The 120069-nt window shown below is 37.9% G+C and overlaps 6 protein-coding genes and 2 long non-coding RNA genes across 22 annotated transcripts; 2 read left to right on the top strand and 6 right to left on the bottom strand.

The window, feature by feature from the left end:
- Positions 1-2440: 2440 nt before the first annotated feature.
- On the bottom strand, positions 2441-3831 carry LOC149034942 (uncharacterized). Its single transcript, XR_016182669.1, has 4 exons — positions 3764-3831; positions 3244-3332; positions 2840-2924; positions 2441-2572 (listed from the first exon to the last, which is right to left on the bottom strand). It is a non-coding gene; the product is annotated as an uncharacterized LOC149034942 (long non-coding RNA).
- A 9046-nt stretch (positions 3832-12877) lies between these two features.
- On the bottom strand, positions 12878-37668 carry LOC113673187 (uncharacterized). 4 transcript variants are annotated; one of them, XM_089192887.1, is made up of 21 exons: positions 37535-37668; positions 35606-35766; positions 32179-32493; positions 24559-24629; positions 23548-23662; positions 23071-23145; positions 22796-22887; positions 22177-22250; positions 21612-21700; positions 21208-21291; positions 20886-20950; positions 19554-19631; positions 19094-19151; positions 18704-18842; positions 16446-16579; positions 15604-15658; positions 15203-15291; positions 14742-14834; positions 14312-14359; positions 13943-14032; positions 12878-13700 (listed from the first exon to the last, which is right to left on the bottom strand). In XM_089192887.1, exons 1-21 carry the CDS (start codon positions 37587-37589, stop codon positions 13587-13589), a joined length of 2094 nt encoding a protein of 697 aa, XP_089049013.1. In that variant the 5' UTR covers positions 37590-37668; the 3' UTR covers positions 12878-13586. The 4 variants fall into 4 exon arrangements, with proteins under 4 accessions (XP_089049013.1, XP_089049012.1, XP_089049014.1 ...); XM_089192886.1 differs by lacking the exon at positions 37535-37668 and adding an exon at positions 36439-36593; XM_089192888.1 differs by lacking the exons at positions 35606-35766; positions 37535-37668 and adding an exon at positions 33877-34044.
- Positions 37669-38840: 1172 nt separating this feature from the next.
- LOC113673184 (uncharacterized) lies at positions 38841-41793 on the bottom strand. Its single transcript, XM_027189557.2, has 7 exons — positions 41652-41793; positions 41423-41510; positions 40389-40563; positions 40059-40200; positions 39545-39607; positions 39229-39310; positions 38841-39133 (listed from the first exon to the last, which is right to left on the bottom strand). The coding sequence occupies exons 1-7, from the start codon at positions 41740-41742 to the stop codon at positions 39097-39099; spliced, it is 678 nt and encodes a 225-aa protein (XP_027045358.2). The 5' UTR covers positions 41743-41793; the 3' UTR covers positions 38841-39096.
- Positions 41794-42055: 262 nt separating this feature from the next.
- Positions 42056-58786, top strand: LOC113673186 (P protein). 2 transcript variants are annotated; one of them, XM_089192889.1, is made up of 27 exons: positions 42056-42756; positions 43825-43882; positions 44308-44380; positions 44909-44983; positions 45888-45967; positions 46810-46904; positions 47471-47564; positions 47696-47749; positions 48003-48074; positions 48897-48962; positions 49274-49330; positions 49782-49862; positions 50745-50788; positions 50912-50994; positions 51534-51586; positions 52133-52212; positions 52314-52366; positions 52750-52891; positions 53395-53443; positions 53706-53817; positions 54614-54741; positions 55228-55287; positions 55529-55567; positions 56253-56336; positions 57000-57084; positions 57638-57731; positions 58128-58786. In XM_089192889.1, exons 1-27 carry the CDS (start codon positions 42437-42439, stop codon positions 58201-58203), a joined length of 2307 nt encoding a protein of 768 aa, XP_089049015.1. In that variant the 5' UTR covers positions 42056-42436; the 3' UTR covers positions 58204-58786. The 2 variants fall into 2 exon arrangements, with proteins under 2 accessions (XP_089049015.1, XP_089049016.1); XM_089192890.1 differs by lacking the exon at positions 57638-57731.
- Positions 58787-59689: 903 nt separating this feature from the next.
- Positions 59690-91219, top strand: LOC113673160 (kinase D-interacting substrate of 220 kDa B). 7 transcript variants are annotated; one of them, XM_089192878.1, is made up of 20 exons: positions 61914-62053; positions 65711-65860; positions 68865-68975; positions 69507-69605; positions 70297-70395; positions 70599-70697; positions 76529-76627; positions 77035-77133; positions 77367-77465; positions 77595-77693; positions 79203-79301; positions 81249-81347; positions 81723-81821; positions 82253-82430; positions 83356-83523; positions 83922-85918; positions 86791-86862; positions 87104-87306; positions 88005-88072; positions 88545-91213. In XM_089192878.1, exons 2-20 carry the CDS (start codon positions 65765-65767, stop codon positions 89873-89875), a joined length of 5214 nt encoding a protein of 1737 aa, XP_089049004.1. In that variant the 5' UTR covers positions 61914-62053; positions 65711-65764; the 3' UTR covers positions 89876-91213. The 7 variants fall into 7 exon arrangements, with proteins under 7 accessions (XP_089048998.1, XP_089049000.1, XP_089049004.1 ...); XM_089192873.1 differs by lacking the exons at positions 61914-62053; positions 65711-65860 and adding exons at positions 67670-67711; positions 67836-67987 and having other exon boundaries at positions 88545-91219; XM_089192872.1 differs by lacking the exons at positions 61914-62053; positions 65711-65860 and adding an exon at positions 59690-59709 and having other exon boundaries at positions 88545-91219.
- LOC113673163 (uncharacterized) lies at positions 59807-76433 on the bottom strand. Of its 2 annotated transcripts, XR_003446399.2 has the most exons (4): positions 76281-76433; positions 70543-70680; positions 64344-64430; positions 59807-60278 (listed from the first exon to the last, which is right to left on the bottom strand). It is a non-coding gene; the product is annotated as an uncharacterized LOC113673163 (long non-coding RNA). The 2 variants fall into 2 exon arrangements; XR_003446398.2 differs by lacking the exon at positions 59807-60278 and having other exon boundaries at positions 61606-64430; positions 76281-76419.
- Positions 91220-91636: 417 nt separating the features above from the next.
- LOC113673161 (la-related protein 1B) lies at positions 91637-108881 on the bottom strand. 2 transcript variants are annotated; one of them, XM_027189531.2, is made up of 24 exons: positions 108383-108881; positions 108252-108301; positions 108069-108140; positions 107838-107919; positions 104268-104534; positions 103397-103643; positions 103255-103309; positions 103050-103139; positions 102604-102703; positions 102194-102256; positions 101750-101911; positions 99951-100036; positions 99547-99644; positions 98929-99103; positions 98722-98763; positions 98232-98585; positions 97765-97862; positions 97191-97351; positions 97021-97108; positions 96864-96920; positions 95971-96080; positions 95625-95674; positions 95323-95403; positions 91637-94765 (listed from the first exon to the last, which is right to left on the bottom strand). In XM_027189531.2, the coding sequence occupies exons 1-24, from the start codon at positions 108627-108629 to the stop codon at positions 94277-94279; spliced, it is 3324 nt and encodes a 1107-aa protein (XP_027045332.2). In that variant the 5' UTR covers positions 108630-108881; the 3' UTR covers positions 91637-94276. The 2 variants fall into 2 exon arrangements, with proteins under 2 accessions (XP_027045332.2, XP_089049007.1); XM_089192881.1 differs by lacking the exon at positions 102194-102256 and having other exon boundaries at positions 108383-108876.
- Positions 108882-111382: 2501 nt separating this feature from the next.
- LOC113673173 (guanylate cyclase soluble subunit beta-1) lies at positions 111383-119039 on the bottom strand. 3 transcript variants are annotated; one of them, XM_027189548.2, is made up of 8 exons: positions 118848-119039; positions 118574-118680; positions 116464-117321; positions 115682-116070; positions 114984-115124; positions 114690-114844; positions 113739-113921; positions 111383-111649 (listed from the first exon to the last, which is right to left on the bottom strand). In XM_027189548.2, exons 1-7 carry the CDS (start codon positions 118922-118924, stop codon positions 113771-113773), a joined length of 1878 nt encoding a protein of 625 aa, XP_027045349.1. In that variant the 5' UTR covers positions 118925-119039; the 3' UTR covers positions 111383-111649; positions 113739-113770. The 3 variants fall into 3 exon arrangements, with proteins under 3 accessions (XP_027045349.1, XP_089049017.1, XP_089049018.1); XM_089192892.1 differs by lacking the exon at positions 111383-111649 and adding an exon at positions 113527-113633; XM_089192891.1 differs by having other exon boundaries at positions 111383-113921.
- Positions 119040-120069: the final 1030 nt, after the last annotated feature.

Genomic DNA, 120069 nt, shown 5'->3' with positions numbered 1-120069 from the left:
TGTATGAGAAGTCGATCTCAGCGCACTTTCAGGCGTAATTTATCTTCACTCAATAGCTAGATTTCTCTTTTACCATATGGTTATTTTTATTTGACATTCTAGAAAGCGTCATAGAAATTTTCAAGGGATTCCAAACTTTGGAAGTAGTCGCAAAACGCGAATTTCGAAAACGTTTGCTAATCATCGTAGTGTTCTATCCAAATTTGTCCTTTGGAGACCCCCACGAGAATACAAGTGACCTATTTTAAACTTCAAGGTATGTTAAGCTCCGCCTCCGCAAACAATCGCGCACACGCCGCCTAATTAGTATTGAAATTGAGGTGGTAACTAGACAATGCTTAAAAAACTGTAAAAGCTTTTAAGATATGATCGCTGAGATCGCTGCAGAAATACTCAGCAATCGTTACTATCATATGGAAACCACACTCCTATTATTGTCGTAAGATAGACTCTAGCTCTATCTCGACGATCGTCGCACTCACAAGCCGGTTGTCGGAAGCATCGCTTATATTTTTCTCTACCGATTGAAGCGATTTTAACGAAGTAGATTCTTCATGATACTTTTTTCTAAATTTTTCTTTTTTCTATTTTCTATTTTCATGATACTAATTTTTATAATTCCGCTGCAAACGAATTTGCTAAACGCTTTGTTAAGAGCGTGGCTATTGTTAATTATTAATTATAAAAACAGGTGGCTGTTCATAATTTGAAGGATAATAAACAATAAAAATCGGTGTCTGTTCATAATTTGAAGGATAATAAACACAATAAAAACAGGAGACTGTTCATAATTTAAAGGATAATAAACACAATAAAAACAGGAGACTGTTCATAATTTGAAGTATAATAAACACACTAAAAAAGGTGACTGTTCATAATTTGAAGGATAATAAACACAATAAAAACAGGTGACTGTTCATAATTTGAAGGATAATAAACACAATAAAAACAGGTGACTGTTCATAATTTGAAGGATAATAAACACAGTAAAAACAGGTGGCTTTTCATAATTTGATGGGTAATAAACACAATAAAAACAGATGACTGTTCATAATTTGAAGGATAATAAACACAATAAAAACAGGAGACTGTTCATAATTTGAAGGATAATAAACACAATAAAAACAGGAGACTGTTCATAATTTTAAGTATAATAAACACAATAAAAACAGGAGACTGTTCATAACTTGAAGGATAATAAACACAATAAAAAAGGTGGCTGTTCATAATTTGAAGGATAATAAACACAATAAAAACAGGTGACTGTTCATAATTTGAAGTATAATAAACACAATAAAAACAGGAGACTGTTCATAATTTGAAGTATAATAAACACAATAAAAACAGGAGACTGTTCATAATTTGAAGTATGATAAAAACAAAAACAGGTGACTGTTCATAATTTGAAGGATAATAAACACAATAAACACAGGTGACTGTTCATAGTTTGAAGCATAATAAACACAATAAAAACAGGTGACTGTTCATAATTTGAAGCATAATAAACACAATAAAAACAGGAGACTGTTCATAATTTGAAGTATAATAAACACAATAATAACAGGAGACTGTTCATAACTTGAAGGATAATAAACACAATAAAAAAAGTGGCTGTTCATAACTTGAAGTATAATAAACACAAAAAAAACAGGTGACTTTTCATAATTTGAAGTATAATAAACACAATAAAAACAGGAGACTGTTCATAATTTGAAGTATAATAAACACAATAAAAACAGGAGACTGTTCATAACTTGAAGGATAATAAACACAATAAAAAAAGTGGCTGTTAATAACTTGAAGTATAATAAACACAATAAAAACAGGAGACTGTTCATAATTTGAAGGATAATAAACACAATAAAAAAGGTGGCTGTTCATAATTTGAAGTATAATAAACACAATAAAAACAGGTGACTGTTCATAATTTGAAGTATAATAAACGCAATAAAAACAGGAGACTGTTCATAATTTGAAGTATAATAAACACAATAAAAACAGGAGACTGTTCATAACTTGAAGGATAATAAACACAATAAAAAAGGTGGCCGTTCATAATTTGAAGTATAATAAACACAATAAAAACAGGAGACTTCATAATTTGAAGTATAATAAACACAGTAAAAACAGGAGACTTCATTATTTGAAGTATAATAAACACAATAAAAAAAGGTGGCTGTTCATAATTTGAAGTACAATAAACACAATAAAAACAGGTGACTGTTCATAATTTGAAGTATAATAAACACAATAAAACAGGTGACTGTTCATAATTTGAAGCATAATAAACACAATAAAAACAGGTGACTGTTCATAATTTGAAGCATAATAAACACAATAATAACAGGAGACTGTTCATAACTTGAAGGATAATAAACACAATAAAAAAAAGTGGCTGTTCATAATTTGAAGGATAATAAACACAATAGCCTCCATTCAGCCCAAAAATATATTCAAATATTTTCCCTGGACACAATCTGTTTTTCGACTCTTACAGTTTTCCTCCGGCTTTGCTCTCGGAAAATTGTTCGTCAGGGCGATATACTGTTGCTCTTAAAATATCCCGCAAAACCTAAAATGGATGGTGCGAGAGAAGTTCAGGAAACTGAAAATAGTTTTGTTTAATATACTCTAAACATTTTCACGTTGTTAGGCTGCAAACCCGGCTTAAAATGATGTCATAGACTTTAATTTAATTTGAAAATAAAATCAGTCAAATGAATCTTGTTCCTGAGATTCTCAGAATTGTTTCCTCACGAAAACTATCAAGTGCTCCTTACCGAAATTGATTTTTAAGTTTAGGAAGAGATTTTGGAACTCACGAAGAGACTGAACCTACCTCTCTGCAAACCGCTGAGAGAGAAACTTCATCCTTGCCTAAAACTTTCGCACTCCTAGGTGCTGTGATGAAGTAGGGTCAGTTCCTGAAAGACAAAGAGAAAATAAAGATAACTTTTCGAGTTTGCACTTAGAGATCTTCACTTAGATTTGATAAAACACATGCAAAGGTATATGTTGGCAGGAGCTCCTGATGCTGGTTATTCCAAATTCAACTGTAACCAAGAAAGAAACTAATGAAGTTTTCTTAAGAAACCTTTTCTCCTCAAAAGTGTTTGACCAAATATAAAATTTCAGTTTTCCAATATGTAACCCTCCACGAATGTCGAATTATTTCAAGATAATCAGCGGGTTATGTTATTTCAATCTTTGGACACTCTTTGTCCATTACGGTTGGTTACGTACCCCAAAGCTGCTTCCTTTCCCTGGAACTGTAACTGTAGTGTTTCTCTGTTCTCTGGAATTCGCATCGTTGACTAATAGCGTAACGAGTGCTGCAAAATAATGGTACAGTAAGCGTAAGAGCCGGGTTTTTTTTTTTTGGAGGGGGGGGGGGTGTGTGGGGGTGGTAATCCTTCCAGCGCTTCTCTCAATTTCAGTAGTAGGGTATTAATGCTGCTGATTCATCCCCCCTCCCCACCAGTATTTGATCAAGTATCTCTTCATTGGTAACCAATTATACTCCTGGTTGTAGAGAGGAACTGTTAGAGTAAAATATGCTTGAACTCAGGCCTCTCAGAGGTTCAGCAGGCTTACTCCCACGATGTCAAATCAATCAGTTTTTTTCTTCTATGTATGAATCCTCCTTCTCCGCCGTCATTTGGATGGGCTGCGCAATATTATCTTCTCGCCCTAGCTGCGGGAATTGAAGGAAAATTTGTCTTGTTAACAGTCTAAGAATATCTAGCAAAATAAGTTTAATTACCTGTCCCAGACAGAATGAAATAGAAGTTTCCCGCTTTGTGGCCTTGGCGAATTATAACTCTCTTGGCCTCAAATCTTAAAAACAAAAGAGCTCACATCTTTAATTCACAAGGTACACCAAGAATGATACAATGTGAACATGATAGAGAAAAGCAACAAAAAGACTGATATGGAACTGACTCATGTAAGTTGAGATAACTCCTGAGTGCGAAATAAAGCCATGGAAGCGCGTTTTCAAATTAATATTTTATTAACTTCATGAGTCCTAAGAAACAATCATTATAGTTGTCTTTAGAACTGAAGTGTTTTTCAAAAGATCCATATTGAATTAACATCTTCAGGCCAAAAAAGCTGCTATGTTTTGCATGAATCAAAAATTAACAGCCTCGAACCTTGAACTACGAACAGCAGAATGACCTTGAAAAACAAAGGCAGTCTTAAAATTGTCTCAGACCGCATTGTACCTCAGACTAGAGACCTTACAATAGGGAAAATTGTGTTTTTTTTCCTTTCATGCTCTTGACGCAACTTCAAACAGACATCGGTTCACTTCCAGTCTTGTTTCTTGTTGACCAGTTACCACAAAGAACTGCTGTATTTTCAACTAAAAAATACCTTTTTTCGTTGATTTTTAAAATTAACTCATGTTTACTTTGTTTACTTTGTTCTACAATTGCTCTGCCAACTTCATCTTTGGCGGCCTTTTGTTTACGCGGTTTTCTTTTAATCATAAATGACTTCTTACTTGAGAAGCTTAAAATTGATTGGACAATTTGAATAACGTCATAAAAACGTCATGAATTAAGCCTGGAAACTAAGAAATAGTATAAAGTACGGCATATCGTTCGAACCGTGATGAAAGCAATATCTATCACGAAAAACAATAGGTATCAAGTATTTCTCACGTATCGTTCAAATATCCCGAGTAACTCCAAGTTTAACAGAATTATCTTCGAGCGGAAGCCAGAAGTATCAAACAGAAACTACAAAATAAAAATGATATAAAATTTCAAATTGTTCGTTTTAAATATGGAGACATACAGAAAAATTTGTAGAAAAAAAAAACAGAATAAGTACTCACTAAAGATTTTCATTAAGATAAGAAATATCGTAGACGTAATGTGTAAAACACATTAAATTGATGTGTCGGTCAGGCTGAAAGTGAAAAGTGTTTCCTTTCTAGTTTCACACTCGGAGTTTGCAGGTGCAGATGCTTTAAAATTGAGAGAGTTTGTAAGCCAATGAGAAAAATTCTCCAAAATTTTGGTATTAAAAATAGTTCTTTCATTTGCTTTAAATACTAAAATATAAAGACAGGTATTATAACATTGTAATAATTACAAAAATAAATAGAACGAAGCCTTCTTTTTCTCAAAAATAAGTATTAATATAAATACACTACGTTTTGTTAATTTGTAAAATCGACATGCGCAGTACTACACATCATAAGTCTCTTGGTTACTGTTTTTTTTTCTAATGCATTTAACCTTCTCAAAGTTTTTCGCTCATCTTATTTCGTCTCATCATTCCTGTTTAGAAAAGTAGTCCAGACTCGGTCTTGTAGGTTTAAATAACCTTTTCATATCTACCATAACTCAAAAATATCAAAGCTTGATTTGTCTTCTACAATTATCGTATTAAATGATCATGTTTGACCATTCGCGTCTTGGTCACATATTGTTTTACTGCGCGCGTTTCAAGCAGTTCGATTGTATCCATATAATTTGATATGGGAAAATCTTGTGTTCTGTGTTATACTACCTAAGCGGGCAACATGGGCCCATCTGCCCGCTCGGGATTGCCCGCTTTGATCCCGCGCAAGTAAAAAACCGCGTAGAGCAAACTTACAGAAGCAGATCAGTTCTTGACCGAAACCATGTCATACAATAGCTGTGGCCATCAGCTGGTTCTTGTGATCACTGATCTAAATATGTTGGCAAATTATAACTGGAAATAATTCAAAACTGTTTGAGAATGTATCATAAATGAAGTGTTTCTAGAAGAGAATTGATTGTTTATGTTTTAAACGAGTCTCATTTGGCCTGATCTTGCATATTCTGTTCGAGAGAAAACCCTAAGCAAATTGCCATTAGATGTTCTTACCAAATGGCATCATAACATAGCTAGTAAATTTGTCTGATCAAATTCAATTGCACGAGCGTGCTTCATATTCCTATAGTGCACGCTCATGAGGTCTGCAAACAAATCCCTCGAGAAAAATTTTCCTTCGGGTTGAAAATGTTATAAAACAATTGGTACATACGTCAGCTGCGTGTTCATCGAGATATGAAGCATTTGGGAAGTTTGGAGAGCACTCAAGAAATTTACCTCGAAGGTAAATTTTATTCTTACTCAAACAAAATCCCCATCCCATGGCGATAAATCATAACTGGTTTTAGAAGGCCCTTAGACGAAAGGCGAGGTTGAACAAAAAAGGAACAAAAGGGGCTGAATATGCAGAAGATTTACAAGTATAACAAGTGACTAACTCAGCCAAAATTGTGAAGAATGACTCCTGACTCCTTAAAATCCACTTAAACATGTTAATAAACTCAACATCTCGAGATAATGCGCTCAGGCGTCCCATCCAAGTCACATTTTTCGCCGTTTTCTGAGGTGAAAAAAAAATTGATTATGGCAATGACCGATTGATTTGAGTTCCTAGAATATTGCGTGATTCTTTCTGTAGGAGATGACGCTAATAAGTATCTTTATTTAGTTTTAAAAGCTCTTATTAGATAATTTTATCGAAGAGCCATTGTATGGGTCTTGGGGGGATGGTCAGAAAGCTGTAATAGATATCTTTGTAATAAATATTCTTATTTAGTTTTCAAAGTTCTGAATTAGTGAGGGAACATTGAATGTTTCCGTTTATACTCGGCTGTATGCTGATCCTGGCTATAAGCCGAGAACCTCAACTTTCATCGTTATCTCAACTTAACCATGCAACGTTAATTGTAACATAATGTATGACAATTACCTAACAATTTCGCAAAAGAAAAATAATACTAAAAATAACTTTTTATCTCAAATGAAACCCGTACAAAAACCATGTAAAGACAACACGAAGCCCTGTTACCAATTAATCAAAACTTTAACAAAATTTGAGAAAGAAACTGACCATCGGTTATATAATTTTTTAAGAAAACAATAGTTTACTCGTGAAGTACGCGACAAGAGCACGTGCACATGACGGATACTTTACACTGTCCTATTATTCAAGACAGCTGGTGATAACCAATCACGTTCGATAATATTGTTTGGTTTTGATGAGTGCTATCATTGTGTTACTTTTATTATCTTTCAATTTTGCGGAAAACTTGTAAATTAGCTCTCCGACTAAGCGTTTCGTCAACGTTAAATTAAGCTATCCTTTTCCTTCTATTTAGAAACGAGATTAAGAAAAAACTTCATGGGAACTGTTAAAGAGGCGCGCGGGTTCAAGATCTGGTGGTAATTGAAAGTGGAAGTTTCGGCTTCTAAGACTGCGCCCAAACTGCTTACGGCTGGCAAAATGTCTCGTCGGCTCTTTGAGAATAATAATGTTCGCTAAAATGCTTGTCTATATTCCAAAGTATAACGTTGGGTGGATAATATTTATATATTTATATAGATAACGTTCGAATTCTCAGTACAGTAACGAAAAATCCATGTTAAACTTACCTGTGAGGCACTGAATCACTACTTAAAGGTCGAAAGTATAAATGCTTTCATCGTTAAGATCAACAAATACTACTCTGCTTTGTATATCCTTGGGTATTCATGCTTAGTTGTTCCCTTTTTAGAAACTAAGCAAAAAGATTTCAAAATTCACACAACCAACAGCAAGCTTATCTTAACGATACAGAAATTCGGATGAAGAGATGACTCTCCAGTGAATACTGCATAGCATGAGGACTCCCATGATTCCGAGAAACCACAGGATATTTATAATTGTGCAGATGGGCTTAAAATGGTGCGATTAAGCCCCAGCTGTCAGTTACACGCCGTCAATCACTTGAGCGTGACATTTCGCTCTTACTGGTGAAGAGGAATATGGCGAACTCTGATCGTGAAGTTATAAGTTTCGATTCCGCTCTTAAGGAAGCACCAAGTGTCTTTCGTAATTTAACATGTCTCGCGCATTAAGATCGGAACAAAAAGATCCAATTTCTACACTGGTTCCAGGATTTACTCGCCCTGTTGGCAACTGGCTTTTGGAAAACCCTGATATTTCAGGTGTTGGTTTTTATGAAAGAAATTATGACGGGAAACCTTCGGACGTAGTTGTCGTTTGTCCGTTTCAACGTATTGTTTGTGATCAAGTGCCCCGCCCTCTACCCCCACCGTCCCCTCTAACTGCATATCAAACATGGCCAATCGGATAAACGATTGCGAGCTTATAACGTTAGCTCGCACTAATAAGACGCCTGCATTGCAGGCTACGCTGAGGTTAGCTTGCTTCAGTTTCGATTAGTTTATGTGGCAGGTGTATTTTCTGGTGTGCGGGTTTAAGTTCAGTTTAAGCAATCATAATGGATTTATAATGTCGAGACCGAAAATTCCAGAATGGCTAGGAAAGTATTCTAGGGGAGAGGAAGTAATGGTCACAACGACAAACCAGAAAGGGTGGGTGAGGGTGGGTGAAGTTGAGCAGTAAAATTACGTTCGCGTGCAACCACATGCAGTGAAGGACACCTGTCATATAACATACATACATCATGAAATCAAAACTAGATTCCTTCGGCATTGATATAATACTGAATCATTTCAAGTCCGCCTGTCGTCGCGCTAACTCAACTTAAAGTTACATAGTTGTGTTCACTGTTGTTATCGAAGTCGAAATGAAGTTGGGCTTTGAGCAAGCTGTGATATTACTGGGTCTGTGCGTTATAGCGGCTGGATTTCTATATTTTTGCTGTGTTATTAACCTAAACCGTGGCTTTGGGAAAGATCATCCAGAAGAGCGGTTACCTGACAACCACCGTCAGCAAAGGAACAAGAGGAGATGAAGAGGGAGGGGGAGAGGTAGAGGAAGGCAAATAAGAGGTACTGACCGGCCTAGAAGTGAAAGCTTCCCCGCCAATTCATCGCTTCGACGGCGCCCGAGGCCTCAGGAGAACGACGAGCCTCTCTGACAAACGGTAAGCAGTTAAATTTTTTTTTCCTCGCTGATTTAATTTAAACTACTTTTCTCTAATCTTATATTTAAAAAATAATTTTTTTTACGTTTTTTACGTTTTTGACGAGTCTCTCTATTAAACGGTAGGCACTTTTTTTCACGCGAATTTAATTTTTTTAACTACCTTTCTTTTCTATTTGAAAAATAATTTCTTTTACGTTTTTTGACATACTGGCTATGTTTTCTTTTCGCTGAGAGAAATCATAAAATTCATGGCCGGAATGCAACAAAGCAAAACAATAATTGAATTCAGCACCTTATCAAAGTTAGGAGGAACACGCTCGAGTATGATGGCCTACAGCGGTTAAAATTCGTTCACAAAATCGAGGCAAGCTCAATCAAAAAAGGCGAGTCCTATAGAAATACGATCATGCCACAATCGTTAGCTTTTTCATCTAATCTGCTTCTATTTTTCTTTAGACACGCTTCGAATTTCAAATTGCTGGTCAACGTTCAAGCAAGAAAAACTGACACGTTTGGGGAAAATCCCTCCTTGATATAATAGGCTATCGATTTCATATCTTTTTAGTTTTAAGTCTAAGTTTTGAGGAACAATTATGTAACCTGCTGGGTACCTGTAGCTCATTATTGTAAAAGGTCGCTCTGATGACAAATTCGCATAATATTACTCGGCCGAGGCTGAAAGGATACTTTGTTAACAGATAAAGTAATAAAATTTCTAACAAATCTGTCCCGGCTTCGGTGCAGTCATAAAGTCTGTGTCTTCTTTTTCTTGCCTTACTCGTTCGAAGTTTTGAGCGACAATTGCGTGAAGGAGGGTATTATGCACAGCAAGGAAACAAGTATTCCTTCAGGCCTTCCATCGAGATATGCGAAACGTTTATGGTACTACGTGGGTATTGGCTATTACAATGGGGCGTCGTCTTGGACGTACACAACATTTGTCATAGGCTCCAAAGATGGCCATCGTGGAGCTAAGCGCAAATGACTTATGTGACGAAAACCTTGGAGAAATATGTGATGGAACGGTGACTCCAAACGGTTAACAGACTCAGGAAAAGATATGTCGCATAAATTTCTACGGTTGAGTAAGTCCACCAGTTACACCGCGCAGTGTGTATATCAGTCATAACCAGCAAGCGCAGGAATAACGACTGGGATAAAAATAACTGCAACTCATTTAAGCGTTTTGTATCTCACAAATGAGTTAGGACTCGACAAGATCCCTGGAAACACAAATAATCATATAAGCACTGCCAGGTTAAAGGTGTTAATAATCCATCGAATATTTTTGCTCGCACGCGATTGGTCTAAAGTCGTCACATTATTGAATATGCTTCACTTACAAGTGGGGAATATCCGCGGATTCATCCCATGTGATATTACCCAATTTTTAAAGCTTACTTCTACTATGATAAAGAGGATCACTTTTAAGTTGATTCAAGACGAGAGAGCGCTTACCTATTGCAACAGAGGAGGGACATGTTTTGTTTGTTCATGAAGTCGTACCAAAGAACACTGAAAATTAAACATCCCACGCGCAGCAAATGGTAGGCTGTTCATAAACACTTAACAACTGTGTTGAGAAACTTTTAAGGATAATAAACACAGTAACCTCCATTTAGCTTGGACATAATCTGTTCCCCGACTCTCACAGTTTTCTTCAAGCTTCGCTCTCGAAAAATTGTTTGCATTTCGGAACAGATAACGTTCGCGGACAAATATCCGTGCATATTTTCGCGCCAAATGGAGGCTAATATTTCGTCATTTAGAATAATAATGAGACTGTAGCTGTTGTAGACACGCTTTCAAATGGGATTGTTCAGAGAGAATATCAGTAATGGACAGTTTCTCTACCTTGTGAGGGAAATTTTTGGGGGGTTTCAGACGGGATTCCTTTCTTTCTTCTTTCGATGAACAGTCACTATGTCAAAGCTAAATCTTTGAATTCAACGCCTGTAGCGTTCGACTAGTTCACATCACAGCATTTTTCTTCTGAAACGTAGTCCGGTAATTACTCATCGTTTTCACGACATATATCCATTTGGTCTTACTTTCATAAACTATAACAACCCTATGCCCATTAAAAAAATTAATCAAAAGTAATTTCCCTATGTTTACGTCCAACAACTGCAGGTAATCCTCCGGCTTTAGGACATCTGACTATTTCCTAAAGTGCAAGCCTTTGTTCTTTTCTCAGGTGTTCATAAATTGGCCAAAAAATGAATGAAAGCTTAACTACTCATAAATAATATTTCATCTTGTCAGAAAAAAATAGCCTCAACTAAATAAATAGATTTTCTTACGATTCTTATGAACATGAAAAGAATGCCAAGGAAAATTGATCTCAAACGATGTTAAAAATTGATCCAATTAAGATAAACTCCTCGGCGCGCCAGCAACTCAGCATTTTTTTTGTGCTTTCTCTCACTTGCTAATACTTTATGTCAATTTTGGTTAACTGAAGTAATATGAAAAGACCGCGAAATGTGGTCGTACAGAGTCGTCGAGTGGGAGATCCGTCAAATCCGAGCCGCCTTTGTGTAGAGGAAGTAAACGATTTAACAAACTAAGCTACAGCTTCTTAATATATCTTGAAACTGAATGAACATTAAGCAAGAAAAATTCTCACCTTGAAAATTTTCTCACCTTTAATTGAAGGTTTCTCGTATTCTTTCGTATTTTATAGCGAGTATCTTTTACAAGATTGAATCAGACCTACATAATGGACTTTTTTTGTATTTTTTCGAATGTCTTTTTGAGTCTGGATGTTGAGCTAATAGTAATATCAATTTTTAATCAGTTCATTGGCCCAAATGACAGCCTCTCCTTTAATCAAGTACTTCATTAAGAGCAATCTTCAATTCCGCGTCAGCACAGTAGCTAAATCAGCTACGAATGCATATCTGAGGAATAAAAATGGGCTGATCTCGCCGTGAAACTCTATAGATTGTTTTTTCCAGATAACATTTTGAATAGTCTCATCTGCTCCGCTAATGAAAAGTCAATAAACAGACACAGGAACATTTTGCACGTATTCAAGCTTATGCTAGGAAAAGAGACTTGGAATAAGAGACGTTACGCAAAAGAGTCGTGGAATATGAAAATTCGTTTTCCTTTGACAAAAACAGGTAGTTTCCTTAGACAGCTCTGTACAGGAAAACTATGAAAGCATTAAGATACGATTTCTAATCATTTCTAAATTCATTGAAACGGCAATCTAACCGCTTACCTTGTACTACGAACAGCAGAATGACCTTGACAAATAAAGGCAGTCTTAAAATTATCCCGGACCGCATTGTACCTCAAACTAGAGAGCTTACAATAGGGAAAATTGTGTTTTTTTTCCTTACATGCTCTTGACGCAACTTCAAACAGAGACCGGTTCACTTCCAGTCTTGTTTTCACTGTTGGCAAAATGTAACATTAATCATTGCGCATTATGAATTAACAGTAAAACACCCGGCCAGTGAAACACAAATACAGATGCCCATTTGACGAATTTTGATAAAATTTTCTTTGTTAACGATGATGATACAGAACAATAACATTTTATCTTAGTTCGTATTTTTTTCTCTGCACAAGGAGGCTACTGTTTCATGCAGGCTGATGGGTATGAACAAACTGATTTCGAATCTAAACTCGACCAGTTACAGCAAAAAACTGCTGTATTTTCAACTAAAAAAAAACCTTTTCCGTTGATTTTTAATAATAACTAATGTTTACTTTGTTTACAATTGCTTCGCCAACTTCATCTTAAGTGGTTTTTTGTTTACGCGATTTGGTTTTAATCATAAATGACGTTTTACTCTCTAAAGATTTTCATCAACATGAGAAACATCGTAGACGTAATATGTAAAACACATTAAATTGATGTGTCGGTCAGGCTGAAAGTGAAAAGCGTTTCCTTTCTAGTTTCACACTCGGAGTTTGCAGGTGCAGATGATTTAAAATGGAGAGAGTTTGTGAGCCAATAAGAAAAATTCTCCGAAATTTTGGTTTAAAAAATAATTCTTTTATTTGCTTTAAATACATAAATATAAGCATAGGTATTATAAAATTTTAATAATTACAAAAATAAATAGAACGAAGCCTTCTTTGTCTCAAAAATAAGTATTCATATAAATACACTACGTTTTTTTTATTTGTAAAACCGACATGCAAAGCACTACACATCGTAAGTCTCTTGCTTCTGTTTTATTTTCCTAATGCATTTAACCTTCTCGAAGTTTTTCGCTCATTTTATTTCGCCTTATTCTTTTTGTTTAGAAAAGTAGTCCACTAGGTTTAGTAGGTTTAAATAAATTTTTCATTTCTACCATAACCGAAAAATATCAAAGCTTAATTTGTCTTTTACAATTATCGAATTAAATGATCGTGTTTGACCATTCGCGCTTGGTCACAAATTTTTTTTACCGCGTTTCAAGCAGTTTGATGGTACCCATATTACTTAAAATGGGAAAATCCTGTGTTCTGATTGGCTACATGAGCGGGCAACATGGGCCCATCTGCCCGCACGGGTTTGCCCGCTTTGATCCCACGCAGGAAAAAATTGCGTGGAGCAGACTTACAGAAGCAAATCAGTTCGTGACCGAAACCATGTCATACAATAATAGAGGGCCCCAGCTGGTTCTTGTGATCACTGATCTGAAGAGTTGGCGAAATTATAACTGGAAATATTTCTAAACTGTCTGAGAATGTATCATAAATGAAGTGTATCTAGAAGAGAATTGATTGTTTGTGTTTTAAACGAGTCCCAGTTGGCCTGATCTTGCATTTTCTGTTCTAGAGTGGCTTGACTTGGGTATGGAGGAATCTAATGAAAAAAGTAAAGTTGATCGACACATGAAATTACCGTTAATTTCTGACATCAGTGTGTTTCTGAGTCAGTTTTTTGCAACACATCTAAATTATCTCACAAAAAAAGTGAAAAATAAATTTCTACATATGCTCATACCCACACAGCGTTATTACATGGCTTCAGAGTTGTAAGGATATCACAAAGCATGCACTTGCTACCGTTAAGCTGCTTCAAGAAACAAATTGTAAGCTAATTACCTGATTTCTAAGTTTTCGCAATGTTGCTTCTGTAGCATGCTGCAGGAACCAACTTTTCTTTATCAAAACACATTCCGCTCCATTGCTAACCTGAAAATGCACAGTACATAACACATAGCTTAAGACGGAATTTGCTATCATAAGTATTCTTCTTCAAAGTCCCATTAAAGGGGCTTTGGAGGGTCCAAAGAGTTCCTCTCCGTCATGATAACTATAGATTTGCTTTGGGATCCAAGAGGCCCATATTGAGTTGAAGAGGTTTGTCTCTCATATCATACAAAGGCAAGAGGAACGAAATACCATACGGTAGGAAGTGAAACAAAACGATTTTAACACGGTGCAACTAAAATTGCTATCACATGTTCTTACCAAATGGCATTTGACGGCAGGATTATCGAAAAGCAGCATCGAAAGACCCTAGAAGGGAAACAAAAAATTGTAACTATCACAAGATTGTGACGGCGATGGAACTTGATAGTTGTGAGTTTTGGACACGGTAGGGATAAGAGATGAGATTATTTGCTCTAACTTGACCTAAAAGGTTTGAGTTTACGGACTTAAAGTCTTAAACGTATGGAATGATTTTGCATTTTCATTGCGAGTCGTTTGTCTGTACGGGTGGACTGCAACCAGCAGAAGCCGCATGAGATTATTATTCCTCTAATTAGTTATACCGAGATCCCTCCTGAATGATCTGTAAATACCCGAAGAAGGACTCCCTTTAGAGTGAGGCCTATGTAAGAGAGTCACTCTCTGAGTCTGATTCTCTCTTTCTGTCGTTTATAATGGAATCACTTACAAACTGATCCTTGGGTTTAAGTAATTCTATCTGCACCACCACTTGCTCGTTTTTTGAGTCCACCTCTGGTGTCTCAAGTTGTCTTTTGTTATTCTGGAATAACAATGATACAAATGTTTTTTTTAGGGTGAATTCCTTTTTACGGATAAGAACCAAAACCTACACTTGAATTTGTTTTGTCCTTCTTCCATCTGGGCTTAGCCGTTAAGAAAATTTACCATGACAGCGGTAATTACGATTCTAATATCGATACTTACGTGTTACAGGCACTTGAGAGTATGAAAATTCTCTTAGAGTTCTGACCTATCACTTTTTTCATGGCAAAGAGAGGGACGGGATTACTTGAAGTCCTCCCCTATCTTAGCCACGCCCTTTATTCGGAGTGACAATCACCGACCCTAACCAGGCTAGAAACTGTCATGACTGTCATGAGAGGAAAAATACGAGCTTTAAGTACTCACCGAAGGAGTTTTATTTCGGGGTTTTTCCACAGTACTAATCCGTTTGTGGAGGCGTTCAATTTTCTGCCGATGTTCTTCGCTATCTCTGACTGCATGATAAAAAAAGCATTAGAAAGATTATTTTTTTTTTTTAGGCTTTCACTAAAATACTCTGAAATGTTCATAAGGGGACTCTACGAAGAAATAATGTTTTTTTCTTGTGCCTCAGCCTAGAAGGAACTACGAAGTATAAGTTTGATTGGAAAGAAAGAGACAAAACAGGCAAAACTGAATTAAGAAGGACAACAGCAATCACTGGATTTTAAAAAATTTACAAGTACAACAAGTGACGAACTCGAAAAATTTTGAAGAATGACCAGTTGACTCCTTCGAAATCAACTTAAATGTTTAAATAAACTCACTATCTCGAGATAATGCGCTCAGACGTCCCATCCAAGTCACGTTTTTAGCGGTTTTCTGAGGAGTAAAAAAATGTTAATCCATTAGACCCTAGCAATTAGACGATTGATCTGAGGATATGAAAGATCGCCGTCAATATATAGATGGCCTGCAAAAGAGGCACATTAATTCAAGGTCTAGGAAAAATTGAAAGTGAAAACTAAGACCTTAAAACCCAGCGCAATGCTTGTGGCTGGCAACATGAATTGTAGGAGGTTTGAATAAATTATTCATTCGCGCGCTTTGACGATCTTTAAGAAAATCAATCGTGGTTCTTTGTTACAAATTGCACTCGAAATTGTATGATTGCCTGTGCCAGTGTTTTACCCGTTATAAAAGCCAGATCCCGTTAGTTTCATAGCGCTCACGGAAAGGCTTGCATTTCAGTGGAGTGGACAACACAGCGGTCAAACGTCTCTGTATGTGCGAACGTTGTGATGACTAGGCGGCGTGCTTTCAGACCACACTAGTCAGTTGGTCATAGTGTTTTAAAAGCGCATAACGCTTTCTGTAAATCAACAAGATACCCTTAATTGACTAAGCTTTGCGTTCAAAAATTCTTGAGTTCTCCATATATTTTCTTTTGTTCCCTTTTACAGCTTTCTATGAACATTTCAACTATTTCAAGGTTGTTTGCGAGACAGCGGTTGTTTGCGATGTTTTCTTTGAGATTTTGCGCGGGAAATTGGCGCGTGGGCGAGAGAATTGATCCCCGCGCGCATGCCCGACATTCGACCGCTGTGTTTTGGACAGGACCACATATCATGAATAAATAATGAGGATGGATTCCTCTTTCATCTCTTACCCTGAATTTTTCCGGTTCACCAACCAAGGCAGGCAGTGTTAGATCATTGTTGTTCTTTGAGGATAAGGGAGGTTCAGTCTTAGGCCGTTTAATTTCTGGTGACCATAAGATCGGTCGGATACGATCACCAGCAGCTAAAAATGGACGAAATAACGCCGAGGTTAACTGCCTCAGTTTTCTATCAGCCTACGTAGTAGGCGTATTTTCTGGTATGCGAGTGCATGTAGGTCTATGAAATCATATCTGGGAGTTTAAGAAAACCATGGCGGCAACTGCAACGGCAATGTCACTTAACAAAACGTTTTAATGAGCAGAACAATGGCTGTGGACGTGCGTTACAAATCTTTGTGAATTTTTTTGCGTCCTCTGCAAAATGACAACGTAAAATGACAAAACCTTGCGTTGTCTGGACAACGTACTCGGTGATGGCTAATTTTTTAAATTTCTTTCTCTAATTTGATGCTGTGTTCCATATTCAGTTTCGAAATAGTTTTGACAGCGAGAAACAAACTAAATAACTTTAGAGCGTGCGAGATTCGTAGGGTAAAATATAAGTTCATATTTTAACCTACGTTGTCCACAGCGTCGCCTTCGTCGTTTCTTAAACTCCCTATTGAATTATTAATACGGTCGAAACCGAAAGTTCTAGCAACCAGTGGCGCATACAGTAAAATTACTTTCACGTGCAGACATGTGCAGTAAGGAACAGACAGACACAATAATGGCGCATACAGTAAGATGACTTTCACGTGCAGACATGTGCAGTAAGGAACAGAGAGACATAATAATGGCGCATACAGTAAAACTACTTTCATGTGCAGACATGTGCATTAAGGAACAGACAGACATAATAACATTCACGTCATAACCAGAAGTAATCCTAAAAATAAAGTGGTTCCTTTAGTCACGCTGAATAGTTTAAAAATCGCTTTTCGGTAGAAGTTGAAGTTACAACATGGTGCTCTCTCTTAATGTCGTGGCCAAAATGAAGCTCGACTTTGAACAAGTTATGATAGCGCTGAGTGTATGCATTACAATGGCTGCTTTTCTGCTTTACTTTGTTGCCAAAATGATCCGTGGCTCGGTGGAGGCTGATCATCAAGGTGAGCGTTTTGCTGAAAACCACCTTCAGGAAAGAAAAAGGGGAAGAGGAAAACAAAGAAGAAGTACTGATTGGCCTGCAAGAGAAAACTTCGCCAACAACTCATTGCTGCGACAGCGTACGAGGCCGCAGGAAAACGATGAGCCTTTATAACAGACGGTAAGAATTTATTTTCTCACCTAAACTACCCGTCTCTGATCTTCTATTCTTAAAAAAAAGTCATATCTTCCAAGTTTTTTATATACTGGTTTTGTTTCCTTTTCGCTGTATTTATCATTATCGTCTAATTAGGAGAAACCATAAATTTCATGGCTGAAATGCAAAATAGAAACAAATCTGTGATCTAAATTCATAACGTTCTCGAAATGAAGAGCAATGATAGCACAAAGCGGTGGAAGTTCGTTTACATATTCAAATAAAACTCGATCCAAGATCTGCGATCGAGTTCTCATAGAAATACAATCCGCCCGAAGTTCTTTGTTTACCACAAAAAGATAGGTTAAAATCAAAACCCACGCAATGCCGGCGAAAAATCGAACGGTTGCCAAACGCGAATACTATCCTCAGCTTTTTCATCTAATCTGCTTCTATTTTTCTCTAGGCACGCTACGAATAACAATCGATGGTCAGCGAGAAATGAAGTAAGGAGAACTGACATTGAAACGAACTCAATGGATCAAATCGTATTTATTTCTTTTTAATTTTAAATTCTTGTCTAAAGCAACTTGACACAGTTTTAAACTTGCCTAATGTAAATGTCACGTTATCAGATTATTGTCACCCTGCAGGGTTGCCATGTTAACTACTTGTCACTTGACACAGTTTTAAACTTGCCTTATGTAAATGTCACATTATCAGATTATTGTCACCCTGCAGGGTTGCCATGTTAACTACTTGTCACGCACGAATGCTTGCCGAAAGGACAATTATTTTAGCAGATAAATCGATAAAAATAGTGACAAATCTGAGAATTATATAATAGAAAAGAGAGATTCATCGGTTGACAAACTCAGGAAAAGATACATGACACAAAATTCCACGGTGAATATGAATCAGAATTAGTTTGCGCAGCTAAAACAAAACAATAACTTAAATTCATTTAAGCGTTTTGCATCTTACACAATGCTTATAAACAGAAACAAAGGCGAGGCGATACCTGTATACAGCGCTTTCCTCCTGTCTGCCTCGTCCACAGGTATCACGGGAAGGACTGCGTTTGTTTTCTCTGGACTGCCGGCTGACCGCTTTAACTTTGCTGTCTTTTTGGACAAATGAGTTAGGACTCGACAAGATCCCTGGAAACACAAATAATCATTTTACTACTGCCAGTATATTCGGGTATATGCGGGCAGAACACGCCACGCACTAAAACAATGGGACTGGAACTGTTTTAACAACGTTTTGAAAAGCGATTAAAAATTCAGAGTGACAAAGCACGATAATGAATTCTTGGGTTTGCTGAGCGGGCTCCATAGCAACGCCTGTAACGTGCGACTACTCACGTCACAGCTTTTTTCTACCGAAATGTAGTCCGCTAATTACTCACCGTTTTCACGACGTATATCCATTTCGTCTTACTTTCGTTAACTATAACAACCCCACGCCTATGAAAAAAAAATACAGATCAAAAGTAAATTATATTTCCCTATGTTCATGTCGAACAACAACAGGCGATCCTCAGACTTATGGATATCCGACTATTTCTTAAAATTTAGTTAAGTGCAAAGCCTTTCTACTTTTCTCTGGCTGTCATAAATTGGGCAAAAAAATAATATCAAAGCTTAGCGACTCATAAATAATATTTCATTTTGTCAGGAAAAATATTTCAACCAAATAAATGAATTTTCTTCCAATGTTCACGAACATGAGAATAATGCCACGGAAAATTGATCTCAAACGGCGGTAAAAATTGATTCATTGAAGATAACATTCTCGGGGCGCCAGCAACTGAGCATTTTTTTTATGCTTTCTCCCGCTTGTTTATATTTCACATCAACTTTGGTTACCTGAAGTAATGAAATATGCAGACGTCATGCTTAGTCGTTAAGTCGTCGAGTGGAAGATCCTTCAAATACGGGACTCCTCTGTGAAGAAAAAGCGAACGATTTGACAAACTAAGTTATAGCTTGCAAATAGAATATGAGAGACGGTAATTTTTGAGCTCGGTAAAAAATAAAGAAAGTTGTTTTTCGTCTTGTCACGAGCGTGAGAGTCTGCTCACCGTAGAGTCTGTGTGGCTCAGGCCCAGTTCAGACGCCGTACTCCAGCCGAGCCGAATCAAATACAACGAATTAAGTTCATATGAGGTACAGCGTCTGAATCAATTCGGAACGGCTGATTTAATTCAGATCGGCTCAGTCAATTAATCCCACCTGACTCAGCCGGAAAGAACGGCTGAAGGCCAGCTTTGATTCAGACGCCGTACTTCAACTGAGCCGAAACATGCATAAATTATTTTAATGTAACATATTACATATCACATATTTAATGTCATATATTAAAGTTTTTAATGCATTTTTCATGCTGTTTTTTACTCGAGAGCATGCGCAAAGTAGTGTTTTGCAGGAGAAAAACGGCGGTTTGGCGGGCCAAACTAGACGATGGTGACTTGTGTTGTTCGTGTTTCGGCACGACCAAATATGCTTGCTTGAAATGTAAAATCCCAATTTGCAATAAATGTTCGATTTCGAAGAAAATGTTTATTTTTGGGGCTCACGATTTACCGATAAATCTGAGCCCCAAAATAAACTTTGCTCAATTTGTTACGCTGGATTTGCGTAACATTTCCAATTTGTTACGCTGGATTTGCGTAACATTTCCTGTTTGTGGGTGCTTTTTTTGTTCACACCCCAATTTGAAAGTGATTTATACTGTAAACGTCTAGTGTATTAGTTGTTCATTTGTGAATTTTTTAAAATCCCTGATGAAGTCTGTCTGATCAGACGAAACCGGTCGGATAATTAACAAAGTTGACAAGATCTGTTGCTGTGTGCTGCTAACTTGTCTTTATTTGAAAAATAATTTAAAAAATTTCTTCGATTAATTAATTTCGGCCGAATAAAGTTAGGCGTTTGAATCAATTCAGCCAGGATTAACTAATTTAGGTCGGCCTATCGTCGAATTCGATTCGGCGCGGCTTAAGTACGGCGTCTGAACCGGGCCTCAGTGGTAGGGCATCGGAGCGCGAAATCCGAAGGTCTGGGCATCGATTCCTCCTGGGGACTCAGAATTTTTTCTTTGTCCCACACTCGTGGCAAGAAGAAAAACATCTTTCTCTAAGTTATAACTTTTAATATACCTTGAAACTGAATGAACATTTAATAAGAAAAAATTCTCACCTTAAAAATCGGATATGTTCTGGTTCTCTGCCGTCCTCGTAACTCATAAAAATATCCCGAAAATCCTAAAATAAATGGTGCGAGAGAAGCTCAGGAAACTGAAAATTATTTTGTTGAATATACTCTAGACATTTTAAAGTTGTTATCCTGCAAACTCAGCCTAACATGATGTCACAGACCTTAATTTGAAAATCAGTCAAAAGTGATCTTGCTCCCGTGATGCTCCAAGTTGTTTCCTCACGAGAACTATCAAGCGCTCCTTAATGAAATTAATTGTTGTGTTTTGAAGAGATTTTTGAAATCACGAAGAGACTGAACCCACCTCTCTGCAAACCGCTAAGAGAGAAACTTCATCCTTGCATAAAACTGTCGCACTCCTGGTTTTGTGATGAAGCAGGGCCAGTTCCTGAAAGATTAAGAGAAAATAAATGTAATTTTTCAAGTTTTGTGCATTGCACTTAGAGATCTTCACTAAAGTTTAATAAAGCACATGCAAAAGCATATGTTGGTTATTACAAATTAAACTGTAACTAAGAAAGGACCTACCGGTAATAAAGTTGTTTTGAGAAACCTTTTCTCCTTTAGTTAACAGTTTTAGACCAAACATGAAATATATGTTTTTTCAATGTATTACCCTCCATAAATGTCAAATTATTTCAAGATAGTATGCGGGTTATGTTGTTTCAATCTTTGGACACTCTTTGTTCATTACGGCTGGTTACGTACCCCAAAGCTGCTTCCTTTCCCCAGAACTGCAACTGTTGTGTTTCTCTGTTCTCTGGACTTCGCATCGTTGACTAATAGCGTAACGAGTGCTGCAAAATAATGGTACAATCAGCGTAAGAGCTAAGGGGAGGGGGGAGGGGGGAGGGGGGGAGGGGGGGTTTAATCCATCCAGTGCTTCTCTCAAGTTCAGTAGCAAATGCGAACAAAGGTATTGATGCTACTGATCCATTCCCCCTCCCCACCAGAATTAGATCAAGTCTCTTTGCCAGTTTACCGGTAACCAATTATACTTGCGGGTGACAAGAGGCACAGTGTGTGACCACAACACAGTTACCTGGTCAGGGTTTGAACCCAGGCCTCTCAGAGATCCAGCGCGCTTACTCCCATCAAATCAAACGAGGGGTAGTATTTATTCAATCATTTTTCTATTCGTTTGTTTGTTTGTTTGTTTTCTTTTTGTACGAACCCTCCTTCCCAGCCGTCATTTGACTCGAAGCTGACGGCTTCGAAGAAAAATTTGTCTTTTTAACATTCTAAAAAGATCTAATAAAGCAAGCTTAATTACCTGTCCCAGACAGAATGAAATAGAAGTTTTCCGCTTTGTGGCCTTGGCGAATTATAACTCTCTTGGCCTCAAATCTTAAAAACAAAAGAGCTCATATCTTTAATTCATAAGGTCCACAAGGAATGATACAATGTGAACATGACAGAAAAAAACAACAGAAAGACTGAGATGGTCATGACACAAGTTGAGATAACTCCTAAGTGCGAAGAACACCCATAACAGCACGTATTCAAATTATTATTTCATTAGCTTAGTGAGTCTTAAGACTCAGTCATTAAACTATCTTTAGAGCTGAAGTTTTTCTCAAAAATAGGCAAAAAATCCATACTGAATTAGGTTCTTTAGGACAAAAAAGCAGCTATATTTCGCGTAAATTGAACTAAATATCCTTGAACGTTCCTCTTTCCAAAATCTAAGAATTGGTACGTATTCCGACTGTTTTGAAGCTTCATAAAAGTCCTAAAGTTACTCCTTTAGGATTGCACGATTTTTTATCATTGTTTTTTAGCAAGTTCTACTTTTGATCAATGTATTTTACCTGAGAACTTAGCTCAAAGCTCAGGTGTTTTAACGCATAACGGATCATTTCTGTTGTGATGATGTTATAAATTCCCCTCACCTTTCATACCAGCCAACAGACACCAACCGTCGCTGCATCTTCAGCGGATACTCGCCGAAGGCAGCAACACTGGTTTTCAGCGCAACTAAGGCCTGGAAACAAATGGAGACAGAACAAATGTTTACACAGAGTTTTTTGTCATAATACTAGAGCTTCTACTGAAGAAAGAAAATTGATTCTGTTCCAACCCAATTGAAACTCTTGATAAATAGGAAGAGCAGGGAGACATCAAGAAAATTTGCGCTCAAAAATGGAATATTAGGCAATATACTTACAATTTGAAGCTGTTCCTCCGTTCTTGATCTGGGACTCAGAGAGAGGATGTGAATGGCTTCTTGACTTAACTGTACCTGTTGGATATAAATCAAAATAATTTAATCACAGTAAACCTGTTATCTTTTGGTTCAATATCAATTCATGTAACAATTCTTACGAATCGTTCATAAAGACATGACGCACATCGCTTTATAAGGAGACCATTATTTTCTCTTGGCAAAACCAAATCGTAAAACTATGAGAAATAGCCTCAAGATAACTTTGATCCGAATTGAATTTATTTTAAACTGATTGACACTCTAATCCTTAGCTCAATATAAAAACCAAAGCAAATGTCAACAAAAGCAGCTCTCTCTCTCACTCTCTCAAGCTCTCTCTGCCTCTCTCTTGTACCCAGCTCTCGCGCCATTCGTTTCAAACGTGTGGGTATAAAGAGTATTGAGATGATGTCAAGTGACTTTAAATCAACAGCTTACCTCTCGCACCGCCTTAAAGGTAGTTGGATCAAAAATCATGCCATCACAATCCACGCTGGTTACGGTCTCCGCGTCCAGTTCAGCGAACACATTTGTGTTTTGAGAGCGGTATTTCCTACGATTAAAAAAAAAAGGTCAAAAGTCAATGCCTCATTTCTGAAGGGAGACAGCAGCGCTGTGAGCGAAGAAGTTTTCAAGCATGCATGCAATAAAATTCCAAAAACAAAACGCGGAAAGAAACGTGGATGAAATGCATATTTTTTAAAAGAAACGTATGAAATGCTCATAATCTCATTTCAGCCACCCCCGGCCAAAAAAAAAAATGGTCCAAAAGTGATTTGATCGTGAACCGTGAAAGGATGTGTTGCCGATGGCTATGACTCAGACGTTTTGACTTCCTCAGCGGAAGTTATTATCCGAGCCAAGTACAAGTACTTTCAATTCAAAGGTACCGCGTATCAAATCAAATGGTCATTGTATCTTCTTGAAGTTGAAATTTCTATCTAGATGGGTTGCTTTAAGTAACTTGTCCATTTGGTACACAGTTTATGTCACCGAAAATTGATTGCGTAAAAAATTCAGCTTCACAGAGTTAATTGGACAAATTAGCATTTGAATCTTGATTGGCTCGGCATTAGCCCGAGGTGACGTCATCTGAATGTGTCTGTAGGTAGCAATCTTTACGACATAATATCACAGTTATCATACCAATTAAAACTTAGACAGTACTTGATGAATGAGAGGAAGTTATTAGCTCCTAGAATGCGAGGGCAGACAAACGCCCGCGAAAACTTATGACAGGTTAGTTTTACACCCAAATAATTGACTGATCTGGAGAAGAAGCAGTTCTTATCAGTAACGTATTTCTCTTTAAGTGGAATAAGTGCAGACTGGCGTGGCTATGTGCTCAGTTCTGACGAGAGAGGATCAGAAATTTCATGCCCTCCTGGTTCTAGCTAGTATCAAATGCCTTAAATTTCAGCTTAAGAAAATTACAAAAACAACACATACCTGTCCATAGAAGTCTTCATTTTCAGCAGGAAACAAAGAAGTTGAACAATTTTTCGAAATCTCTCGATAGGCTGAAAAGCGAGAAAAAAAAATCGGTCGGAAAATAATAGATGCAAGGCAGGGGGCCAGTAATTAAATAAGCCAACATGGATGAAGAAGACATTGCGTGGCCCTGAAACCTCACGTAATTTGTGCTGAATGAGAAACGAGAGCGTCTTTTGTGCAAAGGAAAAATACATCCGTTTTGAATTTGCTACCTCCGGCACGGAAATGTGCCTCGAGAGAGTTGCCTGCACTTCAGCGATCGAATTACATACCAGCCATCGTCTGATAATTAATTTTAACTTTTATTTTTTGCTTCTGGATTTGTTACATCTGTTGGTTTTCTTTTTCCAAAAAATTTGGCTCTAATTCTGCTCAATTTCCGGTAAACAGAGCTACTTGACTCTTTCTTGGAAGAAAAAAAAAGTTTTCTTCATTTTGACTTCCCATCGATCCATTGACGTCACCAGCCTCTGGGTTTTGAGAGGGTTTACTTACATTAGCAAACTATTTTTACTGTTGGTAATTATTCTAATATACCAAACCGCCATCACGGAACTTTTTGAACATTTTCAAAATGTTCAAAAAAGTTCCGTGTTCGGGCTCAAAACATAATTAAGATATTATCTAGTGTAATATGCAAATCTTGAAGGAGAAAAAGATCAGAGATTTGATTATTTCCAAAGTTAAATTTGTGGTTTAGTACATTGTCTGATTCCGTCAAAAAGTCAATAGTCTTTAGATCTACAGGGGATATTGCGTAAAGTTTGTAAGGTCGTTGATTTAAACACTCGATCATAATTTGGTTAAACTAAAGCGGAACTGCAATTTAGTTTGACTTAAAAGGTACTTGTTGTGAAATACACGTCTCTTGAATCCAAATAATAAAATATGGCTCACGCGAGGCAATAACTCGACCGTAACGAAAATTTAGCTTGCCACGAAACCTACCGCTACCTCCGAGCCGTCATTCTCTTCTTCAACTACCTCTTCACTCAAAACGTCTACTTCGACTGCGGGCAGAACTACTTCTGTTTCTTCTTTCTCTGAAACAAGATGCTCTTCGTTTATGATTGGTCTTACTTTCTTTCGTCCAGCATTTTTAGCTTTCCGCGTTGAATTTTGCGAAGGAAGTCGATCGTCTACGTGTGTAGATATGACCCCATCGTCTGCATCGTCCGCAGCACTGCTTATTGCTCGCTTTCTGATGTTGTTTACAGACAGGAAATTTCCTAAATAAGTTGGCGGGAGGGAAGCCCGTCTAGAAAGTCTTCCTTTCTTTGAAACTTGATTTGGAAGCCACTTCTGGTCTTGTTTGGGCTTCGATGAAATTTTACGTAGTACGCCGTCAATATGAACTAGTTTTTCCAGGCCAGCTGCATCGGATGAAACTGTTTTTCTGAGTTTTGTGCTACCTTGCTCTTCGTCAGAAATTAATGAAATATCAACAAGAGAATAAGGATCAGAAGAAATACGAGGAAAGCCTCCTGAACTCGTGATTTCCTTCGACTCTCTCTCTGACTGAGTTCTTCCAGTTAAGTTAGACATATTCTCTCTGCTTGTTTCATTGTTAACTTCATGTCCGTTTGCGTGAGGGCTTTCCGATTGACTTCGGAAAAAAGAATTTCTTGATTTCGTTTCATTCCAGCATTCTTTTGTTAGTTGGTTGTCTCCTTTACCTCCTAACATAATCGCCATTTGTAGGTTGTAGTGTTTCAGTTGTGTTAAATCGGACAGATACTTAACTAGCTTCTCTGGAAGCGGAAGGTGACATACTCCTGCTTCGTCATGTCCTCTTTGAAACAGAATTCACCAGGTTAAACCATAAGTTAGTCTTCTTCACCAGTTGCTGTGATTCAGGATTTTTTAAACTCAACTGTTAAACTTCTCAACTTTTCGCGTGCGTTGCGTAGCAATATGCAGCAATCTTTTAGTAAATGGCACAACTGAAGTTTGTGCTTCAGCACTGCTTCCTACATCGTTAAATCAGGCCTAAACCTAAATTGAAACTAATGTCTCCACTGCAATCGGTATCACTAACACAAAAATTCCAAATCATCGATTAATCTTCTTGTCAAATTACTCCTTGCAAGTAGAATCCGATCTAATGCTTGGCTGCTTAATTGAAAATTCATAAGACTCTCTCTGTAAACACGATTTGTCTGGTTTGCATCAAAATGCACTATCCATAACTACGCAAACAAAAGATTGGAACTTATGAAACAAACAAGCGGTCAACAGTTCAGCACAGATTTAACCTTTGCGTCGAAATCGCCGTCAATAAGCCAAACGATTGACGGTTTCAGTTCAACGGGATTTGTCAAAAGAAAACGTGAATTACCATGCTTGACAGATGATTCGTTTCATTCGGGGTCGGTTGTTATTGGTTCTACAGGGAAGGGTGAGTTTCATTCGTCATCAAAAATTCGACAATTTTTGTGTCGCCGTTTCAGGTACTGTTCTATCTCTGTTTTATACGAGATAATCTGTCACTGAACAAAGTTTTTAAATCGACCTAAATCTTTTGAAAAATAAACACTTTGTTTGCTAATTTTTGTATCAATCACGTAAATAATTCAAAATCGTAAAGTGACGAAGCTTTCAAGGTATGTACACTGATAGGCATATCTTTGTTATTTTGTAACCCTGAGGGTTTGATATTCTGCTTAAAGGGGGCACTACATGCATCATTACTCCCTCAGGAGGCAGCGATAGAATCTATTTTTGCATGACGAGCTTTGCTCACCAAAAGAATTTATGCAAATGAGGCTGAGGCGGATCTGAGATCCGCCTGGCAATTATTAACTGTAAGAGAAGAACTGACTTGGCGCCCACAGAACGACCAAGGTGTTGCGAATGAATTTTCAGTAATTACTTTTTTGGCACTTTTCGGCGTCCAAATTGCATGGCGAGAGTAACCCAAAACCTTAAAGCAGACCCTTCTTGTCACAATACGAATGTTTTCCAGATAGGGACACGCGTTAATGTCAGCTCAACTCGCGTGATTGCATTTTTCAAGGTTAAACCCTCGCGTGGATCTAACAACTCAAGTTTACTTTAAAGCGCACAATTTAAGCCAAAGTAATTTTATAATTTAACTCCATGATCGAAATTTTGTTTACAAAGGATAATAATGGATCGACATCGACCTAGAGCGTCAGCTTCACTCGCGGGGAGTCAACCATTTTCTCTTGCCCCTTGCGCAACATAGAATGCAAATTTGCTGACCCACTCTATTGATACACACAACTCGACAGTCATTAAGAATTGAAAAAGATTAAGTTTTTCACCAAAACCATGTATTTCCGATTTTTAAACGCTAACAAAAATGTAGTAATGGTATGTCCACTCCGGAAAATAATACCGCAAACAACAGCAAGCCCTAACCGCGATGAGAACACTCATGGATCACACAGCGCAACAGAACTCATTTTGTTTGTTTGTTTGGTTTTTTCCGATAATATTGGCCTGTGAAGAAATATGTAATGGAGTTTTTTTGTACCCTCCGCCGGCACCATATAATTGGCTAAATGCTAGGGAAGTAATATACTTTAAAGAGATCATTAAAGGAGTAAAATCTTTAAAAAAATTTTTCCTGCTGGGGTTTCCTGGCGCGCCACTGCGAACACAGCGAACCTCATGTATAAGGCTGCGAGAAAATAAACAAAGACAAGTAGAAAAAGTTCTTTACTCACAAATCTCTTTTACAATCTATGACCGATTTTACATCTCGTGTCTGAAGCAAGAGTTGGAAATGGAAATGCAATTTAATACGTTACGAGAAGAGGTATTTCGGAAGAGAAGAGGTAATTACTCGTTAGTAATTTTATTCCTAAATTCGTCATTTATTTTTAATTGAAAAATCACGGGATTTGAGGACAGACACCACCAAGGCAAACACAACATCGACGTAAAAATTACCAGTCAACGGAACTTGCACTTATGATCTGTAATTAAGTTAAGGTTGGTTGGTCATCTAAACAGGAAAACTATCTTTTTCTATTAAAACAAACATTGCTTTTTCATCACGGCTTTTCGCGGTTAACGTTCAAATAAATCTGCAACGGAAAAAAAATCAAGACAAGTAAATTTAATTATGTCGCAATTCAAAATTAGTTTGTCATAAGATGAAAACGCACAGTCTAAAATGAAACAACTCCCAAAGAGAGACAGAACCAAATTAAAAAAAAGAAAGATTTTGCCTTCAGATGACAAAAGTCCAAATAGGACTGACCACCCAAGAGAGACAGAGCCAGGTGAAAAAAAAGGGAAAGGTTCTGCCTTCAGATAACAACAGCCCAAATAGGACTGACTACCCAAGAGAGACAGAGCCAGGTGAAAAAAAAGGGAAAGGTTCTGCCTTCAGATAACAACAGCCCAAATAGGACTGACTACCCAAGAGAGACAGAACCAGGTAAAAAAAAAAAGGAAAGGTTCTGCCTTCAGATAACAACAGCCCAAACAGGACTGACTACCCAAGAGAGACAGAGCCAGGTGAAAAAAAGGGAAAGGTTCTGCCTTCAGATAACAACAGCCCAAATAGGACTGACTACCCAAGAGAGACAGAGCCAGGTGAAAAAAAAGGGAAAGGTTCTGCCTTCAGATAACAACAGCCCAAACAGGACTGACTACCCAAGAGAGACAGAACCAGGTAGAAAAAAAAAGGAAAGGTTCTGCCTTCAGATAACAACAGCCCAAACAGGACTGACTACCCAAGAGAGACAGAGCCAGGTGAAAAAAAGGGAAAGGTTCTGCCTTCAGATAACAACAGCCCAAATAGGACTGACTACCCAAGAGAGACAGAACCAGGTAAAAAAAAAGGAAAGGTTCTGCCTTCAGATAACAACAGCCCAAACAGGACTGACTACCCAAGAGGGACAGAACCAGGTGAAAAAAAGGGAAAGGTTCTGCCTTCAGATAACAACAGCCCAAACAGGACTGACTACCCAAGAGAGACAGAGCCAGGTGAAAAAAAGGGAAAGGTTCTGCCTTCAGATAACAATAGCCCAAACAGGACTGACTACCTAAGAGAGACAGAACCAGGTGAAAAAAAAAGGAAAGGTTCTGCCTTCAGATAACAACAGCTCACATACGAATGACAAAACCGGAAAAAAAATTAAAAAATGAAGGTTCTTCCCTCACGGAGATAAGTCTGATTACATGAGAGAGTGGGTACGAAATAACAAATGAACGAGAGTATCTTCAGGATTCTGCTTTCGAAACTGCGAAATAGTACAGTACGATTAGTAAGAAAACACACTAACCTGCCAAGAGCGCGTCATCTTATAGGGAAGGAATATTTGAGCTGTGATGTCAGGGTTCATTCCATAATTAGTTCATCTTGCTCATGTTAGGTTTCAACAGTTTGATAATACACCATGTGATTTTAAGCATCTGTCACCTAACTATCACAGAAATAATTCCTTCTCTTGCTTCGAAAGCACAGAAGTAAAGGTAAACCTTGCTTTGCTGATTAAATGGTTTGGGCATCATCATTTTCCGCTCAAAGGTTATTAAGCAGTGAGATTTATCGCGCGTCATCATATAGCTCTAGACAGAAATTATCAGGCATACAACCTTATCTAAAAGCCAAATTGGACAGGCCAGCGAGTAGAATTTCTTCCTCGCGAAGTTTTGCACAGTTAAGACCTTACCTTAAGGAAAGAACGATGGCCCCTTTTCGTAGACACCGCCGAATATACTCGTACCTTCGCACAGAATTTTCGCGGGATAAGTTCCCGCGCTTACCTGATGATTGGGACTTACTAAAATGATATTTTATACTGAAAGAGCTCCTCAGTATGGACGCCAGAAAAGTATTATCAAAATATCTACCCAATCGTTTCAAGTGTTAAATGATACTCTTGTATCTCCAGAACATACTACAGTCGAAATCTCTCTCGAAAACAAGGTCCTTACCGAGCGGCTCACCGGCTTCCATGTTGACTTAGGGTCAAAGGTCTGATCAGAGTGAAATATAAGTTGGCTAACACAATTTAATTTTGGTATTGTCGTGACAGAACAGATAATCGCTCTTTGCGTCACAAACCAATAAATCTGTAGATCACGAACAAAACATGCTGGGTACAATAACTGTTACTTGATAGTCATGTCACGCACTACAACCAGGCTATCCTCAAATGCCATGACACACTACGGCTTAGCTAAGCCGTTCTTGTCGCTGAATCATTCTATAATTATGAAAATTGCCATTCACGCCATGAATGCGTAGTTATCTCCAAAGAGAAAATTGTGCAAAAGAGTCCTAAATTTACGTAGCACTCCTAACGCGCAAGCCGCGCGGATCCTCGCGCCTGTTTACATTTTAATTGTTAACTTCAATTAATTTCACGCTCGAAGCCAAACACCTCGCTTTCACTTGCTAATTGAGCCCTCTCGCTTTACTTTGACAAGCCTATGGATCATTTTACGCATCCCTGGTGAGAATTCTTTTCTTGAGCAAAGCTCGTCATGAAAACCCATTTAACGAGCCACTCGATTGGATGCGCACAGTTTGCTCTGTTGTCCGCAGTTACTAGTGTAACTAGTAACCGCATGGGGTTGCAATTAACAGTGGGAAACCCATTAAAGAAATTTGCATTGAGGCTATAGAGAGGAATTCAGAACTATTTACTTATGCCCACGGAAACAAATCCAAGGCAGAGCTATCAATCTTACTAATGAAGTCAACATAATTAATTGTATTTTTTGATTTTTCAAGCGATAGCAATCGGTTGAATTTTCCGTAGTTGATGTTGAATGTCCGCCATTTTGGACTTCAAAGCCGAGAAGGCCCTGGAAACAAGTTTTTAATCGAATGCTTTTTGCTTGGTCAAATAGGTTGCTCGCTGATCAGAGGTTATTTTTAAAAAAGAAATAAAACGCATGCGCGTTGTGATTAAGAGTCAAGCCTCTATGATCTAGCAGAGATCATTTACACAATCACCAGAAGACTATTTGAGACATATCTTTAAAAAACTGGTGTCCTTTACCGTAAGCTTTTCTTTGCAAGTTAACCAGCTTGTGTAGGCTGGGAGCAGGAGCAGCGTTTTTTAATTCAAAAGAATAGAAATCAGCATTAACACGATCAACAAGTGCTTGAAGACAGAACGTGTACCTTAGGTCTACAAGCCAATATTAGGGCTGAGCTTTTATGTTCCTCGACGCAACTGTCGGAGTCACTACGTCCTTTTCCCAGCCATTACGTCATTATTGTCTCTAAAAAAAATTGGTCCGATGGTTTGCCGTCAAGAGCTGTGGTGAATCGGTTGAGGTAGGTGCCATGGTTATATCCACAGATATATTCAGGGTTGTCAGTTCTAGACAGAGCTTTGTATTTGAACTGAGGACAGCTGAAGTTATTCGCTGAGTCAATAACATATTTCTCAGCTGTAAGCAGGAGCATAAATGCCCCGATCAAGGAACGAGATGACATTAGATAAAAAATAACACCCGAGGAAACATCAAAAGGGGAAAAGATGCAGGAAAATACGATATAGGAGCTTGGACTGGAAAAGAAGGTGCTCGATGGCTCGATGCGATTACAGAGGTGAACTAATTGATCTGTCAATCACTCACCTCTTCAGAGAGTTTCCCTTTTTGATTAAACGACATTCTGCGGTATGAGCCGAAAATTGACAACTTGCGCGTGATGGTAGAACGATCAAACTCCTGCTCTTTCTTCTTCTTCTCTTCCTCAGCGGCTTCTTCCTTCTCTCTCATTTTCTGTCGTTCCTTCTCCTCCTGTGCTCTTGCCATTCTACTGATCTGTCGGCTCAGCTTTCTGGAGGTTTCGCTCCTGGCGTCCATCAGTTTACTGGCGACTCCAGAAAACGATGCTTGACGCTGCAACCGCCTTGTCTTACTCGACACCTGAGTGAAGACTGGGTTTGACTACGGAGGATAATAAAATAATCAATCAGTTCACTTCCAAACAAGTCATGTGACAGACCAGTTTAGTCAGTGACGTCACAGTATCGATATCGGAGAGAAAAGTCAGCAGTATACTCGGTCTTGTATCGATTTTTAAAACCAGTCACCGTATCAGCCCATCCCAGAGACCATACTGCAGAAACCATTTAGATCTCTATCTCCATCTTTAAAAAGGATATGAATTTTCGCTTATACCACGTTTCGAGTTTCCTAAGAGTATCGCAACCGTTCAATAGACTTCAATTGAATTAAGAAATCAACCAGGGTCGCCGCCGCATTGAAAAATCCTTAGTAACCTAGCCGCACGCGCGGGATCCGAATGCATGATTTACAAATAGCTGCTGCAGTGACACACGCACGACCCACAATTCCCAATTTTATTCCGGCCGGCGCTCGAAACGTTAGCATTTGACGATTCCCAGTTTACTCAAATACTTTGAGCTAATAACCAGCCAATTCATTCTATTTCCTTTTTCATGCTATATAAAATCATCTTTATCTCAAGTGTCATACTTCGCACCTAATTTAATGAATAAGGGATTGCTTTCTACGGGTCTTCTCTCTGCGTTTCGCCTTGTTTCCTCGCTCTAGTAACACCAAACTGTTAAATTAATTAAAAGCTAAACGGTATAATAGACCAAACGATTGATGTTGATCATGGCTCATTCCAGAGCGCGAGAAAACGTCTTTTTTTAACAGTACGTGAGAAAATCTCATTTTCACAAAGCTAAAAATTCAATTAGCTCAAAGCCCGAAAAGTGACACCGACCTGACACTTTTCACTGTAAGAGACACAAATGTGAATATTACTGAAACCATGTTTGTTTAACAATCATTTGGGCAAAGGTTTGTATATTAGATTTTAATTGAATTTTCAGTGCGATAAATAGCCTAAGTTCCCATTCGATTGATTTACATTGCGTGGTAAACGCGGAGGTATTCGATGGACAAATTCAATGGTAGACATATCACTAGCATGGATCTCTATAACTCAAAACATTCCAAATCACCGGAGAGTTGTTGATATACATTTATGGAAACTTCGAAAGTTCTTGATTGTTTTACAAGGCGGTTTTCCTTTACTGCATGTGACTTGCACAGTCAAGGTCATAATTCTAAATAGAAATTTCATTACTTAATTATACTTGATTAGCTAACACAACCGATCCGAAGACGTTACGATCAAGAATTTCCACGAAGTAAGCGAGAAGATCTTTTAGTTTCACTCTTGAACTTAAATTATGTTTTATACAAGATCGATTCACAAAAGTATTGTCTCAAGACGCGATGAGATGGTTTCGTAATAACAACATCATGTTCTTCACATAATGCTCTTCACAGTACCTTACTGATCCTGGAACTGGACAATAAACGCGGTGACAATGTATACCCTCTTTTCCGTGCAACAATCATTGTGATTTTGCCAGTAATTAGCACACAGAGACGAAGTGAAAACCAGACGTTCAAATACTTTGGTCTCTTCCGTTTAAGTGCCCAACTGTCGCATTCTCGAAAGCGGCGAGACAGAAAAAGTAAACAAAGGTGCTAATAAACCGGTATTAATTCTTCTCCATTGTATAAGCCAGTGTGCGTGTCGAATTCGATGAATGTTCACAGCATTCGATGTAAAGAGGAAATTTATCAAACCGCTGAACAAATTTAAGAATGAAAGTTGAAGTTTTCTAAGCACAAGCTGCTACTTTTTGGCAAAAGTTTAACCGACTGCAGTTTCAGGGTTAGGGATCAAAACCACTGTTTTGTTACATTTTATTAAAAGTTCCCGGTTTCATTTGTTTATTTAATTACCGGATTATGTCCTCTGAGGCCACTAATTCAAGAGTTTTGTTTAAGAGAACTAATTTTTATTGTACATAATTCCAAATATTTCTCAATAGAAGAGGCAACGCGGGGGACCTTCGGCAAAATAGGTCTCTAGATACAACAAGAGAATACTCATCTCTGTTCAATCAAAAGCTTAGAATAGGAGTTTTTTTTTTTAATGCAACAAGAGATACTTATCTCTCTTCAATCAAAAGCGTAGAGCAAGAGTTTTAGCAGCCTGAAAAATAGACGTCGTTTTTAGCTTTTACTCAGGCGAGCGCTACAAACCACGCACTTTCGGCAACACTGTTTTGAATTACATGACGAAAGGAACCCATAATGGGCTCCTGATAACGATAATACACTTTTCTCTCGAAAAGGATTCTTTGAGTTACCGAATCAAATGGGAAAAAATCTAATAATAAAGGCCAACGATGAAGATTCCCTAATTTCCTTTCTCGTCCCAAAACTGATTAAACTATCTAAGCATTCATAGTCTCAGTACTTACAAAAAATTTCCCATTTTCCTTTGTTTCTCCTAGTTAGCGTCGAGAATCCGGTTTGCACAACGGATTTACACGATAGTTTTATCTCTCGTTTGCTAAACCGCTGGTCATGAATATTGAAGTTACTGCTTCCTTTTTTTATTTGCTGAATATCGATCGCATAAGGAGTACACGAAAGACGAAAACAATTCGAACGAGACCATTAATATGTTTTTCGTAACCGAAAAAAAAGCCCTCCCTCTTAAAGGTTTGTTTCTTTAAAAGTCAAGTCTAATAAACGAAAAAAAAGAAATCAAAGTTTGGATTGTTCAGTGCGACGTTTTGTTGCTCCATATTTTTGTTCTGTTCTACATTGTAATACTGTGGCATATTTTACGCTTTCTAGTGACATTGTTATGGGATAATATACAGCAACGTGCTTCTCTTAATAAATTTAGTGTCTATATGCTGATATTTAACTTCCACCAGAGTGCACTGGGCGTCACAGACCACGAATCACACACACAAAAAATATATCTCAGAGCCAATGAGAACCCGAGGTGAAAACAGACAAACGGTTTAATTGTGCAGCCGATTGGTTGGAACTGAACCAATCAGAGGGCCTTGTTGACTAAAAACCAAATCTAATCTCGGATTTCTTTTTCAACTCAATCAAAAATTGCCCTTAATAGATAGGTCAAGTGTATTAGTCCCTTAACGACACAGTGAACCTGCTACCTTCCTTTTAAAGAACATATTGGCATCACCTCCACATCGCTGGCCAAAAGTGTCCATCTTGTACTTCGTCTCATCAAAGCTATTTTCCGGTTTGGCTCCTTAGAGCCCTGCATATTTGTCATGGTGGCCACGGAGTGATGTCTCTCCCGTTCCTCTGGAACGCTGGGAAGTGGCAAAATTCTCTTTGCCCCTGAAAGGAAGAAATGAAATGCGTTTCTTTCAACCCGTCTTTTACAAGATCATTTTGTGTGATTATTTGTTCATGATATTTTCTTCCAGCGCGAAATAGAGGTTGTTTCAGGTAGTTCCACTACTGCCGTGCGCCGCTCATTTCCTGTTTTGCGCTGAGTAAGACAGAACGGAGTCATTGCTCAACAGTAGAAGAGCAAGGTAAAAAGCAAGCACATTTTGGGAAACCTCTTCAGCTTTAGAAGGAAGAGAAGACAAACCGAAGTACTGACAAATATCGCACATAGACCACAAACGGTTTATAAAAAATTTGAATTAGAGCTTGATGTTTCTTTAAGTAATATTAATTGTATACTATTTAACTCCAGAAGTGAAATGGTTCAAATGCGAAAGATCGAAATTGTGCGACGAAATGCAAGTATTTTATTATTTACGAGATGTTGACTAAATTCAAACTTAAAGCCATTTCTAAGCGAGCATGACCCATATAATCTTTTTTCTTTTACCTCTTTAACGACAACCGTGTGTGTGGTTTTGAAAGCGTGTTTCACTCAAGATTTATCAGGGGAAAAGAAGCTCGAGAGGAAGAGGAAAATACTGCAAACACTTGCTCTGAGAGGTGAAACTTACAGCTATAATAATTCGTTATTAGTTGATTACACTAACACGTTACCTTCCGATTTCCGTCTATTACGAAGTTCAACGGAACGATCTACGTGAAGTAGAGTAGCCATGGCTAGATAAACAGAACTTTACAGAAAGTTGAAATTTCACTGACTGGAGGAAAATGAATGTTTGTGTCTACGTGAGCATAGGTGAAAATAGACCGCAATATGTTATCGCGAGCTGTGATTCAGCACTTTATCGCAAATTATCATAAATTAAGTTGTTATCGAAAATAGATCGTAGTAAAGGATGGTGAATAAAATATAAAATTGTGTTTTCTAAATACAAAGGCTATTAAATTCTTATAACTCGTCGTGCTTCTTGATTGATTTCGACCCAACTGGCCAAAAAATCGGGAATAAGTATTTGAAATTTACGCACTGTCAATAAATGTGTCGTGTTATATCTCCGAATTCTATTGAGCGTAAATTGATCAGCAATATTCGTTCATTGATTTCCAATTTGCGATATGTATAGGAATGAATTAAATATGCTAATCCTTGCCTTCAGTAAAATTAAAATTTCAAAATGTTATGGTATATTGTTAAGGGTCAGTCGTTCCGGCGATATAAGAACACAGGTACACACTACTTTTCGCCTTCACGAAATTTCGTTAAGAGTCTAGTACAATGAAAAGACTAACACGAATTTTTTTTGAGTAAGAGCTATTGCAAAAATCGTGCGTCGCATTGAAAAGTTTTGTAAGTCCATCTAAGAGTGTCCCTTATGAATAACGGAGATTTCGAAAATGAACCGATGATCAAGTGGAATATTTGTCAAATGCTTGATCAATTAATTTTACCTTTGAGAAGCCTTTGTCTCAGTTATAAACTTAGCAATCTAGAGTTTTTATTTTTACTTCCCGGCCTTAGAGACAAGAAGATTTGACTTGGGTTATAATAAACTTTAGAGTCGCACATTCATGTATTTTTAGCGTTGCCAAGGTAATGCACAGATATCCTCGGTCTTCACGTGGGGTTTTAAGACGTGTACTGTTCGTGTAAATATCTAGAGCGCGGCTCTAATAAGTTGCGCAGAGGCTGATGTTTGGGAACGCTTTGAATTAGTAGCTACGCGCACAAGCTCGTATCAACTCACTGTACCTTCAACTTCTCGTTTGAAAACATAATTCGTCGCTAAAGTGTGAACTTTATGCATTTTTCCTTCACTTTTCTTGCGTTTCCTTCCTGTCTATCAATAAATTACATGGAGTTTGCTGATGTTTTCTTACATCGCGCTAGGATTTTGTGGTTGTGTAGCTCATCTAATCATCACAGATAGAACGACAAACACATGGGAATTAGCCTAACAACATGTGTTCTGTTTATGTGCATGTGGGTAATGTCTTTGTAATTTACGTCATAGAACTTTATATTCCTCAGGGAAATAAAGCATGATTTAAAATGCGTTTTAAAAAAGTTGACCAGACAGGCGCAGGAAAAGGGAAAAAACACTGTTCGAGAATTTCGCTGGAGCTCATACGAAGAAAAAAATGGTTACCAAGCCAAACAACAAGCTCGAGCCGGAAGTCATTAAACTACATATCCATTTGACACTCGATTAAGTAAACATAGCTGTAATCTCTTTAAAAGCTTCTCTTTATTATAGTGTACTTTACGTCAAACCATCAGACCAATATCACCCTCGTATACCGCACTGTTATTTCTTAGAACCTTTTCCCAACAGTACATGTCAAACAGAACATTTATACGGTTACCGCAGACAGACCAGCCAAGATAGTTTCAGCAGAAATAACTGATAGATGGAAGAGTAACAGACTTTCATCCATGCTGAATTAAAACTGGTTATCAAATTGGATTATTACTCATTTTCAAACAATGCGTTTGACAAAGCAGAGCAATTAGTTCGCGTCAAGAGCTTATCGCGCTGGAAATTCCCTTTCAGCTTAATATTGGCCAACAATCTTCTTCGCTATGTTTTGTTCTTTTTTTTTTCTACATCGCCAAACTTTTGTTTCTTAACAGATGCAAGACCTTAAGCTGCGTTGTATGTTATATTAGCCTCTTACCACTTGTTGTTTTGACTGGCATGGAAGTAAGTGAAAGCATTGCTCCTCCGTCAAGTTTCCCTGACAGTGGGCTGGTACTAAGAGATTATAAACTTATAGAACTTATCCCCGTGACCTATGATAATATTTATTGAGTACATATTCTCTTTCTGATACCTATTTAGTAAATAAAATAGTGTCTCGCCTTACTCAAAGAACACACCACGTTGACCGGCCAGATCTCGAACCCAGATCCGTCGAAACAAAGCCTAACGCTTCAACCATCTGACCACCGAGTTTTCCTCGCATACCGTCTCCCATTATAACCAATTTTATACCGATAATTTGTTGTAATTTGCATCGGGGACCAAGAGGGTTCTGCGTCATAAAGGATGACTGTGTTTCACTGCAGTTTTATTTCACTAAAAAATATATAATTTTTAACATTACAAAATACAAATTTTATGTTTTAAGCTTGTGGTTGAATCTTTCACAAAACTTCAGCAAATTTCGCAGTTACAACATTATATCATAAAATGACTCACAGGAAACAAAAGGCGAACAACTCTACTTTTAAACTTTCTAAATGGATTCTAAGCTTTGATTGGTTGGTTCAGACGTCATATTCAGGTGATCGGGGAGCAATTCTTGCGCATGTCACATGTTTAAGTTACTCCAAGACATGTCCCACGGGCTTAAAAAAAATGAACAAGAGAACCATTATTACTACGACTAGAAACTATGAAAATATAAGGGTAATTTATAAAGCAATCGACATCTTGACAGTACCGTTCAGTCGTGGTCGGTCTTCCTCGGGCTCCTCTGAAGTCGTGAGAGTACTCAGTCTGCCAATGAAGAGCAGGGGTCTGGGCTGAAAATATGAGAGGAAAATTGGTACGAGCATGCTCAACTGTTCCTTTTTCGAGATTTCATATACAATTTACTTTTAGTTTTCTAGCAGCTTCTAGGAATTCGCACACATCTTTTGTCAAGTTTCCTTCAACACCTTTCAGGAAAATAAAGTTTCTCTCAGTGAGAGAAAATCATGCAAAAGAACTGACTTAAAACTTTTGGGGCTTTTAAACCACACTTTTCCCGGCTTTACCTTTGGAGGTCGGTCTGAAGCGGTCTGATTTCCATGCAGTTCTTGGTTTGTAGTTTGGAAGTTCTGACAAAAAAAAAATACATTTTCCTCAGTCTCGGTCAGAGTGAACGAAGGAATACATAGCTAAGCCTTTCAGCCACAGATATACAGGCGCAACGACGCAGATCCAGTCAATTAAAGAACGGTGATGAGCTCCTCGCCAGTCTCGAGTTAGCATGCTATAAGAATGACTCCTTTTTCTGGCTTTCCCTTCATTTTTTTTTAGGATTTGTCTAACTGTTACCTCCTCTTCTTCTCCTAGAATCAGATATTCAGAAATCTCAGAAAACTCACCGAGCTTGATTTAAAACACACACTGCAAGCAAGCAAAGAATCGCGTGAGAAATAGACAAGTAAATAGCTGCACTCGCGCGAGGAGTCGAGCTTATCGTGCGTGTAGTTTCGACTCGCTTCCATATCATCATAGCGCTTGCTACGAATTTCATTCTCTCTCTTGTTATTACAATGTACGTACCCATAGGTCTTGCGTTGAAGGTGGTATTGTATGTTGTTGACATCCAACGGCTCTTGTTATGTTGGAGAATGTTCGGTGCCGACTGCGATTCCCGAACAGGCGGGAGATTCAAAGATGGATTGTCCCTCCACACCAAGTAACTCTGTTAAAAACATCAACAAAAAAAATGTTTATGTCTCGCAAACTAAGTGGCCCAAACTCTCCCCTAGGCTCTCTCTCTCTCTCCTTGCCACTCCCTCAAGCGAGAAAGTGCGTGAGAAAGAAAGACCCTGGTAACAAGGTTGCCATCCACCCATCCCCCCCTCTCCCACAAATGTGAGGAAATGTTACCTTATCCGGGTACTTCCATGGGTCGAGAATTGCTGCATGTGGATTATTTTTCCGATGCACGGAGTAAGGCTGTACATTGTGTCTGCAGTACGCCAGCTGGGGTGTTCTAAATGTGCTGTGATAATGACTTGATTCAAATGGCCAGCCTGATGGTAGATGCTCCGCGGTTCTCATTCTAGAAGAGAAAATCAACTCTAATTAAAAAAACAAACAAACAAAAAAATACAAGGAAAAAAAAAAGGGAAATAAAGGAGAAACTTGATTCAAGGACCATAATTTATCGCTAAAGGGGAGGGAAGGGGGATCGGGGGATATTTGGGGGTTCACGTGGTTTTCAGGGGGAACGGGAGGGGGTTTAGTCGTCACCGACAGAGTATAAAGGGGGGATCAGACAATAGATAATGACCGGTCCCCTAAAGGGTTAGGATTGGTCACGCCTTAATGGCTCCCTTCAACTAATGGTATGACATGTTCCTTCATTTAATTATCATTATTACTGTTATTCTTTTTTCAGTCTTCACTCGAAATCCGTGAAAATTCTTGCCATCCTCAGTCACCCCTTTGATTGATTATCGCCTCATAGGTGCGTCTGTGTCCTAGTGAACGATTACATGTATTGCAAGGCTTCCTTATATTTGATGGGATTCATAATTGCCTACGATATTCATTAACATGGCAGAAGTAACTTAAGGAGTTCTAACCACAAACTGTTGGAATTGTGAATTTCATAGGTTAACTTAAGATATTTCATGTTTTTCTTGGTAATAATTACCAAAATCGATAATAGGCTTATTAGCTGTGGGAGCTTCATGGGAGTTTATGCCTATTGTTTAACTACTGTCTCACGGTCTGCTCACCCAGAATGTTTTTCTGTCCTAATATCGCTAGATGTCTGGAAGCAACTGATCTAAGACTCACAGAGGGAAGAGCACTTAACGTGCTAGGCGCATGATATCGGATTCCTCATGCCTACTCTAGCTATCAAATAATTCCAGCATATTTATGAAATTGCCTCATTGAACTGTTTAAGTTACCTTTGTGGATGTGCAGGTGTTCCGGTCGCTCCTACATAATCTCTCGAGTAAGTTGTCCAAGGGAACTGCTTCTTTCTTACTCCAGACGCTTAAAGTACATCAACAAACAATAAATATAATTGTTGGGATCAATTGACACACAAACGCGACAGCCGAGGAGGTTTAATTATTTGCGTTTGGTGATGAAAAGATTTGGATGTTTATAATCGCAAACCGTTCGCTTACAAACCTGTGTTTGGTGTGTCTGGTTCAGTTCCCCATGGTGGATTTTTGACGTTGCTTGCAACAGGAGAAGTTATAATTCGCTCCTCTTCTGGCATTGTTGATGTCTACTCGAACAAGCGAGTTGATTGTGCAGCTGGATCAGTTCAAAAGCCTTTAACTCAATTGAAAAGGAAGTACTCTTCATTTATCGAGTCTTTCAAAGATTGAAAGACTTAATCGAACACTTTATGGTTTGTTTATAAACCAAACAGCTGCTGACGTTGATCTTTTCGGCAGTGACTTCGAGCTCGATTTGCCGAAGTTTAGGAAGTGGTAATTTATTCCGTCTACTATTCATTAAACATGAGGGTTTCAACTCATTGGACAGTGGTTGCTAGGTGACTTTGTTCATATCCTAAATTGGCGTGACCGCCGCTGAATAGAAAACGTTGTTATAATGAGTGATTTTTCTGAGTTTCTTGATTATTCCAAGAAAGACGAATTGTTACCCTTAAGTGAAGCTAAGTGCTTTTAAGTATAGAAGACTAGCATTGAACTTACCCAAAACCTGTCTTGCCTGTCAAAACATGCTTTGTTTGCATCACGCAATCAACTGTTATTTGAGCCCGAGACATAACGGCGGTCACTCTCTAAAAACGTCCGAAGAAATACAAAAAAATTTAACTACTGTTTCACCTGCTACGTTGAAGCAGTAAGTTGGCCGTGAAATTTTTCACATTTTTGTCTTGCAAAGACTTGCTCGCCTTTGTTGAGATTGCATTTCAAAAGAGACCTTAACTGTGCTAAATAATGGCCTCGCGAGGCTACACTGTTTCAGGATCACCCTCGAGAGCGTCTTCGTCGATCGGTAGCAGCCCTTACCAATCGTATAGATCGCTGAGTGAAACGGACAGTCCTATTTTTCGTTCTCCAAGATCAAGTCCAGATGCTGAATTAATGAATAATTATGGTACGTTTACCTCTGAGATCGAAGAGGAGCAATTGTTAATACGAGAAAATCACTTTGCCAGAGCTGATAGTACAAACAGTCAGGGTTCTATTTCTATGGAGCTTCCGGCAGCAAAGTCGCGGAGTTCGTCGCACTCTGTATCATTATGGGAACATCTGAGGTGAGCTCAACCCATACTCTTGATGTAAAATTGCATTGAAAATAGATTGAAAATACTGCATCATTAGACGCCGGAAGCTGGCTTACTTGGTCGAGTGAGCTAATTATTTGCTGCTCTATAATTATACGAATTGATAACTCTCATCAAGGTTATATTATTATTTACGGTGTTGTTTTCAGAATTGCCTTCATTTGTCTATCGCTTTATTTGTTTTAGAGGTTTTATATATTTTATTGGTTCAAATGTTCTCCTTTAGTGAATGTGTCTCCATCAAATATATACCATTGACATTGGAATAGACTTCTCATTTTAGTTCACATCATATCATATAGAGTACCACTCTGTATACAGATTTTGAAGATGAAAAATGAGATTTATTCATAAACCATCAGATAGAATCCAAATGAATCTATTTTCCAATCAATCAATCAGACAGTCACTCTGTCATTCAGACAGTCAGAAATTTGTTAGTCACTCATTTAGTCAACCTGAGATCAGTCAGCCAGTCATTCAGACAGTTAGTCAGGTAGGCAGACAGTAAGTCAAATAGCCAAACAATATGTCAGTCAGTCAGTCAGTCAGTCCGTCAGGCAGCCAGCCAGTCAACCAATCAGTCAATCAATCGCTCTGACGCTCGAAACGTCAGCTTTTTTAACCTTTACGGTGGCTAATTTACGTTTTCAACCCAGTTGTTAACACTAAATTACCTGCTATACTCTCCCACTGACGCAGCACCACAGTTTCTTTAGAAACTTACCCCTTTAATCAATTAATCAATCAATCTATCTATCTATCTCTCTCTCTATCTCTCTCTATCTATTTATCTATCTCTCTATCTATCTACCTATCTATCTATCTTTCTATCAATCAATCCATCAATCAATCAATCAATCCATCAATCAATCAATCAATCCATCAATCAATCAATCAATCCATCAATCAATCAATCCATCAATACATTTTCATTGGTCATAGGTCAGGGAAAAGACTTAACTTGTTCATATAATTATGACAAATATGTAGTATGCCAATTTTACGTTTTACATTTTTCCTTCACTTACCTTACAGATCTAGTAGCAGGAAAGTCAAACCCTGGGTTTTGTTTTCCATGGCTGTTGCTTTTGCAGTAAGAATATTTTCCATCCTAAAATGTATACATAACTGGTTTAGTTGAATCAAGTCTGATAACATTTTTACAGGGATGGCATATAGCGCGGCCCATGTAAAAAGTTGACAGGATTTCAAATTCAAGACACAATAATTTACCACTGTTTCTTTAGCTTCTTTTTTTTCACATTTTCTTCAATTTTGGTGTATTTTTTGTACCTAAGAACTATTTAAATCCAAGATACTTTTCATATAGTAATGAATATGAATGCATGTTGACATTATCATCAATGTTATACTTAGCTTTCGTGAAGAGAGGCTGTGCTAAGTTCTTAAAAGTTGAAAAGTTGTCTGAAACTTTTTCAAACACACTCATTTTAGATTGACAGCATATACATTCATTGCAAGCTGTAAGAAACCTTGGATTTTCTTGTTATTTTCCAGGTGATGCTCTCCATTAAAAATGTGGAGTCTGAGGAAAGAATGCTTCTGTGTGTTTCATATGACAATCCACAATGTATCCTTTTTGTCAAAATGATGCAAAAATGGGAATCATGTCTATTTTTGCAAGTGAAACAATATGATTTTATTGTTTTATCAAAGGAGATTAAGTTAGCAACTGTAACATTGTATGCAATGAATTACTTCAAAGCTGAATAGTTATCATTTTTTCTGAAGCATCTCAACAGGCCAGAATCTTAAATCCTTAAAGCTGGTATACTGATTGTGCCTTTGTAACAGGTCCAGCTTTTTTCAATATGACTCATATGGTGCAGATTTTTTTTGCCATGTGTGGAATAATGGAAAAAAGTAGTCCAGAGGAAAAAATAAATAAGTTATTTACCAGTCAAGGTTGGTCTGTATTGGTCTGTACTGTGCTCTTGATCTTGAGTATGGCCCTCTGCCTTTGACCTCAGACCTTTAACTCAGGGCCTTGGCAAGTTTTTTTCCCATACAGACCTCCAGCTTGGTATATAACATAATTATATTTATTTATTGTCAATATTTGTTACTTTCTTTCAAATAAGACTTAACAAAATAACAGATATTGCACTGAACAGCTCAGAAACTTCTTCTGTTACTGTTGAAGTTTGGGGACCTTTTGCACCTGAAGATGAAGGTAACACTTTCATATTTTAGAGGAATTTCCAGGGCAAAGAGTTTAATGGCTGATATTTTTAGCGTTAGCCCTTTGTCAGAGTGATTGGAGGAGTTGTGGGTTGTGTGTGGGTTTATATGCAGAAAATGAAGCTACACTATTGGTGGGAATATGGTGACAAGAAAACAAGAATAAATTAGTTGAATGAACAGCACATGTTGATACCGTAGGGATTAAGAGTGCTGACTTGGAAGATAAATATTTGGTTTTGTGTTTTACAGCTCTCCAAGCTGCCTAGATGAAGGGAAAGGCCACAAATTGCCATATGCTGCTTAGAATGGTTAGGGAGATTTAAGTGTCTAGGGACTGGTTTGGATGCGTCCTTGTCATTTTCTTTGTACATCGCAAAGAACTGATGTCAGGACAAATGACAATCATGAAAGAATTGACAGGGACACATCCAAACTAGTTGCTCGACATTTTAAACTCCTTAATCATTTTAAACAGCATAATTGGCAGTTTGCAGCCTTTTCCTACATCTAGGCAGTTTGGAAAGCCATAAAACAGAAGAATAAAAATTTATCTTCCAAATCGGCACTCTTAATCCTCATGGTATCAATGAGTGCTTTTCATTCAACTAATTTAGTCTTGTTTTCTTGTCACCATATTCCCATTATATTATATTTGCTCTGATAAAGGGCCAACACTCGAGACACCAGCTTTGAAGCTCTTCACTGAGGCCAATTTATGTTACCAACTAAGTTATACCCTATAATACTCTCCCACCAGTACAGCACCACAGTTTCTTTAATTTTAAACTTAACCCCTTCATTTATAATCAATTAAACTGCATTTATGCTAAAAAAATGCAGTTTAATTGAAAGAGTCAAAGTTGTTGTTTTGATGCTTTCCTGTTTTTATCAAGAGAACCCTGTGCAGTCAACACAAAATCTCACCATTGGTTTGGTCAGCACGCCTACCAACACATCAACAATTTTTGATGAGGTATGAATGAGGTGATCATATTGCTTTCAATTGATGACCCTTTTGACATATGTTCTTATAGTAAACAGAAAATTTACTTGCTGTTGATGCTCTGATAAGCCATCTCTCTTTAAGAAACCACCTCCCCTCAAATCTGAAACTTAAACTACAAGTCCTACCCCCCTTTTTGATAACCACTTAACCTTTGACCCCTAAGAATGACCAGCATCTAATTTCTCCTTACACCATCACTCCTGAATCCCACATGAAGGTCATGAGAATAAAGGAGATGATCACCAACTTTAGAAGTTCTTGATTGTTAAACAAATTCTCCTTGTCAGCACCATAGTGTCAAAAATGTGAAAAAGCTGTACCACACTTCCACAGTTAAGTCACGGTTTATTCCCTTGATTGAACAATTTTACTGCTGCACTTTGGTGAACTCCCACTCACAACTCTCGGCTTATTCAAAAGGAACACACTAAACATCCTGTTGTAAGCACATGGAGCAGTGCCGTATATGGGGCAATAAAACACATGCTGCATACATGTTTGTTTGGTTATGTATAGATAAATGAAATCATTTATAAATGTCAATCAAATTAAAAATAACTAGCATATCGCACAGTTTCCAACAGTACGAAATGTAAAGAGAACAGTATGGAGAATATACATACTGATGTTAGAGTGTAAAGGATCAATCAGAAGCTTCAAAAATTTAGCAGCATCATATCAACTTCTATCTTGTTATACGCATATTATGTTGAGAAACTGTTGGAACATTTTTGTTTAATTTATCAGTGATGTAATTAGTGTGGCATTTCCAGCAAATGATTGATTTAAATGATTACTATATCTTGTAGAAAAACATTGGAATTATATGCAGTTCTACTTTGGATGAGAAACATAGGCCTGTTGTCTTAAGAACAATGACACTTCAGTTTGATAAATCTGTCAAGTAAGGGTAAACACTATCAATTGACACTTTCTCCTTACAATATCAATGCAATATCAACCTGATAAGTGATGAGAATAAAGAAAATATCAACTTGGGGATAATTAGTTGATCTAATACCAAATAATGTGAACAAATATTGTAAGAATTGTTTGGTTGAGTGCAGGGAGAATTACAAATTTGATGTAGGAGTTAAAAGGTTTAATAATTATTGTAACTATTAGCAATTATCAATATATGATGTTAAGGTGTTCAATAGTTGTAATAACTACTAATAACAAACTTGTTGGTAAAATTTTAAGAACGATCTCTAGCTGATATTATAATTTGAAAAAATTACAAGCCTTCGAGTGCCTGAATTGCAGTCTTTGATGAGTGAAATGTGAATGATTACTGTACCTTACAGCAAATTTGTTGTTGGTATTCTTTTTATGAATATTTTGTAATAATGACTAATTTTTAGTTATAATTGATTAATAATTGCTATTAATTGCAACTTCATCAATCAATTTGGAGTTTCGCAATTTGCAAATTTCTTAACCCTTATCTGAATTAAACTTTCTGTACAGCATAACGCATGTGGCTGTGACTGCAATCATTCCATACCCAATTGCCATTTCAGTGATGGTTTTTCAAGAAACTGATCTTGAAAAGACAAGTGGGGTAAGGCTTTTTTTTTTTAGAATAATTTTCACATTAGAAGAGCAATCCATTTGAAAATTCAGGCATTTAAACTGTTGTTGAATGTAGTATCTCTTATCTGACAAAAAAAGTTCATTTGCTTTCTCTTTCAGGTTGTTATTGCATCCATCATTTTAGTTGGAGTCTACATACTTATCATATTTGAGGTACCAGTTGGCTGAATGTCTGTTTGTCTTCTACTTAATTTAATTTGCTGAGTTGAGTTGAAGCAATTTAAGGGAACTCCTAGCTTTTGGGTTTCCCTCCGTTGTGCAATGGGTGATTTGATCACCTTACAAAATCTGATCACTTGGTTAGTTCTCAGCATAAATTGGTTCAACTTCCCCTTTTTTAATTTTGGTCAGAAAATTGATTTGTTATGAATTAACTAATAACACAAGATGTATCATTCCCTTTCAGTTTGTTCACCGAGCTATAGCAGCAATGTTAGGTGCGTTGGCAAGCTTAGCTTGCTTGTCAATCAGGAATAAGGTATTGATAATAAATAATTATCATGATGGTAATGAACACAATCATGATCACTACTCAGACCACAGTCATGAACATGATAGCCGATTTTAATAGTGGTCACTATCTCAATCACAAGAATCAATTACTGAACATTTTAACCCTTTAACTCCCAAGCTCTCATTAGTAGTTCTCCTTACTGTCTGCCATATAGTTCTTGTGATGTTAATTTGGAGAATTTGATATTGGATCAACTAATAATCCCCTAATTAGTATTTTCCTTCATTCTCATTTCATGTCTGCTTGACATTGTATCGATATTGTGAGGAGAAATTCTGTTTTGGTCACTTATGGGAGTTCAAGGGTTAACTGACAGTATTATAAAGAATTGGGTCTCAAGTTATTAAACTTGGGCACAAGATTCTTTATCAGTATGAAATTGTTCAGTTTTTAGCACAAGAAACCCTACAAGCTTTTTTTAGCTGTTAAATCTCATTGTTTTTTAAATAAAGGCTCTTTATCCATTTATTTATCTATCCATGACAATGTGAACAAATATGAGGATGATATTGATAAACATGACAACAGCCAGAGCAGTGGCAACAACTACAATGATATACTGTTTGATAATTTCCTAAATAAAATAGACTGGAGTACTGAGCAGTAATTATTAAACCTTTGGAGAATTTTGGAAATCAATGCTTCAGTATTTAATCACCTCCTAAGGGGTGATTATGGGAAGATATGAAGTAATCCCCAACTGATGAAAACAGGCACATTTCTACAATTGCAAGTAAACATTTGTAAAAAAATCATGTGGTCATGAACTTATCTTATTTTCCTTAGAGACCTTCGTTTGAAACCATCATCAGCTGGGTGGAGTGGGAGACACTTTCTCTTCTGTTTGGAATGGTATGCACCTTATTTTGATAACAATTACATTTGTTAATCCCTTAAACCCTAAAATCAGTGTGCATATTCTCCATACTGTTCTCTATACATTTCTCGATGTGTTGACTGGGAGAATTTGTTTAACAAACAAGAGTGTCTTTAGGTGGTGATCATTTCTTTTACTATTGTGACCTTAATGTTTGATTCCGGGGTAACATTGTAAGGAGAAATTAGATGCTAGTCACTCTAAGGGAACAAAATGTTTTAACATTTTCATGAATAAATGCTGAAATTTGTTTTTTTTAGCTGTTTTTGATTTTTTATCCTAACAGATGATTTTGGTTGCCATTTTTGCTAAGTCCGGATTCTTTGACTATGTGGCATTGAAGGTTTGTGCAGAATTTATGCTTTGTTAATCATTTCTTGTGTATTTTTAATGCAATTGTAAAACTTGTTACACAATTTGTTTGCTAAGACATGCTGCTCTTTATGCCATTCCTGAGCAAAATCAAATGCGGTTGCCTGGGGCATGCTGTATGCATTTTTATCTTTAATCTTCATTGCATCATTTAATTTTCGTTTGATTGGCCACACGCACCAAAATGCATGGTAACCACTTGATAACTTTGTGGTTACTTAAATATCATTACATGTGGTAACCGTGCGTAATGATTTTAGAGAATGCAGATAAATGACTAAATTTAGACACATCTCTTAATTGTGGATCAATAATCTTGACTTTACGTTTCCTAGAAACTGAGAACGGCTTGAAACAGACACAAAGCCACATCTAATTTTAAAACTCTCATGTCATTCTTTGTCTACTTACATTTCAAACAGGCTTACAAACTCTCTAGAGGTCATGTGTGGGGCCTAATTACTCTTCTATGTGGCTGTACGGCATTGATCTCTGCTGTTCTGGTAAATTAATTTTATTTAAATTGGAAACGTAAAATCTATCTATCCATTCTAATAATGTCCACTTATCTGCTAATCCACAGGTCTTTTGGGCAGTCAGTCCATTAGTAAGTCAGTTAGTTGCTCAGTCAGTCAGTACATCATTAAGTCAGACAGTCAGTTGCTCGGTCAGTTAGTCAGTGCATTAGTTAGTTAGTCAGTCAGTCTGTCAGTCCATCAGTCATTACATTACTATTAGTCAGTCAGTCAGTTAGCCAGTCAGTCGTTCAGTCATTCGCTCGGTCAGTCAGTCAATCAGTTAGTATATTAGTAAGTTAGTTAGTCAGTAAGTCAGTCGCTTGGTCAGTCAGTCAGTCAGTTGCTCGGTCAGTCTATCACTTAATACATTACTAAGTCAGTAAGTCAGTCAGTCAGTTGCTCAGTTAGTCAGTCAGTCACTTGGTCAGTTAGTCAGTCAGTTGCTTGGTTGGTCAGTCAGTCAGTCAGTCACTTGGTCAGTCCGTCAGTCAGTACATTTCTAAGTCAGTAAGTCAGTCAGTTAGTCGCTCTTTCAGTCAGCCAATCAGTCAATCAGTGGCAGATGCATGCTAAAAACTACGTGTTTGGGTCTTCAGTACTGCAGGCCATTCCTATGAGGATAGGATTTGTTTGCATAAGACTTGAGTATAATTTTCTTGTTAAAGGTTTTGCAATTCCCTTAGTTTTAAAACAGAAGATTCGGGTATATCGTAATGCTTCGTTAACACAGCTGATGTCGTGCAAAAGATGGAACATTACATCAAAAGCAAAATCTCATTTTCACACGGTTATATAGTACGATTTGTAAATTCTTAGACAGGAACAAAAACGATGAGTAAATTTACCTCTGTCTCCACTTTAAAACAGGATAATGTTACGGTCATAATGCTTCTGACGCCAGTCACTGTGACGTAAGTGAAGAGTGTTTTATTTTTTATTGTTGCTGATTATGCATTTTTGTTTCTGGCTTTGGGCCCTTAAACAATGATTCTTAAACGGGTTGTTTCCATTAATGAAACTAAATTACCTTTCAGGTTGAGTCAAGTCCTCAATCTTAATCCTACATATATCTTAATAGCTGAAGTAATATTCTCTAACATTGGGGGAACGACAACAGGTAAATATACTACTGCTGTGTTTTAATTAATAATTAATTCAAATATATTCAATAATATTCCAGCTTGACCTCACATGTGACAATCACAGGTAAGGTGTATTTCAAGCCAATCATATCACTAGATGAAATCTGCTTTTGTTACCAGAGCCTTTCTCCAGTTACATGCTCTCGCCACGCGTGTCAGTGGTTTCCCATTTTCCCGCGCTTGGCACTGGTTTCTCATTGCCAGCGCTTGGCACGCTTGGCGCGCTTGGCACGCTTTCTCAATTTTTCACCCTTTGCTGAAGTTACCCATTTTTTCGCGTCTCGCACTGAGTACACACTTACCCGTGCATGGAATCAGTTAATCGTTTTCCTTTTCCGCAGTTTTCCCGTGATATTCGTGATTTTTCGTGATTTTGATGTCGATCCCTTTTTGTCTCAAGCAGATCAGCATAGCTGGTTACCTGAAAATTGTAACTGACTCGCAGTAAATGTCCCAAACTTGCACCCTCGTATACGTTCCATGAATATTTGTCCCTTTGTTTCTTTCCTTGTAGCAATCGGTGACCCACCAAATGTAATTTTAGCTACCAACCTGGACCTTTGTAAAGTAAGTTACAACTCAACTGAAATGTTTGGTTTTTTTAATCCTGGTTTCTGGTTTGTTCTTTACCCTTTCTCTCTGCTCCTAAGTTCCTTCCTTCGTTCCTTCGTTTCTTCGTCCCTTCGTATCTTCGTTCCTTCTTCCCTTCGTATCTTCGTTCCTTCGTCCCTTCGTATCTTCGTTCCTTCGTTCCTTCGTTCCTTCGTCCCTTCGTCCCTTCGTCCCTTCGTCCCTTCGTCCCTTCGTCCCTTCGTCCCTTCGTCCCTTCGTCCCTTCGTCCTTTCGTTTCTGCGTTTCTTCGTTCCTTCGTTCCTTCGTTCCTTCGTTCCTTCGTCCCTACGTTTCTTCGTTCATTTGTCTCTCGATTCTTTGTTCATTCGCTCCGACATTCATTCGTTCGTTCACTAATTCGTCCATTCATGTTGTTTCTCATCACTCTTAAAGTACAGTTTGCAATATTACATAAACGTTTCCAAGCTTATGCGAATTACATTGAGATGAAGGTACTCTTCATCAAAACTATATCACAGAGCTCCCTTTTTATCCTTGCAGCATATTAAGTTTCCAGATTTCACAAAGCATCTCGCTGGGGGTATTGTGGTCTGCGTATTAGTGGCATATCTAGTTTTAAGGTATTCTACAAAATGATATTTTCTTGTAAAAAATAGTTTCCAGCTGATTATCGTTAGCTCTCGTACTCATTTCTAAATTAAACTTTCCTTCCATTTCAAAGGCTCCTTTATCGAAACGTGAAAATTGTCAATGACGATCCGCCAATCATTGAAGGTAACTAAGCTCGTACTTAATGTTGTGATTTTACCACATCATTGAAAATCCAGCAGTTATTGATTTACCATACGCACTCTCATTTGAGTGTCAAGAGTAATACTGTTTTGCATTCGTTTTACTTCACTACGGTCTGATTGGTTTAGAAAACTCAATCAGATTCAAGTTTATTCGCAACATGGTCACGCGTGTTTTCCCTCGAAGCCCGTCACATGTTTGTGCTACCAGTTCTCATTGGCTCCTCGAGCAGTTTTTATTTCCCCTGATTGGCTGTAAGACATAAAACACTTCGTCAAAATTTGCTCTAAAATGATCTCGTTTTCATCCGCCGACTGGGAGCATGCTGCTTTTTCTTATTTCTTTATTTCCATTGTTTTTCGCAGAGCTTAAACGAGAAGCTGAGATCTGGAAAAGAACTGCCGAGCGCCTGCCAAGTGTTTCAGCCGAGGAGAAAACTGTCAAATTATTACTACTGCAGAGGGTTATGTTGCTAGAAAATAATGTCAGGAACATGAAACGAAATTCGTAAGTACTGACAAACGTGTGAAAATGCGTTTACCACCACCTCCTAGAATTATTTAACCTTTCTATTAGCATTACAGGTAAAGTGTGCCTACAGGACTTACTCACGACATATAGCTGCAGGAATTTAGCCCGTTTTCTGTCGCATGAAGTGATTAGGCGTATTGTTATTTCCTTTGGACGAAATGCTAGTGCATCGTTACCTACCTCCTCCCCCACCCCCCTCCCCTTTCCTTAGTCTTAAGTCAACTTTCCCTAACAGTTCGCTGATATCAGTTTGTACTCTCCTGGGTGAAGAGAGGCATTTTGAAGTGTGACTGTTTAGTATCACTTTGTTAATATGTTAAGACGATGATGTGTCAATATGAATTGAGAATCTCGTCATTGACATAAACGTAAACGTTTCATCTCCAACTTTGGACGGAGGTGTAGGAAGGTTAATTGAATTTTTGATGCTTGAATTAAAACTGAATTGCAATTAATGGAATAAATAATTTCTGTGACAGGTCCAGGAAAGGAGCTTTTCAACGAAATCTACCAGCACTTGAAGAAAAGGTAAACAAACGAAGTAAATAAGTTCATAACTAGGCAGTTTCTTGACTTTATTGTGCAATTTTGCTTTACGTCAAAGCTGCATAGCAGCTTGGTATAGCTAGATTTGTAGTGTGCCATTGACGTTTACAAACGTAGGTAGAATTGTTAGAGATGGCTACGAAGCTCTTTCTTGTCTGCTAAATACCTTGATTAATTTTATTTATGACTTGCTTTGTGTGAAGATTTAAACTTTATTTTGTGGAATCCTTATTTTCATGTTTAGTATGTCATCAGAGATAAAGCACTGTTATTTAAGAGTCTACTCGTTATCCTTCTGGTTGTTGTCGCCTTTTTCGTGGAACCGTTTGAGGAGCACAAATTTAATCTTAGTGTTGGTAAGTGCTGTATCTATTTAAGACCTTCCCTGAAATCTTATGGAAGTGTCACTAGCCAAAGAACAGCTTGTATATCCCCGCTCCAAACCCCCCGCTGGGTCTGGGTCTCCATGGAGGTCTGGAACCGAATCAGAAGGGTAGATCCCCTCCTAACCATCATGCTACGCCGATCATGCGGTTCGCTTTGTTCCTTACTCGTGTCTGTCTTCTGTCTGATGTAGTTATCATTTGCCTTGCATCTTTTAAATTCCCATTCGAACATATTTCGACTCCTTCTGCTAAACGTAAACCTCTATTCCTCTGGTTATCGTAGCCTTTTCATTTTAAACCTATCACTGACCTTCTCTCCCCCCCCCCCCATCCCCTTTCTCCCACTCCCCCCTACAGCAAAACATCGCTAGAAAACAAAGCTTCTGCCTTTAAGGGAGAAATTTCATTTCGCGCATGCGCATATCGCTAGCAGAAGACCCTTCCAAAGTGCAGCGAAGGTAGGAGGTCACGAGGGCACTGTAATCTTGTAATAAAGCTGTGTAAGGTGGTAAGGGCTGGTTAACTGGGAAAAGCAAAACTGAAGGAAACTACTCGAGGAAAATAAAACCTTGGATAGTAGTTTTTCTCAGCCAGAAATAAAAACAGAATCGAGCGAGAGAACGAGCAAATTGTCGGAATTGTCTATTTAAATCTGGAAGTTTATTATAAGTGTTTAGTTCAGACATTTCCCTTCAGCTGAAAGATTTTGTGAAAACTTGAAATTACGTTCAGTTTTGAATCGATCTTTTTGCACCGTTTGTCTCAGGATGGATTGCTGTCCTCGGAGCCATACTTCTTATCTTGCTGGCTGACGTGGCGCACTTTGAAGAATTGATGGAGAAAGTTGAATGGGCAACTCTGGTATTCTTCAGCGGACTTTTCATCCTAATGAAGGTCAGTCAGAGAGACTTTTTTGTGAGACATGCGGTTGACATTTAGTTTCCGCGCTGTATACCGGGTGGAGAGGTTTGGGTTCTTGCCTTGGGCGGCTCATTACGTTGTGTTCTTAGGCGATGTCTTCACTCAAGAACATCCAGGTAAATGGGCTAACGGCGAACTTTCAGAGAACCAAAAAATTGCTGGTGGGTTACTTGTGTCGAGCCAGCATCTCAATCAAAGGGGAGTGAATACACTCATATTCGCTTCATTTTACGGATTGCGGGATAACAGCCGGTAGTTATGGGCCACTCTACCTAAAAAAAAAAAGAAAAAAAAAAGAAAAAAAATAAAGCTTACCCTGAAATGCATGGGGAACTGGCGCTAGTGTGTGGGTGTGGTAACAAAAGGGTTTAATGTGAACGAGAGATCTTGAGACGAGTATAGGTGGATCAACCCCCTTTGTGGACAGTAATTATCATAAGACATATTTTCCCTTTGTAGTCTTTGAATGAACTAGGACTCATGGACTTTCTTGGTGAAAATACGTTCAATTTAATAGAGGTAGGTTCTTCTGAAGATCTGTTGATATACCTTTCATAAAGTAAGGCATTCTTTGGTCTTTCGTTAACCACCTTTGCCCTTGGCGCGGATTCTTGGCTTGATGGAGTCTGGTCTCATCATTACAAGACCATGCGCAACCATTAAAGTAGAAAAGTAGTTCTGGGAGTAAATTTTTATGTTTTGTGCCTTGATGTATCAAAATCTCATCTCTAACTTTTTTGTTTCTGCTCCAATTTCCCAGCATCTTTCTCCTAGTGGTGATCGAGAAGGTAAAATTAAGGTAAATAAAATACGCTGTCTCTCACTCTTTTCAAATATAACTGTCTTCTTAAAAAGCATCAACACCTTGATCACCCGTTACGACTGATTGTTAACAAAACTCAAGTAGGGTTGAAGTAACAGAAGGTTTAATTAACGAATCAGCTTCCGAAGAAAGTTGTTTGATTATTTAAATGTTTAAGTATCAGCGATCGCAGGTTGTCATCGGTCACCTCCTTGAAGAAACTTCTTTTCGGAAAAAGAACACGCCATTACCAATTAACCCCTTAACTCCCGCAAGTGACCAAGACATAATTTCTCTCTACTATTTCTATACAACATCATTCAGACAAGTGATGAGAATGAAGAGAAATGTCAATTGTGGGATCCGATACCAAATTCTCTAGACTAACATAATGAGAATCGTTTGGCAGACAGTAAGGAGAATTACTTATGAGATCTTGGGAGTTAAAGGGTCAAACATAGAGGAAGGAAGGAAGGGGTATGTGATAATAGAGTCCTTTTGCGCACGTGGTATACTTAGGGTGAAATCTCATATCTATTTTTTTTTACACCGGAAAACAAATTTTTGTTTATTTTGGTCACAAGAATCTTTTTCCCTCCTTTTCAAAGACGGTAATGAGTAAATAAGCGTTGGATAAATTTAAACTTGTTTGCCGTTTAGTTTCTTTTTTTTTCTTCATCAGCTCGGTATTGCGATTATTATCATTTTGTGGGTCTCCGCGTTGGTTTCCTGCTTTATAGACAACATTCCTTTCGCAACGGCTATGGTAAGAAATACTCCAAGGAACTCTTAGGTCCGCATAGAAGCTGTGTCAGTATCTGACAAAACTGTGCAGCTACCCGTCCCGTAACCCAACAGCAGTCAACTGGTAACGAGTTAGAGTTAATGTGGGGTTTAGGGAGGGGTAGGTGCGCAGTTGTCCAGATACTGACTTTTGAAGCGAAGCTTCAATCTCCCTCACACGATTCTGTTATCATTTCTGGGTAGGAAAACTATAAGTCAAAATTTTTTTGTACCTTAAGTAGTTGCGTTCAGTTTGCCTCATGCTTTTGACCAGTCCCCCGTACCCGGTGCCCTCTTGGCCCCCTGCCTTCGTCGCACTTTTCAAAGGTTAGCTGTTAGCTGTTAGCTACATGCGCAAGTGCGAGATGAATGTCCCCTCTAGAGGCAGAAGCACGTGAAGTTAGTATGGTTGGTAGGGTTGTTTCTTCAGATTTCTGTACCCAGATAACTAGCCCCTTACCCCATGATCTGATTTCTTGTTAGATCCCAGTACCCTCTGGCCCTCCTTCCTTTGCCGCACTTTGCAAAGGTGTTCTGTGAGCACACGCGCATGCGCGATATGAGATGTCTGTTTTATCTGAGGCAGAAACAGGTCAAGGTAGTTTGATCAGGACGTTTATTTCAACAATACTGCTTTCATTTACAGATTCCAGTTGTTTTGAAACTCAGCGCGCATGGGATAGACCTTAAACCCCTTGTTTGGGCACTAGCTATGGGTTCCTGCTTAGGAGGTAAGCCTCAAAGCAGAAAAAAATCATCTGCCCGGCAGATCTGATCGATAGTAAACGTCATGTTTCATAAAACTTGTCACTGCAAAACTTTTAATTTATCGATTTATCGCACTCGGTTTGCTCAAGTTTGTAGAGCACCGTACTGAAGTACGGGAGGTCGAGGGTTCTAAACCCAGATCGGACCAACGCTCGCGGTCTTAAAATAATTGAGGACAAAGTGCTGCTTTTGCCATGACATTTGGTTAAAATGGTTGTCGGATTAGGACGATAAAGCTTAGGCCACATCTCCTGTCTCTTCTCTGTTGCGGCTAGCAGGGCATGTTATAGATTCCACGCTCTTCTCGCTAAGATTGGGGAACGTAGCTCCCGGTGTTGTGATGATAACGTAAATTGGCCACCTTTAAGATTTTCAGTGAGACCGGTGTTGTGGTGTGGCCTTGTTCGTTCACGTGTTGTTTAGTTGTAATGGTTTGTTTCCTCTCAGGAATAGTATTTTATACGAATCTAAGTAACCACCAGACAAAGTAAACGAGTCTCTCGTATTTTTTGGCAGGGAATGGCACGCTTATTGGTGCGTCGGCTAACGTTGTCTGTGCTGGGCTTTCAGAGCAGTATGGCTACCCTATTAGTTTCAACACATTTTTCAAGTGAGAATTCTCATTTATTGTTATGAAACCACAGGGAATCCAAGCTCAATTTATGGATGACTTTTCGTTTCGTCCATGTCGCAAAACTCGAAAAAGGATGTTTGATGAAAAAAACAAAACTAAACGCAAATCGAGGAGGGAAAAGAACTAAAACACTAACGAAAAAAAGCGACAATGTTACAGAATATTGAAGTCACACGACGTTGAATGAGTCGTTTTTTTTTTTTTACACACTTTTGTACAGCAATAAATGAAACGTTTGGGTAAAACCACCCGGCCAGGAACCTGGAAAGTTGTACAAACCCTCATAATTCGAGCTTGGACTACCTGTTTTAAATACTGGAAAATTTTCTTTTTTATGTTATTAACGATATCTTTCTTTTGGTTTTGTTTCAGAATTGGATTCCTCATTATGCTTGCAACCACAACAACAGCCATGCTTTATCTGTTGATCATAGAAGTTCTCGTGTAGAGAGAATAATGCCTTCACACGCTTTTATTCAATCTTCAGATTCATCAATATTACATTGGCTGACCCGCAAATTGTAATAACTAGTCTAGGGCGGATCAATAACAAATTAAGATTTAGAGAACTAACTAAGCTATTAAGCTAACTGCCTAAACTGCATTGGATTCAGAGTTTGGAAAAGCTTACAACTAAACACTGGAATTTTAGTGGAAAGAAAAAGTAAAATAAGAAATTATTAAGTAAAACTCGGAAGTTACATCATTATTTACAATACTGTACTTTTGTCATAATTGTTTCAGTATTCAAGTAATTATCTTCGTTTGCGTGGATGCCAAACAAAATATCATGGTGTTTTGCTGGCAAAGATGTTTTGGTACTGGTCTCTTCGGCAAATTGTTCAGAATTGTGTAATTGTTAAAATAATTCTGCAATATTTAAAATGACAAAAATCAAATGTTAAAGAAAATTGAATTGTCATTCAACGATTTTATCAGCTATGCCACGAAGGCAACGTACTTAACAATGATTTAGCCTTTCGTTGCAGTTTATTCTTAGTTAAAAAGGAATTAAAAGGCAAAAAAACGCGCTTTATGATGTGCTTTTCATTCTAATCTTTTTTAACTCAGGGCCTTGCAATAAACTTATTGTAAAGCCGGTTTACCAGGGTAAACTTCGTCAAGAATGCTTTTCAATGGAGTGACGCAAAACTTTAAAAAGAATGCATGTAAACGGGAAGAAGTGGATTTATTAGGGAGCCAATGAGATAAAAGCCACACTGAAGGCACATTTGTATTGGTTGTTTGATCACCGGTGCAAGCCTCGAAAACTGAACCAGATCCTTCCGGATTGCGTGACGTCAGATTATGTTCCTGATCAGTAGGAGGAACCGAGTGTAGCGAGTTCCGGGCGACATAACCTCGAGCTACATATTTTCTCGTGTGGCCCGACTAAACGCAGTCATTAAGCATTTTATCACATGACCACTAAGTGTTGGAAATTTTGTATCAACCTTAATGGGACGGGATAGAAGGGCGCGCGCGGGACACCCCCCCGAAAAAGGTTCTACAATAAAAAACTTTTCTTTTATTTTTTTCGAGTCAGAACAGGAGACTCGCAATACATCGGAAAACGCGACTTACTTTCTAATTTCTCAATGTTTTATTTTTGCAACAAAGCCTTACGAGTGCATGGCCGGACGGCTTTTTCCATGACCGGCTCCCGTCATCCCATACAGCCATACATCAAGCATGTTAAGTTTTTCTATGCCATTGCGTAAGCGGCGACGGACGTGTCATGTGATAACTTATGATATTACACCCCTCCTCCGGATCTTCGCCCCAGTTACTATTTGAATCTGCGTGGTTCATCAAGCTGGCAAGATGGCACTCGGTTTGATTCTTCTTATCTCGTGACCTCTCTCAGTCGCATGTGCGGCCCGTTGGGAACGTAGCTCGTATGTTAGCGTTTTTGTCTCGAGTGGAAAACTCCAAACAGATTATTAACATCAAGGTATGGGAAACAGTTGTAGTTGTTCCCCCTTACATTGCTGACTTTATTTCATTAGTGTTACTTTATATTAAGCAGCCTCATTATTTTATTGCTGGTGTTTAAGTTATCAATCTTCTTTTTTTATTTACCCACCTGTATATTTGTACTTGAACTGTACAACGTTTGTCACTTTTCACGCTGGCTTAATAGAAGCTTGACGCTACAATAGGTTTTTCATCGATCCATGTGCTTTTTCACTTGGCGAGTTTTGATTTCTTCAGCGGGTAAATTTGTTTCCTTTTAAAACCGCATTATTAAGACCAGGCTTAGAAACTGCCCTTAACTTGAGTGGGTGATAAAAGTTCTCACCTTTAGACCGGAAAACTACATAGGCGCTAGACAATTGAAAGCTGAAAATTTTTTATCGCGTTGAAAAATCCACAATTCTTTCGGTTGAATCAAAGCTAAACGCCTGATTTGCCCTTACAAAGCTTGTTTATCTTAGGAATGATAACTTCCGTCCCTCGCCAAACGATATTTAGTTACACCGACAGCCACGCCGCAGCCTCGAAAGCTGAAAATGACATTTCCTGGGTGAAAAAGAAAATATAACAAAGGGTGAACTGTAAATGAAAATCAAGGAAAGCAATGAAAGTCGTATGCAAGAGGAATTAATACGCTCTTATGTCTGCAGGGTGCGATTTTAATTAAGACTACCGCTCTTTCAGGTGTTTTTTCCCCTTCGTATATCAGTTCCTATTTTGGGCCATATATACTGTATTGACAAAATAATTAATGACTGAATAGTCACAAGATCGTAGAGTAAACACGTCATACCTGTTTTAGTATTTCATGACATTATTTTAAATAAATCAGTTTAACACAACAAAATAAAAGCCACAGAACTCTCAGGCTTTCACCTTTTCGACCTGACGAAGAGATGAATTTGTGCAAGGGTCTGTAAAAAGCATTTCTGCAACTGATCAGAAAGGCGTTTAAAAAAAGGACAATAAAATATATTAAGAACGCTTTTCAGCCCAGCTTGGTCCAACGAAGAAGTGAAAAAGGAAATCTGGAGACGACTCTCGAGCGAAAAATCTCTCTAACAAAGAAAAACTAGAGTTAAAAGATAACATTTATTAGTAAAATGGTTAATTTTATGTTCTTTTAAAATAACACTAACTTTAACAGACAAGTTTGTCTGTTGACTTTTTTCCTGGACAATCTAAGGAAAGTTTGAGGATTATCACATGTCCGGCGCTATTCTGGTTTTAAGAAGATTATCTCGAAAATACAAGACCTTCAATACGTCTCTGTTTCTTTTTCGTGCAATACGTGCTTTTGTAAGATTCCCGCAAAACCACCGCGTGAAGAAGTCCCAATTTGAGTTCCATACGAATCTACCATTGACGTTTGTAATTGGCTGAGATGATTAATTTTCATCATAAAAAATGTTTTTGCCGTGAAAATCCGATGAAATAAACTACAAGGCCTTTATGAGATAGGTGCCCGAGCTAAGAGCGTTTATCTAGACGAAATATAGATGGGCGTTCCTAATGTAAGACCTAGCTTATTATCAGGTAAACATTAATAAAAACAATACTAGGCTTATATTGAACCTGGCGTTCATTCATAGGATATTTGATTCTTATTACTGGAAACTTTCCAGGGTCTCCACAGTGCTGCATTCAGATGCAACTGAAAGAACGAGTCACCTGCATTCCGTCTAAGACTGCAAGCTACCTAAAGCGTGCGGTTGGAAATGTGGTTAGCTGTAAATTGCCTGAAAGCCACATTAATCATACATGCAAGTCCTGTTCAGAAAAATAAGGCGAGAAAATTAAAATAATATGATATTTCTGACCACAACTACTGTTCTAAAAAATTCGTCATTCTCAATAACATAATTTGTTTCCATTTTTGACGTTTAACATTTTAAAATTTTAACTAAGTTGACGGAAATCGAGTAATGTATCATGGTTTGTGTGCGATACGGAAAAATAATACATCCACTCTGAAATATATGGTTTAGTGTCTCACTTTTTATATGAATTTATTTGTTTGTGTAAGAAACTTGCGAATGATGTGAATGTTCCCATAAACAACAATAGAGGTGACAGGTGAAGAGAGCTTGTCTTCTGCTACCCTGGTGTTCAAAATTACCGCACTGAATTATTCATAAGACTTCGCACTCGCGCATGCTAATTCACGGGCAAGCAGAGCGAATGGCGATGAATCGCATAGCTTCCGACGGCTGGAATAAGAGAAGCACAGCTGAAATTCTCATCGCTTAATTCATGGGGAGATAAATACCATACAGTCTACCGATCCATACTTTTCAGTACAGGATCCGGGACTCTTGAAGGTGAGCAGAATGATTTTATTATGCCAACTTTTTAAAGCAAACTGTGCTTTACTCGAGGGTTCGTGTCTGAGGATTTCGCGAATGTTTTAGCAGAAATATTCAGCGATTGATTGGAGAGCGCGGCGTGTTTTGAAAGGCAGCACTTAAATGACCTCCCTGTGTTGTATTAAGAAACTCAGCTCACCATAATGGGCAACTTACCATTTTTAAAGGCCTAAAAGGTCTCGAATGTTTACCAACTTTTTTCTTATAGCGTCTTTGTTGACAGATGTTGGAAACGTTATATTTTTTCCTCGAGAATCTCTTGATACGCCGACGTCGCTAGTAAAGTTTCAAAATGAGAGGATAAATCTTAATTTTATGACCTACATAACCTGGAATATAATCATTCTGTGAAATGACCAACGAGAGACGAAATTTAAAACCGCTAAGCTTGTAAGACCCAGTCCGTGCAGATTGCACTGGTCTGATATTCACCTGTGCTCCAACCATTTTGCGTGAATTCAAGTTTGATGATGGTGTATGTTTTTTTTCCAAATCCCCTCAGTGCCGAATAGTACCTATAACTGTATAATTGCCCAAATTTTAGAGAACTTTGGCGATGTGTTTTGGTAAGAAAACTTGAGCTTCATGTAGGTGGTTGTGTACATAGCGTGTGGACTACCTGCCAAACTTTCAGTCGACGAGGATACAATACAACTTGGTTAACAGTTTTGCACCTCCGAAAAATAGTTTTTTTTCAGTTGACAGCAGAAAAATAAAATTTATTGCGTTGGAAAACATCGCTGACCGTGATATTTGATTGGTTAGTGGTTACCGATCGTCTCTTCGATTCGTACGGTGGTTTCGCGTGTGTGTTCTTGAAACTGATAGCGAAATTGGCGTTGAAAAGATTTCGTTGGCGAATGATTCTGTCACCAAATCGTTAGATTTGATTTGTTTAGCCATGTTTCACACGAGACTACTCCGCATACGTAGTCATCTCTTGTGCAATGTGAATTTATGTTTAGTGATTACACTGAAAAGCTTTCAAGCGTACGTGAGTCTAGCGTTCAGCTGTTGAAGGAATCAGTTAGAGGTACATCTTGATCAAATGTTAATTTCTAGTTATTATCTTTCCACGGCTTTTTCTATCGATCCCGCGATAAAATATTTCGGATCTCTTGTTTTATTCCTTTGTGTAAACAAACATATTTTAAACGCGTCTTTTTGGACTCTTAAGATGTCAAAATACAGTTGATGTGTTATTTCATGTCGTTGAAGCGTATCCTTGGAGTGTTGATTTAGTTTTGAAAACAACTCCAGTTCATAAACACACATCAAAGGCGAAACTCATTTTCTATTATATGCTTTCGACATGCTGCCCCCGCTTCAAGTAAATAAAAAATCTGCATACACTTTAGAAGAGATAGATCATGATGCAAATCAAGGGGCACTTAAAGATATTATTTTGCTGAAAAGTTTCTATCAAGGAAAACTCTTAGAAAATTATTAATTTCGTCGCCTGTCGAGCGAATTTTGTCGTTTAACTTTTATTCGTGAGACTTCCTTTATATAGTAGCACCCCACTGATTAAGGGATTTTTACTTCAAACTGTCTTCTGCCCGTATTGGTTTCTTTCAGTCAATATGTATAATTTTTATCAAAGGAAAAACAAAAGACTGTTTGATCCCACTCTTCCTAACACCCGGGGCCCTCAAGCAAACAATACAGATCTCATATGTCAATTTTTTTTTAACCAGGGCTGCTATAAAATTGAATCTTTACATGAGTATTTTCAAACGATTTGCAGTCAGAATCTCACTCCCGACGATTGTCTGGCATTCCTGGTAGACATCTCTATCACTAACATCGATTCTTGACAACATTTTAAAACTTGATTAAGCTATTCTAATAATTCTGTTGTGTAAAGTCCATGTCAATCAACAGTAAATAGTAAGTTTCCAACATACATGTACCCCATGCCATGATAAAACAATACAAACAGTATTTCTTTTCTTTTTCTGCAATGTGCAAATTCATATTTCAGTTAAACATATTTTTTTTGATCAGTCACACTTTATTATTATAATTTATAATTCTTCAAACTGTTTCCCTATTCAGAAGACACTGTTTGCAGTTGACTTGTGCTTCTTAAATTGAAATCAGAGAGAATTTTCTTAAGTGGTCTGAAGAAGCGCTATTTATATGGATATACCTTGTATGATCACTACACAATTTACATAGCAAAATTTGTATTTGATATTGTTCTGTATTTTGTAAGGCAAAACTATTTTAATTAAGCAGATACCTCTGTTTCAAATTTGATGAAGGAAAGTCTTTTAGGAGTTCTCCTTTGACAGATTTTTTGCATGAAATGCAGTATTTGGAGTACTATCTGCAAAATAACATGCACAAACTGATCAAGAACAATACAGACAATTTACAAAAAGTTATCCATTACTTAAGTTAGCTTGATTAAACATGACTTGGCCAGTGAACTTGATTGCAGAAAAAGAAAGTCTGTTCAATCATAGGCGGCCCAAGCTCACGTCTCGAGAAAAAGCCAACGATGAATTCATGAACGCGTCACGCGTTGTGTGACTCGGTGTTAAGTTACGGGAGGAACCGTTGAAAATTTGAACACGTTATAAGGCATAGTATGGGGAACGACATATGGTCGATTTACAACGATAAATATTTCGAAATCTGAATATTTTACACGTAAAATCAATAAAAACTTACTCATGCCCTGTGTATCCGTCGTAGTTTCTAGCGATTTCTGCTGTTTTAAGCTTGCTTTACCATCACTGTTATCCATGTCTTTTGACATGGATAACAGTGATAGTAAAGCAAGCTTAAAACGGCAGAAATCGCCAGAAACTACGACGGATACACAGGGCACGAGTAAGTTTTTATTGATTTTACGTGTAAAATATTCATATTTCGAAATATTTATCGTTGTAAATCGACCATATTTCGTTCCCCATACTATTCTTTATAACGTGTTCAAATTTTCAACGGTTCCTCCCGTAACTTAACACCGAGTCACACAACGCGTGATGCGTTCATGAATTCCTCGTTGGCTTTTTCTCGTGACGTGAGCTTGGGCCGCCTATGGTTCAATTAGCCAAGATTCAACATTCTTGCCAAGCTGGGCTTGTCCTGTGGTAAGACAATGTATGTTAACATTTTTATCCTATGAGAAAGATTTCAATAAACTAGTTAGGTTCTTAGTGCTTGTAGAATTCAAAGATAAAATTATTACAGAAGACAACATGGTATTTTTTTCACAGTTTTGTGCCTAAATTGTGAGGTCTCCATTGTGAACTGATATTTGTCATTTTTTGCTATGAATAACCACTCCCCACATCACTCGCCAACAGGAGTTCAATCAGTAACTGGTTAATAAGATGTTATGAAATCATGACTCAACTATTTTGAAACTTGATTAGCTCTATAAAATATGTCCCCTAAAAGCATATACTCTGGTTGTTTTTGGAGATAATATTATTGAACAGTTTTTATTCTATATCTTATAGACCTAATTAAAAACTGCAGGCATGCAGGATTAAACAGTGTTCTGAAAAGTCTCTTTGTTTCTCTCTTAACTAGTTAAACGATGAAAAATAATGGAATCGAAGGATGATTTATAAAAGTGTGCAATAAATTTTTCAGTGTGGTATTAAACTCTGTCAATCTGCAGGCAGTTATCTTGCATAAAAGTGACCTATGAAGTCCTGGAGACCACATGCTGAGCTGCTTTCTGAAGATGACAAAACATTTCCACAACTAACCAGAATTCATGTGGCCTCTTCTGAAGGAATGGCAAGTATTTTTAAACATAACTACATAAATGTCACAGTTAAAATCTGGGTAATTTTTAACACTTTAAGGACAAAAATGATCTCATTTAGTAGCAGAACATTATGGAGAAGTTTTGTGATATAATTAGCTAAATATGGTGTTGATATACTTTTAGTGGTCATCTCTTTTTTTACTGTTAAATATATATAACTAAATGAAATATTTACAATACCTAATTTAAGATAAAAAATTGATACTTGTCAACCTTGAATACTAATGATCATATAATGGTGGTAAATACTGGAAAACTTAGTAATGATAAAACTATAAGTTGTTCGGCATTTTGATGTTACTTAAATTATTATCAGGGTAAAAATGACAGTTTTATTGCAGTGTGAATATAAATCAGTGGAACTAGTCAAGAGTAGTTGATATTTGCATGTGATCTCCATAAAATAGTTTGGTGTGGACAGAGTCAGTTTGGATGTTCAGAGTTGGCTTGAGATCTTGAATAATTATCATTTTATGGATAATTAGACAACATTAATAATAATGATGATGATGATGATGATGATAATGATGATGAAGAATGTAGTATTATTTTGGAATTTTGATAATATTGGTGCTGTATAGGTGTAGTTTGTAATTTAAGGAGGGTACTTGATAATATTTAAGTATCCTGGCTAATACTTAGTGGGAAACTGCTATTTTTTCCGACACTGAAATAAAGCATTTAATTACTATTGTTAATAATGTTGTGATGATTATGACCATGGTGACAATTACAATGATAATGAAATAATAGAAATGTTTTCCTCATGTATATATTTAGAAAGCTCAATTTGCTTTCTTGTCATACAATGTTATTACTAAAAATACAATTAAAACTATAACAAATTATTTTCATGCCTTTAAAAGCTTCCAAAATGATAATTTCCCTGTGCTAATCTTGAAAGATCAAAATTAAGGTAGATTGAATATGAAGTAGAATTTTGGAAGCCAAGGTTTTCTTGTAATCTGCACAATTTTTGTACACAGAAGGCAAATGCACAATGACAATAAGCCATGGAATTCACTACAACTTTGAATGAATTTATGATCATGTGATAGGTTGTTGCTCTCAGTAAGTTTTCCTTTTTATTGACATTGATAAAATGTCATGATTTTGTTAATGAATTAATTCTATTGGAGGCTATAATTTCTATGAAGTTAGACATTTTGACTGCACATGGTGATTGAAAGGTTAATTAAAGACCATAATTTCGACTTCTTTAAATGTTCCAAAAAGCATTCAAGAATTGGTGTTAGATCCAAAAAAAAAATTGATTTAAATTGGATTTCTTTTTCATAGACTTATCTCTTATGCACAAGACTCACGAATCATACAAAAATTCTCAGCATGACCTAAAAGTAGATCCACATGTCTTTGATGTTGAATTCAAAACACTTATTAAATAAATCAGATAAAACTATTTGCAGCTTATAAAAAATCAGAATCAGATAAATACAACTTTGAAGTTGAAAGTCATGCAATTTTAATTATGCTTTTTAGAAAATCACAAGCCTATCAAATCTTCATCTGACATACTCTTCATTTTTTGATAAAATGGTCAAACACATCTCTAGGCCATAGTGAACTGCACAAGATATTTATTCATAAGAAATTTTATGTGCTCAAATAATTTTTGTCACTTGAAAACACGGGTGAACAGTTTTAAATATTCCTTGCAGTCTTGTAATTCCTAGACTGATGTTTTTTATTATTTATGCAACAAATCAAATTGGATTTTCACAAAGTGGTTTTTAGCAAGTTTCAATGTGCATTAATTGATTCAAGGAAGCTGAATAATAAATGTCTCAAAACAGAAAAAGGTAAGAATTTTCATGTGCTGAACAGTATTTCAGTGTTCAAAAAGAGAAAAACAGAGGTACAGTGATTTGATTTGTTTTTTATTTGCTGTCTTGAGTTTCTCAATCAGTTGTATTTGTTATTCAGGGATTATGGAAAGAGCGAATTATTTCTTCAAAACAAGCTACTGGCCTTTACATACATGTACTTGTCTGAATATATTTGCGGTGATGGCTGACTGAAACCAAGTGATCATGTCTTCCTCTAATGTGACTTTGTATACATTTCACATCGTCCAAGTTAGTTTTGAAGAATTTCAATTTTCATCTCCATTAACTAAGTAACATTCTGATATGCCTGTGGAAATCAGTGTTAATTTGAAATATTTTTCCTATTCCCAAGTATTTTATATGCATAAATATGTTTAAACATTTTTATAATGTTCTGCATCTTTTAAATGGATATAAAACAAATCTCATGTTTGTTTTTAATGGTGGATATAAATATGTACACAAAGAAGTATTTATATAGTTTTTCACTCTTAACTCTGTTTTTTTATATATATATTTGGATGGAAAATATTGACTGCTTAATGTAATATCTTCTATGAAGAGCAGCCAATAAGAACGCCTCTAAATTATTTTAATTTGTTTATCAGGAGCCCATTGTTAGATGTTGATAAATTCTGTGTTGTAGTTGGTACTAAGAAACATGATAACAATATAGAATTGATGTCAAAGATGTGAAAGATAAACTATTTATTGGTGGTTCTCTACAACATCAGTACATTCAGTTGACATGAATAGACAGGCCAACATTTCTGCTATTTTCTCATGCCTTGTTTTCAAAAGAAAGCATAATAGCTAGAATAGAGAATTACCGGTACTAAGCAAATCTTGTGGGTTTAAGTTAAATGTTAACTCCAATACAGACATAAACCAACATGAAATTTTGACTGGGATTCAAAACAGTTACTTCTGGGAGACTTCTAATAATGTTTTCTTGGGCTCTTTGGAAATTTCACACAAATTAACTTTGAAACTGAATGTGAAATATTGACTTAGAAGTATATGGTGTGCTTTCTGGTTCCTGTGAGTTGATCAGAAATATTGAGAGTTTTAGATAAATTAGAATGTTAACTTAATGTTACAACCAGTTGATATGCTTTTGTTGCAGGAAATGACTGTAAATGATGGTGGATTTCTCAATGCCGTCAGGGATGGAAGCTGTACTCATGTGCTGAATCTGTTACATGGAGGAGGGGTGGATTTGGAGCAGAGAGATGAGGTTAGAAATGTTGGAAATTAATAAGGAAACAAACTAACTAACAAACAAGGATACCAACAAACACAATGTCTTGAAAGTTGTTGCTGAGTATCTTTGTTGAGCCCTGGAAAATTAATTTGAGTCTTGGTAATTAATGGCAATCGGGAGAAATGACCAAAAATGCTTTTCTATTAGAATTGCAAAGCAAGAAATACTGTGCATTGGATGAATGATGATTTTTTCATTAGATTGAAACCAACCTTTTAGTGGTGCATTGTAGGTTGTGCAGCAAAAAAATACTGGAAAAGACTGTGAACCATTTTTTGTCTTTTAGTTAATACTTTATAGTCTCTATGTCAGAAAAATATGAAGTTTTACTTAACTTATGTAATGTTTAGATGAAAATGATGTTGTCCATTTTGAGTAATTTTAAATTAGTTGTATATGAAAATCAAATGAACCTATGAATTAATAGATTGATTATTTATGGGTAAAAGTCGCTCCAAATAAGCAGTCCATAACAAAAAGTTCTCATCAAACATTTTTTAATAGAATGGCCAAACTGCGTTGATTATTGCTGCTGAAAAAGGGAACGTTGAAATTGTTCATGAATTGTTAAAGAGGAATGTTCAAGTCAATATACAAGATGAGGTGAGGTCTGCCGTGGCTATTGGTAAACATCATTAGGTATTTCAATTGGAAGAGTTTAATGATTGCTTTAGAAGTTATTTCAGTTAGGACACTCTCTTAAACTCCTCTCTCTTTATTGAACTGCCTCATCTTATCTTATCTATCTGGCACCTCCTTCTTCTTTGATAATCTCCCTTGTTATAAGGTGGTGTTGCGTAGGACAAAACTTGAATTTGAAAGCCTGTTCATTTTGGTTTGAAATGTCATAGTTTTTTTAACCAAAAAAATGAATACTATAATGTTCAGTATTTAATAAATGTGGGCAAGAACTCAGATGTTAAATAAAGATTTTCATTTTGGCTCCCAGTGAGTTTTAACCAAGCCCCCACCCCCTACTTCTCTCATAGGTCGACCTCTCTTGTAACCTCACTTCTCTGATAAGCTCTTTCCCTCCTCCTCCCCCCCCCCCACACACACACACACATCTAAAAGTCCTAGACTTTAGGAAGCTTCTTGGAATATATTAGATAAGAACACTTAAAAAAACTTTGTAAATGATTATTATTTGACAATAGTAATAATAATAGTTATAATAATAATGTGAATGATAATAGGTATTTCAGTCAATAATTTTATTATTGATTCATCAATAAAAAGCATTAATGTTGGCAATTAACATGGTTCAAAAAAATTCTGTTTCCTCATGTCTTAGGATGGCTGGACAGCCCTTATTGCAGCTTGCAAAGAGGGGCATTATGAGGTTGTTAAAGAGCTCATGGAGAATGGAGCAAAAGTTCAGTTACCAGATTTAGTAAGTTCAGTATATCTGAATCATAACATTACGAGTGACCAAGGTCATTGTGTTAAGTTCTGTGCAAGGAAGTCTGCTCTCTTAATGCACCTCTCTACCCAGAAGTATAAATTTGCAGCTATGGGAATAAAGCCCATGAACACCTACCGTATCTTTACACCTCTGTCACAATCCCATGACCAACAGAATATTCTCCATTATAGGGAGGTTGGTCTCCTTTGGTATGGGCTTCATACAAGGGACATGCAGACATTGTAAGGGAGCTGTTGGACTACGGTGCAGATCCTAACGAAAGAGGACAAGTAAGCCACCATTTTAGAATGTTTGTAAAACGCTTGTGTGAGCAGCCAGCCAATCAGAGAGGAGTATTTTGGGCCCAAGATGGAGAGGACCAATCCGCTTAAATTGTAAAAGAAGTTGGATACCTTCGTTGTCATACTTGCAGTTGATTGACCCATTCTGGTCACATGTGCAAAAGATTCTCTTCTTTGATTGGCTGGCAACCAAGATAATCGTACTTTGTTACATTTAAAGCTGTTGTGAAGGTTTTGTGTCTGGACAAATTTTTTTTGTAAACCTAAGTTGTGTGCAGCTTGGTGCCCAGGATCCCTTTATTTTTTTCGCTTAAATTTACTCGGAAAGAGATTGAGGAAAATAACTTGGGTTTTGAATTTCGTCATCCCATTTGACATGCGCTAAATGAAGCAACGAATTTCAAAACCTAAAAGTATACGGTTCTGTTCCCGACATGGTTAAATATTTCATTCCTATTTTGCTGATATTTCAAACTTTTTTTTTAATTTGGCGACATTTGCAGTGGAAATATTAATTTATAATACGGCAATGCATGTTTATTTTACTGTAATTCATCAGGAAATTATAGACACGACAATTATTTTAAAAATCCCGATAGTGTTGTCTATGAAACTTTGACTTGTCACGGAATACTTTCAAGTCTACTTCGAGAAGACCAAATACTTTCGTGCTTTACCCCAGGGGTTTTGATAATGTTTGTCTTAAGCGCCTGCCGATGATTTAATAGGCGGCTGTGTGACTGTAAGGCGAAACCCAAACAGGAGACCAGCTCGCAGGCTGAACAGACGGCGGTGAGAGGTCTTATCGGTGGTGGTAGACCGCTAGTAACGGCATTTATTGAAACCCATGGCTTAAACTTGCAGCACAAGTAGAGTTGCTATAAAAAACCTTCTCTTGAAACGACAAATTTCGTAATACTCTTGCGTTTTCGCGCTGTTGTTTGATTGGATGTCGTGCAGAAGTTAAACGAGCGCCATGACGAGAATTTTCCGAAAGCGACTGTAATTTCGATTCAGTGTTTTTCCCTATTTATCTTTCAAAAAATACGGCTCTTGCGTAAATTACTATTGATGAAACTAAGAATAAAAAAACTTAGGATTTTGTGGCAGAACGGAAAGCATTCCTTAAAGTTTTTTTGGCATTGTTGATTTTTCTATTTCGGCTTCCCCATGGCTTCCTTGCAGGAAGTTTTGATGACTTATGCATGCCGCGAACCGTCACAGGGAAAAAATCAGGAAGCAACAGAAGTACGTTTACCCGACGACATTACGTAGTTAATTATTTATTTGTCTCGTGTAGAGCACTAGCTGTAATTAGTTTCCCGCGTAGAACAACTCAAGGTGGTAATTTCTTTTAGAGCTATATTTACTCGGGACAAACCATTGCATTTCTTTTTGTCTTAATTTAATGTGAATTGCTATCAAGTTTGGAATCAAGTATTCTTTAATTTAGCTTTATCGTGCGCTTGATTTTTGTTCCCACAAAGTTGTATATACGTTCATTCAGTTGTTAAGTAAACGTTTCTTTTGTCAGCAGCAAAACCTTTGTTTTGTCTTGTCAATTATAAATAATGCTCGGTCTTTCGAAAAAGTTTGTAAAATGACAGTTTTCACTCACCAGGGAAGCCGAAACACTTGCCTGTTGTTTATGCATTCGTCAAGTTTGCTATGAAAGTCTCTCGACTTCAAATCAATGATAAAATCTTTTATCTCTCTGCTTCCTATGACTTACTCTTTGAAGGCAATTGAATTGATAACGTTCTTTAGAAAAAGTGTTGTCGCTTGAAGGAAAGTTTTGTCTACAGAAATAAATCCGGTAGTCTGGTCGCGTTAGGACATCTTCGTATCTTTGCGTTATTTAAGTGAAAGAGGATTAAATTTTTGTTTCAACTTTAAGCTGCTGTTTTTCGAGATTAATATTTTACCATCGCTGCTCTAATTGCATGCTAATTGAAAAAACTTCCATCGGCGATCTGCGTCAGTATTCATTTAATGCATTTCGGGTTTCTGTTATTTGGTTTTAGCAATTGTCTTTTAAATCGGCGCCACAGATCTGAGAGCTCAAATTCGACGGGAATAGACTGACAGAGCATACAGTAAGATTTCTTTTCTTTGTAATCAAAGAATTGAGAGGTGAAGGACTGTATTGATGTGAACAATTGTTACTTAAGATACTCTGACAGGTGCTCTTTGGCGTAGACGAATTTACTAGATTCTTCTCATCCGATCTGCGACAAAAAACCACGACAGAAACCGCGCATTTCAAGTTGCACTCAAAACGAGCTCGGCGGACAGATTTGCTTAAACTCTGCTTTTTAAAAAATCCGGGTTATGTTTCTTCCTCAGGTCGCGCTCAACCGCAATCCAGTTGGGAAGACAATATATACATTCGTTTTGGTCATCATTCGCTGTGTCTTTAGATGTTGTTTAGTTTTGCATATATTTTAAAAGTCATTAACGATTCGTTTGGCAGGTGAATTGGGTTTAGTTCAGTAGGGATCGAACTGTGAGCAAATTGAGATCTATATTTTTTGTTATATCTCGTGCGGCTCGTTAAATCTAATTACACTCGGAAAATTTTGTTCGTGAGCTGGTCTCCCTTTCGGCACCATCAGAAGACAGCACTTAGGATGAATCCATCTAAACGTAAGTCATTCTTACAAGCTATAAAATAAATCTTACGATATCTTTTAGGTGATAAGTTGGAGTGTATCTGACATCTCCAGGCATATAAGGGAATTAGCACACAACTGCGTTTGCTATTGTCAGAGATTTTTTAACGACATAGGCTTGGTTGGCATAGACACAAGTTTTCATTAGCACTTTACATCATACCTCATCGTACAAGCCTCTAGTTCAAATTTTAATTATTATAAGGAATTGATTTTTTTATAAGGAGCTCAGAAAAGAAATGACTTCCTTCCAAGAACTTCTTAATCCTGAAGTTGTATACAACCGCATGAATTATGTAAACCAATATCAGAACGAATTTATTTTTTGCCAGTGTGCTTGTAACCCTTTTCATAGCAACGTTTTTCGATAATAATTCTTAGATTGACGCTTTCAATCATCGAGTAGACTGTTCATCCACACTAACGCTAAAAAACATTTCCTGATTTATTTTTCAAGGTACGGCGTTTTGTCTCTCTTAAATCTTGTTTTCATTTCCAAAAGACCTCATGCATGCTCTCCGTTTTGTGGACATCGAAGAGTGCTATTTTTTTCTTCTCTTTCAATGTTTTTATTCTTAATTTACCTCATTGTATGTTCCGATGAAAGCGGCTTTGGTAATTTTGATCTCGTCTCATTAATTTGAGTGTGTTTATTTTATTTCATTTTTATTTTATTTTGTGCCTCGTTTATTGTTTTTAAACGAAACTGCAGAACTGCGCATTCTGTGTCCGCGGGGAAAAAAAATAAGAGACAGCTTTGCAAAAGATGTATTTTTTTTGAGATTGCTTCATTGACTCGTATTTTATGAAACGTGATGATTTTGGTGGAAATAGTTATAGCGCCCGAATTGAGTATCCTTATTTTTTTGTCTGTTTTGCGTGAAGTAGGAGACGATCGGTGATATGTGTACCTATAGCTGATGGTATTCCTAGGCGTGAAATTATGTTTAATTTATGTGTGGTTTTGCTGTAATATGTGCCCCTTTTACTCTTAATTGGATCTTTCTATTCTCTTTCTTAAACTTGAGTTGAACACCGAAAATTATGGCATTTGAAACGATTTGGCAAGTGTATGTACTTGTAAACGAAGGAGAAAGTTTCTTGTCGGCGTGTTTCAATTACAGTCGATGTTGTTATTAAACTCTGCGGAATACCCTACGTCTTCTGGCGGACACTTTACTATAAACAAAGACGGAAGTCTGTAAAAAAATTATTATCCTCAAAATATGTTAAAGCAAACTAATATGTTCTCAGATGGATGTCTGTAATTGGGTTAAGTTTTATCCAATGACGTTGAATGGATCCACTTTCCTAAGCAGAGGTGATTATGCTGTGTTGCACATGCATTCAGACGGTTGTTGCTAAGCTTCTCTACTTTCTAGATCTCCGTGTGGGGATTTTCCCTCTCGTAAAAATCTCGAATAGAACGCTATTATCTTCGGTTCTGGAATTGGGACAACTGATACATTAGGGAGCACTTTTGCTGCAGATTTTCACGTCATTGTATCGATCAGAAAAAAATTGATATCGACAGGAACTTCGAGAATTATTGGATAAACTTAAAATGAACTATAAAAATAATCTAGAAAAAATCTGTGGTAAGTTTATCAAAATTCGACGGTATGTGCAAATATGATGTACTGTCCCAACTTGAAGAACGTTTTCCATTGTGATGAAATATTGAAATATTTTTGCCCACTCGAGATTGGATTAAAGTCGATGGTACATCTGATGATATTTCCTCTTGGACATAATCTGTTCGCTTTCACGAAACAGATATGTCCACCGAAAAATATTCGAGCATATTTCCGCGCCAAACGGAAGCTGATGTTTATTTATTTGAGAACAGTAGCCGAAGGTCATACTATTTGCAATTTATCTGTGGTGTGTTTCTCAGGTAATGTATTGCTGTTTTTCCTTTTTACGTCATTCAAATGGAAAATACTGGAGACCTAAGTAGGTCACTAAGGCGATGAAGAGACCGTGGTGAATGAAAACATTTAGTTAGCAGAAAATAACTGCGGCGCACGTGCGTCATGAGGATTCTTGCAGTTGTTAGCTGTCATCTGTAAAACAATAAAGTAAAAGAACAAAATTTTGTCCATTCTAAGGACGGAAACACCGATAGCAAATTAGTTATTATTTTAACCCAACGTTTCCTTCATCTTTTATTTGGAAGTTACATCAGGTGCCGTTAGAGAAGGTAAAAACATCGAGCTATTTCGACAAAATTCTTAAAAAAATTTCAGTTAATATTTTAATCGACCCTCACGTTCTGTCCCAACATCTTTGTGGCTTCCACAAAACTATTTTTCTTTTTATACTCACTCAAAGGGCCCAAGAGTTATTTCATAATTCGCTTGAATTAAATACACATTTACTTTTGTTTCTGTCATTTCCTCAGTTGACCCGGCACGGAATATATATAGAACGGGTCATTTTCCTCAATCGGTTGTAAAATTTATGTGTGTCTTTTTGGCGATCTCTGATAATTCGCTGGCCAGCAACTATCTGATACAAAAAGTACAAATATCCTATAAATATAGAGGATAAATGTATTAAAGACAACAGCAATACTTTTGACAAGCAAAGTGAATGCTCTGCGGTGTTGTAATATGCGTGTAAGTTGTCTTCGCACGAAACCTGATTGATGTGTGCGACTCGAATGAACGTTTTCTGCTATCGGTTGGTATTTCAAGACCATTGAAGATTTCAGCCTTTTCGTACATTAGTTTAGAAGGGAAATGAGACAATTTGCAACAAATCGACTCAGTCTGGCTAAACCGGGCAACTTCAAATGAAATTCGGCCAGAAATTAGTCTTAATACACTGCAGTTACAAATGTCGTCTTCACTAGTATGGGCAACAATCTTGACTTTCATATAATCTTGATACTTACCTCGTTTGAAGACATTTGATGTTGACTGTAGTCGATCCAAGAAAACATTTGTTTTGTGAGAGACAACACCTCGACTTATTTTGAGAAACATTAACAAGGTCACGAATGTTCTTAAAATTCCTTTGGCGTTCTTTCCGGCAATGAGCGCTGTACTCAGTTCCAAAGATCGCCCGGGCGAGGCTGAGACTACATTCGATCACGTGAAGGCCTGGCGTGACACATGTCTTGCTTTTTTTTTTTCTTCTCAGCATGGTATGACAGCCCTTATATGGGCATCAGGACGGGGACACACTGAGGTTGTTGATCATTTACTGGAAGCTGGAGCCAATCCTGACGCTGCTGACAAGGTGCGTGACATGTTTGTGTAGATGACTCACGCGTGGATCTAAAGATTGATGCCTTGTCGTCGCATGTAAAATTGTGTCAATGTATCCGTATTTTTCCTCAGGATATGTTCAGTTTAGGCCGGGTCCTCGGGTTTGAGCTTTTATCATTGTATTACTGAAATTTTTCCTTAGATATCTCAAACTTAGGCTGGGTCCACGGGTGTAAACAGAACTTGTGTCTAGTGTAATTCCCCCCCCCCCCCCCGGATATCTCTAACGTAGATCAAGTCCCAGGTGTGGAACTGTGTTGGTCACTGTAAGTTAACCGTAGATATTTCAAAAGCCCGGTAACACCCCATTTGCAAGCTTGTCCTGTTAATCAGTGGCATTCCTCTGGCTAGAATAGTTTTCGTTTTTTCTTGTTTCAGTATGGGACCACCGCTCTTGTATGGAGCTGCAGAAAAGGACACTTAGGAACTTGTCGAAGTCTTGTAGCAAAAAACGCTAACGTCGATACCGCCAGTAGTGTAAGTAACTTAGTATTGCCATGGATACTGTTGCTATGCTGCACTTCATGTTGAACCAATCAGCTGCAAATGTGCATTTGCTTTACATTTTATTGCATTATGCATGCACCAAGTTCGCAATTTATATTCTGACGGTGTATTGCACTTAAATTGAGGCGTACTCTGCAGTGATTTTAGCTTTGAGGCCATAAGAAGAAACTTATCAAGAGACAGTTTTATTTGGGTTATTTTAGAGAGGTTGGACCCCGTTAATAATGGCAGCAAAAGGTGGTTACACAGAGGTAGTGGATTGTCTCTTGGAAAAGGAACCTCACATAAACGCTACGGATCAAGTAAGACTGTCTATTCATTCCTTTTTGAGCATGCCCCAAAATTTTTTTCTGAAATAAATTGGATAACTTGGATTAGTAGTTAAAAGATATTTTAAGGTGATGATGGTTCTCTCACTGATTTGAAAACAGGAAGGGAATTCCGCGTTGAGTTGGTCAGCCAAGCATGGGCATGAAGAGATCGTCCAACGACTTTTGGCAAGAGGGGCGTACTTTAATTTACCAGATAAAGTAAGTGATCCTCTTTTGAATCATTTTAGGCAATCTTCAACTGGATGTCGAGAGACTGCATTGATTTTGCTTCACTTTGCTCCTTGCTTGATGCAGAAAACTCGCGCCATTCTCTCGACCAATCAGATACAGAAGTAAAACCAAGCGTGATTTGAATGCCCGCGTTTTCCCGCGCTTGAGGCTGTGTTCACGTGTTTACTTTGAGTTCTGATTGGTTCGTTATGTTGTACATCTTTTTTTTCTAATTGGCTGTTGGGATTGCTATGGTTTTAGACACTAAGTCGAACCACGTTCTGTTGGAAACGATTTTAACCCAAGATATATAATTATATTCAGTGCGGAGAGGTTATTGTTTTCTGCGTAAATTTCTGCTCGTGTGAATGTACAGATTATTTTTCTCTTCTATGCAAGTGAAGGAAAAAACGAAAAGGAGAAGTGATTTTTATTGCTATAGATTTTTTTCTTTGGCCTTAATTAGAGATATATCTTATCGACCTTAAAAGGAGGCAATTATAAATAATTGTTGTCTATCGAATCACTATAAGTGTGTTCTCCATTGTCAATTGCTCGAGGCGTTTTTCGACCGGAAGAAACCAATTTTCCCATACGCCCCTAATTTTTGGGTTGAAAATTATATCGAATTATGGTCTAGAGCAGCTTTTTTTTAAAGTAGTTTGTACTCGCAGCCTATTAGAGAAGCTCTTTATTAAGTAAAGTAAAAAAAAAAAAGCGTAGGTGTTTTCGAGCTAGTGGTCAGATTTGGCTTCGATTCAATTAGTAATTTCCTTTAAAGCCCATTTAAATGGGTTGCATGAAACGTGGTTTTTGCGTCACCATCTTGAAGTGGGCGTAATTTGTAAAATGTAATTGCCCGGAACTTTCAATTCACGGTTCATGTTTGTCTGTTACCGATTTTCTGTGCATGTTCTTACGGTTTCAAAGTACAGTGAACCGGATGAGAAAGGTTTATTCCACTTATTGGAAGGTTAAAGCAATCGAACCAGGGACAGATGTTTGTAAGTGTAGACGACAGAGTTTTGTCTGATAATGATCTGAAATGATATTCATCGAGGTTGATAGATAACTCAGCTAAGTTCACCCTTGAAGCTTTTTGTTCGTGCGGTTTCTGTTGACAATTTAAGCTGTTTTATTGCGAGTTTTGGTTTTTAAAAGTGAATTCTGAGGTTTTGTCCTCGATCAATGGTAAGTTGCTTCAAAGAGTTTCAAGTTTCGAGCAAGCATCTTCGCTTGAGTCTGCAGTCCGCAGCGAGCGAAACGCCCGCCATTGAAAAAAAGGCACCACTTTGGCAAATTCAACAACGCTTTGGGTGTTTCAATGGAATGTAGGAACTGCTTTGGATTGAAATGTGAATAATTGTGGCAAATTGGATGATTTCAAATAGCTGCAGGATCACGTGAACTGTAAGCGATACGCTCAGAATCAATAACGTCTGTGACTTCAATGTTGTATAAGAAGTTTTAAACAGAAAGTTTTTGTTTTGCTTTCAGGAAGGCGAAACTGTTTTAATCTCTGCTGCAAGAGACGGCCATTTAGAGGTTGTGCGGACATTGTTAAGCAAATATGCAGATGTGGAGGCTGCAGACACCGTAAGTTTTTAAAAATGAACAATTTGAACGCAGCATTGGCTGCTTCAAGGCCCAGTTGCAACAATGGGGTCGTTTTGAATGAACTTTGCAGTTTCTGTTTTGGTTTTCGGTAATATCAGCTCTGAGGAACAAAAGCAAACGAGCGGAATATGGCGCTTATTTACTAAAACATTTCATTTCCACCTCCTGGTGTTAGGAATAACATCATTGTTCCAATTCTATAGAATCTGTTTGCTTAATCAAATCGTTTTAAAGTCGTGTCGTGCTGATCACAGGGAGTGTTTTGTTGATGATAAATGCCGCTCACGTCTCGTTTGACTACAGTAGTCTTGCCGCGTATCGTAGATTTTTCATTAGCTAATTTGCTGGCGGCTGTTTCATGTCTCGTTCCTTCGAGTATCGTTTTCAGACGCGCAGGCTTTCAAAGGTCAGTCTCTGGTCATAACTTTCGAATGTACTACGTCATTATATCTCTTGGGGGACACATACACGACTTTTCAGAGTTCGCATCTCTTATTTACCTTATACACTGCTTGAATTTTATTCAAAATTGTGTTGAAATGTTACAGTAAGTGGGCGATATAAAAATTACAGCTCTACGTATCAGAGGCCGATGCAATTCGACCGGGTACGTACGCGAAGAGCTATGTGCTTGCATTGCCATATGTAGTTAATTTTTTCCATGTAACAAATGAATTAACTTTTGGTCTGGAGCAGAGCATATATCCAAGCTTGTAGCGCCATCTGTTATTTTATTGTCGAGTTTAGGGCTATTCTGAAGTTTTTTTTTCTCTTTTTTTTTTTTTCAACCTAATGTCCTAATTCCTAGACAGCATGGCGTCGCTGTAGAAGTACCAGATTATTTCAGATTATTTTTAAAGCAGTAATTAAGTGAATAAGTAGACTTATTTTGACGGACTAAACCAAATAGTTCTCTTATAATGCATGAAAATGTAAAATATTTTAATCGTAATAATTTCGTGACGTGAGTCACAGATGGTGACATTTTTACTTCAATAAACGGCTTTGATAACAAAACAATTGAACAGCAAGTTTTGAACTTTTTGGAATAATAAATACAGCTTGGCTTTAAAATTTTAAGATAAATGGAAAAGCTGATAACTTGTACAATGGTTGAGTCATTAATATTGCTAAAATATTCATTGCTTTTGATGCAAAGAGTGACAGAAAGGAGGAATGGTTTGTTATTTCGATACCGGAAAAACTTCAAGAGATTTTGACTCTGGAAGGTTTGTTAAAAATAGTTTCGCATCCTAGTTTCGATTGCTTGTTTTTTTTTAAAGAGCAAATCGATTTCGCCTTTGTGTGACTTCGTATCAAGACTTCTCATGATTTGAAGTAGTCCACAGCTGCTGTCTTTAATAGTCGCGTCTGACATCGCTTTGTCGAACTAGGTAATCTTTCAGAGATTGGTACATCTTGAAACAGAGCGGAACTATCCATATCGCGCCATCTTTGCGTTGCTACTCAAATGGGATTTTTTTTTGACAACGGGAGGCGAAGATTTTTAATTCAAACTGATAATCAGGCATTGTTTTGACAGCGTTTGAATGATAGTGGTCTGAAGAGTGAGATAATGTGATGGAATACAATAGTTCGCATGTTTGTCCAATGTGTAAGCATTTACGTTTGAAGTACGGATCTCTTATAACAGACGTAGTTTTGTAGACGAACTTCCTAAGAAAGCCTGGATGCAGAACTAAATCTCTTTAAGCACTCACGCGACCTTTTCTTGTCAAGCTCTTTGTTACATTGAGAAATGGTAAATGACAATGTTTTGTTGTCCGTGCTGTCCAGTGGACCTTTTAAATAGAGCTTATTTTTAGATATCCATCAGTAAACGAAAGCTGTGGTTGAGCTGCATGCTTTTGTGTTCTTTCAATGGACGGTGTTTGTAAATAAAACGTGAATTATTTCTCTTGTCAGGAAAGCAAGACAGCTTTGTTTCATGCAGTTGAGAAAGGCCACGTCTTGATTGTGAAGGAGCTTCTAGATGCAGGAGCGAACACAGAAACTCAGAACAAGGTTTGTAATATGCTTCAATGCGTTTTCATAGGTGGAATTCATAATAGCGGACACCTTCTGTTTCACTCTTGTCTACTTGACTCGTCATATAGAAATCTTCTTTTCGAGTTAACATAAATTCAAGGTTTTTCTGTTGTTCTTTTCACGGGTGAAGAGGCTTAAAGCTGCCTTTTAAATTAAGTGTTGCCATTTTGTCTTCTCGCCATTGATACCCGGTAACAAGATAGATTTCAGAACAAACACATTTTCAAGCAGATTCTATTACCATACTCTGATCTTAAAGATTTTCTCGCGCTTTCGAAGATAAATAAAAAGAAAATATTGCAATGCATTTTGTTAGTGTTTTTTACCTTTTCTTTAACTGTGTTATTGCAGGACGGTGAAACGCCACTTATCAGAGCCACACAAAAGAAGCACACTGCAATCGTATCTCTTTTGCTTGAAAAAGGAGCCAGTGTCTCCGTAGCAGATAAGGTACGTGATGTGTTTGTCCTGTTCCCTGTTTCGAAAAACGCTACACGGAGAGGAGATCAGCATGTAATCACTCCTCTCAATTCCAACTCATTATTAAGAAAGCAGGTGATAAAATACAAAATTTTATCAAGTGAAGCATGTTTCTTCTATGCTACGCTGAAATCTGATCTGGTCCTTTTGGATTTACAAGGAAACGATGTAAGGAGTGAAATTCAATAATCAGATTTTGTGAAGTAGGGGAATAGCAGATTAGTGTAGTAATGTAAAAGTACGTAAGGCTTATGTAAACAAACCCATTTTTAACCTCTAAGATCTTCACTTTAGCACGAATTAAAATACATGATGTTCTCTTGAAAAACAATCATTCGATGAAAGCTCGCCTCTCGCACGCCTCACTTGACCCCGTTTTGACTCGGGTTTGTTTATCTCAGCGAGGAGATACCCCAGTTCATATTGCCGTCAGAGGAAGATACCGACGCATTTGCGAACTCCTGTTAAGGAACCCAAAGGACGCTCGGCTTTTATATCGTCCCAATAAATCCGGAGAAACACCGTATAATATCGACAGACAGCACAAACATAGTCTGCTTACGCAAATCTTTGGCACTGGTAAGGTTTCTGTTGGGTTATTTGTCTAAAATTTTATCTAATCAAGTTGTGTATTTTGTAATCCGCGTAAATCTTCTCCATCTACCACCATTCTCGTTCATTTTTGGTTTATTTGTTCCATTTTGTTGTTCATCTTTCCTATCAAACCAATATTTTGTGTTTTTCGTCGTGTTCAGGGTGGTTCTGCGTTTCGTAACCCTCAACTACATATGTTGAATGTATCTGAAGGCTTTCATCTAGGAATCATATTGTGTTTTTCTCGAATTAATGTGGAGTATGTGTTTGGAGACAGAGAAATTACCGAAGGTCTTTCAAATATTAGGTCTTCTCACGAGAGAGATTTTCAATTCGCAAATGAAGATTCATAGCAATTGAACTTGAATACAATTATTTCAACTTTACCCAATACCGAATATGCTCTACACAGTTCATTACAACCTCTTGAATGTTTACCAACTGTTCTAGTCAGTCTTTCTTTCGTTCAAGTCTTCGTTTGGAATTTGCAGTCTTTTGAAAAATTAATGACACGTTTTCAGAACTCAGGTTGACATTTAAGTGGTGAGAAAAATACAGCATTGCTGGTGTTAGTGGGACTTCATTACCAATTTCCAAAGGGGAATTAACTAAATGTTGTTCCAAGATCTCTCTTTCAAAAGGGCTTGAGCATTATCTTAAAACTCTGGTAATGATCAGACTCGCTATAGAGTTCTCTGCAGCTCATTGGTGGAGCGTCAGAGCGCGGGGACCGAAGGTTTGGGGTTCGATTTATCACGGGAACTCGGATTTTTTCTCTGCTCCACGCTTGTGACAGGACAAATAACACTATTTGAAAATAACTCATTATGACGATGTGCTTATCATTTTAAAAAAATCATAGTTGACTCGTTTTGTTCAGAAGATAGTCTTAAGTATACTCTGTTTACAGGTCTTTTTACTCCGGGTAAGAAATACAGTGAGGAAGTGATGGGTTATGAGGTCTACACCAGTGCTTTAGCAGACGTGTTGTGCGAGCCTTCGCTCACCATGCCGCTGACTGTTGGAATGTATGCGCGGTGGGGGAGCGGCAAATCTTTTGTTTTACGGAGGTTGCAAGGTAAAAATTGAAATCAATAGTTTTCTGATTTTAATAACTGAATGATATTTTTGTTTCTTTTCGTTTGGGTTCTTTCTTTCATCAAATATAGTCAGATTCTCTAAGGGAGAAAAGAACTCATTTATCTTTTTCGCGCTGCCAGCATTCGGTCTTACACCTCAGTTGGTAACAGCACTCAGCTAGTCTCTGGCACAGGCAAGAATTTTTTTCGATCAATGAAATATCTGAGCAACTGCCCACCTGCCCTTCCCTTAACTCAACATTAACCCTAACTTGTTATCAATTTAGTGCTTATTGCGGGTAAGTGCGTAGTTCCTCGGATACTAACATCGGTCTAAGTTTTTCAGCCTTCTTTTTCTGCAATTTCTAACGCCATGTCTCTGTTTCGTTTGTTTCAGATGAGATGCGTGAGTTTGCTCATCAAGATCTTCGTCCAATGTTTCACTTTTCTCGCTTCATATTTGTAATTCTTCTGGTGTTCTGCGTAGTGATTGGTGTTCTACTCGCGGCAACTACGAGTCTTGCCGCTGGCGTCGCCGTAGGAGTCGGTATTTTCGTGACATGTTATCTGCTGTTTTTGTGCGCGTATGTGGCAGATAGACGCTACAACCGCGGAGAACCGTCTTGCGGCATAGGCGGTTACGTAACCAAGGCGGTGGGTACCGTAAAATTGTTGAGCCAACTGGTATTTTGTATTCCTCCGTGTCCGAGTGCCACGAAACCGAACATGCCAGTTCGCTTCCTCTTCACAGACTTTAGTAAATTGACTTGCAGTGGAAGCGAAGCGGCTTCATTGGTCGGAATGATTGAAACGTTATGTGACGTTGTCGAGAAAGAGTTCGGATTTTTCGTGACGAGGTTATATAGAGTGTTTCGGTCCCAACCTTCCGATTATGATGAATCGACGTTGACAGAGGCGCGCTGGAAACGCTGCTGTTGTTGTATACCAACGTTCACGATATTTCTTGCGATTCTAGCGCTTGGTATGATCGGCCTTGTGTTTTTCAGAGTGTACGGGACGAAGGGCAGTTCTGTTATAACAGGCATAGAAATCGCATCTGCTTCGATTGTGGGCGTGGCGGTTTTGATTCACCTGCCCACCCTGTGCTCAATCTTATACTCCTTGGTTTTCTCGCAGAAGAAGCGAATTTCTGTGGTAGCCACACAGCTGGGTTTGAAAGAGGAGGGATTCATCCACGCGCTGAAACAAGAGGTAGAGCTCTTAACAGATTTGGTAAATTGCGTAGATGGATTCACCAGGCATCAGACAAGAGTTGTAATAGTAATTGACGGACTTGACAACTCGGAGCAGTCGAAAGTGTTACAACTTCTGGACTCTGTAAACCTGCTTTTCACTGATCCTGAAGCGCCTTTCATTATATTAATGGCTTTGGATCCTCGAGTCATCATCCGGGCAATCGATCAAAGCTTTAGCAGTATTCTGCGAGAGTCTCATATCAGCGCGTCTGATTATTTAAAAAGCATAGTACAGCTTCCATTTTACCTTCCTGAACCCAAGTCTAATTACACCGGAGTGTTGTCGACAGGGGTTGTCACCCTACTAGATGAATTGAGAGGTGAGCTTCAGACTGATAATCCAGGTGCAGCGGAGCGCTCCAGCATGGCACGTTCCAGTGTGGCCGTGGACGATCTAGAGTGGGACGGAGAGATGTTGGAATTCAACGAGGGTGACAACTGTCTCCCTCAGGGGCATAGAGTATCACGGGATTTGCATAACTGTAACGGAGGGGTGCCGAGTCGGATCCATCCCGAACTAGAGCTGCATCACTCCATGCTCTATGAGCCAGAGTCTCATGAGGAAGAGCGCTGTTTGGATCATCAGAAGCTTTTGGACCACGAGTTGGAGCTCGAGGAGCGTCGCCGTATCTCAACTGACCTTGCGCAAGTGCTTGCTGACAACGAGACTGTAAATCCTCTCGGCGTGAAACGCCTCATGAATATCGTCTCTTTAACGTGTCGTCTGCTTCGTGCGCGCGGTATTGATTACTCATGGAAGCGTCTTGCAGCCTGGGTCAGTGTAGTTGATGGATGGCCGTATCGGACATCCTGGCTTGTTCTTCTAATCGAGGACAGCAACACCCGTTTGCAGGATAATGTACCGTTGAAGGATCTTTACGAGGCGACATTGTCCGCCATGCCAGTAATCAATGAAGTGGATTGCGCAGTGGACGGAGACCCTGTGTATTTTGAGACTTTCCTCGCCAGTCATCATCCGCTTCTGAGCACGTCTGATGTGAGGCGTTTCCTGCCGTGCACTGTGCATTTGGATCCGTCGTTACGTAGGCAGATGGTAGAGTGTTTGCATTCAGGAACCAGCGTAGCGGGCAACAAATCTGATACTGGTAGCGTTGGCAAGGGAAATCCACATTTGCAGGTGAGGGGTCGCTAGGTAAAAGGTTAACTTTGTTGTTAGCATAAGTGAATTGGAAATGTGGAAATTAAAATGAGGTACCTTGTGCCTTCTCTGAACTTTAATCTTGGTCCCAAATAACTCGACAGTAACCATGAAAACGTTGCGCGTGGTCTATAAACTGTGCGCCTACTTGAAGCGCAGGTCACACATCTCAGTATTGTTGTTCTTATTGTTCGTCATGTCCACTTTACATTTATTGAGGCCAAACTTTTAATTGCTTTGCTTTGTTCAACGTGCTCGATGAAGCTTGCATGTTTGCGAGCTGCTGAAACTTTAATTATCGAGTTTTGGAGACTATTAAGGATTTGTAGAATTTGAATTAAATCTTTGGTGAATCATGTTGCCACAAAATCATACTTTAACCCTCGTTACACTCAAACTGCTTATTTTTCTTCTCGCTTCCGCTGATCCATTGTTGCAGTAATGCGTTTCCATACCAAGGACTAAACCACTTTTTGGGTCGGTTAACTTTGATCGGAGGTGAGGGTGGAGTAGGTGAAATAAGCCTATTATTTTGCTTGGGATGAATGTTGCTCTAACAGGGCAAAATGTCTCGACAGTTTTGCGTAAAATGGTGGATACAGTGAATGGTTTGAACCTGGTGGTTTATTGAGAAGGATTGTTGTCGGTAGTGGTGACTACTAGTCATAACATTGTTGAATTGCTTTCTGCAGCAATGTCGAACTGCACTCAAGCGTTTTATCCCCACTAAGCGCTGTGCAGCTAATACCCACAGCTCAATCAATGCGTACTGCAATGCCCAGTTATCAATAAATCATGAGTAAGAGTTAAATCAAAGAAACTCCTCTAACGAGCATGACTGTGTTTTTCAGGTCGGCTCCATAGGAAGATCTGACAAGCAGACAAGCTTAGCTACTTTAACTATCGAAGATGTTTGCAAACAGGTAGGCGGAATAACTTGAGAATTTGTCTAACTTGACTGTAAAACGGGCGGTTTTCAATTCCACATACAAATCTTTTGAGGTTAGTTTGGAGAATTTGGTATTAGATCAACTATTCATCCCCTGATTGAAATTTTTCTTTTTCCTCATCACATAAAATCGGAACAAGTTCCAGCTTGATGGGCGAGATGGCTTATTTGCATGCAGGCTTTGTCTTCACCTTTGCTTCTTTTTCGCTCTACAGCTCGCTGAAATGGAGGGTTTGGATCAAAAGCAGATATCAACTTATCAGACCGTCGTAACAGAAAATAACATCAACGGTAAAGTTCTGGCGTCGTGCGACTTATCTGAACTTAGCCACATCATGGCGATGACGTTCGGTGATTGGCAGCTGTTCCGCGCATGGATTCTAACAGCTAGAAATCCAAATCAAGAATGTACAACGTGGTTAGTAACACTGTAAATCTATGTCGATCTTTCGCAACTTTTTTTGTTCCGTGAACTTATTTTGATATTCATTGTACAATATTTATCTTTTGCACGCGCTGTTTGTTATTTTCTTTGCTTGAAATAAGTACCTAAAATCGAACGGTGTTCCTTAGTACCAGGGGAATGGATCGAGTTCACACTGGAGAACGTTATATCGGGGTGGGGGACCGGAGTTCCGATGTTCGTTTCGTAGGATCTTCGATCTAATAGAGATCCAATTTTGGATACCTTGGTACGAAGGGGGGGAGGGGGGGGGCAGGGAGGGTATGAGTATGGGAGGATATGTATTCTGTGTTAGGGCTTGTTTCCTCGTGGTTTTACTCTGTTAAGCAACCAGAGGTGTGGGACTTGCGAATGGTGAGTGCATATTCCCGGTAAGCCTTGAAGCAGGACCACCGGTGGGTTTCATGCATGCTAAACCCACTACAGCATTATTTAACCAAGCTGGCTGGCTGACTGGCTGGCTAGCTGGCTGGCTGGCTCGTGCGCCTTTCCCAGTTAAAGTCTCGCTGCATCATAGCGACTCGTGCATTACGTGCGTTATCTCTCTCTCATGTCTCATCTTCATTTGTGAACATTACAGTCACATTCATTTTATGTTCACTCAAGTGTCCCTGGTGTATTCATCTGAGCTCCTCCTCGTTCATTTCTTCCAGTCACTTGAGTAACAGATGCGTAAGTCCAGGAGAGATGAATTGCCAGCTGCTCAAGACATCCTCCTCAGGTTAGATAGTTAGCTGCATGCATGCTATTTTGGTGAAGTGTACATCACTGGAGCTTCTCCTGATTTCCGCAGCATTAAGCAACCGGAAGTATTGCTACACTCCATCCAGGCATGCTAGTTGTGGTTCATCATAGTTTACACCACTCTCCACCCCGACGCTGGTACTCATCTAGACTCCTGGGTGGGGAGAGGTACGGAGAGGGTTTGGAGTATTGCGTAAGATCACTAGACAATGACCTCAGCTAGAGGTCGAACCCAGACCTCTCAACCTAATACACCACTCTCAACAAAAACCCTTTTGCTTTTGAACAGTGCTTTTTATTGCTTTGGTAAGATTTTTTAGTTTTTTTTTTTAACTTTAAATAGCAGAATCATTCAAGAATACGCGATTTTATTCATGTTTAGTAATCTGTCTTCCAAGACTAATTTACACTCAATCATTTTCCGTGTGTTTTCTTGTTGAAATCTTCAGGGGCATGGGATCACGCCAATCCGCTGACTGCCCCTGGGAGGAGCAGCGCAGATTCAACGGAACAAGCTTCACTAGAGTTTCATTCATCGAAAGCCCCGGACATAGTACTACAGCCTCCGTCGGCGCCGGACAGCGAGGAGGAAGACAATAACGGGGAAACGGTTAACACGGCCGAAACAGAACTTGAAAAAGATGAAAACGTAACGAGAATGAATGAGTTATCCGATGGCGATGAAGATGAAGGAGCAGGAAGCTCCAGTGCTGGCTTGAATCAGGTCAAAATTAAGGAAGACAGTGTTCTTATTTCGCTAGAGGACGATATTAACCTCCCACCCCAGCCTCATCTTCAAGCAGCGTTTAAGAACGATGATGATAATGACGACGAGCTCCCTGCTCCTCCCCCTAGCGGTACTGATTTGATTACGTTTAGTGAATCTGAAGACCAACGCGAACGTTCAGACGTTGAGAACGATATTTTTCTAGTTCAGCCGGGTGCTTCGAATGCACAAGGAAAAGCAATTAATACCCCACCAGTCATGGAATGCACGTGTGAGAATCTAAAGCTCATGGAGCCTGTCCAGGAGCGCAAATCGTCCAAGAATTCTCTGTTCTTTGACACGGAAGATAGCGTAGAGGTTGGTCGTCCTGCACCCGTTGTTATTACACTGAACAGAAACGGACCGGTTAAGGCTGCTGTGGCCGTCAAACGAAGCAATAGCTCATCAGGGAGTAGCACAGGAAGTTCCAGTTCAGGTCGATTACCAATTTCACAATCAGTTTCTACTGATGTCCACCACGAGAAATCTGCCCCCAGTTTTTCTCCCTCAATACGAAAAAATTCTCTCCCGGAGCCTAGTCACGTAATACGACCCCACTCTGCCTCGGATATTGTCACTATCGAACATCGGCCCAAATTTTTAAGAAAGAGCCCGCCGGTTGATTCGGACAGCGAACCTGAGTCGTTCGCGCAGGCGTCGGATCCGTTGATTCCCGAACCAACGAAAGAAGATAAAGACTTACAGCGCTGTAGTCGTGATTCAAACGACTTTCCACCACCTCCACCGTCCATCGAAGACAGCTCAAATTTCGACCAAGGGGACTGCCCTTGGGTGCCACTTATGAATCGATTTCAGGTCGAGGCTGGTGGTTCGTCTGTGTCAGAAAGCGAGCAACCGCTGTTACCGGATCGTCGTCCCAGGCCTAAATCGTCAACGGGTGTGATTGAAAATAAAGCGCCCAAATTTCGCACTTATACTCCGAAACCAAAACCAACTTACGTGGAGACGAAAAGTAACCAACATCAAAACCTGAAAAGCGAGACTTGTGTGTGATATGTGGAGTTTTACGGAATCTTTCTGACGACAGCTTTGATTTGACTTAAATTCAGGAAATTTACAGAAGGGTGCAAATGACAGGAGAGCAGTTTGAACAATATCATGGTTGTTATGGTTTACAGGAAGAACCGACCGTGATCTGAAAGCGTTGTATATATTCTAGCGTGTAGTGAGATCAAGTCTAAAATCCACAGACCTGAAGCTAAAATTCATTTTGAAAAGAAATTCGTTGCATCCTTTGACGAGGTCATTCTGTCTCTCAATATTGAAGGTGTGATAGGAATTATTCCATCAAAATGATCAGATTTTAAGAATCGAGTTAATTTGACATTTCTTTTGTTGAACAATTTATTTGAAATTGAAGTGATAAGAAGCGTGTTTGAGATTTAATCTTTTCAGTTTTTTAAAAATTACGCAAACTTTGAGCTCACGAAGCACCGAATCTTTTACAAGTAAATGATCAAGTTTCTAAGCAATGCTAGGTATCGTGGAATTTTGTTTCCATAGTTTCGATATTCGTTATTTTGATGAAAGAGCGCTTTTCGATTGAGTGTCATAGAACCAAAAGCAAAGTAGTTCACAACGGCCAATCAGATAAAAGGAAAAAATCATAAAGAGCCAATGAGAACTCAAAGTAGAAACAAGCTAACCGCCTAAAGCGCGGGAAAACGCGGGTGACCAAGTCGTGATTGGTTTTAATTTTGCATCTCATTGGTTGAGAGAGTGGCGCAAGTTTTCTGGACCAATTACAGAGCAAAGTAAAGCAAAGACAAAGCAAACCCGGATTTCTGTTGACTCTCAATTGGAAATTGCTCCAGCAAAGATAATTCGTTCGTTAGATTTCTGGTATGCCGAAAGCGTTATGTTTAGCTTAAAGTTCAATGTTTGAACCTGATTTTTATGTACGTTTTTAATCTCAGTTTTACTATTATATATTTATATATACCTGCAAAGGTGAAACCAATGACGTCAGCATATGTAATATTCTTAGTGAACCAATCATAAAACAGAAATATCTTAGCCTAGAAAAACACGGGAAAATAATTGGCGTTAACCAAGGAAAGTGCCGTTTTTCCCCCATCCGATTGGCCAGGGACTCAAGTATTAGATCGATTTCAAACTCAATCAAAGTAAGAGCCTAAGCGAGTGATTCTTTTTCGAATTTGCTAGCTTGTTGATATAACCTTGAAGTGACTTCCTCAAGAAATGATTTCTATGGAGTTGCACAACACTCCATCGCAATTGCAGTCTATTTATTTACAGATATAAGTTGTAAGTTTACAAGCTCGAGAATGAGTTGAGAGAACGAGAAATTATCAATGAAAAACGATCAAACTGTGATGTGTGTGTGGTGTCAATATTTGTGGGTTTGGAAGCAAGGTCTTCTGCAGGGGAGGGGAGAGGTTCAAAACAGTCGTTTTCCCAGGATACTCTTGTACGAATTAGAAGTCAACGCCCTTAATCCTTGGACCAAAATCAAACCAATTTCGTCTGTGAAGCCTTAGTTAGTAAAATGATTGATGTTGATACAAACAAGATTCATATCCACAAGAAAGACTTAATGCTTCAAAAGTGAGCAGTATTGTAATCCCGAAAGGACCCACTGACTTCCTTTTCATCCATGCTTCGACAAAATACTGGTGATATTATCAAATTTACAGATTAAACCAAAACGAACTGGGAGAAGATGGAACAAAACTAAGATATCCTTTAATAAGAAAGTACTAGTAAGAGATCAAATGGTACAAAGCCTTGAAATGTTGTTTTAAAATAGATTTATTTGATTTTTTTTGGTGATTACCTTTGTACAACTACCACTACTACAACATAATGAACCCTCGCAATTAAGTGAATACCAAGAACTGCAAGTTAACGAGCCATAACTGCGACCAAACTTTCCAGTTCAATCGAAGACCAGGACATTGCGTAACAAGGTTATTTGCTCACGCATCACGAGGCTATGTTCACGCTGGTCTTCGATCCACTAAGAGGTGCACACAGTCTAAAGAAGCTACAAATTACGTCACTAAATAAGTTAGCAGTCCCTTAAAATTTTCCTCTAAGTGTTGGGCGGTAAAACGCGATAAATAACCTAATTCAAATTACTCAAGTTTGTCACACAATAAGCTGTTGTCGCAATACAATCGGAAGAAAAATACTCTTGGGAAGTTCTCATAGAGTGGCCGAAAGTCTCCAAACTGATCAACCGATCAGGAAAGCGCACGAGCGGAGAAGTGCCCAAAACTCGGGCCAACAATAATTTCGCCCAAAAGAGGAAGTCTCTTCCAATTGTAAATTTAAATTTTACAATTTCCAAAATTATACTAATCTCTGCTCTTGCCCAAACCAACAAATCGACCAAATTTCTGTCCTCAAATGCGAAACAACTTTCAATTTCATAATGCTACAAACTACTGGAATTACACCTTTGAAAATGCAGACATGAGCTCATGCTACACGAATGCTTGTGAAGGTAACTCGTTTTAAAATCAACATAAATTTAATTTACCTTGTCGCAAAAAGAAATCTTAACAATCATTGAAAACTGCAAGGTAATTTCAATTATAAACTGCCGGTGACCAAAGCTTCTATATTTTGTTCAACTCCAACTTTTAACTGCAGAGATATTGGGCGATTATAATAACTTAGAGATCTCTATGTACAGCTAAATCATACCGCTATATTGTTTCAGTGGGTAGACCTTGCAAGATAATTTAGAAGACAGTTAAAAAGTTTGAAGAAAAAGAACTTGATTGTCAACTCGATTCACTTACAAAAAATATCCTAATTGCAACAAGCTAACCGCGTTTCAAACGCACCCCTTACGTCATTCCCTTTTTTCCTGTCATCCTTGTAACGTCACGCAAGCGACTTAACGCCACCAGAACGTTCCAAGACAAGCAAATTCGAACCACGACACGCAACCAAATTTGATAAAACCAAAGTAAAGATAATTCCTTCGCAAGGTACGACTAAGGTACGTTTTGAAGCAATCTAACTTCAGATTATTTCTGTTTTTCACATGAAAAAAATCACATAGCAAACCTCAATAAATTGATCAATTCTCTAAAGCAGTGATTCCGAGTTTAATTACAGACATGTTCACCTGATAGGTTCCGTTTAATACTTAAGGCCAGCTTATTCGAATTCATATAATCTTCTGTAAAAGAAATTTTTCAAAGGTCCGCAACATGTCATTCAATTCTTGGATCGAAGTTATAGATTAACTTCTCGCTTCTTCCACTTCACTTACCACCTCACCCGTCTAACAAACCGAACACAATCCTAGCTCTGTCAAATCAACAGTGCAAACCACTATGTCAAACCTAAGGCTTTGAAGTCGTCTACAACTGACAGATCCCTTCGAACAACACAGCTACCTTAACAACTCTTGTGCCCTGAAGTTTTTCCTTGCAAAAGAAATATTTCCAGTCTTTTATTATCTGCAAGTACCCTATCCCAAACTTAGTCTAACGATGAAAAAGATAGCCAAGGTCTAGAAGTGAGAACTAGTGAAGAGATTACAAAGCTTTGCCCCAATTGAAGCATTTGATACTCAAAGGTGGTTTCTTTTGCGCAATTTTCACACTATGTATAATTCAATAATTTTTCTCTATGTTCAACCAAAATAATAACAACACCGACAGTTCAACTCACCTTGACAATGATAAAAATAATTTAATAGTTTTCTAGCGTTTGAGGGAATCCCTCAGCTGCTCTAGTGGGATCGTCATAACAGTGCTCGAAGAATATATTTTCTTTGGATAATCAGGTCTCCATCTCCTAACCTGACCAAGTTGAGAGTGAATGAAGAATGATCACCATGAGAACGAAGGAGTGCATGAACTTAGGAGGTAATTTAAAATGAAGTTCAATTTTACTCTTGTTAAATAACAGCTTCGTCTCTGAGCCAGGATGACCGAAGTACTCCGAATATTGACTCCACGGAGTATATTCAATTTGTGCAGGTATCTGTTGAATGATTGACATGGACAAAAACAACCTTCCTAACCAAGAAGGTTTTTGTTCTTGCTATAGTATCTTAATGTGTTTTTTTGATTCAGTTGATCATTATTCCTCTATGGTATCCTTGGCTGAGTCCACAACATGCCACGATAATATTGCACTGCTACTAAAGTTCTCAAACGCCATTTCTTGAAATCTGGAATACATGCCACCTTCTTCACTTCTCAAGTAGCAGTTGTCTTGATACTCATTTGTGTTCAGGAAGTGCTTTCTCACCAATCACAACCAGAAGTGTGACAGTTAACGGTCCACTAGTAATATTTCCATGTACTTTTTTTTCAGTGTTTTCATCTTTTAACTTTTTTTTTTATGGTATTAAATTGGAAAGAAGTCAATTGCTTTACTCAAGTCTTCATGGTTTGTTTCTCCTCCCTAGGAGGCGGCCACTTTATCAGTGGCTACAGATCCTTGTTGAGAACTCTCCCGTTTGCTAACATTCGTTCTTTCCCCGGAAGATCCCGAGCCGGAAGATGATTTTCCAGAAGTAGCTTTACCAGACGGGGATTTACCGGAAGTGGCTTTAACTAGACCTGCTTTAGCACCTGCAGATTCTGAAGTTACATTTTCAGAAGCATGTTTACTCGCTGCAGCTGTCTTCTTATCTTTTTCATCAGATGAGCTCTGCTTTTCAACTTTGCGTTCTGCACTCTTCCTTCTCGAATCACTACTCTCAGTGCTTTTCTGACCCTTCTTGTCCTCTTTACCAGTCTTTTGTTCTTCCTTTCCACTTTTTTCTTCCTCTATAGTTGTTTTCTGCTCTTCCCTGCTACTGGTGGGAGGATGGTCATATTTGTCACCGTGTGAATTATGCCGTGACCGTGGTTTGTTGCTGTGCGGATCAACTGGGAACTGATTCATAGGCTGAGGGAAAGCGAAAGAAAACAAGATTAATTCTCTCCAAATAACAATACTTGCATACACAACCTCGTTAACCCTTTCACTCCCATGAGTGACCAAGATATAATTAAACTTAAAAATATCAGTACAATATTAAGCAGCCAAGTGAGGAGAATTAAGGAAAACATTAATTAGGGGATTAGTAGTGAATCCAATACCTAATTCTCTGTGGTAACATCAAGAATTATACAGCAGACAGCAAGGAGAATTAGCCCATAAGCTGTTTAATTTTTTATAACAATAAGTACTACGGATGTATAGGCAGTACATTTTACTGGTGACCCTAGAATTGAAATGCAACTGGACTTAATTAATGACTATACCCGAATCGACTATACCTGTACAGTTCATAGTACAATACTGCAATACATGTATAGTACAGAGAGAGACTGGCCTCTGTGGGAAGTATCAAGTTTCCTGGATTTGTTTCAATTGTAAGAATGAGTATTCACTAAGACAAGTGCTTAAGGGACAGACTGACAAGCTCTAAAAACTTTTTTTTAAGATGTATCATTCCTTACATCATTCCTGAAGTCATCTATTGTCATGTACTTATCCAGGCGTTTTTGCAGATCTGGGTCAATCTCAAATCTTGCTTTGCCCTGTAAATAAAAGCAAATATATCAGTGGCAGCATAACCATAAACTTAACTCCTTACAACACTTTTTTTCCATCATCAAGGAACAGGCAACAAAAGACTTCCTTTCTCGACCTGTTTCAGTGACTTTCAGACAAGTCTAAACGACTCGGGCAAATTACAGAAATATTCACTTAGAGTTGACAAACATAAAAAAAAAACATAAAAAAGACTCTTCAAACTCACTTTGTAATATTTGAGGAATGCCCAAAACTTCTCTAAACCATAAAGGTTCCCTGAAAGTAAATTAAAAATAAATATGTTATTTGACTTTACCACAGTGCAAGTTTAAGAAGATCACTGTGAAATATAGGAAGACATTATTTGTGCTGTGGACATGATTTCACAACAGGAGATAGCATAGCAAGCCAAGCCATTATATTTAGGAGTCAAAATTTCTCCTCATAACATCTTTGTGATAAAATGGAGGACAATTGCTTTATTCAAAGTTTCAACTCGAATCTTATCAACTTTCTTATCATTTTAAAACACTATGAAACACCTGCCAAGTCACCAACTGAAAATTGCGTACCTTGGTCATGATCTCTTAACGTTTCTGTCTGGAAATCTTTGAACAAGTCAGCTTTGAACTTCTTTTCAAGGCCATAGCTAAAGAATCTGAAGAGGCACTCCAGGCCATACCTAGAAGGAGATGTATTGAGATAAATAATTCAGAACGTTTGTGTTTCACAGAACAAGCCAACCAAGTGTCATAAAGCACAAATAGCAGTGTTAATGTAGTTAGATTGTGCAGTAAACTGTCCTGGTAAGAGTACACACAATTCTGAGGAGGACTATCATTGCTTGTAATTACTGATGTTTTGATCATAGGAGTGCTATGATGATGATTTTCACTGAGGTTGTTGAAATACCAATCACTACGACCAACAACACTAATTCTTGGTACTACTCTCACCAGGGATGCATTTGCTGAAGGTTCCACTAACTTACCAGCCCATAGCCATATCTTCAAATCAAATTTATAGAACAGATAAGCCAGTTCTGGTCCCCCATTGTCTAATTTTCAAAAGTTTTGAAAACAGCTTTACAGGCCAGATAAGCGACAAGGACCTTCTAGAAATGTGCCCATAGACAGTTAAGATTACATGATCAAATGTTATCATCAGTTTTGAACCATTAATGATAACAAGTTTGTGGGTTTGAAGCTTTGCGATTGATTAATACAACATTACTGGGAAAAAACTCTGAATCAACTTCCTTAATTTTTTAATTTCCTAGTTAACAAAAGAGAAAGTCACAAGGTCACTGGATAAGAACATTTCCATTAAGGAACATTAGAAATTTCCCTTGCATACTGTTGATTAATGTTGCTGTCATTAAGATATAAACACACCAAACAAAAAAAAAAGAGGAAAACAAAGCTGCGATTCTGAAAATAAATTAAACAAAGTTTCTACATCATACCTATAACCAGCTGCAGCATCCTCTACAGCCAGCATTTTGAACTCTTCATACATTCTCCTGGAAAAGTCAAAATGCATTCCATACATCAATTTTCATCTACTGATGTAAAGACAAGTGATGCAAGAGAATCACAAGCTGTCCAAATCCATGCTCTCACCTATTAAAATGTGATCTCAGGAAAAATGACCAGAATCTAAACAAGGTGTTCATTTCTTGAGACTGACCAATTCCAAGCTTCTTCCTCTCTGTAAGAAAGAGCAAAGGTAAGAAGTCAGCATGGTATCATAGTGGTATTAAAAATTCACCATTTTTAAAAGAGTGACAAACCTTTTAGACACTTGTTGTAATATTTATGGTACCGTTGTTGAGTAAACCCATTATCTTGGAGAAGTTCATGTGAAGGGTGCTGAAAACGTGGTATTGGCTGCGGCACTGACCCATAACTTCCAACCACAGGAGTCATACCCTCAGAGATGCTGAGGCTTGGACTGAAACAAATTAGACAAACAAACATTAGCTTACTTAGAGAGAATTTAAAAGATAATGATATTAAATCCACACATCTTGTGGCTGTAAAACTAGGTGTACAGCACATGCTCTATTTTTACTTGAAGTCTATTCCACTTTGTCTGACTATGTTGCCTTGCAACACAAAAAAGGGACTATAAGCAGAACATGACCACAAAGGTAACAAGGACATGGTAATACAATAGATTTAGCCAGCAGAACTATAGCTCAACAGCTGTGATTTGTTGTTCAAAACTTATGCATTTCCTAACCACACTCCTTGATAAAAAATTTTGAAATCATCAAAACTCTGCCTACAAATCAACCCAAAAAGACAAATTCCTGCTGCAGATCAATTATCACTGTGGAGTGCGAGATAAGAAGCTTTACAGACCTTCTAGGTGGCGGATAATCCCGGCTTCCCATAACCCAACCAACATGCTGTTCAACAGGTGGGTTCTGACTGTATTTTGTCTTTCTTTTCTTTGGACCCTGATAACCAAGTTGCAAAAGAATATTAAAAATATATTAAAATCATCCAGCCACTTTTAAAAAAGGTAAAGACCAAACCTTAACATACAATTTACAAATTCAATACTGGTCTAAGACTAAAAAATGCAAATTTTAAATTTGGCTTTGTGCTTTTGTTCTCAGTAAACTCTGAATAAACATGCACAAGTTAAGTCCCTCTACAGTTTTTTTTTTTCCTTTTTTTTTTTTTAAATCAGTTTCAAATTTTCTTTTGAAACAAAATCCTCTTGATCAGTATCAAAACCTGATGGAAAACATCTATAATTTTTATATAGCACAGACATCCACTGTTATAACAGAAAATCAAAATCAGCTTTTGATTCCACTCACCTGGTCACTAAGATTCTCCTTGCTGAATGCAGGGAAAAACCTTGGAGCTACTTTGACATCCTTCCTCTTGGGAGTACGGGATCCGTGCCGATTTTCTTGGGTAGGAGACTCAGGTACAGTGGTTGGAAGAGACCTAGACACAGGTTCAGAGGGGGCAGTGTTTGCTCTTGGACGGAACACTTCAGCTGAAGGTGATAATGTAGCATGAGGAACTGTTGTGACAGGAGGGCTGGGTGGAGGGAACTCTGCCTCAGTGAATGAACGAGCTCTTTGAGGTTCCAGGGCATCTCGCTGTGTGTTGAATTTGTCCTGACTGACTAGTTCTACACGTTTCATTGATGAAGAAAGAACCATCTGTGGACAGCAAGAGGGGCAAAAACTTCAATAATGTGCCATTCAAGTCAAATTAACTGATGCACAATTCAACAACTGAGGAAGTTGGGATCATCCAGACATAATTTTTTTGTCTACAACAAAACAAACATGTTACCTTTCTATTCAGGTAACTGTCATCACTATCATCCCAAAGATCCTGCAAGCAAATTCACAAATATTTAAACATTTCAGAAAATTATAGAGTGCTCCTCAAATATCACGAAAACTATCAACTCCTCCAGAGCTAAATTTTACTCCATCTCAAATAACAAGCTGGAATTTAGTTCAGCCCTCCACTATGAACTGTAAAGATGCACCATACCTGCTCATAGTAATAAAGACCATCATTAATTGCTTTAGAGAGCTCCTGCGTCATTTTTACTCTGGTGACATAGTTTCCTGTCCTGTCATGTTTCTTAATAGGAGGTGGGGTCTGCGTCACAATCATTATTTTGTGTATGTCTTGATCGTCAATTTCGTCATCTGAATCATCATCCCTAAAAAAAAAATAAATAGTTCCTTTATTATGACCTTTAAACTCCAAGAAGTCACTGACAAGCAACTTCTCCCTATAATATCCATACATTTGTCAGCAAACAGGTGGTGAGAGTACTGTATCAGGTGTAAGTTGCTATCTTGATTAAGATGTAACTCTAGATCTTGGAAATTAACTTAAAATTAAATGTGTAGCCACTAGAGGGGTGAATTAACACTCAGATCTTTGGAGTTGGGCTATAGCTAGCATGTAATTTCATCTTATTCTCTCTTCACCAGGATCTTGCTAAAAAAAAGGCCACAAAATCTCTCTATAAGATAAATTTACAAAGTTGAGGTTTGCTACCCTCTCAATTTTTAGCTCAGTCAGCAGCCAGGTTTTACAAAGTATCAGGTACATGGTTACCAACCAGACACAAACAATGCCCTTCCAGAGATTACTTACCAATCAGAGGAGCATATTGTTGGCTGTTTGCCTTGGTGTTCTAGTTCTTCGTCAAACTGAAAGTCTAGCTCTTCTTGGTCATTGGTGAAACTGCTCACCTATGGGAATGAAATCCAAATCAATAAGTAGGACATCCACAAAGCTGCAATTTCTTTCCCAGGAATATGTCTCCTTGAGATAGTTATTGCACTAAGAACCTATGTGCATGATACGAACCGAAGACTTACAAATAACACACAAAATTTGATGCTTCTTTACATTTTATTTAAATTAAAGTTATTTACAAATTGCCATCTTGTTGACACAATCATCAGTTCTTTATCTACTTTAAACTGTATTTGGGAAATTTACACCTTGACTGATTCAAAAAACAATTGAATGTTAATGTTTCACACCCCACTAACCTTAGTATCCACTGACTTTGTTGAAGACGGTTTGCGTCTTTTTACCTCTGTCCAAGCTTCAGGATCACGCTTGTTGGTTTCTACAACTAAAATAAACAAATTTCCGAGCTTCAATAAAAAAAACTACCTGCAAATTCTTAAATAGCAACATTCGTGATAGGAACTTTTTTGGAGAAGAAATCTCCATCTACATAATGCACTTGAGCAATGATAAGTAGCACAATCACTATACCCACTTCTGTAACATGTATAGAAAATGTGAAAATTGCTAGTTTGGGACAAAATCACTTCTTTAGGTCTGTTTTAAACTCACATTTACTATTACAACTGATTTATTCCAAACTATTTTATTTTTGTCACATTTGATTCAAATTTGTATTTACCCATAATCCCTTGTGGGTGTGGTCTTTTTCACAACTAATCAATTTCGAGTTCACTGACACAGTAAAAAGTAGAAATAATAACATTTTGTATTACATGGAAGCTAGTATCTTTTCAGCGAGATCAACTGGCACTCTAAAAACTGACTTTCCGCCTCTTTTTACAACTTGAAGATCACATCACCGTTTTTCTCTTGGAAATTCAGCTCTCTTTTTGCAATTCTTTTCAATATATTTTAGATTCCTTAGCCTAATCTTTTCATGCTTTTTCCTCCTCCACTCTTTGATCCTCGCAAGCTTTTCTTCCTTTTCATTAACCATAACTCTTGTCAAGCACACTTGAAGCGATATTTACAGATTGCTAAATCTCAGAAAAATTATTGAGCCTGAAGATGCCGCGACCCTTGATAACATTGCAGACACCCCCAAAACAGGAAAGGTTACCAAGCTGTTTTTAAGACGGAGATGAAAAGATTAAGATGAAAATGGCAGAGCAAACAGCAGATTTCATGGCACTTTTGGTGGCATTTGTGGCAAGACTCAGTTCTCAATATGGCGTCAACATAGTAAAAAGCATAGGAACTTGGTCAAAAGTGAATAATTTGGCTGTTTCTAAAGATAGGGACCCAAAAACTTGGAAATGACAAGAGAAACTTGTGAGCATTGAAGTGCAATCGATTTCTAAACCCGACTTTGCCGCGTTTGAAGTATAGTGGTGAAGAAGAAGGTAAGTCGATGAAAAATATTATTGCGTAATCAGGTTTTAGAAAACTGTAGCGACTGTTTTACACTGATATTTCTCTGTTTATAGTCAATCCTTTAGACTGATTTTTTGCTATTTTAGAACACCAAGTATGAGCATTTGGTTGATGTGTTTTTGTTCCCACAAGATTCCAGTTAAGTCAATCTGCGGACAACAACTTGGTGTACTTCCAAATTCTGAAACACAGCGTTACACAAAGGATACTTAGGAATGATGAATCTTTTCTATGCGTTTTAATAAACTTGAATCTATGCGTTTTAATGAACTTGAAATGTCAAAGTTTTGCTCAAATGTAGTGTTTACTGTGTGTTATCATTAGGTGTAACTTGTTTGCTCAAACGAGCTTTCTTTTCACTGAAAAATGTATTTCAAAAATTTTACCACTGAGATTGTGTTATGCGTTACAACCAAAATTGGCTCGATTTTTCATCTTTCACAGATATTGTTTCGAAGACAGTAATGTGGTTTTCTGATTTTTTGCTTTTACAATAATCAATAAGAACAACTTTACCTGTAAGCAAAGGTTTGACTTCAATGAAAATGTAAACAGAAGAAATCATTAAAAGTTTGCAATCAACCGCCTATGGGCATGGTGATTGTGCTACTCATCAAGGGGTAGCTCAGTTTAGCAAACAGGAAACTACTGGATGTTTTACCTCTCAGTTCAGAGTCAAACTGCTTGTCCTCTCTGACAGATGCATAACTGTTTGAGTTAATGAACACCAATCCATTCTGCCCTTGTTTTACAATCTCATTGTTCAATCCACCATCAGTGTGTTCTTGTTTTTGTACCTCCATGCTATTCTGCACCCCAATCTCTGCAAATTTCAATTCATATTTACATTTAAATCTAAACATGAAACCTCTGGAGATAACCTTAATTCTACATTTGTTTATACTATTTTTTGGTTCCATGAAAAAAGGAGAAAAACAAACATAAGTAAACAACAGTGTGTCTATTTCCTTACAAAAATTTTAATGGTTCAAATTCAACTGGAATTTGCTGCTGCTTTCAAAGTAATTAACAGCAAAACATTGCCACTCAGGCTGAATTCAAATTCAACCTAAAGCTGAAAATTTAAAATTGTACTGAGTGTTACCTGCTGGGACATGTTGCTTCAAGGAAGGCATGGGCTCATAAACATGCGTAATGGTGTTTTCAACTGAAATCACATCAGTATTTGCACAGATTAGGTGGCTACCTTAATAACAATGTTGCAATGAAGTTAACCGTATTTTAATGTCACAAAGTTAATAAAAAGTGTCACCGAATGTGTGATCTTTTTAGAAACTGATGTCCAGGTGCCAACACCTAAGAGTTCTGAACAACTTGAGAGTAACCAATACCTACAATCATTAACAAAATGTTTGGGACACATGCCTTTGACAGACCTTTGTGATTTGCAACAGTTGGTCAATAACAAATTCAGTGAAGAACTGACTCAGTGTTACATCTATTCTCGAACAAAACACAATTCATTACTAATGTTAAGTGAAAGAAACAAAATACCTGTGACTGGTTGGTCTGGAGGGATGGCCCATATAGCAGGGTTATCTTTCTTCCTTATTTTGCCATCAATAATTTCGACAGCTTCACTGCCTCTCAGCGCCTGTGAAATATTTGCTATTAGTGGCTCTTCAAAGTATAACAAAACATCAAGGAAGTAACAGAAAAAAAAGCTTTGAATCATGCCAGACCACTAGTAGATGAATGAAACATAATGCTATGGATGAGATGAGAATTCACTTTCCAGAAAATTAATAAATGAACTATCTGAAAAAGGTTAAAGGGGACTAAATATCTTTAAAGTACATTTAAGGTGAATACAATTGTGGTTTAAGGGTCGGTACTTTCACCTGGGCCTACATCATGTTATAATATATGAAAAATTGTGTAATTTGACAAAATATCTCATCAAAGGCTACCCTCAATTCCTGCACATTGTGTTTACAAACCTCCAGAATGAGATTAACATCCTGTGTGAGGGCCTGAACCCTATAAAAGCTTGCAATAAGTCCAATAGGTATAAAGCCTTCAGAGTCCATCTGAGCATAACAGAAAAATAAACATACACAAGTGTGAATTGACATCTAAAATCAGTTTAATTTTGTGAAAACATTTTGCTTTAGATGTGACCAATTATTGATAGGCAATTATTACCTGGCGTCTCAAGAATATGTCTTTAGTAAGATTCTGTTCACTAAAGTAATACTCTCTGTAACAAAATAAGAAAGAATTATTTCAGTGAAATCTGCAAGATCCATGATTTTACACAACTCCTCTTTTTTATTACTACACTTACATCTGGTTCTTAATATATTCTTTGAGTGTCATCTCGTCCAAAGTTATAGCAGTGGCGGCAGCAGCAGCAGGGGCAGGGGCAGCAGGTGTGACAGGCATATAGTTACCAGAGTTATAATAAAAATTAGTGCTGTATGGCTGATTTGCAGCATACTGGGGCTGTGCATAATAAGTTGTTCCATTGTACATCTGATAGCCAAACTGACGGTATGCTGGGTTGTAAGGCATTTGCTGATGACTACCATCCCCTGAAGACAACAACAAAAAAAACATCAGCCAATGCTAAACAATAATTTATTTCAAATCTACTACCAGATATGAAATTTTTGACCCACTCAGACTACTGAACAATCAGTCCAGTTTCGAAATTCTGCTGAACAACTCCTAGTGAGTTAATAAAAAAAAACACACACACACACACAATCTCATCCATTAGTATTTACCCATTCAGATTTAGACATTGCCTTGCCCTGCTGTTAACTCTCATAAGGACTAGAGGTAATAACATGTCCACCCCGTTAAACACAAGAGACACAGTGATGCTAACAAGCTAATGATATCTTCCCGAAGGATTGTTGAAGCATCAGTCACTACTACACTCACCTGAATGATCAGGCTACAAGATAAATTAAAGACTGATAATGAGCTCTATCTTCCATGTTTCAAGTGTCAGTCATTTGCTTTTCCAATAAAGCAAGATGCTAACCTAACTCCTCTCACTTATAGATTTTAAGAAATCTTCCACGTGCAGTTGTGTTTGTAGGAATGAACCATCAATCTTTTGTTGTCTAGTCACTATTTAAATACCCAGTGTCCAATCAGTTTCACTACATTCAAATAACAGGACACAGCGCAAAACTAAAACACGGCACCTCTGGGTGAACGTCGTCCTCGTCCTCCACGTCCACCTCTTCCTCCACCACGTCCCCCTCTGCCACCCCTCACAGGAGACACATTGCCTGGCACATGTCCTGGACTGAACCTTGTGGTGGGTGACTTTGTCGCCTTGGGGTTAACAGTTGTTGGTGAGGTGGCCTCAGGTGATGTGGGTGATTTTTCCACTCCCGAATCATTACCAGAGTTCTCTAAGGCACTTTCAGCACCTTCTAAGTTCAGTGGGACCCATTTATGTCTTCCACCTGGAAGCCAGATACAAAAAAAAAATTGTCAATGATTCAACCCTCAACCCTGTAAGGGATAAACACCAAGCAATAGAAGCAAGTCTAGAGTATTGCATATTAAGTTTACTATTAAGGTGTTACAAAAATTATTCACAAACCATCAGATGAGAACAGGAAATAATTTGTTGAGTTTAATTTTTTTAAGCCTTAGCCCTGAGCTTGCAATCATCATTGTAGAGAAAAAATTATAAGCAGAAGATGGCTTTTCAACTTAAAAAGTGCCACACATTTTCCTGTACATCATTGACATTAAAAGTAAAAATTTATCACGAGACATTTCCTTCTTAAGTGTTTTTCAAGATGTACATGTGTTATTGTCCTAATACTGCCAGGAATAACAACATATAAAAAACATAACATCTCCTTGCTGTAAATTTACCTTTTACTTTTTCATTATTTGAGACTATTTTAAATGGTGATAGCTACTTTTGTTTTTGTCTTTAAAAATATTTATCAAATGCCGATGGAAAAAAAAGAAAAAGAAGAAAAAGAACTATGCGGTTGGTCTTGTGTTGACGACCAACAGTTTCACTAACAGGTACAGAAATATCACAGATACTAGCTAATTATTCAACAGCAGTGATGGGGAAACAAAAGAAAGTGAACTGAAATCCACAACCATCATATGATATTTCTTTGCAGAATGAATTCTCAGTTATTTTCAGTTGTTTTTCTTCCTTAGGCTAAACAAGAATGACTTCATTTCCTAAAATGTTTCTTTAGGTAAAAAATATCAACAGCTGTCAATGTGTGTAAGATTTTGCAATAGATATGCATTGAAGTAGAGACTAGTGGACACTCTTCAATGTTGGCAGCTAGGCAACCAAGGAAAAGAAAAACTATTTAATTATTTTTTCCTTGCATTGTGATCAAGTGTCAATTTACAAAGAAAGATATACTTTGAAAGCAATATTTAGAAGAAACATGTCTACAATACCCTGTGAAAACTAAAATAGAGATGTTCAAACAACAAAAGTTTTGCCATATTGAAAGTAAACTTTGGCAAAACTGGATTAAACCTTTCAGACTAAGATTTAGAAATTATAGACCTGCTGTTAGAAAGTTGGATTATACCAGCACACTTAAATCATGGACCAGCAGCACAGAAAAAACCACATGTAGTGGTGAATTAACGATTAATCATGTTATTACCATGTTCTGCACCTTGCACTACTTTCAGTTTGAGAAAAGTTTCCTAAATGGCCCCATTAAGAAAGGATCAGTTACTCAACCATATGGCATAGATCTTTCATTTTACAGCAAAATATCTTATGGTGAGAAACTGCAAAAAATCACCTTTGAGTAAAGAGAGATTCGCTAACGATGCTCAACAAAGCACCACAATGAAAGAATTCTAACATGAGAAGTAGACTTCAGAAGCCATACAATTTTTAACCCACCACTAAGAAGTGTAAATACAAATTTACTACTTGTTGCATCTCATGATTCTTAGGAGTATCCTGACCAATCTAAAATTGTCTTCAAATTTTCTTTTGATCACAGATGCTGCCATTTTAAAATAATTAATGAACCTGGCTACAGAAGCAAAACCACAACTCACAAAGATGAGAGAAAACACAGAGAAAATAATTCTTTCTCAAGTCAAAAGTGTCTTTCCATGCAGCTCTAAAGAGCATCCAATCACCAATTACAGAAAAAAAAGTGTAATACCTCCAGAGTCGCAAGGTTGTTAAGCAGGATTCAAGATAGCAGCATCAGCAGTAATAGGGGTTTAGTAGGGGTTTCAATAATTTTTTCAATAAAGGGTAGCTGATGATGTAATAGGCAGCTGTGCCCAGAAAAAAGTTGGTAAAACCAAAACATAAGAGCCAACTTTAAAGCCAGACAGACAATGGTAAAAGTTCTAATAAGCAGTGGTAAACTGCTAGTAACCAGCTTTTAATGAAACTACTGCCATAGTCAACCTTTATGAATAACTTAAGACAACTATTCTTCAAATTTGGTTTGTTCATAATTTCATACACACTTTTTAGGACTGGTGAAAAAAATAACTCTTAAAACATTTCACAAGTATGTGACCTAACACATTTTGAGTGTTGCAATAATTTTCATGACAACAAATGATTGCATGGACAACTGAACATTTTGGTGGTATAAACCACCCTGACTAGTGATTGAAATTAACCAAACATATTGGTAATAAACAACACCTTAGAGATAATTTTCATTGTAACCAGTAGGCCAGTTTTAGTTTCATAAGACACAAAAATTGCTGACAACATCTCGATTTCTTCATAGACTTGTTTATCCTGTAGACTTAAGAAAAATCATTATGATGCATTTAAAGCTATAGTGAACATGACACCTGACTGGTGTTCCTGTTATGCAAGTGTAATTCATAATTGGAATGGTCTCTTCAAATGTATCTTCCCTACACATAATTTGCCAGATGCACATAACAAAACTGTCTGGAAATAAAAGGCTTCCAAAAAGTTGAAGAAGAAAGGACAGTGTACAAAGGAACCAAATACTTTAAGTAAAACCTAGGCTACGACAGTAGGAATTAAATATGTTACTATTTCAAACCACTGCAACAAATATACCGGGTAAATATAATTGCAATTTGGTGCCATAACAATACAAAAAACGTTAGACTAGATTAAAATTATACTAATTAGGTTGTAAAATCATTGACCATAACCGTTTTAGTGAGAGTCAGTTTCAAATTTTAATCTCTTAGACTGGTGCAATTGTTAATAGTCTGTTGTGGTGTATACAAAAATTAGCATGCACAGACATTTAGAATCTGGTGGGAATAAATAAAAGAGCATTCAAACAATTTATTCAGATTAAAGAAAAAAAAGTTTATATAGGAAAGCATAGGGTATGAATACTTGAAAGTATGTGTACGGCAAACGATATTTAAATTCGTATAAGAAAATGGTCAAAAATTGTGAGCGAAACTTAAACTAAACAAAATTCCGAGCGTTAAAGGTCAAACTAAACCCAGCAGTATCTTCCCGAGATAAAATGTTTCTCGGATTATGCTGGCTTAGTTGTTTTCTCCCGTTGTTATCGAAAGCTATAAACGAAATACAACACGCGTGAAGTCTATTTTGGGAAGTGCAGGAAAAGGGAATAAGTTTAAACACTTCTATGCCCAAAGAAAAAGCCTTACTTCAGCCAAAAGATACAACTCATTAATATTTCAAACAAAACCATTCCTAGTTGGTGGCCGCAGCGACAATGTTCTTATGTTTGCAGAGAGCACTTTAAACGTGTGTAATTAGATCACAAAACCTTTTTTCTTCGGCGTGGTTTTCTGGTTTTCATCGTCTCCAGACAGTTCGTTTTCAGCATTTTCTTTCTTATTAACAGAGGCCTTCAAAAAAAACAAAAAAAAAGATTGAAAAACAAACGTTCAGTGAAATCAACAAAGCAAGTCGGTCGTAAATATACAAGGCTAAACATGAAACACAAATGCACATCTACATATCGTCCCTGCCGTAGTGATATTATAATTTGCGTTACCTTTCCGTCCTTAGAGGAAGCCGTAGATTCGCCAGGAGTTGGCCAATTTGTGATATCCGTGAACTCACTGCCCTAAAATTCAACAGACAGCAACACCTGAGCAAATGAATAACCCGCGTTGTGGCTCCATTGCGAGCATGTAGCAAACTAACCACCAACCCTATACCCCTGAGTTTCACTTACCTTGCCCTTGCGTTTAGCGGCTTTCACAACAGTTGGTTTCGCAGCTTCTTCTGAAAGAGATATACACACAGGGACTAAAAACGAGTTGTTTAAAAAACTAATGGACGTAAAGGAACCTTTTCCTTTCGTACCTTTTTCGCCATTGCTTTTCAAGTGTCTTGTCCAAGGATTTTTCGGCGGGGGAGGTACTTCCATAGGATCATTGCGATTCCCCTCTTTCTGCGAAGTGTTTTCGCTTGAAATATCGTTGTCTTCTACTGCAGCAGTATGGTTTTCGACTTTGACGTGTTCTTCAACATGTCCACAACTGTTGTTAACTTGATTTTTACCCTCCACGATATCAAGTTTCGTCTTAGGAACGCTTTCGACTTCAGTCATAATACGGAGTTGAACGTGTTGTTACGTCGACGTATTTCAAACAATTCCACAAGGCAACCTTCAGCCGACGAACAACCTTGAACCCCACACACGAAGAGCAGATAGTCTCAGATTGTGTCCGCGAAGGTTTCCTGCGTTCTTCCAAAGGTAAACAACCTAAAATATCAGGCAAATTTACCGCTTTTCTTCACCATTCAGCCATGTGGCTAGAGAGACCGAATCTTGACTCCGCAAAACCCTAGTAGCCATGCGCGGAGCAAGTGATCAGGACTGCGAATGGACCAATCAGCTTCGACATTAGAACAAAGAAAGGAAATAAATAAAAGCTTGTCTTTGGGTCAGTCACAGGCTGTACAAATATGAAAGGACTACCCGTGCTTAGATGAAACATTAAAGACAAAATAATGGCGATACCTTCCTTACCTGTTGTATTAGAAACGTGAAGCGAATTTCTCGACGCCTTATAGCTCTAAGACGTGGAATACTCTAGCCAAACAAAAGAAATCAATTTGTCAGACGGTTTTTTTTTATTTACGAGACATTTACATCAAAGTGCTTCTTTAAAACTATAGGCGAAAAGTTTGATTATCTTGTCATGAATATTCATTACTGTTTTCTGACTGTTGAAAGCAGCTGTTTTCAACTGAAGAGTGTTTTCTCACCATATTATCTGAATTTCCGAAACTGGTACGACTGGGTCGGAAAAGGATTTGAGTCAGTCATAAGCTTAATTGGAAACAAATACTAAGTAAACTATGCGACAGGTTCGGGCTTCAGGCTAATCGTGCACTTTAATCGACTGAGGGATGCTTTAATCTTTTTGTGTGTGAAAACTCAAACAAGGGCAGTCAGGGAAAAGTTAGGACGGCTCATTTAAATTTTATCAGTCACCGCTCTTGATATTGAATTGACCTCTTTGGATGATCAATATCTGCCTAAATATTACAACTCATAAACCTTTAGATCACCGTAAAAAAATATAGTCTAGTCTGCGCTTCTCCTCTTGTTGAAACGTTTCTTAAAATTATCAAAAAAGTGTACTACATCAAACTTGAGTTAGGATGAACAAACGGTTAACACAATCTCATGTCAAATCAGTTTTCCTTAGCTGACTGCCCTGCATCAATATTTGAGTTGTGATACTATATATCGGGCTGTATAAAATATACTTTACTATCTCTACACGTGGGGAGTGCACTCAGTCACGCGGCCATTCCCGAGAAATTCATAGCTAGGGGATCAAAGTTCCAGCAAATTTTTCTAAGATGAAGTAATTTCGTGTTTCATGCTTTAATTTTATTTGTGTCCAAGTCTGCCCATTTACATTTGTCATTATCTTAGAGAAGGTTGCGGTTATCCATCGGGGTGACTACCCTTACAATGACGTAGTGCTCGTTTGTCTCAAAATGTTATCATTTCCGGAGTGGATCGTAGCGTTTCGACCGCATTTGACATCGAGTCTTCTCCAGGTGATAAGCTTGACAGGATACGCGACACCTTACAAACCACTGCGCTTAACTGTAACTAGCTGGTACTCAACAACTGTGATCACAGGCAGCCCAAACTCCAGGTGTGAGATGACCATCTTGCGTTATTAGAGTCGTGGCGAAAATATAGCAGTTACTATGGGAATATTTACGACCGCTCTTAGGAAGTAAAATGCAGACAGGTTTTCAATTAAAAAAAAAAACAGCTCACCTTACTTCCAAATTGCATCGCTTGTTGTCTGACCGCTTACTATGTTTAAAAGAAGCCATTTCACCGAGCTACCCATTTCTAGGTTTACTACTTCTAAGAGAAAGGCTCCTTCTCTTAGGAGCAGTAAATCTAGAAATGGATAACGCTCTAAAATGGCCTCGTTGCAACAAAGTAAGCGGTCACAAAACAAGCAATGCTCTTTGAAAGGAAGGTGAGGTATTTTTAATCGAGAATTTTACTCTATTTTTTATTCCTAAGAGGGGTCGTAAATATTCCCATACAAACTCTTGTGACTCCTATTACGCAACATGATCATCTCACTGCTGGAGCTTGAGCTGCCTGTACTGTGATTAGCCTATTTGAAAGCGGAGCTCGCAGCGCGCGCGAAAGGCGCAGCTAAACACCATTCGCAGTTTAAAAAAGTTGATAGCCAATCATGAAGAGAAAATTTCGTAAAAAAGGACCCTGCTACCGACCGTCTGTACAAGACACTACTTTTAGCATGCGCGTTCAGGCCCACATCCACACGGCCACGTTCCTCGTGTTCATCGGACGACTTTGATTTAATTTTTATTCAACCAATAATATGGTTGAGAAAATAAATACAATTGTACAACCATTAATTTTAACCACTGTTCTGCGGCATTTTGTAATAACTACTCATTAATTTTGTGATAAAGGTAGCAACATTTTGTTTGAGGTGGATGCCCATTTCAATGGAAGTGAAGTTAAACCTTTGTTTGCAAGTAACGCAAGTAACGCTATATATCAAAGTTGTAGCCCTATAATCTGTCCATATCCAAATAATGAGGCCTAATAGTCATACTTTGTCACTAATTTAATAATATCATTTTTCCTTACTTGTTTGTATGTTTTTGTGACAAAGTTGATATTATTAAAATTTGCGTCACGGTGTTGTCACAAATTGCGTCGACAAACAATTACGACAAAATGATGCAGTTCTTACACCAAAATACACAAACTATTACAAAATGCCGCAACCGTAGTTACAAAATACGTAGGTAATTACAAAAGGCGTCGTCAGTACAACATGACGTTGAATCACCACCTTTATTACGTTCGATATTCGTATGAAATCATGTGTACATATGGAGAGTCTTACCATTCCCTTCAAATGAAATAATTATATTTAACATAACCTTACGCTCTCAAGCGTATAAATACAGGTTTTGGCTTCACTCTTTCACTCCCACGATCAAAACCTCAATTCTCCTCTCAGTTTTCCATTCATTTCTTTCAATTTTAGAACTGAGGATTTGGTTTTGGATCAAACCATGTCACCTGGTTGATAGTCTTCGTACCTGCAAGTCACATGAAGAGGTACCGATACTGTGAGGAGAAATTAATTTTTGGTCACTCCTGGGAGTGCAAGGATTAAAATACCAATGATGTCTTACATCCCTTCTCTGACCAATTTCAGAGCTAAATTTCCAATTTATCCAACACTAAAACGAGCTATTTTAAAAGTATGATAAAAGACAAAATAACTAATTCTCAAACTACCCTAAATCTTTGAATAAAAACTACCCTAGAATAGGCGCCCCTTAACCCTTTAACTCCCAGAAGTGATAAACATGTAACATCTCCCTGAAGAATTCATACATTATCCTGCAGACAGATAGTGAGATAACTCAAACTTATCAGGTCCACGATATTATCTTGATTGAACACCAAATTCTCATAACCAATTTACATAGAAATGTGGAGCAGCTAGAGGGGAGAATTACCAATCAGGTCTTGGCAGTTAAAGGGTTAAAATAACCTCCTGAAGCTTGCAACTGCACTATTTGCAAATTTGCTTCTTTACAACATGTTCCTTTTTCAGTTTGGCAAAATGCAAGGTTTTAAAACAAGGAGCTGCCCTGTTATTTTAAAATTCATGATTAACTCTGCATATTAATACACAGTCAATGAGGTCATCTATGAGCTCTCTCTATGGAAAAAAAATGCAAGTTTGAGAATACCTCTACCTTTTCAATACAAAAGAAAAAGGAAAACAATTTCACCGAGTGACATTAAGTTGAAAAATAAAACACTATATCATTTCTATCAAAAGGTTAACCCTTTGATATCAAAGACTGACCAGCATCTAATTTCTCCTTGCAATATCACCACTGAACAAACGTTAACGTTACAAGAAGAAAAGAAATAATCACCAACTAAAGAAGTACTTGATTGTTATACAAATTCTCCTTGTCAGCACCTTAGGAAATGTATAGAGAACAGTATGGAGAATTTATACTTGATAAACTCTAGTCTTGACTCAGTCATAATTATTTACAGTATGTACTTTAAAGGGGCTGAGTCACCTAACATCTTAATATTTCAACTGACCATTAGCTATGGAATATATTAAAATACCATCAAAACAGCTCAGACCTTGAACTCTCACAATCTAATCTGTGCTTTTTATTACTTAATATTATTTTTGTCATTGTAAAGTAGTTAGGATCATATTTTTAATATCAAGATGATGCTCCTAAGCAGATACAAATTGTCTATTTCCCCCACCTACTTTGAGGGACAATGTACTGATGACATAAGGAGAAATAGCAATAAAAATTTGAAATATAATTCTCTGTAAGCAAACAGAGGCAAGACTAGAAAAATTTGGAAGCTGAAAACCAAGTTAACTTGGAAAAACATTACAAAGCACAATCTTTCTTCAGTTTCATGTTGCTCATTTTGGGCAAAAAAAGTTTTCTAACATTCATCAGAGGTAATATTAAAGTTAAAAGGTTCATCCAAATCTCTGTAACATCACCTTGGATGCAATGCTGGTTCGTTGCAAGTTCCCCCCACAACCCCCCCCCCCGCCCCCTTTCATTTCATTACTTTTCCCTAACAGTTCCATAGAAACAATTTACACCTCTGAGTAAAAAGGGATACTGCAAGAGTAAAGTAAAGAGTAAAGTACCATACACAAGAAAATGACAGATCTGGTCTGGAATTGGAGCCAGATATTCTGGCCCAAAGTCCAGCTAAACTATTTTTCATCATATCTTTTTGTAAAATGTTTGCTATTCTAATTCTAAGTTTAGTGCTCACAATTAAAAAAAACAAACAAACAAACAACAAAACAAAAATAAAACTAAATAGCTGAACAAAATGACCTTCCTTACTCTAGTCTACATTGCTTTTAGGACCTTCCTTACTGTTGTCTACATTGCCTTTAGGATTTTCTTTTGATTATCTAATGGATAAATGCAAGGAGGTGGAAATTTTCTTTCTACTGGCATGATTTTACAACACTGATACTCAGGGTTGTTGCTAAGCACCAGCTGCCTGCAAAAAATTGGCCAGCAGTCACTTGGTGAAGCACAACAGGCACTTCTGACATAACGCATGTACAATTGTTCAATATCAAACACTATCATTGAGCTGCCTCACTTGAATTTTCAGCCACCAGCCTCTTTTCTTAGCTACAACCCTGAGCACATCACACTCCTAAGCATGTCACTGCTTTCCTTTCTCTGCAAGATGTATGTTATCATTGGTTCTGCTTTTCCCTTCATAGTAACAGGCCCTCGCTTTTTGAACACAAAACGATCATGTGGCTGGCACAGCAGCGATCTGAAGTGAAAGAAGGTGACAAATTGTAGTCATTAAATAACCTTTTCACTCCCAGAATCTAAATACCTTGATTTGTGATCAACATGCAACATGTAAATTACTATCCAAATTTAAATTCATTATCAAATTAATAATAGCTGATGACTGAGGAGGGGGAAGGGAAAGGCCAAAATTCCTGCTAATGGAATCTCTTGGGTAGGAGGGAAAAGCCAAAATCCCTGCAGATGGAATCCTTGGTGTAGCATCCCTAGGGGTGGATTCAATGATAACTACTGGTGACTAAGGAGGGAGGAGGGAAAAGAGAAAAGGCAAAACCCCTGAGGGTGGTATCCCTAGGTTGGGATCCTTGGAGAAGAATTCAATAATTATGGCTGGTAACTAGGGAGGAGGGAGGGAAAAGGCAAAATCCCTAGGGTGGTATTCCTGAGGGTGGATCCAATAATTACAACTGGTGACTTATTAGGGAGGAGAGAAAAGGCCAAACTCCCTGCAGATAGAATCCCTGGGGTAGGATCCCTAGGGGTATGATGACTAAGGAGGGGAGAGGGAAAAGCCAAAATCCCTGGGGGTGGTATTACTGTGGGGGATCCAATAAATATGGCTGGTGACTGAGGAAGGGGAATGAAAGGCCAAATTCCTTGGGGGTGGTATCTCTGAGGGAGGTGCTCAAAGTTTGGGAGGGGGGAGTGGGGCTTTAGGAGACAAAATATGGGTTGGTTAACCAATAAACCTATAACTCAAACTCATTAATCCCAATCAGTGACAGACCTGTAGGCATATTCTGTCACATTTATCTTTCCTCTCAGTCCAGTAGTTTCTGTGCGACTTGTCAGGTTGACAGTGTTTCCAAATAGACAGTAGCGGGGCTTCTTCTGTCCAACAACGCCAGCCACAACCTCCCCAGAATGAATTCCAATTGTGATCTAACACGAGAAAAGCACATCTCTTGGAGTTCACACATAAGTTATCACTTTAACTAAAATAAAAACAATCACACTTTGAACAGCCCCAATTCCATGTAAGCATGATTGCATCTGCTGACTTTTAAAGACATACTATTACCTGCATCTTTCTACCACGTGCATTCACCTCCTGAACAATGTCAATCATGTCGAGAGCAAGATTTGCAATGTTAGCAGTATGATTTGTGCACCTTGTTGGCAACCCACTCACAGCCATGTATTTGTCTCCAACTGTCTCAACCTGTAAAATGAGCATAAGGTAAGGTAAGGTAAGGTAAGGTTACGCCTCACATCATGGGGGGAACCAGGTTGTACTCCTGGGTAGAGGAGGCACTATGAAAGTAAAGTGCCATGCTCAAGAACACAACACAATGACCCAGCCTGGTCTCAAACCCAGGATTCTTAACACAGAGTTGAGCCTGCTAACCATAAGGTCAGTGGCTCTCCTTTGCAGTGGCTACAAGAACAAATAGCATCTTTTCTTCTCCAGGAATAAAATAAGTCATAGTATTGTTTTGCCTCCTCAATTGGGTCACAGATCCATCTCAGATTATTCCCCCCCCCCCCCCCCCCCCATCTCTCACTGAGTTTCCAAAATATCTCTGGCAAAAGGACACAATACAATGACCACCTCTGGGGCTTGAAAGCAGCTTCTCCCTTGCCTGCTAACAGGCTGCCTCCTACGCTTAGGGCAGGGAAGTCTTTGGCCAGAATTAGCTTGGTTTTTCAGTAGAGACAATTCTACTAAAATAGCAATGTATACCTGTTTTCCCGAAAGTTTTTGTTCTTATATTGTACCTTAAAAACTTCATTGTTCTTGTCTGCCAGAGCATCAAACCTGATATAGGTCTCATTCAAAAGTTCCACAATTTCCATTGGTTCACTGCTCTGATTACAATAATTTGTAAAATCCACAATACCACTGAACATAATTGTCACAATCTCATATTTTTTGGCCATTACTGGTCGCTTCAGTCTGAGGTCATTTGCAACTGATGTCGGTAAGATGCTGTAAAGGAGTCTATCAGTAAGCTGCTGCTCCTGCTGCAGCTCACGTGAGGTCTGCTGAAGCTTGTCAGTCAGTATCTCTAGTCGCTGAGAAAGACGTGATTCTGCATTGTGCTGTTCAGAGAGTAGAATGAGATCTCTCGTGGCATCGTGAATTGGAATATCACTCAGGTACAAACCTTAAGAGTAAATAAAAACAAGTATCAATATTTGGATTCAATATTTTGGATTCTGGGAGCCAGATGCCACTAAAATTTACTTGACAGGAATGATAACAAGATTCTCCTTCACATTTTGCAGACAGCAGACCCTAACCTCAATGAACCTGAACCTAAGTGAATAACTTTACATACTATATATTAAAAGTATAAAGACTTTGAAAGAGAATTTGTATTGTGACCATGGGGGTTATGGGTTTATAGACTATGAGCAATCCCTGCTTTTGACAAAGTCTGTTGTGCAAGTAAAACAAAATTATAAAAAAAAATTGATGTAACCAACTCAAGTGATGGACCTCACAGAAAAGGAGGAACTGCTTAAAGACTAATGGGTTTACGTTAAGTGAATCATACCAATTTCATTGAGACCATCCAGGTTGAGAACACTTGGAGAGCAAAGGAACATGATGCTGTCACATTCAGGAAGGTACATCATTTGACCACGAAATCTCATCGTAGGAAAATCCAAGGTACCCACATCATCTTCAGAAACTGTTGTCAAGGTAGCAGAGTCTAAAAGTCCTTCTTTTGTTTTAACAACATATACCTTATTGATAAACTGTAAAATGTTATCAAATGTCAGTGAAATGTGAGGACGAATACATTCAAACACTTCTTCCACTTTAGTTTCACCAACTTTAATGGAAGGCAAAACTCGCAGCAATGAAATTCCAGCTTGGTAAATAACCATTTCATTGTCAAAGAGAATATGAAAGGGACATGCTTGGCAGAAAGTCTGACTACTGATGCAAGACCCCAATGTAACTAGCTCCAACTTCTGTTCAATCTTTTGAATCTGCTCGTCGTGTTGTTTAAGTTGCATTATATCTTCATAGTTCTCAGGAGTAACAACAATCTTAGACCAAGTCTTCTCCTGGTTTGTAGACACAGCTACCTCAACATTCACCTTTGCGTTGTAGACCTCTCTTGCCACGGCTTTCACAACACCAACAACCATATACTCAAGGCCTGACCTTTCAGAATAGTAATAGATTTCTATCCCACTGCCATCCGGACTATCTTTGGCATTAAATGAAGGTGCTCGTATACCAGGAAAAATATACAGCAGATGCTCGTGCAGTGCATCTAGACTGTTGAAAAAGTCCTTTAAGTTGCTTCCAAGACTATCCAGCATCTTCTCGTAGCCAGAGTTTTGGCAGTACTCGAAGAATATTTCCCCAAACTTCTCCAAGATCACATTGTGCGATAGCCCTGTATAAAAGTTGGTAAGACAAATTAATTATATTCAAATAGCAAAGTTTGTAGATTAAAATTTTAGTATGGGTCACTGCTTAGAGAAGAAAAGGCTCAAAATCCCAAGGGAGAGGAAGAGGGCAAACTAAGTTATAACAACATCCAAGGGATATTGTTTGATTTAAAAACCAAATTCTCAGATAGTACATTAATAGAATATATGGAAGTCGAGAAGGAGAATGGAGAATGAGATCTTGGCACTGAAGGGGTGGAACCCTAAATGCTCCTGAAGACAAAAAGAATTTGCTTAAATCCAAAAACAATGTGTTGTTTGGCAGCTGCAAGAGTCAAAATCAAATAAAAGAAGACCTTACAAATTAATCTGCTGGAAAAACACAGATTGTCTTATGCTATGTGCAAAAGGTATTTTTCATCTGAAGTAGTTGTTAATGCTGGTGTCAATTTGAATAATCTATTGTAAGACGTGTCAAAATCGATCTACTGCAATTGTCAAAATTGTCATCACATAAGTTGTGGAACAGAAAGACAAATCCCTCCTCTAGAGAATACCCTGAAATTTTTGCGCCATTATACTTTTTAACGTACCATACTAACTCGCGGCATTATTTACAAGCATGGATGAGTAGCTTGATGTACATAAATGCTTGATCGCATTAGTCTTTGTTAAAAAATAAATTTTGATTAGCGCACGAAAGAATTCATTTGGCTTCTTACTGCTTTAGCATTACTAATAGAAACTGCTCTTTTAAAAAGTTTTGTCACAAAGCTTTCTCAGAATCTAAAAATGAATCACTTCTAGAATATGCATGTAATTTGTAGTTGTGATTGAGAAAGTTGCAAACCCCCAAGCTCTTTAGGAAACAAAAACAAGATGTATGCAAAAAATATGAATTTTCTCCCGATCTAGTCTATATAATTTTCTTTTTCACAACGTTAAAACTTGTCTTAAGAGGTCATCTCGGTTTATAAATACTCTCTGTCCAAATTCGCAAACAACACTGCCAAGTGATATGATTTCGTGCAATTGCTTTTAATTCATCGTCACATTCAGAACTAAACCATTCCACAAAGGCATAAATAAATATAAATAATACCGCAATTTCTAACGCGTTGACCAGCATTTGCCGATATTTAGCTTCTTCAGAAAACGAGGGTCATCTATTCAACCACAGATCCGGAGACAGGTAATAATAGAAACCCAACCGTGACCATAACAGTGAGCCAATACAAGAACCAAATGTAAACTCACCCAGAACCTCCGAAGCGACTCTTAGCAGGTCAAACGTATTTTGATCATCATATATTCTCCGTTGATTGAATTCTCCTGTTTCTCCTAAATCGATATTTGCTTTCTTCCTAAGGAGATAAAGATTAACAGTAATCAATCACGCTTAAGCGAAGTTCTCGCTTTTATGGATACACGAGCAATGCAGTTGTTTCCTTCGCGCGAGATTCATCGCTTGCGCGCTGTAAAGCTGATCACAAAAAGCAGTACACAAACGAAATCGTTTTGCTATACATACAGTATTTCTTCCCAAGTTCCGAAGCTGCTCTCTCGCAATACTAAATCTTGCAAAGCTTGGTTTACAAAGCCGTACATGGTCACAGTTCGTCAGGATGCCAGGCGAAGATGTACACAACCCGAGCAGTCGATAGATGTATCAGCTAAGGAGCAGAGTTGACACTGGACACTTTCTAGTAACACTGATAATAAACGTCCATAACAAATGTCACCTATTTTGCATAATAATGGTCATTCTCATTAACGCAAATTGTTTCGATTGGTTCAGACTCGTACATATCCGTTAAGATAAGCTTACCTGGAAAGAATCAAATCTACTGATATCGCCGAAAAAATGACACTTTAAACCAATATTGTTATTTGCTGATCAACCTCATACTTGCTACATTGGCCAGGCGCCAAAAATTTGGAATGGCGGGAATTTGCTAGAGAAAATAACACTCACCTCAAACGACCTGCATATCATATCGCATTTGACCATCTTTTAAGTTAATGTTGGAGCTCACCTTTACATTCTCCAACATTGTTCCTTTACCAGAAGATAAAAAAACAAAAAAACAAAACAAAACAAAACAAAACAAAAACACTTACGCCAAAATGAGGGAAAAGACAGACGACATAAAAACTCTTGAGGGGTGGGGTAGGGGGTTACAAGCCAGTTCAGTGAATAAGACGTACTCCTTTGCGGTGAGAACAGACGACCTGTTCAAACTATCCTGTGATATGGAAATGCACAGATGGAAATCTCGTAACCGCCGCCTTAATGCACCGATTAAGTTCAGCTGTTCCAAGTAAACAACTGGAAGACCCCCCACCTTGTTTTCCTCGCTTCAGACCTCCGCTACGCTGTACCGCATATCCGGATATTGTTGAAAATAGAAACTGTATTTTTTTTTTCTCCGTTTTCAAAAAGAATTCGCACCTACACGTGGTGTTTCCGGATCGATTCCTTTCCGCTAAACGGGAGGGAAGCAAAAGATTTACAAAAGAGAACAAACACTCAGGTCGCCGTTTTCCAAAATTCGTTTTAGTCCTTCCACTCAAAAACGACAAGCCGGCGTTTGTAAAAGAGAACTGTTAATGACAACCTCCGTCTTTGAAAATGTGTGTTAAAAATCACGAGACACTATCTCCTCCCGACTTTTTAAAGCATTAGAGAGCAAACAAATAGTTCACAAAGTAGGCAGTTTAGTCATGCAGGTTCAACTGCCAGTCAAACCCCT

Source organism: Pocillopora damicornis, chromosome 13, assembly GCF_964200805.1.
Source record: "Pocillopora damicornis chromosome 13, jaPocDami1.2, whole genome shotgun sequence".
Classification (NCBI taxonomy): Eukaryota; Metazoa; Cnidaria; class Anthozoa; order Scleractinia; family Pocilloporidae; genus Pocillopora; species Pocillopora damicornis.
Note: the sequence above shows the minus strand (reverse complement) of the source record. Positions and strands in the feature narration are given on the sequence as shown.

Coding starts and splice junctions, on each gene's coding strand:
- LOC113673161 (XM_027189531.2), bottom strand. CDS start 108,629: ATGACTGAAGTCGAAAGCGTTCCTAAGACGAAACTTGATATCGTGGAG. Junction 103,644..104,267: donor AGGACGACGTTCACCCAGAG/GTGCCGTGTTTT, acceptor TGTTGTCTTCAG/GGGATGGTAGTCATCAGCAA. Junction 96,081..96,863: donor GATGCTGCAGCTGGTTATAG/GTATGATGTAGA, acceptor ATCTCCTTCTAG/GTATGGCCTGGAGTGCCTCT.
- LOC113673173 (XM_089192891.1), bottom strand. CDS start 118,924: ATGTACGGCTTTGTAAACCAAGCTTTGCAAGATTTAGTATTGCGAGAG. Junction 116,071..116,463: donor GGATGGTCTCAATGAAATTG/GTATGATTCACT, acceptor TTTACTCTTAAG/GTTTGTACCTGAGTGATATT. Junction 115,125..115,681: donor AGAACAATGAAGTTTTTAAG/GTACAATATAAG, acceptor CTCATTTTACAG/GTTGAGACAGTTGGAGACAA.
- LOC113673184 (XM_027189557.2), bottom strand. CDS start 41,742: ATGCCAGAAGAGGAGCGAATTATAACTTCTCCTGTTGCAAGCAACGTC. Junction 40,564..41,422: donor ACACCTGCACATCCACAAAG/GTAACTTAAACA, acceptor TTTCTCTTCTAG/AATGAGAACCGCGGAGCATC. Junction 40,201..40,388: donor CATGGAAGTACCCGGATAAG/GTAACATTTCCT, acceptor TGTTTTTAACAG/AGTTACTTGGTGTGGAGGGA.
- LOC113673186 (XM_089192889.1), top strand. CDS start 42,437: ATGGCCTCGCGAGGCTACACTGTTTCAGGATCACCCTCGAGAGCGTCT. Junction 42,757..43,824: donor TCATTATGGGAACATCTGAG/GTGAGCTCAACC, acceptor CTTACCTTACAG/ATCTAGTAGCAGGAAAGTCA. Junction 54,742..55,227: donor GACTTTTCATCCTAATGAAG/GTCAGTCAGAGA, acceptor TTCCCTTTGTAG/TCTTTGAATGAACTAGGACT.
- LOC113673187 (XM_089192885.1), bottom strand. CDS start 26,298: ATGGCGATTATGTTAGGAGGTAAAGGAGACAACCAACTAACAAAAGAA. Junction 22,251..22,795: donor TCTGTTGGCTGGTATGAAAG/GTGAGGGGAATT, acceptor TTTGTTTTTAAG/ATTTGAGGCCAAGAGAGTTA. Junction 14,835..15,202: donor CCCGAAATAAAACTCCTTCG/GTGAGTACTTAA, acceptor TTGTTATTCCAG/AATAACAAAAGACAACTTGA.
- LOC113673160 (XM_089192878.1), top strand. CDS start 65,765: ATGAAGTCCTGGAGACCACATGCTGAGCTGCTTTCTGAAGATGACAAA. Junction 77,694..79,202: donor ACTTTAATTTACCAGATAAA/GTAAGTGATCCT, acceptor TTTTGCTTTCAG/GAAGGCGAAACTGTTTTAAT. Junction 81,822..82,252: donor GTGTCTCCGTAGCAGATAAG/GTACGTGATGTG, acceptor TGTTTATCTCAG/CGAGGAGATACCCCAGTTCA.